Source organism: Molossus molossus, unplaced genomic scaffold, assembly GCF_014108415.1.
Source record: "Molossus molossus isolate mMolMol1 unplaced genomic scaffold, mMolMol1.p scaffold_m16_p_21, whole genome shotgun sequence".
Lineage (NCBI taxonomy): Eukaryota > Metazoa > Chordata > Mammalia > Chiroptera > Molossidae > Molossus > Molossus molossus.
Genome location: NW_023425357.1, coordinates 45,919,987 through 46,064,165, shown reverse-complemented (window position 1 = coordinate 46,064,165; position 144,179 = coordinate 45,919,987). Strand labels below are relative to the sequence as shown.

The window sequence follows — 144,179 nt, the reverse complement described above, 5'->3', positions numbered from 1 at the left end:
AAATTATTTCTCTTCTGAGCAATGAGCTGATCCAGCCTTGTGTTGGTACATCTGTTATAACACATCACAGCCTCTCATAATTACTCTTTTATTTAATTCTACACATTCTGATGGGCTGTGTGTGTTCCAAGCGAGCACTAGAAGTGTGGTAAGTGCCCTTCATTCAAAAAGAGTTCTTCAGAACAGTATGAAGTGAAATTAAAGTAATTATTAAGTCATAGAAACTAAATGCGATTTCACATTCGGCAGAAGGGCTGGCAAATCGCTAGCACACCACGGGAAGACGTGTTCGTGCCCTTTCTGAAATAATTCCTGGTCTCGGGTTCTTGGTAACGACGCGCAGTGAGGGATGAGACAAGGGGACCTTCGAGGACCATTGTAAGATGTCAAAGGAGCCTTCCCCCAAGCCGGATGGAGGCCCGAGAGGCAGGCGTGTCCGAGCAGCGGTGATGGGCGCTGTGGCTGGACAGGACAGCCTTCTGCAGCCGTCCCTCTAGCGCTAATGAATATTCTGCGGGCCAAGGAGCTTTTAGTAGAGAAGAGACGATTAAATTCAAGCTTTTCCCCATTGTCCCTCTTGCACCAGAGCGAGTAATAGGGCACAGGGCAATAGACTGAAATTAGATTGTAGCAGAACATGTGTACTGACCTTTTCTCAGAGCAGATCTATTTACTTTAAGCTGCCGTTCAACTTGTAGGAATGGATGTACTCCTAGCTGGAGTAAAGGTTAAGAAATGTGTGCATCTTAATTCATCGCATTTCAGCTCTGCTCCTGGCTCCTCTTCCCATAAAGACCAATTGGATTGGCATCGACAAAACTGAGAAGGCAGAATTGTTTTGAAGTCACTGATACGTGGGGTCTGCTACCACTGCGTGCGGTGATTCTCCAAGGGAGCATGTGTTCGTGTCCCCTGGGCTCTGGTTAGAAATTCACATTTTGAGGACCTACACCTAACCTGTGTCAGAATCTCTGTGGTATTTCAATAAGCACTGCGGGGGTTCCCATGCACATGAGTGAGAGTGTGCATGTGCGTGAGTGTGAGTGAGTGTGTGTATAAGAGTATGTGAGTGTGAGGGAGTATGCGTGTGTGTGTGTGAGAGAGTGTGTGAGTGTGTGAGAGAGAGTGTGTGAGTGTGTGTATAAGTGTGTGAGTGTATGTGAGTGTGTGGGTGTATATGACTGTGTGTGAGTGTGTGTGTATGTGTGAGTGTGTCTGGGTGTTTCTAATGCACAGCCCCTGACGGAGTTCCTTGTCTCCTGGAAGGTGGGATGCAGCGGACAGCACATACTGAGTGGCAGACGAGCGATTTTCGTGGCCTAGAGGATGAGACTCAGTGGCACTGGGAAGCAACTTTAATACTGAATTTCTTAGCACGAAAGTTAATCCTTTTCAACTCAAGAAGACTCGGTTTAGTACTAATAGGCCCTCCAAAACCACTTGATCATCTCCCTTTTAAATAAAGACAAATTAGGACCCTTGCTCAGAACCTTCAGTATCAAGATAGAATATGATTAATATCATTACGTTTTATTTGGGTTATCCTTATAGGTTGCTATTTATCTCAAATCATACCAGTTTTCATTATATGGTAGTGATACACTTTTTTTTTTTTCATTTAAATTTTTCTAAAAGGGGAACAGACCAATTTAAAAAGAAATACTAAGTGAATCATTCAAATAATAGAGTACAAATGAATCTCAGGAACTCCTCACAGGACAGGAAGAAAAGGCGATTTCCAGGATGGTAGTTAATCTGTGCAGATTAAGCCTAATCTCCAACACAAGCTCAGCCTGTATCTCCAGGCCTTGACCTTCAGAAATATGATCTTGAAGTCTGTGATATTTGCCATCAGTAAAGAAAAATTCCATTCTGGTTACTATACAAGTTTCCCAAGATAGAAAAGTGACTCATACATTTGGAACTATTTTCAATCACAACATTTGAAATCAAAGGGTTCTGAATTACCCAGAAAATTAAAATATCAACTATAGCTCATTACTCAAAATTCAGATTAATAGAATTTGGGTTGATCTTGGAAGAAAACCCCTATATTTCTAATTTTTATAAAAGCAACACATTTCCCAATATAACATTTGAAAACAAAAACAGGAAGAAGAAAAATATCATATCATCTGTGATTAAGTCCCTAAAAAGAGTTAGTAAGATTTTGGTCAGTTTCCTCCTAGACTTTTTTTTTAATGAGATGGTGGTACCAATTTATCTATCTGTCTGTCTGTCTGTCTGTCTATCTATCTATCTATCTATCTGCACACAATTCTATGCATGATAGTGTAATTTTTTCTTTTATATGTTAATGAGTACTTTATTGTGTAGGTAATAAATAAATGACTATAATAAGGATTTCTTTTTTTTTTTTTTATCCTCACCCGAGGACATTTTTCCATTTTTTGTTCAGGTAGAGTGGGAGGGAGAGAGAGGAACAGAGAGAGAGAGAGAGAAACATCGATGTGAAAGGAACACATCAAGTGGCTGCCACCCGCACGACCAACCAGGGCCGGGGACAAACTGCAACCGAGGCACGCGCCCTTAGCGGGAGCCGAACCCGGGTCTCTCTGGACCGCAGGCCGACGCTCTAACCGCTGAGCCAAACCGGCCAGGGCCATAATAAGGATTTCTATGTTCAGGCTTTCAATATCAAAAGTGTATCTCTTAGGTTGCTTTTGGCTGCAAATCACAGGAAACCTAACTCAAATTGATAAAACAATAAAGATATTTATCATGCCACAAAGAGAAAGCCCAAAGTAACGTAGACGGCAAGACTTTGACCAGCTTAATGACATCAAGAATCAAGATACTTACTTCTCCTGGTGTGGGCTCCATCCTCAGACAGGTAATAAAGAGTTCATCAGCTCTAGATATCAAGTCCAGCTTCTCGTGGAAAAAGAAAACAGTCTCTCTTTTGAGCCTTTTCTCAGGAAAAAGAAAACTTTCTACAGAAATTCCTCCAACAGATTTGCCGCCTGTCATGAGATGGAGTTGAATCTATGCCCATGTGACCTACTCAAGCAAAGGGCTTATCTGGCTGGTTTACACCAAGCTTTCTGGGAGGAATGCATGTTGGTGAGTCAACTGCTTTTCCATCCAAAAAAGGAAAACAGATAGGGAGGTCTTTTTTAGTATATTGACACAGCAAATGATGTGGTGCAACATTTAAAGAAGGTATTTACCATCTCTCAGTGGCTAATTGCTTTCACACAGTACAGGAAATCTAGCTTTTAGATAACTTCCAGTCCTTCTTTGTTTCGGCCCACACTATTTTTCTAGTTTTATTTACTCACTATGTCCAAGATAATTTTACATTGTAATCAACCTTTATTCTCTTTTCTTCCAGGAACACAACATACTCCCCACAATGATGTCCTTCTAACCAAGTTTTACTGCTACAGCCAGCTCCCTGTACTTTCTTCTATTTCTAGAACACCTCTTGGTTAAACCAAATTTCCCCCGTACATTTGTTGATTTGCCTCTTATAACCATGTTTTATATTTATCTATCTTAACATCTGCTCCCCTGTGTGTCTTGATGATGGCACCCCAATTTTCCATTGAAAACATCCTTCCCCTACTTTTAATCCGCATGACTCTAATCTCTACTCAACAGAGAATAAGGACCAGGGAGCCACAATGACTACTTTAAGGACAGATACATGACGTGGAGTCCATTGGACTGAATTCCAGACTTTGTGAACGGTTTGGAAGAGAGAATTTTCTTTTTGTTGGGGCTGCTGATGAGATTTTAATCTGGAAGTTCTGCAGACATCTTGCTACCAAAGAGACAGGCTGCCTAGGGATAAAGTCAAAATAAGGTAAAGCAGATGGAAAGAGATGGAAAAGATGAGACCAAACTTAGAGACCACCCCTGGGCACTTTGGATCCAGCTCTGCCTAAACACAGTGCCACCTCTGGGCTTTTCAGATGTGAACCAAGGCATCCCTTCCTCCCTTAAGCCAGCTGGAATTGGATTCCATGACCAGCAACCAAGAGAACCATGGCTAACGTGGCTCCTCCTGCGTCAGTCTAATCTGTTCATCCTTAAAGGCTCAGTTCAACTGCAACGCCATCTCCTCCACGAAGCATTCCCCATTCACCCCAGCCCTCACCCTTTTCCCTTTCTTCTGAACACATAGCACCCAATCCAAAAACAAGTCAGTATGTTTTATGATCTTTTGAGCCTTTTTAAAAAAGTGAGTTTTATCCTAAGTACAATATTACATTGTTTCATGGCTCTTTTGTATTGATATCGAGACCTGAAACAGAGCTTAGCACACAATAAGGGCTCCCTAATTTACTGTAGGACATGTTTCAAAAAAAGAGAAAGAGCTAGAGATACTTATAGGGTTCTTGGGAAGGGACCAAGATACTATCAGGCTTGCCAAATATAATGTTGTTTCTGTCACTTTCCTGCTGTGACCCAAAGGACACATGTATTTCAGAGTCTGGAGGAAGTCCTCACATGTAGAGCTTCCAACCGCAGCTGGAGTCTACATAAGTTGAAGAAACAAAGAAAAAAGTATTAAAGCCAAAAATATCACTCTTACTAAGTCAATAGAGACCAAGGGGGTGACCCACCAGGAACGACGTCACATGAGCTTACTGACACTGAAGCCCACACCAAGAGGAGTTAGCTGTCTAGTGTCGTCAGCGCTGGGCAAGAGAAGACTGGAAAGAGAAGCAGAGAAACTATGCTCCCTGTGGGCAGCCTACTCCCAAGAGGAATAAACTCAGACCAGAGCCTACTGTACCCAGTCACCCCTCTCATATTTACCGTCACCCTTCCTCCCCAAGGCACGGATGAAGAGGGGAGACCAGAGTGCCTCGTCTGAAGAGTTCCCTCCACCCTGGAGGAAACACCAGGGACAGGGAAGAAGCAGTCCCCCCCCAACACATTCTCCTGGCCACTTACCTCAGTCACACTTAGCACAGAGTGCTAAGTGCCGGGGGTTGCCAGTCTCCTCTTATAGTCCCAGTGAGAAAAGAGAATTCCCAAAGAGATTCCGTGGAAACAGTCTGAGACTGGGTGATACCATTAAGAGAGGTAGACACAGTGTCACTTTATTTTTTTCTTTATTTATATTTTTTTATCCTCACCCGAGGACACTTTTGCATTTATCTTCAGATAGAGCAGGAGGGAGACAGGGAGGAAGAGAGAGAGAGAAACATCGATGTGAGAGAGACACATCGAGTGGCTGCCACCCACACGACCCCAACCGGGGCCAGGGACAAACTGCAACCGAGGTCTGTGCCCTTAGCAGAAACCGAACCCCAGACTCTCCGGTCCACGGGCCGATGCTCTAACCGCTGAGCAAAACTGCCCAGGATGACACAGTGTCACTTTATATGAAAATGTTCTCTTTCATTATTTCAGCCCTGGCTTTTTCTCCTTCAAAGTTTGTTTCCTAAATGTTTCTTCTCTCTTTCTGGGGCGATGCTGCAGTGGCGTTTCATGCTTCAAGAAGGGAGTTGATGAGTCATGGAAAGTGTAATTGACAACGAATTGGCATGTTTTCCACTCTCTCTTTTTTCCACATCAACTGAGTAAGATTAGTGTCTTACATGGATTATTTCTTCAATAATAGGGAAGGCTATGTTGGCAACAAAAACTGCAAAACAGCAATGTCATAAGCTGGCCTAACCACCCCGTGGAAGAGATTTTCAACTTAAAAACATTCTTGGTCCAACACACCAAGAACCTGAGTAACAATTACAACTGAAATCATTAAACATTTTTTTTCCTACAGAGAAATTGGATCCCCTCGGAGTCTTAGCGGGAAAAGCAGAAACATTAGGGGAAGGACCTTACATAACAGCCTTTCTGCAAAGCTTGGATGGCACAAATGATTTTGTGCGACATTCAAGTCACATGTCATTAATCAGAAATGACAGTCTTTATTCACATAGATTTGACTGAAGCTGCCTAATTTTAGACTCCAATAGGTCTAGATAAATGACCCTAAGTATTGTACTTTTTCAAATTGACAGTGATTGATGAAGGCGGAAAAACCCGAATGCTGAGAAGGGACCCTGAAGTAAACACTGAAAATCAGCCATGTTACTTTGGGGGGAAAAGTTTGGGGATTTTTTTCTTCAAGACGTTTTTTCTTTCTTGGCATCTCTATTTATTTATTTATTTTTTTTTTAAATTGAATTTATTGGGGTGACATTAGCTAATAAAATATATCGTTTCAGGGGTACAATTCTGTAATACATCATCTGTATGGTGTTTGCTCACCACCACAAGCCAAGTCTCCTTCCATCACCGTTCATCCGCCCGTGTGCCCCCCACCCGCCCTTCACCCTCTTCTCCCTCCTCTGGTAATCACCATACTGCTGTCTGTCTATGAGGGTTTTTCCCTTAACCTCTTGACCTTTGTTCACCAAGCCTCCCTCCCCTCCCCCTCTGACAGCTATCAGTCTGTTCTCTGTGTCTGTGAGTCTTTCTATTCTGTTAGTTTATTTTGTTCATTTGATTCCACATTTAAGTGAAATCGCATGGTATTTATCTTTCTGTGACTGGCCATTTCAGTTAGCATAACACTCTCCAGGTCCATCCATGCTATTGCAAAACGTAAGACTTCCTGCTTTTTCACAGCCAAGTAGTATTCCATGGTAAATGTACCATAGAGTTTTCCGTTTAATCATTTGGGCATTGCCAAACTGTCCATATTACAACTCAAATTTCAGTGCAGAACTGAGACCAATTTAATTCTGTTTGTTCAGATAGTCATGAAGGCCTTGATCCAAACAGACGTGTATCAATACTGGACAGTGGGGTAATTCATAAAGTCTATATCAAAGGGTTTTGTGCCTTTTTTTTTGCTTGATAATTGCTTGAAGCTGCTTCATACTGATTCTCCCTGGGGACTACTTTCCTGGGTGATCTGAGTGGAAGCCCCTGATAGGCAGGTGCTATCAAACAGCTCTTTACTCTTTCACTTGCTCAACAATTTATTGAATGGTCACTATGAGTGTAAATAAAATAGCAAGAATCTCTCTCCTAATGAAGCTTACATTCCAATGGAGGCATTACCTCTGCGCCTTAATACAACCAGTCACTTCTCCACGAAAGCTCTCCACAGTGCCTGTGTCCCTTCCTCGTTACCACTCACTGGGGGGAGGGAGATGGATGTGCTAAATATGCCAGGCATCATCATCAACATTATCATCAGCATAAAAGGTTTTAAAAACACAAATAAATTAAGATAAAACACAACACCCCAAATCCTTACCTGGAAAAAGCAGAATATAATACATAGCAAGAATGATTCATCAATTTCCCAACATCAATTATAAATTAACATTTTTAAAGCACATACTATGGGCAAAAGCGCTAGAAGAAAAGCTGCAAAAAAGCAATAATACTATAAAGTACCTGCCTTCTAGGAGCTTACAAACCAACCAAGGACCAGGAAGAAAAACCAAAGCTGAGAAGTAAAAGATTAAAGTCTCACCCGGCCAGTGTCGCTCGGTGGTTGAGCATCGACCCAGGCACCAAGAGGTCGCCTTCAGGGCACATGCCCAGGTTGTGGACCCGATCCCCAGTGGGGGTCAGGCAGGAGGTGGCCAATCGATGTTCTCTTTCATCGATGTTATCATCTCTCTCTCTCTTTCTTCCTCTCTCTCTCAAGTCAATAAAAGAAAAAAAAATTTAAGTCTCTAGTAGTTTTTCTGTACCCGGTCTCATAAGTTTTATCCCATGTATGTGCAGCTTAGAATTTAGCCAAAGACTCAGGGAACACCTAGGCAAAACGTAGCAGCTCTATCTAAGCATGCTCCGGCATCTTCTGGACTCGCCCCAGCAGGTCCCAGCTGCCTAGAGCCCCCAGGCTCCACTCTCCCTCCTCGGCTGGGGAGAGCGCTCCGCTTTCATTGGTCGCCTCACACTGTCCTACAAACCATAGAAGGCCTCGGGCAGAAAGTTTGGTGATTGTCTCACCTCGTGTCTCCCCCCTTCCAGGGATTTGTGCTGTCTGCCGGCCAGTGTCGGAAACCAGGGCGCGGGGGGAGTCAGGCAGCAGTCACCGTCGCGGCCAGAGGGAAGTCAGCACCGCTGACACCAGAGGACGGCCGGCACACAAGGCAAATAAGTTTTGACAGAGGAAAAGGTGCGTAAGCGGATCTCTCGTGGGAGGCAGCGGAGGCTTCTGGTTAGGAAAATGATCTTTGACATCTGACAGATCTTGGTTCAAATGCTAGATCTGCATTGTAATAGCCTTGGGGAAAATTATTTATTATTAATCTTAACTCCTTAATGAGGTTAAAGTAAAGATTAAGCGTGATCATGCATGCTGAGCCCATAGTCTAATACTAGCACAGGAAAAGAACTCACTGAACATTTGTGGAAAATAATGATGCAAATAATAACGGGTAGTAACTGAGTCTCGTGAGATGTTTCCAATAGTGAGAAAAGAAAGAAGACCCCTCGCAGGCGAAAGAAGAGATGGACAGAGCACGTAGGCGAGGGAGGACGTTAGGACGTCAAACTCCGCCAGCTCTCTCATGGTCGCCTCTGACCCTGTTACTCACGCCAGTTAAAGATTACCTGCATGGTGTTTCAAAGACAGGAAATGAAGGAAGTAATGTGCTAAAGAACAAGTAACTGGAGAGCAGGGGCCACGTCTTGCTCACTGGGCACAACAGCTCACTTAGGGTGGGGACCCTGTAAATCACACGGAATGCAAGAAGCCCATACCAAAAACTGTCATTTGCTCATTCACTCAGTGAGTGTTTAATGAGCACCTACTCTAGCTCACACTGCAGGCTGCCTTTCATCAGGCATTGTCAGAGCCCTTATCCATTCCCACGATAGTGCTACAAATGCCGGATCTCCCTTCTCCCAGGGTCGCTGGAGTTGGACATGATCTGATGATCTGGATCTGATGTGAGAGACGCTAATTCCTCCCTCCTTCTGTGGATATTCTCATGTGAGGATTTGACACTTAGGGCACAATATTCATCTTGTGAATTTGAGGTGACAAGTTTGAAAACCAAGAAATTGTAGGTGGTAGGATGGGTGAGGGGAAAGAGCTACCCGTCTATGTGGGTTGTTAAACAAATAAGCTCATCATGAAACCACTGGCCTCCAGGCCTCTTGTTATGTGAGAGAAGTCAACATCTTCATTTCTTAACCCAGTAGGAATAGAATTTTCTCTGTGTTTCAGCTGCAATCACTTAGACACCATCAAGACTGCTAAGACGTCACATCAGTCAGACACTTCCCCGGGGACCTTATAACAGGAAGCTAAGGAATATATACAAAAAGCAATAAAATTTAAATAAAGTTTTAAGTAAAATGAACCATCAGTAAGAAATAAAATGTCCAGCTGGGTAAGTCTTGGAAGTGTTTGCAGAATAAATAGGCTTTCAACTAGAATTCTTATTGAACGTCTAACATACATTACGATGGGTAGAACATTGCAAGTGTCTTAAACTCAGTTTAAAGTTGGAAAAGGGAAAAAGATACACTTGGCACTCTTTGAGAACTGTGGGACACAGAGGGAAAAATAAGGTAGGTTAACTGCCCTCAGGAAACATCAAATCTTTCCTGGCGGTTGTCAATACCAGTGCATCTGAAACAAGAAGGATTAAAGCAGGGTGGATTTCAAAGGAAGACTATAAATTGTCCTTTCCCTTGGACTTGTGATCTGAGGAGCAACTTCAAGAACATTATCTGGGCAGTTTCCAGGAAAGATTTGTGAGGATCTCAGCCGGTGGCCTCCTGCTTGCGGCTGCGGCCAGCGGCACCTCAGTGACCTTCTGTGCCGTGCAGGGGGATGGGCCACACCCGCTGCCACGAGGTGGAAATCTCAGGTTTGGGAGAGCCCTCGCCCAAATGTATTCTTTCAGTATTTTTTACTATATAATTACATGCTCAAAACCAATGTGGTTATGAACAACGAGGATCATAAGGGCAGATCGGGGACATCAGTAGATTCCTGGGCTTATTGGAAGATTCCATTGTCTTCATCAGGATTTTACTTACACAGGTGTGGTCACTTTTCCAAAAAGTCATTGAGCTGAATAAATATGGTTTGTGCAACTTTTCGATATGTATATTGTACTTCAACTAAACCGTTTTCTTCTTTTTTTTTTTTATCCTCACCCGAGGACATTTTCCCATTTTTTGTTCAGGTAGAGTGGGAGGGAGAGAGAGGAACAGAGCGAGAGAGAGAAACATCGATGTGAAAGGAACACATCAAGTGGTTGCCACCCGCACAACCGACCAGGGCCGGGGACAAACTGCAACCGAGGTACGTGCCCTTAGCGGGAATCGAACCTGGGTCTCTCCGGACCACAGGCCGACGCTGTAACCACTGAGCCAAACCGGCCAGGGCTAAACCGTTTTCTTAAAAAACAATGGTGCAGACTAGGCAGGTAGACACAGAACCTCTGGAAGGACATTTGTCTCCCCTTTCACGGGAGACAATGGTTCGAATGTCCTTCAGTACTTTACGTTTCACTTTATCCCTTCGTAGCCAGTCCCCTGGAACTAGTTAATAATTAGTTCACATTAAACCTTCCCAGGTTTAATTGCTCTATGGCTTCTCTCTCCTGGCCGGACGTGACTGACACCCACAGTTTTCTGCCCGCGGCCCCACGTCCTGCCCGGACTGCCACATCCTTCGCCAGGGTAGGAGAGGCCCTGAGAAGCATTAATTTAATTGTGTTTAAGAGTTTTCTAGGTTTCTTTTCTTTGTTTGTTTTTACCACAAGACCTTTTTATAGCTGACAACTCAAGTGACTTCAAGTCCATCCGGATCCCACAGCTCAGCTTGGGAAGTGCTCCTGTGGGGACTTGTCACGAACCTAATTAGTGTCCCTTAAGGAGAAGGGCTCGCCGCCCCCAAAGGCACTCATTTCAATGCACTACTTTACTGACTATCTAAAGTGTTCCGGGTACGGTTCCACTAGGAAGCTTACAACAATGGAGATAGAAACGGGGAAAATGCCTAAAAAATCTAGGACGCGATTCGGTTTGACTAGGGGGACGTCGAGGACACAACTTTGGAAGCAGGACCTATGAATTCACTCCTAGAGGATGAGCGGGTTTTGACAGAGATGCATACAATGACGGATAAAAAGAAACAAACGCAGACATGGGGCGGGAAGAGGTGTGAGCACCAGTCTGGACTCACGCACCTACCTCCACCTCTGAAGAAGAGGGAATTTATTGGCAGGATAACCGAGAAATCCAATGTATGCCACACTCCCAAGGGGCTCCGGCGGCCCACTCACTGAACTCACGTTGACCCCCGAGTCTGTTGGCTCCCCTTCGTTTGGTTGGACACCAGTTTGACCCGTGGAGTGTCTGTCTCTCCTCAAGTTAACTGCTATCACTGAGCAACCCTGGTAACCAGGAGAGAGTCTCCTTCCCCCAGAGGCCTAGACTGTGACTGCCACACGCGCCTCTCAACCTTTCCTGTGGGCAGCAAGAGGCGATGTTCTGATTGACCAAGGCTGGTGAACAGGTCCGTCCTTGGGTCAGGAATGGCCTCCGCAACACCCATACCACACAGACCAGGGAGGCCCAGGGGGCGGTTACCAAACGAAGGGAGATGCTGCGAGGCAGGCAAACCCCCCAGATCCCATGTCACGACGAAATGGGAAAGAGTGGAAGATGGAAGGATGCTACACTTGCTCCTGAGGCTCATGACCCCAGCTCGTCTTCTTCGTTCGTAAGTAGGTACATGACCAGTAGAAAGGTTGTAATTACCTGTAAGGTACACATCAATCATCTCAGAGTAGCAACGCACCTGGGGGGAGCCCAGGAGCGTAGATCTACGGGCCATGTTGCAATGGTCACCGAGGCTCCGCGGTTTGAAGGTTTTCAGAATTCGTGAGGTTAATTCCACTCTGCTATTTGTGAGCGACTCTCATGGCTGGCACTTCGATGGGGAGAAAAGGCAGGATCAGGTGCCGTGATTGCTGACAGTGAATTCAGAGGGCCGACCTGGGGCCCCGAGGCGCGGGAAGACACAGGGACACCGACCACTGCGCCACCGGGAAGGTCCTCAGTCGCTCACTGCCCAGGGCACGTACTAGTACGTCAGCAACCTAAAGCCGCCACAGTGCGGATGGGCGCTGGTGAGGAACTGCTGAGATGTGAACATGCTTAATGAAGTGGCCAAGTCTCGCTGATAAACAGCCCACTAATCACCTGCCAACTCCCCCGTGGAGTCCCGGCTGGAGTCACAGCTGCCGGGGTGAGAGGGCCAGAGACACCCGGGGGTGGAGGAGTAAGAAGAACGTTCGGATGCATGAACCGTGGACACTGTGATTCTGCATCACATTGTCTGGGCTGCCTAGGGTCTCACTGTCAGGCAAGTCCAAGCTGGTATTGTCAGGGAAATCTAAAGTGACTTAAAATCCCATCCACACACCAAATACAGACGAGGGCGTGGCTCTGGGGAACAGAGGAGAGAGAAAGTATACCGGGGGGCGGGACTCAATTTAGAACACAAATGTCTTATTGCAGGTATCTCTTACCCTGGGACCCTAACACAGGCAAGCATACATCCCTTATATAAAGAGATTCCTTCTTACAAAGAGGGCCCATTTTGGAAACCTCTGCTTGGTGCATTGCTATTAATTTGGAGAGTGCTGAGTTACAAATCTGCTCATGCTGAGTACTTCTGGTTAAGTAAAGCCACTAGCCAAATAACATGACCTCTAAGAGTTTGACCCTTTGGCAAGAACATCCATGGGCACTTAGCAAACTCACCTCACTCAAGTGGGCAGAAGCTACTTACCAATGCCCGGGAATTAAGAGACTGAATAAAAACTGAACAACCTACCAACTTATGTGTTCAAGGAAAAAGCATTTGACTTGCCAGCCTTTGCTGACCCACCTATCAAACAGGGGGTCGTGTTGCTTTTCCAATTTAACCATATGTTTATCTCATCTATCAAGGTTACGTGCAAAGATGGAAAAATTCTCACACAAAAGGGATATTGACCAAGACAGCCTGGGACATCAGCTACTTTCTGAAAATAAAATTATAGAAAGCAAAATAAAGCATCAGACATAAAATAATAGGTCACGTAGATCTGCCAAAGCAAAAACTACAGTTTGTATATTTGCCTAAGGGGTCAGAGTTCCTCATTTATTATATTTTTCTTCTTCCCCGTGCAAATGCATATTATAATACAGACTCTTCTCCAACCAGCTAACGGGCTCATTCCATTGCGCATCTATTTCCGTGTTCACCCGTAGCTTCTTCCCTCCGCTGATTTCAACATGGAATATCGTTTGGCTGGTTCCTTAAGATTAGTAGTCTTTTATTATAAGCTATAAAAACGAATTCTGGTCAATTAACAGAGAATGCATTAGGCTTACTTGTGGAATGAAACGTTGCATACTTACAAGAACTTGGTAAGGAAGAACCAAGCCTATTATGGAGACCCCATAGTGGAGATACCTAGACCTTCTCTAACAAGCGTTTTCCAAATCAACAGGGTGATAAGAATGACCTAAGAGTGCTTGGTAAAACTCCGATTTCTGGGTGCAATCTAGACCTACGAATCACAACTTTTCAGAGTTTCCTAGACGCTGCATCCTTAACAGAAAAGACGGAGAAATACTACTGCAAGGCGCTAACATTAATTTTATTCCATTGGCCCTCAGACTCAGCTCCAATTGGCAAATTCCAGGGAGGGATAATCTGATTGGCTCACGCAGGGACAAGTGTCCCTGCCCCATCAGCTATGGCCCAAAGGAATGTATCAGAGAACCCTGTCCAATGTCTGGGAGGCGGTGCCAGAGGAGGAGAGACCATGAAGAGCAGTAACCACTGCTAAGCCTGCCTATGACCAAGAAAATGAGCTGCATGCAATTCCCTGTCAGGGCTTTCCAATGCATTTAGAATTCTGACATGCTATATCAACTATTTAAAAAATAAACGATGACACATAACAATACTGGAAAATAAGAGAAAATGTCCAGATGGCACATCCAACCTGGGTTAGGAGCCTGCACAGAACAGGTAAGAAGAAGTCAAGACATGGAGCCTTACAGTCACAAATGCAACATCTGGGACATCACTGATGTTTGGAGCCCTCTTCTCAACGCTGAGGCGTGTACCCTGAAAGTGTCCGAACTGGAGTCCACCCCTGTGTGCTGTGTGAAGCCCGAAGTCAGTGCACACGCTTGGGAAGGCCCTGGCGCCCGCTCTGGACATGATTTGGAGGGTTACCGTCCATGTCTTCTGCTCCCTCAGGAGGCCCCACAGTGACTGTCTTGCCAAAGGACGGCAGTTTCACGGACAGTCCTCTCCGTCCACAGTGACATGCACTAGGTGCTTTCGCTGCAGGCAGACGCAAACGCCCGAAAGCCGCGGACCGGCTGGGTGCGGAGGCCGCTGCTCAGAAGACTGAGCGCCGTCCCGCTCAATCATTTATCCGACAGCCGCACAGAGAACCTAGCAAGAGGAGGCAAGTGCGGTCTGGCTGTTCGGGTGGGTTCTGTAGAGAATTTCTCTCCTTATTTTATTCGTAAGACCAAGGGCAAGCAATCCAAACAACGGACAGGTCAGATGGCCTCGCTTGGAGGGGTAGACCTTGGTGTGACTCTAGGCAGTGTCCCCACTTAAAAGGCAAGCTCAGAGCAAGAGAGACACTTCCCCAAAGCCACAGAACTAATTGTGTTGGCACACACCAAAGGCAACTGTCATCTTTTCCAGACTCCTGCTAGATGCTTGATAGCAGCCAACTCCTTGCAAATTTCCTTTGCAGAAAGTATTTTGCATGCACTGTTAATGCCCCAGCATCCACCCACTCCTTTTGGCCATGGTCTCGGGTTTTCCACAGGGAACCACCTCTCCTGTTCTCAGTCCATGTACTTCTGGTGGAGATGCCCCCATCCCTCCAGGGATGAACAGGTGACGGAAGCCCAGCCCATCCAAGCAGGACACTGTGCTAGTCCGCCGTGAGCGGCTCATGCTTGAGCACAAGATTTCATCAGGAAAAACTTAGCACAGTGGGATTTCTGGGGTGGGGAGAGAGGCGGGTGTTCTTTTTTCTGCTGGGAGGGCCAGCAGTCAACATTGTGTGAAATGGTACCTCCAGGAGTCAATGAGTGGAGCCCAAGGGTGCACATAACACAGGACACAGCAGAGCGAAGACAGAGAAAACAAGCCCCGATGGCTTGCTCGTGCTCTTGGCACCAACTGGGCAGGCAGTCCTGTCCCGGGACTTTTCAGGTACATGAGCAAGTAAATCCCTATCTCCCCTCAGCCCATTTGATTTGCGTTTTTATCTCCTGCCACGGAGGGTCCTAATTAAAACATAGATGAACAGAACAGTGCATTCTGTTGATTCTATTTCTTTATAAACTGGTCTTTGAGGACCTGCTGTGGGTTTCTGAAGAAGCAGGAAGCACGGTCCTTCCACCAAGAGTCACTTAGTTGCTAAAGAAAGAGACAGTGTCCACACACGCACACACGGTACAGAATCACTTCTACTTAAAGCAAAAAATAGGTTACATTTTGTCTATTAAATGACATACAAAAGGGTTGGGGTGATGCAAAGAGAAAACTCAAAGTGGAAGGCAGAGGTAGGGTTTTCTTGGAGGTGAGCTGAACTGGGCCAGTGTCAACTTGGCATTTCTTCTCCCGCAGCATGATGGGCCTGGGCCAAAGGGCTGAGGCTTAAGCCAGCACTAAGAATCCTGGTCACCTCTGAGATCTTCGTCAGTGCCACTGGGAAATCGAACCAATTCAGCTACCCCTTCCCATGTGCTCTTCGATGAGTTGGATTTGGGTAACTCCCGGCTCTGGAGGTCAGATCCGCTGGGGTCATGACCATCCTCCTGTGATAACTGTTAGGAAATGTACTATTCTTAAATTAAATGTCTTATCCATTTTACATGAAATTATCTAGAAATCAGTCAACCAACATCTTTAAGCATTGGAGAATCTGAACGTTCATGTGCAAGGCATGGCCCTATTCCATGAGCGTTAGCATCAGCAGCGACCTGCAGGACAAATGAGATAATCATTAACGGTGACGGTCAGGGGAAGAGGGGTCCGAACGGAAAGCAGTCTAAAGACAAGGTTTGCTTCTTGGGCAGTTTGTTCCCAGTACGTCCAGTCCAGGGCCTTACACACAATGTGTAGTTGGGGATTAAACATGGTTTACTGAAGAAAGTGTCTGGGAGTGATATCTGGAAGATACAGGCTAGGGCAGGGGGAATGTTCTGCTTCTACATGTAAGATCCCACCATACAGGACAACATGCCAGAACTGTTATTGAAAGGGGAGGTTTGAGCCCGGCCGGTGTGGCTCAGTGGTTGAGCGTCGACCCTGCACCAAGAGGTCGCCAGTTCGGTTCCCAGTCAGGGCACATGCCCAGGTTGTGAGCCTGATCCCCAGTGGGGGGCATGCAGGAGGCAGCCAAGCAATACTCTCTCACCGATGTTTCTCTCTCTCTCTCTCCCTTCTTCTCTCTCTAAAATCAATAAAGAAGAAAAACATAAGAAAGTGGGTTGTAATAGGTCTGGGGACACTTCCAAACCCTTGCACACTCACAGGTGCGTGAAAAAAACTTTATGGAAAGTGAAGTTCCTGCACATTGAGCCCTGGACACGTTGCTTCTTCCTAACCTCCCGGCCTTGCCCTGCCCGCGAACAGTCAGAAATCGGGGCAAAGATTCAACGACTAACTGCAGTATAATTGTTTCCGCTACAGGACGTCAAATGTCTGAAAGGGCATGTGGCGTCCTCCTGCTGCGGGACATGCCCTGGGTCCCCCTGTTCTCTCGGGCCCTAGCTTCCATCCAAGACTTAAAGCACCATCGCCTTTCGCGGATGTCATCCCCACGGATTCGGAAGGTCCCTCTTTGCCCAGGAGTGGCTGGTGGGAGTGAGACTGTGTATGTTCTGTCCACCTTTCTATGTGCCCGACAGTCTGTCACCGGCCTCGCCACACCGTCTGTCGTTACTTCTGCCTGTCGGGCCTGGGCCTCCTTGCTCCTTGCTGCCCTGGGGTTCACTCTCAACCCAGCAGCCAGAAGGGTTTGTCTCAAAGAGAAGCCATTCTGCTGCCCAAGGTTCTGACTCCCGTGCCACCCAGAGCGAAACCTGATACCGATGGCCGGACGTAAACAGGAAATTAACAGAATCTGGGAGGCTTAAAACACAGAATTCAGTATCTGTGCTGCACCCTAAACCAATTACACCAATCACCGAGCGGTTCTTCATTTCTTAAAGGTTCCCCAGGTGATTCTTTTTTATATTATTATTATGACAAATTTTGAACTTACACAAAATGAGACAAAATACCACACTGACCTCCACGTACCCATAACCCAGCCCCCACGTCTCTCACCCCACCGCCTACGCTGCCCTGCCACGTGCCCGGCACCCCATCCCCATCACACACCATGATGGCGCAAACCCCAGACAGCACCTCATTCCACCCGTAAATATTGCAGTAGGTAGCTCAAAACATTAAGGATTCCTTTTTTTTTTTTTTTTTTTAACGTAACACAGTGTTATCAACCTAAGGAAAGAAACTAACAGCTATTGTAATCCACTGTGACCATTAAGAGCTGCCACCCCACACAGCCTGGCTCCTGGCTCTCCACCTGGACTTCATCTGCTTCCCCCGCTCACTTCTCCACAAGCCACACCGGCTGCCTGCAGTGTCCCCGACACACCGGCCACCTGGAGCCTTTGCACACACCATGCTCTGGCTGGACGCTCAGGTGCACAGGCAGCTCCTTCCCTGGCCCACTGTGCCCCTCAGCTGTCTTCCTTGACAGCTGTATTCAGATCTGTAGTTCACTCTCTACCCCACCCCCAGGCCCTCCCGATCCCCCTTTCCTGCTTCTTTTCATCCATTTCACTTTAGTAGGTACCCAGATAATTATTGAATTAATAAAACTATATCCCCATCAGAATATATAGCTCTGTGAAAGGGAAGGCACCACATAAGTATTTGTGCATGAGCAATGGACTCAAGGTTATTATTATTTATACTATCCCTACACGCGAGCCAATGAGATGATAAGATAAAACAGAGGAAGTCCAGTAAGCAGATACTCTATTTCATAAAGCTTAGAGCAAAACCATAAAATGTGTAAACATGAAAAGGTGGGAATGATTAATAAGTGATACATTCACAGTGAGCTATTAATAAATGCTAGGGTGTTACAAATAAAATCCTAAGCTCTCCACAGCAGAAAGGACAACTGTTCCCTTTCATTAACAGCCCCTTGGGCTGCTTGCACCATAGAACTAAGCCAGGTTGGTCAAAAGGGGTCTCCTACAGTCATAAAGAAACAGTTGCAATATATTAGTCAAGCTTAGCAGTACATAAATATATAAGCATATATTTATGTGTTCTACATAGAAAAAAATAGAGTGTGAGAGCCCAGGTCCAAGTAGGCAAACCCCGAGCATCTTTGCTCGCAGGCATTCGGCTTCCCTTGCGGGAGACCCTGCGCCCGGAGCTCGTCGCGCGCGCCGCTGCTCTTGTTGAGTCAGGACGGTCTTGGCCGGCTTCCAGGGGTAGGAAGGACCGTTGAGCAAGTCGGCAAGGCTGGAGCTGCACACTCAGGCGTAGCACAGCGGGCACTAAAGCCATCCTTCTCCAGGGGCCAAGGAGGACAATTGAAAACAGCCCCTTTGGAAACCATACCTGAAACAGGTGGTTTCAATCCGGGCTCGGAACATTAAGTACTGGCCTCCGACCTAACGAGGGCGCTGTCTCTCGTCCTGGCTGCTGAGGCACAGACGTCAGGTGTGTTGTTACCGGGCGGCTAAACAGTCCGGGGCACCATCATTCTGTAATGGGGTAGGTTTGCAGGAGGAATGGTCACCAGCCTGCCACCCTCTCCTCCACACTAGGAACCGTGGGAATCAGAGAGGTGTCCAGACAGTCAAGAGGCTTCTGGCTTCTCCAGGATGACACAGCACACATCGGAACCTCTGCCCCAAAACTACTGTAATAAAGACTCCAGCCATCAAAGTGCAGCGATTACCCTCGAAAGGCACAGGCAAAAGTTCAGCCATGGATGCCACCCATGAATGGGGGCAAGGGGCTCGGGCGGCTGCATTCAGTCCATGCCCCTTCACGTCTGTGTTAGAAAACAAGACTCTCATTCAAGTCATTTGCACGGAAATTTACTTCCTATGCTCTGGTCCCTGCAGGAAGAGCTCTCTTGCTCACGAACACAGACCTGCCTTGCAAATGCAATGAAAAGAAAATGAAGGTTTGCTGAAAACTCTAATGAACTTTCCTGTGTGTTGTTTCAGAGCTTGGAGGGCGTGGGTGATAGAACAGGGCTCATCTTTTCTTCCCATCAGAAGACAGGGGAGCTTACGTATAGAGTGAGCAGATGTCGGTAGTCACTAGTTCCATCCAGAAACACGAAAATAAGCACGTTTCCATGTGCCAATTGCCACAGTTTAACCCAACAGAACTTTCCTTTGCTGGCTTGGAGAAAGTCGAAAAAATGGGTACTTTCCACAGAATAGATCCATTTTTTCCTCTCGTTTGTTAACCGATAACATATTGTTATCCACACCCGCCCATTCATTGGGGTGGCCTCACGCGGTTGGCACCTGGAGCCTGAGGGGGGGCTAGACAGTGCTTGCTGCCAGAGCCCAGCAAAGGCAACTGGCGAACCTGGGCACGCAAGAGCAGAACCTGGCCTTTTACACTTGCGACTCCGCCAAACCTTGTGTAAGTTTGTAAACATCATAAAGTACGTTACGATGTTTACAGCATATGTCTCTTATTGTTAAGAACTATTGTGAAAGTATGAGCAGAGTCTACTTCTTAAAATATTTTTTATATAATAGTTATGGCATCCAATTATACAATAGTAATTGTGAATAATTATACCAAACCCCAGTCTGTTTTATGACTACTTCGCACGCTGAGCTCGTATACTCTACATAAACACCATCTGTATCAGACATAAAACTCTTCGTTGTTCTCCGAACACAGGCTTACAAAACGCAGCTTATTAGTTCTGGGGCCGAGCGGTTTCATGGCGGGTGCTGGGCCCCAAACCGCATGAATCCAGCGATCGCCCCTTGGCCAGCTGCGCTCTGCGTCTTTGACTGAAGGCCTAGTACCTGTACGCTCAGCCCGTGGCGGGAATCGCTGTCCACGTGCCCAGACTGTGGAAACCCTTCTGCAGAGTTTCCGCTCAGCGCTGAGCATGTCTAATTGCTCTGTGCAGTTCTGTTCACTTCCTCTACGCACAGTGCTAACGTCAGCACTTAGCGTCGGCCGAGAGCGGTGCTTCGCGAGCTCCTTTGGCGATAGGCTCCGGGGTGTTCGGGTGCCAGGCTTTTCCTCCAGAAATCCCCAAATGGAGCCTTCCCACCGACGAGGCCTCGCACTATCATGTAAAAGATGTTAGCAATGAAAGAGATGAACACCTTGGAAAAAAAGATCACTGATCTGTGAAGCTTTGCATTCAAGATCTAAGCCTCTTTACACAATGACCTAACCTATTGGAGAGTCTGACCTTCTTCGAGGTGGGAACACAGTACGTATTTTGTCCCCGACAGACAGACTGTTCCTTGGCAGTCAGCTTCAGGCATAACCTACGAGTACCTAGAAATTTCCTCCCAGGAATGAAGCCCACCCCGAGAAAGATCAGTCGGGCCCGTGCGAATCAGGCATTCCGCTTTGACTGGTTGCTTGTGTCTAGCAGTTGCTTGAGCCCAAGAAGCACATTTTTGGGCTTTTGAAGATCCAGAAGCAGACGTCATTGCCACCTGTTCACTAATTTAAATCTTAATGATTTTCCCTGATAACAGTCCCAAGCTCCTTGCTAACCAAGATTGTAGGAGACAAGCTGAGAAGACACATCTTTTTTTTTTTTTTTTTTTTTGGTAAGAAATTGTTACTTCCAAATAGCCTAAGCAACAGTGATTTCTTTTCTACATACGGAAGGATTGGGCATCTCTCACACGGAATGAGGTTCGACTTCCCAAAGAACTACAGCTGTACTTGCATCCACTGGTCAAAATATTCTGATCATTCGAAAGGCGAGCCTGAGGCACGCAGCATGTGGACACGATTTATGAAAATGCTGTTATGGGGAAATGGTGCCATTCCTTCCAGATAACTGCCCAAACAGCCGAAGACGGATGTCTTAACTTGGCATCCAAAAAAAGCACGCAAGAAGTCAGACGATATGTAAGTAATTTCCTCGCATGTTATTTTTTGTCCCCTGGGAGTCCACACGCCCAACACCAGCTTTGGAAGAGAAGATTACGAATGGGCAGAGAGGGCAAGGGTGGACCGGCAGGCCTGAGTGGTTTGGACCAAGATCTTGTATCAAATTACCTGTTAAGGCAAGTTTAAGACATGGCATCATTTTTGCTCATTGTGCCAGACTGAAAGTTAAGGCTCTCTCTGCATGTCACAGGGTGACATGTAACAAGGAAAGTAACCAAAGACTCCCGTTTGGCAACATACTGTTGGATGCAAGGCAAACTGGCCAGAAATAAGAAGTAGGGCAAAAATCTGACAGTAAACCTAACACTTGGATCTCAAAATAACCACGCCTCTGTTTTAATCCTCACCCGAGGATATTTTTCCATTGATTTCTAGATAGAGTGGGAGAGAGGGAGGGAAGGAGGGGGGGAGAGAGAGAGGAAGAGAGAAACGTCACTGTGAGAGAGACACATTGACCAGGGCCGGGGATCAAACCTGCAACCCAGGTATGTGCCCTTGGTCAGGAATTGAACCCGCGATCCTTCCTCAGGTCAATGCTCTAACCGCTGGACCAAACCAGCCAGGACCTCTGATGACTCTTGATAAGTCACTCACTGGAAATGAAAGACCCCCCCCCCCCCCCCAAGAATTTGCTCACCAGCATGCTCATGCCTGGTGCTCGGGACGAACATGTTCGAATTGTTATTTAACTCTGTTCAATCTTAACAAGTGACTGTTTGCAAGGGAGCTGCAGTGATTGTAAAGGCTCGTGGACCTGGAATGAAGGAGTGGAGGGCCTCACCTGTGTGCTCCCTGTGACCAGCGGCTGCCCACTCAGCAAGGGGGTGTGGCCTTGGAGACGAGTGGAACTCAGGAAGCCAGAGAGGGTCCACCGCGCAGTCCTGGGGAGAAGCACCCCGTGCTGTCAGTGACTCCCGTACTCAGTGCTGATACACCAGACTGCAGATGAGCCACCTACCTGACGTTCACCATCTCAGCCTTTCTTAAAACCTGCCTTCTTTCTATACATGAGCAAGACTGTGCTTTGGCATCTTGGCAGCACCACCTCCAAGCCTATGAGTCGAACCCAAGTCAAAGCTGTTTGCCTGAATACAGGATAGTTACACAGAGGCCTTGCTAGAGAAACAATCAGATGGCAAGTATTCCCACCAAAGAAAGGGCCACGTGGCATTTAGCCCCATTGAAACCACGGGCTGGGTGGCATTCACTTGGTTTACTGCCTGAGGAGCCATGAGGAAAACCCAGATTAATTCTTCTCTTTGGTGCTGTAAGGGACTCCGGTCATTTATTTACACCTATCATCTACCTATCTCACACGTTTATTTGCACATCCTATAAACAAATACGACAGATATAAATATTTCAAATATGGATGCCATACATGTAGAAGTTTCCGGCCAATGACATCACAGGGACCTAGACTGGGAACATTTCCAGCCCAGTTCTGTCTGCGCCTCTTCTGAGCACAGAGATGCCGGAACGAGTCACAACTCTCTCTGGGCCTCAGTTTCCTGGTTTGTGACATGAGGTTAACCCCCGCGCTCTCTGGAGAGGGAACTGAAGGAGGTAATGGGCAGAAACCCGCTTTGAAAAGGACAGACGACCACACAGACGCTCGGGATAATGAGGCGCTTGACAAAAGAGCATTATTCCTCTACTAAGAAGTGTACATCCCCACACACGTTTTCTGTCTGTGAAGCTTCTCCTTTGAAATTAAATTGAGACCATAACCAACACCCCTCCCAGTGCTGCCTGAGGTTTTACTCAGCAACAAAACCAAAGCTCCTTTTCATCATCCGTCACATCCACGCTCAAGCACCAAGAGGTACTTTTCACCAGTGGTGAAAATAGCTTTCTTTTCACAGCAGAAACACAGAAAATGATCTCCCTCTCGATGCTAATGTAAGGATAAGGCTTATTCTACTGTTGGCACCGAAACCGCCTTGATTTGGCTTTGTCGGTGGCGTGTTCTTGCACCAGGGAGACGGGAGCGGTGAGAGAGAGCATGAAGCAAAAGCTTTATTTATGCACGTGAATAATTAAAATAGATATTTTCAAATGGGAAGCTTGCTCCGTTTTTCTTGCAGCTTAGTGCCAGCGGAAGCCTCCCTTCTCAGAAGCAAGTTAAAATCCTTTGTGTGTTTACTCAGCCCTGGTCACCCCTTCCTGACCTGGATCCTTCAGTGTCTCTGGGGAAGCACAAGTGCCCAAGCTGCCTTTCTAGCACTTTCTTCTGCTCACCTCGCCCAAAGCACGGTGCCCAGTTTGCTGTGTTCTCCGCCGGTGTTTGGATGGTGCCTTTATTTTCAACGTGAATGTTTGCTCCCGCTCTGCCCCGTCCGGAGACGGTTCCTACTTCTATGGAGAGCTGACTTCATTTCCTACTGAAATCCTACCCGACCTTCAGGCACATCTTGAAGGCCAGGAATTTTGTGCAGCTCCCCCTAACGCCCCTACCCAAATGCACTCTCTTCCTTTCCAAATGCATTTTAATCTTCTCAGATTCTATTTTTAAAAAGCACAACCATCCGCATGTGTCCTTGTTGGCACACTGCTCATTCTGTCTGGTGGGTACATGTCCCCATCGCAACAAAAACATCAAGGCTCCTTACGTTAAGGGGGGGCTCATTATGCTATTTTTTGAGCTGCTGTGATGGAAACTCTGAAACGTATACAAAGTAAACAGAAGGCCTTGTTTATTTTTCGCATCTCCTGTGGGACCCATCACAGTGTTTTGCACGTAGCAGAAGTAAATTTAAGTAATTAGGGCCTGAGGCGAACGGAGCTGTCTGCTGTCTAACCGTGTTTCCCGGGGATCGCGAACACCCTGGGCACCGCGGCCCACACACCTGTAGGATCACGACACGCGTTAAACCCCTTCACCAGCCGGAAAATTCGGGGAAAGTGTTGTCCTCAGGTTTACTTCAGATGGTTGGCAACTGCTGACTACATTTGAGAGAACGAGGAGAAAAATCAACAGCTAAGTATATTTTCAAAGCACATTCTCATCTGGTTGTGTGCCTGTGTAGTGTTCCCAATGAGGCTCATTTCCTATCAATGTGCGATATTGGACGGATGAAACCCACAAACACGAGGGCCCTCTGCCTCTCACGATTGGTTTCCCTTTGCCTTCTGTTGTGAGCGGGTACAAATATCACTGTCTTCACCTTCCAACACCTCGGCCTCAGCCTCGTCCGGCCTGCTGTTACACACTTTTTAAACGTGTGCCCCCTTAGCCTAGTGATTTTTGCTATCACTGTGTGGGTGGGTGGGCGTGTGGGGTGTGTGCAAGTGTGTGTCTACTTGGGAGAAAAGTGAAATCCTTAAAGCAAACCAGAATTCTAGAGCGCGAAGCTGCACACCCGAGCTGTGTCATATCCAATTAACTCAAATTGACTGCACACCGCATCGTTCGCTCGGTGCCTGGAAGATCAATAAATACGGGGCAGAGCCACCCAGCTCCCCACTTTCCCATCCGAGGCGAGTGGGTCTGAGGCGGATCATGCTACTGTGATGTGTGCCACAGCCCAGGCAGGCAGGTGGTGCGTAGACACCATTCAAACTTGGCCTATTCAATCCCAGCTCCTCACCCCCATTCATGCATAGCAAAACACCATCTGGTCCTATTTTGCCTCCAGCAATCACAGCTGACCAAAAAACGATAATAACAGCTGTTGCAAAACAAAAGCCAAACAAAGGGGGTGGGGGGTGGGGGGGAGGAAAGGTTAGATTGAAGTCCAGTGCTGAAAAAATGCTCCGTGAAGTGAGAAGGGGGAACGAAACCGGCCAGACATCTGAACCCCCCCCTCCCCCCCCAGCGCACACGGTGGAGAACTCCTACTTAAACCTGAGATATGAATCCATTTGTCTGGAGAGCCTTCAAACCTCCGTCAGGTGGTAATACATCGCAGAAATTATGCCACACAAAGGCATTTAAGCTTTTGTTCTTGGAGTCGGGAACTAATGGCCCTGTGTCAGCTAAAAATGAAAACTCTCTCTGTTCTTTCATCATCCAGCATACAGGTTAATGCGAAAGAGAATATATTTAGCCAGAGTAATAAAATAATGCGCACACGGCAGGGGACAGAAAAGAAAAGGTGTGTGATTGAGGTGGAGGGTGCGGAGCGCCTTGTTAATGACTGCAGACCCTCAGAGGGAGGGCTCGCGGGCACCCCACTAATCAGGCAGCGCATTTCTCATGCTACTTTTCATTACCCTGATTTATTTCTGAACTGTAACAAAAGGAGTACACCGAGTACTCCCTGGAAAAGGCACTAGAAACACACGTGTACCCCGAAATACCAGTTGATTCATAATACTCTTAGCGAATCCTGAGAAAAATAATTTGGTTCGGGGGAATTCTTTCCATGATCCAAGTTTTTAGATGTTTTACAATATACAGTTTTGTCTGATGATTAATTTTTGAAACCGTAGAAATTGAACTGTGTTTTTTTTCCCCTTGGAATTGACCATCAGTGGCTTAGCAGCATTTAATCAAATGTGATAAAACCCAAGATTTATAAAATCATTTAATAGATGTTACAACACCTGCTTCTAACGGCAAACAGTTGAAAACAGACTTCACTTGCAATTAAGTCTTATCACCAGTGACATTTTTTTTCCCAAGCAATACTTCATGGGTTTTCAAGATGACAATTACAGAACTAATACACAATTACTGTCACATGTAGTCTAGCAATTAATTTTGAAGACATTTGTCTAAAGGTTTCACAACAGAATATATAATGGCTCTTATTGTTATGTAATGTTAGTTTCAATTCACCGAGAATCTTTTACCATCAGCTCTGCTTCTGATGGGTCGGAGGCAAGCAGATCACTTCTTTGGGGGACACAACTGCCCCCCTGTAGATGAGATTAGGCATTGCTGGAAGACATTGAACACTGATGCCTGTCAACTAATGCATCTTATGAAAAGCTTCAATTTAGACATAAATTTTTCTACAGCAAGAAATCTATAAATTTATAATTAGAACCTCTTGCTGTTCAATATTTGTACATACTACAGAGTACGAGAGGATTATGAAATATTGAAAGCCAAATTCATTATTCATAGCCCACAACATACAGTAAATATTCTTTGAAATACAACAACTTTGAGGCATCCACAGTCCATTATTTTTGAGTGCCTTGCACATGGTAAGTAACTATGGTCACCCTCTTTTTTTTTCTTTCAGATTAAGGTCTTGGTCAGGGTTGACACTTGCTGTTTTTAATTTTCATTTTATCATAAGCAGTTTAAGACTGTTGCCAGTGGTAATTTGCAATTTTTATCAAGACCTCTTCATTATAGCTTCTGACACGACAGATGCTGTAATTAATCATGCAAGACAACTGGGGATAGTGGTCACACTGTTCTCAAAGGGGAACCCGGGAAGAGCAAGGAAAGGGGGGAAGAAATGGGCACTGAAATAATTATTTTGGCTTAAGAATTAGCATTCACCACCAGTTTTAAGAGCAACAACAACACAAGGCCAGCGAGCTCTCGCCCCTCGTAGAAGACGACGGCTTTTTCCTCTGTGCTTACCTTCTGCTCACACCTTACCAAACAGACCATCACAAAAATGTTTCCAATGTTTTGTTTTGATTTTTCGCAAGGCCCCTGGTTCGGGGACATGCCATCCACATTCTTAGCTAGGAGTTCCATGTAAGCTGGTATGTGGCCTATCTCCCCATCTGATACGTATCCAAGGAATCGAAAGTGAAATGTGACACAGCATTTTATTTGAAAAGTGAACAGTGTCCTGGTTGTTGCATCAAAATACAGTCCACAGTTTTTACTGAAATGTGTTTATTCTATAGCAAGATAAAAGCATTTTTGTTTTAGTTAAGCAAAATACAAACAACTTAATTGCTGCTATCATAACTCATAAAAAAGTATAAAACAGCATAAAAACACAATAAGCAACGTAGCAATGAATGGCTCGTGTCACCAGTGTTTACGTTAAAGCCTCATTTATGAAAACTTTACAACACATGATATGAAAACTTACAACTTTGAAAGAAAATATTTACATTGATTATTCAGAAGTGGTGCGCCTTTTAAATATTCTACCAGTATTACGTCATAATAAAAACTCTTGCTTTTTTTTTTTTAAATCTTAACTTTTGTAATAACTGTCTTCATTTAAGTTCATTTCCCTTTTAAAAATACAGTGTTTTTATTTTTCGAAACTTGTCACTCAAAACACAGAATATAATATTCACATTCTTTCCCCCTAATTGGAATGGATATAATGGGCTAACAGTGGTCATCGATACTGTCACGACATATATGGTGGTTGGCTTTGGAGAAGTCATGGGTAAAAAGTGGAAATGAGTCAATAATTGAATGTAATCACTTGCATTTTTTTTTTCTGGAGATATTTAGGGAAAAAAAAAAAATAAGACCTTTGGCAAAAGTCTGTGATTTACATTATTTTTTCATGACAAAAAAATGCCATCGACTATTCATGTCATACAAATGTTTGTATGAAACTGGGGTCTTCCGATTTCAGGCAGTTACAACTGTGCTTTTAATTGTCGGGGTCCGCGTGTTCCCATAGCCTGGGGGTGCGTTTATTCACTTCTGGAGAAATAAGGCCGTGTCCTGTGACTCAGACAGGCCAGTGTGCAGTCCAGGGTTCATGAGACGGACTGATTCACATATTGTAGGTATAGCCTGAATAAATAAAAAAGGCATCACATAAAAGAGCACAGCTTTTCTTGTTTAAAAACAAAGTGGTTTAGAGTCAGCTAGCGGCGGGTGCTCAGCTACACTGGGGTTCTTATTGCCTATCTAATAGACATTCCAGAGGACCATGTGATCTGTTCCACGTTTCTGCGGAACCAACACAACTTACGAGTCTCGGCCGCAGACGGTTCACCCTCCACTCGCCTCCTCGCGCCCATCCGCCTGCCGCGGGCGTCTTCAGAAAATACTGACCTGCGGTAACACTTGAGTCTGTGTCTGCGACTGTATTTGCGACTGGTGCTGCTGGGAGGCCGGCTGGGGGCTCCCGATGGCGGGGACGGGGGACGTCATCTGAGAGGCGACGGGCGAGTGCTGCCGAGGCGAAGGCTGAGACGGGTGCTGCATGTGCTGCAGCTGCTGCAGCTGGAGCTGCTGCTGGAGCTGCTGCTGCAGCTGCTGTTGGCTGATCTGCTGCTGCAGCTGCTGCTGCTGCTGCAGGTGCTGCTGCATGTGGTGCTGAAAATGCTGCTGCTGCATCTGCTGCTGGATCTGCTGATGCATCTGGTGCTGCTGGAGCTGCTGCTGCTGCATCTGCTGCATCTGCTGCTGCTGCGTCTGCTGCTGCTGCAGCTGGAGCTGCTGCTGCTGGGTCTGCACAGAAGGGCTCACCTGGGTGGAGGACGCCGAGCCCACCAGGGCTGTGCCCAGGGAGCTGATCAGCGGGGCCCCAATGTTCGATGGCATGTTGGCCGCAATGGTGACTGACGTGACAATCTGGTTCATGGGCAGTCTCATGGTTAAGGGCTTGGGAGCGATGGACCGAGGGAGTGACTGCTGCAGAGTCTGAGGTGCTGCTGACACTGCTCCGTGCTGAGACAGCGGAGGGCTGAGGAGGAGGGAGGATGTCAGATTGGTGGACGCCAGGGTCTGCTGGACAGAGCGAATGGTCTGGGCTTCCGCTGACTCGGCGGCCGCCTGCATATGGGGAACAAAAGTTCAAAATATTACAATGCACATGTAGTTAAAATATTTAAGTCTTTTTCAGTATGGCCAGTTATTCATGCTTCCCTGTACCCAAGCGCTTTGTCATGTGACTCTTTAGCTTATCTCAGAGATAGACTCAGAGTCCCCACCTCTTGACAGGGGCTGGCCTTGTGCCTTTGCTCTGCTCCACAGAACATGGCGGAAGTGAGGTCTCAGGAGGCCTTGCCCCCTTCACATACACTGCCCCTCAGAACGTCCCACTGCCATGCGGGTGATGACAGACCCAAGGCTCAGTGATCCCACTCAAGAGCCAGCCAACTGCCACGTCCGGGGATGAGTCCAGTCCCTGTCACCCCCACCCGCACCTCCATGCCGACCCAGACAGAGGAGCAGAGCCAGCTGATCCTGCCCCCACGCCCTCCGTCTAAAGAACAATCAGCGGGCTGGCATGCTCTGAGATGGATCCTTGTCTTGTGAGGTCCTTGGCTTTGCAGCTGCTTGTTACACAGCAGTACTGTAGCAACACATGACTGATACACATGTTTAAGAGCAGTAATTCTTCAGCATTTAAGTCTGCACTAGCCTCTCCACCAAACGTCGCCACAAGAGGCCAGACTGCCTGAACACAGTACTGCCTCTAAGACGCAACAACTCTGTGTTTGGGCAAGTTCATTCATCCTGCCCCTCAGTTTCCTCATCTATAATAGGGGGTTGTATGGTCTTTACTTGGCGGACAGGTGGCGAGAATTAAACCAACTCCTCTGCGTGAGGCACTCAGAACAGTGCCTGGCCCACAGGAAGCATTTAGTAAATTTAGCAATTTTTACTAACAACTACTGCTACCAGAAAACGACAAAGCCCTGAATTTGTGTGATTCTTTTATAACAGTGCTCACGTGAATATAAGAACAACATGACTGAATTCCTCAGAGGTACTAAATTGAAGTACTTTGCGATGTTAGAAACAGTTTAGTGTACCAACTGATTGCAGAGTTCCAGAATTTACCAAAGCAGTCACAGGCGAGGGAAGAGTGTTCACAACTCGTGCATCGAGCTCCCTGTTATAAACAGCGGCTCTGGGGCCCATCACGAGAAACAAGCCATTGCATTTTGTACTAAACACAGAGAATTACCTCCTCAAAAAAATATTTCTTACTAATGCAACAGTGATGGGAATGACTCCTCTTAAAGACTGTTTTTTCTTCTTAGTCTTCACAAAACCCGGGGTTTGGGAGGAGGGCTAATGGGAGCACCACGGAGCCATCAAGCTGATGGCCGCTCTCTCTAAATTATTTTGAATGTTTACTTCCAGATTTTTATTACTCGGATTGATAAAATGTATCAGAAGGAAGCTGAGAAGTGACCTTGCTGGAATAGACCAGTGATTTTCCATCTTCTCATCTCATGGCACATAAGCTAACTACTGAAATTCTGCGGCACGCCAAAAAATATATTTTTGCTGATATGATCAGAATAGGTATAATGTTGATCCATTCACACCAGACGGCTACTGTTGTGTTGGCTGCTGTCGGTTTTAACTGGCAACCTAGGGGGAGAGAGGTCGGTGCCCTGCCGGAGTCAGGTCTGCCCGGGCTGCACGGGCTGCTGGGGTGTCATCGGTGCAGGACCAGCCACGCCCACACTTCTGCCTGGACACACGGCGTCAGGGAAGATGAGGCTTCCGTGAAGTTTTGGTGGCTGTGAAGACTGCAGTGGCAGCGGTCCCCCATCAGAGGGGGTGTCCCCGGCTCCGACCGCAGAGGCCCCGTGACAGGCGCGCAGGGTGCGACCCCAGGTGCTTTGCTCACGTGAGGCGGAACCTCGCCCCGCAACCGCGCTCCGCGGACCAGCTCCTGCAGCCCAGGCTCCGAGCGGCCCTGGCCCGCCACACGTGACTGTGAAGGCGGCGTCACACGCTCCCAATCCTCGCTTCTGCTTGCGTCCCTGGCTTGAGCATGGCTTGATTTTCAGTCCTCGTGGTGCAGGCCGCCGTCCGGACGGCCTTCCACGGATGGCCACCCCTCTCTAAGTCGGGGGCCCAGCTGGGCCCAGGGTCCGAGCGGGCGGACCCCACGCTGGCCTGCGAGGCCTGGGAGCAGCTGTGTCCCGGCTCGACCCCTGCACCCGGGGCTGTGCCCGCTGCCGCCGGGTCTCTGAGTGTGAATTCAGCCCGCCCTTAAGCTGCACTTACCTGAGGAGACGACAGACACACGGAGCTTTAGATTTAGTCTTTTAACAGCCCATCTACTGACATTTTAGTCAGAGTTCCATTCAAAAATATTTCTGAATCCCCTTTCTGGTACCCAGTGGACAACGTCTAACTTGTGCCTTCTCGGTCGGTGGCTTTCCGCAGTGGCTTTGGTTCCTGGGCCTTGGCCGAGGCCCACGCACGGGCAGCCAGGCGGCTCCACGCCAGGGGTCAGCTCTGCCCGCTCCTGGGCGAACGAGCGAGTGACGGTCTGCGAAGGGCACTCCCGGGTCGCCCGCCCCGTCACTCCGCCTCATCAGCCATCAGCTAACCTCAGCTCCGAGCATCGACGGCCCCGTTCAGGGTTTTCTGCCGGGATCTGGCACCTTCCCGTGTGTCCCAGAGGCTCAGAAGGCGGTCTGCCATCGACCCGAAGACTGCTTTCTTTCCAGCGAAGTGCAAGCGCGTCTCCCACCCGCCCACCTCCGCTGTCAAAGGCAGGAGGACTCTCTCGCCCTGCTTCTGAGCAGCTGCCCCCGGGAGATCTTACCTTAAAGAAACAACTCGGGAGGAGAAAAGTGGGACAACCCCTTTCGAGTGGCCTTGCTCCCCACACCCGCCATGCCCGGAGGCCCTGCGCGAGGCTGCAGGTCCAGACGGGACAACATGGACCCTGGCCCAGGACACATGTCAAGGTGAGAACCCTAAGCTCAATGCAATCTCGCCAGAGCCTCTCTCAGTTCTGGGAAGGCTGCAGACAAAGTTAATGAAATGTTAAATAGTATAATGTAACAGCTCAGGCTCCTTTTGGTTCAAGGCACTAATACCTTGTGGCACCAGCTTTGGGATCTCGGTGAATTTTATAATCCATCAGGGTCTACTGTGTACTCTACATATAATATATAGACATGGCTTTTTTTTCAGTACTGGGAGCATAATTTAATTTTAAATAATCATAAGGTTTATTTATTTATATGATGTGGAACAGTTGGGTCAAAAAATGCAATCTCCCTATTGCAACAATGTAGCCAAGGGTGAATTTATGATATGATGTGCAAAGATGCCTGACAAACACGTTTCCCAGTTTAAACAGAGGACATTCACACACAGCTCAGTCTGAAGTACAAAAAGAATAAGAGGCTATTTAAAATGTGTCTAAGTAGCTTCAACACACATCTAGAGATCAGTGACTCCTTTGGAAACAATTTTGATTTAGCAGCTGAAATTAGTTCAATTTATCATATTTTTCATGCCATCATGCCAGGAATCCATAAAGCAAACAAATGTACATGTTGTTCAAGCGGCTTCTGCGGTCAAGCCTTACGGAGTTGCCCTTTAGATTTCCGGAGCTGGGGGCTGTTTTCAGCACTGACCGGGAGGCTGGCCGCCCACGGGCTTACCTTCGACACCAGGCTGGCCCTGTACGCGGCCAGGGCCTTCAGGTATTCCTTTTTGGCAGCTTCCGTTTTCCTCTTATACACCTGTTGAGACACCACAATTAGCACCACAAGGTCTGAACCGTAAAATAACTGCTGCCTGACGTAGGTCACAGCGTAGCTCACAGAACACACAAAAAGCTGGTTTTCCGGACTTCGATAAACGTAAACACACACACGCCCCAAAACAAAACCCAGCCACCCTCACTACGGCCACAATTTTGAGTTATTGTGGCCAATAAGAAAAGGTTTCAGGTTGCAGCACAGGTTCTTGGGGTGACCGCCGAGGGCCTCGTGCAAAGGCAGCAAAGGGACCAGGAAGCCGGCTGCAAATGGCTGACGTTACTGAAAGTCACAAGTTTCTCCATCAACGTCTCCTTTCCCTCACGTTTCCAAACTGTCCCAAATCAGAGAGTCAAAATGCCAACACAGGCAGAGTGTGTGAAGACAGGAAAGATGGAGGCCTTTGGACCTTCCTTTTCTTTTGCAGGGAAGAAAAGTGGTACATAATAAAAGATGGGGGGTTTCCATTAGAGAGACCCATGAGTTCCACAAATACTGCCCAGTATGTTACACATGATGTGGGCTTCGCTCCTAACAGCGACCCGATGGCTGGGTGTTAGACCAAAGCACAACTATCTTTCTCTCCGGATTTAAAATCAGATGCAGCCGCCAGCCAGACGGGGTCCCTGCCTGGGTTCCCGGCACCTCAGCTCACGGCCATCCGGCAAATTCTACAGTTGCACCATCCCCACAAAACCAGCTGGTGAAAACGGTTTCAGGATTTGTAAAGAAAAAAATCAAGGGTTTTCACTCTCCAGTCCTGAGACAATTATTCTATGTTCTTACTAACAGGGGGTCTATTCTTCTGAGGCGCTGTAAAGTTAACTCCTATTAATGGTCACTGGAGTTTCACACAAGAGCCAGGGAGGACTGCCCCCCGGAAAGACATTCTCTTCTGCACTGTGCGGCGGCGCCCCTGGGGAGGAGAAGGGCCTGGGCCCTAAGCAAGGCTCTCCCACCGGCATGGCTAATCTCTCAACACCTCTCATACTGCCGAGCTTTCAAATGAACCTGGAATAAAATTTCAAATGCCTGGGGAAAATAATGAGACACGCAGAGACGGCTTCAAAGTTTGGGAACCCACCGGGAGAGCACAGAGTTCAGAAAGATGATCACAGAAAAGGCACGCAGGATGGACCCGTGGCTTTGCAGTGCCCTTTCTGAACAAAGGAGGAAAATAGTCCATGTTATTTAAAATGAAGAGATTATCATCAAAAGTTTATGCTAGCAGGGCACCGCCTGGATTTCCTCCAACTTTCCTCTAAATGGGCTTGGAACACACACCCTTATGGGGACGGAGAAACCCACATAACTGGAGAGTGGTTTGGGCTCATGTATTTGTGTGTTTTGTTCATTCCGTAGCTTAGAAAGGCTTTTGTGGGGAGAGATCATACTAAGTAAATGTACTCATTCCCCTGGAAGAGACGTAAGCGGCACGCGGGCCACTTTCTAGCACGGTGGCCACCCGGGGGCTTTGCCTTACCTGCTTCTGTTCCTCTCCGAGGCTGTCCCACATGGACGCGACGATTTTTGAGACCTCTCCAAAGGTTGCGTTGGGGTTTTGACCTTTAATTGCAGCCTGTGTGTCTCTGAAAAACAGGGCATATGCTGACACCGGCTTCTGGGGCTCGTTGGGATCTTTCTTTTTCTTTTTCTTTGGAGTCTTGGGCTTCTTGCCAGAATCCGGAGCCGCCCGTTTCTCTCCGATGGCCTGCAAAGCACGAAGAAAATTCACTGCCTGGAATGTATCTGCAGCAAGACCTACTCGGGGCCGCAATTGTTCTTTTAAGGTTTCCTGAGGCATCGGCCACAGACGAACTGCCACGCGGAGCGGGGGAGGGGCGAACTCGCTTCGAGTTCCGTGGACAGCAGAGATTAGCATTTAGAACATTGATTAATGAGATCCAGAAGTATCTTCAATATATTTACAACATATGCTCTAAATAGCAGTTATGAGTAATGAAAAACAGAACACTCTGTACCAGGCAATGCTATATATATATATATGTATGCCAGTCTACACACATACACATAAACAAAATATTTTACACTTACATTTTCAGGGGGTTTAGAAGTAAATCTAAATAATATTCAGGATGTTGACCACACTCAGATATTTTAAATGAGGTCCCTTGCCCTAGTCACATGCCGTATGTAGGATGTGTCTGAATTGATTTTTTTGAGGCTGATTTTTTCTTTTACGAGAATGTTACTTTGCTAATGGGCCCCTGGAAACTCAAATGGAAATTAGCTATAATCCCTAAGCTTGCACAGTATGGGTAAAGGCATCTTTATTTTATAAAATATTAACTTTCTAAAGAAGAGAACAACAAGACATGTAAAAATGTCAAACCTCCTTTAACTGGAGACAGAAAGGAAATGGATCATCTTCACAAAATTAAAAACCTGTGACAGACCAATAGTTGATCTTCAACTCACTAAGGCTAAAAAGAAGACCAAGAAGAAGACTTTTATTGTCTGTGGTAAATAGGCCTACCCGGAATAACACCGGCATACAGACACGCACACACATTCACAGTGTGAGCTCTGGAGATAAAACCACAGACATGATGTGGGAACAGCCCTCCGACAGTATAAACCACTGACCTCCCGGGTCACCTGCCACCACCATCTAATTTCCAAGATTATACACTCATCAGACAAGCAGACGGGAGGCTCTGTCAACCTTGTTCCATCCCCCTAGATTAGAACATGACTATATTGAAGATAATGTTGCAGCTAACTTCATCAAGAACGCTGAAATGTTTGACAAAATCTGTCTTAAAAGCCAGCCCTGGGCAAGACGAACAGAGATAAATCCAAGCGACTAACTGATTGGCTTTTAATGACCTTGAGTCTTAAATCCTAATTTAAATTTTCCAAGAGTGTCATTACTTTCTGAATGAGGGACACTCGGAACTTAATCCGAACACTAATATTCTTGGGGAGGAAACGGTAAGTGGTGTGTCGGACGGCAGGAGCCTCGAGCTGCTGGGCAATCACCGCTGGCTTGCAAGGGGCGTGCGTCTGCCCTGGCCGAGTGCCCCAGCATCCGTGTGTCACCCAAGCACGCCACATGCTTCAGGTGCATGAGGCCACATTTCTCCTCTCCTCCAGGACGTCATCTTTGGTAGCTCACACAATGAACTCAGTGCCGTTTTATAGACCTCACAGTATTTTTTCGAAATTCTCAGAGGAAGGGAGACTTGTCTAACTCTAGTTAACTAGTCTGAACGTGTGACGGAGTCAGATGCCTTTAGACAGAACTTCAACTGACGCCGTTTTCCTCAATGAAAAAAATATGACTTTAGCCACAAGAAAAAAAAAATACACACACACACAGATTTTTCTGAGTCACCATCTATACTATTTTCCTGGAAAACAATGTGGCGCTGTCTGTGCCGACAATGACACTGTGACAAGTGACAAGATGAAAGGACTTCCAGGGTGGCTTTTCCAAACCAGAGGCCTTCCGTTTCATCCCCTGCGAAACAACATTCACAGGTTGACAACTTTGGGCATCTTTCTTGGATACATTTGACTTTCCCTAATTGTCGTTAACTGTTAAGAACAAACCAGAAATGGAGAATCTCATAGGTTAAATAAGAACTCAGAACTAATTCTCCTAAGGAAACTCCTCTGGTAGATGACTCAACAGGGTCGGAAAGGGAGAAGAAAGAGCTTAACCCCAAAGACACATAATCAACGACCGAGTTGATCTTCCTTTGCCAGCTATGTTGCTTAAAAGAGAAACTGGATTCCTTGTCTTTGCATAAAACCTAGCCCGTGGCTTCAGCTTAGGAGTCGCAGAAAGCCTTCTCTGGAGCTGAGACCATTTCAGGCTGGCACCGAGGCCGGTGTTAAAATCCGTGGCATGTGGGTGAAGTGAAAGGTGTCCATCTGACTGTGTAATGACCGTCTCTCACTTAGCTGTGCCTCGACACCCCTTGAGTTTCTTCCATCATTATTTTTAAAAACTTAATTTAATTTAGTTTTTACCAGTAGGTTGTTAAAAGCATTTATCATCTTCTTTGTTTTGTCAGATTTGACTCTTACTGGAACGTGAGCACCTTGAAGACAAGCCAGGGCCCCTCAAGTGTAGAGAATAAACCTTCACAATGTGTGAATAACCTGAAAGCTACTTTAACTGCAGGGGATCCCTTCCTGGCCTATAATATCTGAGCTGGCTTCCTAAAATTAGCCAATATTTCTGGCTTCAGCTCACTGTGCAGACTGTTGGTGCCCTGGCCCGCTCTGTGCCCGGGGGTGCTAACAGGGTGCGACTGACCAAACCCTCCTTGAAATTCCCACAACATGACTCTGTCCACGCCTACTTCTCATCCTCTCAGCTTCTCTAGCATCTCGTCTTCCATTGGCCACTTAAAAACAAACGCTCAGGGCTCTGGCTTTGACTTGCTCCTTGGACACTGAGAAATTCTGATTACTCCCGTGTCTTTACGGGCTGATGGTCCCGGTCCACAGCTGCACTTCAATGACCTGAGCTCTAGACTCAACGACAGCGTCTCAGATTCAACCCAGCACATGCCAAGCTCTCATCTTCCCCGTGGGGAGAAAAATAACACTCTCTTTCTGGGGCGACCCCCTCATTCACTTGTACGCATGTTGGCTCTCAAACTAAAACCCAATTTATCTTCTGCTTCCTTCAAATTCCAGGGGCTCACCAAACCTCGATGATTCTCCCCCTTAAATGTCTCACTGATCCGACACCTTCTTTCCACTCTTTCCTTTGCTAAAATGAAACACTTCATAAAAAGGCTCTTCTAATTGGTTCCCTTTCCTCAGGCCCCTCCCTCTACAGTGCAGTCTCCGTGGAGCCGAAGTTACCTTTCGAAGGCATGGCTCTGCTTCTGCCGTTCCACTATGCAAACTATCAGCTCTCCGCGAGCAACAGGAGAAAGGTACCACGTTTCGGCCATTTCTTTCTCCAGCTCCTATCTCCTCCTCCATATCAAGCTGTTCGTGACAGCCATAAACTCTATTGTATTTCCATTACTCCGTCTACCGGAATGCTGGCCTCTCTCTTCTGCCTCACAAAGTTTTATGTATCCTCTTAGACCCAATGCAAATATCACCTCCCCAATAAAGTGTCCCTCAGATTGCTCTCCCAAGCAGAATGAATTACAACGTCAGGACACCAGATACATCAATTACCCCACTAAGCACATCTGCAGCTCCTTTTCAACATGGCTCTTAATCCCCAGGGGGGAGTCCCAAGGGTAGTAACTCATAAATCTTTATATATATCACCAGAACCAAGTAAAATGCCAAGCACACAGTAGGGGTACAGCACATGATTAATGGATAAGGAATGGGTCATTGTGGACCTAGAATAACTTGAATGAAACAGAACACTTTTCTAGGCATTCAGAAAAGCCATGCCTGCAACTGAGTTTTTATTTCAAACTATGTCTATTTAAATAATATACACGTTCCATGACAAAAGCAAAGATGTACGACCATTAGAACGTCATAAATGATAAACACCATGGAAGGCGCAAGGCCGTCACATGGGGCGGCAGTTCAGCCAACTACCTGGATGAAACTCACCCGCGTGGACACTAACCTCAAACCAGAGCACGTGTAGAATACAAGCCTATTGCAAGCCCCCCCTTTAGCCGGTTCAGAAAATTAGGCCTACCAGAGTTCAAGGGCTTGTTCAATGTCTTCTAACCCATAGAAGCCAGATCTCCCAATTTCTGGTTGAATACACGTTACGTAGAAAGTGAGTGAGCCCTGGCCAGTTTGGCTCAGCGGTTAGAGCGTCGGCCCAAGGACCAACGAGTCCCAGTTTGATACCGGTCAAGGGCATGTACCCCGGTTGTGGTTCGCCCCAGCCCTGGTCGGGTAGTGTGGGAGGCAACCAGCTGATGTGTCTCTCTCACATCGATGTTTCTCTCTCTCCCTCTCTCTCCCTTCCTCCCACTCCATCTGATGATAAACAGAAAAATATCCTTGGGTAAGGATAAAAAAAAGGAGTGAAAAAAATTGAATCATCCTAAGTTTAAACGCTACTCCAAATCCCTGAAGAGAAAGAAGATGAAACCATAAATGAAGCTCAAAGACGTGAGCATGGGGTGATCCCCAGTTCCCTGGATGCTTCTGTGCTTAGCAGGGAACTTACTCTGCTGGATTCCTCGCCATCCTCTTCGTTGATGGAGCTGGAAGGGGAGGGGGTTGCCGATTTGCTCGCTGGCGGTGACGGGGACGTGTGGGGCAAACTGCTTCCTCCCAGATTCAGTCCCAGCTGGGCGCTGAGCTGAGACTGGTTGATGGTGGTGAGCTGGGCAGGAGCCATGATCCCGGAGCGCGCTGCATCGGTCATGTGGACGATGGACCGCATGATCAAGGAGGGGTCCTGACGGTACTGTGATACTTGTGTGTGGCTCTGATCCTGAAAAGGCAACACAACAGAGGACGCGCTGAGTTTTCCTAAGTATCCGTGGACGTGCAGGGATGAGGGAGTGGGTGAAATGGGTGGAGGAGGCAAAGGGTACCAATGTCCGATCACAAACAAGTCATCAGGATGTACTAAACAGCGGAGACTCTAGTTAATAACATCGCATATTTGAAAGTTGCTAAGACAGTAGATCTTAAAAGCCTCATCACAGAAAAAGATTTTTTGTAACCATGTATGGTGACAGATGTTAACTAGACCCGTGGTGATCGTTTCATAATATACACAAATACCGTATATATTTGTACAATATGTTGTGTACCTGAAACTATTAATAATGATATATGTCAATTACCTCAAAAAAAAAGAAAATCAATGACCTTATAATGTTTGCAGTTCTTCAGACAGATGTAACCTGTTGCAGTTTTGATAGGTGTGACCTATCCCAGAAGATGGTCTCTGTTAATTTATTAACTATAAGGATTCGTGCCAAAAAAGTTGAAAGGACAAAAGCACAAAGCCCAAATTACCCAGCCTAGCCTATTACACAATAGAAGGGTCACTGGAGGGTCTTTAAAAATAATTTTAAAAAGACTATTAGCAAAGGAAAGATAAACTTCCGGCTAGTGCTTCTGAGCGAGAGAACGGATGAGGCGGGAGGGGTGAAGCGGGTCCCTCCCCTCCGGGCTCACCAGCCGGCCTGCCGGCCTTCTCACACACACGGTTCCGGCGTCCCTGCACTGGACCCGGCTCCGCGAGGGGGGCTGGTTCTGTGACCCTTCCCGGGACGCATCTGCCACGTGCAGGGCAGGGCCGGACAGGCCGCCGCAAACATCTGCTCCAGGGCACCTTCTGCACAGCGCTCTGCGGTTAACCAGAGGCTCGCTCCCACCCGAGTCGCAATGTCCACAGCATCTGGAAGTCATTCAGCGTCTTTCGGACTGGCTATCCCTTTTTTCATCTTAAACTTGCTTGTTTGCTTTTGTTCAACCCACCGTGATTTCATGTACTAATGGGTTCTTAGAAGGATGTATAAAAAGGAGGCGCAGAGATCAGTTAGCTTTGCGGGAAGTCACTTCCGTCCCTTCAGAATCAGCCTCCTGTTTTTGGCAGTCGTACGAAAGGCCTTTAGAGGTGTAGCTTTTCTTTTTCCAAAGAACCAAAAATTGAAAATATGCTTTTCAAATGACTTACTTTGAGACCTGTCATTTAAAGTGAGTCTGTGATTTTACTGAAACCAAATTCTCTTGACTCACGGTGACCCAGAATCTAATTCTGTACACGAGCCCATGAATTCTTAACTGTTCCTCTTTGGAGTCTTTTTGGTAAGGCTAGATTTTTTGCCCTTTACAGACACAGACAAATTGTAAATAACTAAACTAGAACATTTGGTTCCATAATACTAAGTGTATAAAATGCCACTCAATAAGGAGCCCTGCCCTGGCCAGTTTGGCTCAGCGGTTAGAGCGTCGGCCTGTGGTCCAGAGAGACCCGGTTTGGTTCCCGCTAAGGGCACGTACCTCGGTTGCAGTTTGTCCCCGGCCCTGGTTGGGTCGTGTGGGTGGCAGCCACTCAATGTGTTCCTTTCACGTCGATGTTTCTCTCTCTCTCTCTCTCTCTCTCTTTCTTCCTCTCTTTCCCTCCCCCTCTATCTGAATAAAAAATGGAAAAAAAAATGTCCTCAGGTGAGGATAAAAAAAAAATAAAAATAAGGAGTCCTAGCTATCAATAAGAGACTGGTTAAATAAATTATGATCTACCACACTACAAGCTATTCTAAAGCTTTTTTAAACTAATGAATGAGATCTGCATGTGTTGGCCTAGAGTAGAGTCCTAAATCCTGACTCTCAGCATCCTGGACCAGATACGTCTTCGTGGTGGGGCCCCTGTGCATGGCAGCATGTTGGCAGCAACCCTGGCCTCCGCCTCCCTGATGCCAGCAGCAGCCCCTCCCTCCCCACCAGTCATGACAGTCACAAAGGTCTCCAGACAGTACCCCCAGCCAGGGTGCAGCAAAATGGCTTAGAACCACGGCCCAGAGTGATATCCCAGAGACAGGAAGTGAAAGAGCAAGTTGCAAAGTAATTCTAGCGTCCGCCCCTTTGTTGGTCGAAGAAGGACGAGTGTATACCCTAACTCACAGCAGTGGTACATTCTGAGGACCGGAACGGGAGGGGCAAGGAGGGGGCGCCTTAACTGTTTCCATGTACAAAACCACTCAACAAACTAAATAAACGAAAGTAGCTTAACCTGGAAAATCTAAAAAGAAGAGCTACACCGTTTAAACAGTCTGTAGCTAATTGCTAGGGTTGAAGAGTAAAAACGCGTTGTCCTTTTAAAAATAAGTTCTGAGTTATCTGCTGCCTGTGGAATCCCGGAGACATGGATCAACGTGGCTCTTCCACGCCGGCGGACAGGCTTCCCCGCCACCGGTCCAGAAATACTGCGTTCTTCTGGCGAGCAGAAGAGACTTCTGTAGGTCTCTGCGGACTTACATCGAAAAGTGGGTTTTACGTGAGCAGTCTGTCCTAAGCTTTCGTTCGGGTTCTACCGCACATTTAGCTAGTTCTCTTCAAAAAACGTGAGCTGTCTGTCCACTTTTCCTCGTTCTTTAAAGTTCTACCTTTGTGCCCGGCCCGTGTGGCTCAGTGGACTGAGCGTTGTCCCAAGGACTGAGCGTTGTCCCAAGGGCTGAGCGTTGTCCCAAGGACTGAGCGTTGTCCCAAGGGCTGAGCGTTGTCCCAAGGGCTGAGCGTTGTCCCAAGGGCTGAGCGTTGTCCCAAGGGCTGAGCGTTGTCCCAAGGACTGAGCGCTGTCCCAAGGGCTGAGCGCTGTCCCAAGGACTGAGCGCTGTCCCATGGGCTGAGCGTTGTCCCAAGGGCTGAGCGTTGTCCCATGGGCTGAGCGTTGTCCCAAGGACTGAGCGTTGTCCCAAGGGCTGAGCGTTGTCCCAAGGGCTGAGCGTTGTCCCATGGGCTGAGCGTTGTCCCAAGGACTGAGCGCTGTCCCAAGGGCTGAGCGCTGTCCCAAGGGCTGAGCGTTGTCCCAAGGGCTGAGCGTTGTCCCAAGGGCTGAGCGTTGTCCCAAGGGCTGAGCGTTGTCCCATGGGCTGAGCGTTGTCCCATGGGCTGAGCGTTGTCCCAAGGGCTGAGCGTTGTCCCAAGGGCTGAGCGTTGTCCCAAGGACTGAGCGTTGTCCCAAGGACTGAGCGCTGTCCCATGGGCTGAGCGTTGTCCCAAGGACTGAGCGCTGTCCCATGGGCTGAGCGTTGTCCCAAGGGCTGAGCGTTGTCCCAAGGGCTGAGCGCTGTCCCAAGGGCTGAGCGCTGTCCCAAGGACTGAGCGCTGTCCCATGGGCTGAGCGTTGTCCCAAGGACTGAGCGTTGTCCCATGGGCTGAGCGTTGTCCCAAGGGCTGAGCGTTGTCCCAAGGGCTGAGCGCTGTCCCAAGGGCTGAGCGCTGTCCCAAGGACTGAGCGCTGTCCCATGGGCTGAGCGTTGTCCCAAGGACTGAGCGTTGTCCCAAGGGCTGAGCGTTGTCCCAAGGGCTGAGCGTTGTCCCATGGGCTGAGCGTTGTCCCAAGGACTGAGCGTTGTCCCAAGGGCTGAGCGTTGTCCCAAGGGCTGAGCGCTGTCCCAAGGGCTGAGCGCTGTCCCATGGGCTGAGCGCTGTCCCAAGGACTGAGCGTTGTCCCAAGGACTGAGCGTTGTCCCAAGGGCTGAGCGTTGTCCCATGGGCTGAGCGTTGTCCCAAGGGCTGAGCGTTGTCCCAAGGGCTGAGCGTTGTCCCAAGGACTGAGCGTTGTCCCAAGGGCTGAGCGTTGTCCCAAGGACTGAGCGTTGTCCCATGGGCTGAGCGTTGTCCCATGGGCTGAGCGTTGTCCCAAGGACTGAGCGTTGTCCCAAGGGCTGAGCGTTGTCCCAAGGACTGAGCGTTGTCCCAAGGGCTGAGCGCTGTCCCATGGGCTGAGCGTTGTCCCAAGGACTGAGCGTTGTCCCATGGGCTGAGCGTTGTCCCAAGGGCTGAGCGTTGTCCCATGGGCTGAGTGTTGTCCCAAGGGCTAAGCGTTGTTCCAAGGACTGAGAGGCCCGGTTCCAGTCCCGGTCCGGGCACATGCCTGGGTTGTGGGCTTGGCCCCCAATAGGGGGCGTGCAGGAGGCAGCCGCTTGATGTTTCTCTCTCACATAATTGTTTCTCCCTCCCCTCAAAAACCAATAAAAACATATTAAAAAAAAGTCCTACCTTTGCTTGTTCACGTCACTTCCATGCCCCAACTATTGGGAAGTGAGCTATGTCACTCTTACTTTCGCTCTCCATATACACCTTTAAGGATGCTTTTTAAAAGTCCTTTCAGACTTATGTCAATCTAAATGTTTTAAGATATCTACAAAGAATGTCCAAAGTACATATGAATCAAGTGTTTTAATTCTGACCGCATACTAACAAATGAGTTGGCTGGCCGGGCCACACACGAGGACAGTATGACGACACAGCTTCTCACTGAGAGAGCAATCGCCTTGTTCTCCTGACCCCCGTGCCCGTGACAAGCAGCATGTACACACCGGGCTGACTCAGGCCACACCGGGAGCACTGCAGAGGCGTCTCAGCATCAAACGGGAGTTAGCTCCGGGCTCCCTGGCGTCGGGAAGTCCACCTGCGGACAAGCAGCCGGGCCGCGCCGTAAGGGCCGTTCCCCGGGTGACACCAGGTGCCGGCGCTGTGCTAAGCCTCCAGGCGTTTCCAAGTGGACCCTCTGGGAAGTGTCCAGAAGGACATGCTCTTCTTCACCTGAGCAGAGCGAGGCCCCGCGGCACAGTCGGCCGGTGATGCTCGACGGGAAGCTGCTTCCGAGAGCCATGGGCTTCCACGTGCCCGTTCTATAAACAGATTCCTCATAACATTTCACTGATAAAAACAGAAACGAAAAGAAACAGGGCTCTTCCACAGTGGAGACGGAGTGAGAATCACCCCTGAAAAACCCTGGTGGTGGGGCCAAGGCCTTGCCAAACCTACAGCCATCCACGTAGCTTCAAATCGCTCTTATTGCCCGTAGGTCAATATGCCAAGGGCCTCTTAAATATTTTCAAGTAACCTCTGAACTACATAATCTACACATCAAAATGCGCTCGTGTTCGCCACGGTCCGCAGTTATCTGATAATAACTTCCTGTGTGTGAAGATGACGGCTAAGAAGATTAATGGTGAAAATGTCTCTCCAGAATCTCACGTTCACTTAGGGCCACCGATTATTAACCACAGCCTGGGGGACCAGGTAATCCTGAACAGCGCCGATCTTTTTCCACAAAAAAGTAACCTTTCAGAGATATTGCCTTTGATCTTAGGATTCCCCATTAGAAAGAGAAAGATGTCAGCTTGGTTTAAAGATATTCACTGAACACCTACTATGTGCAAAACCACAGAACCCACCAGATCAACGCTCGTGTCTTTGAAAATTCCTTGTCATTCTTTCAAACATTACTCGGATTAAACATAATTAAGAATGGACTAATAACTTTACTATGACAACATGTAGGCAAGAAAAATTCACACATACTCCTTCAAAATAGTTCACAATTTTTCCTACCAGTAATGACATGCTAAGGAAATGTATAACCAGAGATACAGCGTCTTCATTCCCAGAATATAACCTAAAAAATGTCATGCCTTTATGTAAATCATTACCTCCCAGTTATTAAAATGAAATCTTGAAAAGATGACCAATGACCACGGAAAGACAAAGCATCTAGTGAATGACAGCAGAGCGCCACTCTGCTATCCAGCCATGGGGGCCAAACGCTGGGCTTCTTTCGCAGTTACATTTGTACGAGATGCACTTGCATCATTTTCTAAGTTGTTCATCATTTGGGAAAACCTCATTCTCTCTTCTTGGTCTTACTCTGTCCTCTAACTGAAGATATTAGGTAAGAGTTTCTCAACCTCCACAGTACTGACATTTTGGTCTGGATAATTCTTCGTTGGGGGAGGGGCACAATGTGCACTGTAAATGCTTCCTTAGCACCTCCGGCCTCTACCTGCTAGGTGCCTGGGGCTTCCCCTCCCCCATCAGGCGGTGACAACCAGTGTGCCCGGCATTGGCAAATGTCTCCTGGGGGGCAAACTCCCCCTCATCTGCAAACTACTTTACTAGACAAATATAATGGAAATTATCAAACTACTTTACTAGACAAATATAACGAAAATTATCTGGGTGGGGGAAGTGTCCAAAGTCTATGTCCTGTCTGCATCAATGGGAAAATTATGCACGAACATGATTCAAACTGTGATAAATATTGTGAGAAAAATAAATAGGTAATTCAAAAACATACGTATTTATGGGAGGGTGACTACCTTTACTGGGTCGGTACCAAAGGCTTCGCAAAGATATCATTTGAGCTGCTATTCTGAGATGTCATCTTGAGATGTCCAAAGTGCATCTCATAGAAATGTAACTGCGACGAGAAGGAGCCAAGCATGAAAGCAGGAGCATGTTCCAGGTGGAGGGAACAGCACGTGCAACATCTGAGGGGGAGACAGCTTGGCATGCTTGAGAACCGGAAGGAGCCAGTACAGGTGGGAGCCGGGTAGGCAAGATGAAGAGCGAAATACAATGGGACTGGAGAGGTGGGAATGGGCCAGATCTGCATGGTGGGGAAATCAGGGTGAGCTTCCCTGAGGAAGTGAGCTGAGGCTAAAGGGACAGCAGAAGCTGACAACGCCAGAAAAGAGGAAAGAGCACCCCAGGCAGAGAAGAAGAACGTGTGCAAAGGCCTGGAGCACCAGGGAGCACATCACAGATAAGCAAAGGAGAGGGAGGCCGGCGTCACTGGGCCCCGAAAAGCAAGACCGGCTGTGAAGCTAGAGAGGCAAGGAATGGCCACAGGGTCACAGGTCCCGTGGCCCACCCTACAAGATCTGGATTCTACTCCGTGTAGAAGGATGAGTTGAAAGGCTTGGTATCTATCTAGTGGGGTTATTCATTCCGATAAACATTGACTGATCACGACTCATGGGCAACTCATCTGAATCAATGGTAGATAGTTTGATTTACATAAAAATAATATAAATGCAAATTTAAACATAAACACATAGCCTAACATCTCAACCTATGTTTTGAAGAGTACCTAAGGATTCATTTTTGCAAATGCAGAAGACCATCTAATAAGAAGTGCACTGCTGCCCTGGCTGGTTTGACCCAGCAGTTATATTAAAAGGAAATTTTAGATCACTAGCATAATTAAAAAAGAACTGGGGCCCCAGATGATCAATGAAAGGTTAAAGTGTCAGCCTGTGGACCGAAGAGTCAAAGCTTCGATTCCTGGTCAAGGGCACAAACCTGGGTTGCAGATTCGATCTCCAGGCCTGGTCGGGGTCGTGCAGGAGGCAACCAATTGATGTGTCCTCTCACATCGATGTTTCTCTCTCTCTCCCTTCCTCCCTTCCTTCCACTCTATTTAAATATCAATGGAAAATATCCCTGGGTGAGGATTAACAACAACAAAAAAAGTGCACTGACTTCTATTTGCCTATAGTGAACAGGGCCGCAATAGCCTGGGATGGTTTGGTGGGGGTGCTCAGCTAAGGCGTGCTTCTCTCTCTACCTGATGGAAGAGCCTCTTTGTCTTTAAAAACAAAACAGGAAACCAAAGAACGGATCCTTCTGGAGTGGGCCCTTATTTTCTTACATTGCCCAAAACCCAGTCTAATATTGAACATCAATCATGTGAGTGAACTGTTAACATCGGAATCATTTTATATTAAAAGGAATTTTTAGATCACTAGCATAATTAAAAAAGAAATGGGGCCCCAGATGATCAATGAAAAATCAAATAAATATTAAGGGGAAAAAAATACCCTTAGAGTCCCTGTAAGTAGAGGGCCATGCCCTAGCTCTAGATTAGAGTTTTACTTTGTCTTATTTAAGGACAAAAGAGAGGTGTGAAGGCCTTATCAGCCCCAAACTGAGACTTCCTGTTTGACCATGGAGGTTGGGTGGGAAGGGAAATGGATACAGTTTGTTCTTATTTCCTAAACCAAGAAAATCCAGCTCCCTGTATATACTCAAATCCTTCTCACTGATCCTTTCAGGCCAGCGCCTCCAGGCAGTCCTCCGGGGAGGGAGTAAGCCTCCTCCTCCCACCCCGCACCTATAGTTTAGTTCACAGCTCCACACCCTCCGCTCTCTGGTGGTGTTTCTTTTGCAAATGCAAGATCCATGCTTTCCATTTGATTTTTAAAATGATAAATACCACCCATTATTATTCTATTTTATCTATTTTTACTCATTACAATGGTGTTTACTTCCATCTGGGTTGATTTTATCATAAAAAATTGTTTAAAATCTAATATACAAGTATGTTTAATGTATATTCCATCTACTTTTACAAATAACGATCCAATAATAGGTTTTCATTATAGAAGATAATATCTAATTAAGAAGCAAACAACCCAAACATATTAGAGAATGTGACTAAATATATTTTCACTGTGCTAGTTTTTTAATCAATACTTCTTGAGAAATGAAGTAATCAGACAATTATCAGTTTTAAGAAAACTGCTTTATAGTAATAAATACCAGAGAACTACAAATATGAAATTCAGGCCAGTAATTTTATGCTCAATTATTTAGTTCTGTCCAATAGCAATGTTAAAATTTTGTTTCCAAATTAACAGCAATCAATAGTTACGCAAAAGTACTGTATTCCTAACCCAATAGACCTTGAAACAAATACTGTTCTGCCAAACACATACCGATGGTAATTATAGACCTACATACCACAAAGCGTAACTTTATCAAAATAGCCGCATTGAAATAGATCGTTTTTACTTAATAACTACTCTCAGGGTTATAATCAAACATACCTCCACACGAACGTTTTGTGCAAAACAGTCTTCCCCAAAGTTAATTAATAGTTTCTTAGCAAAATAAAATTTTCAAGAGTTTATCATAAAACACTTCGTGGTATTTTATTCATACGCCCTGTAACTCCTGAGTTTTCCCAAGAAGCCAACTCCATGATTACTTTATTCTGTCCTAAATTAACACTATAAAGAGGAATTCCATTTTTACAGCAGTTCGTATTTGAAACCCCTGCCCTCCAGTTGTATTTAACAGTCAAGGTATGCTCCTAATAACTTAGATATTCTCTCATTGCCCTTTCATTCATTCATAGAGTCAACAATAAAATATTTACTGTGAGCCAGTGTATTCCAGGGCCGAGGCTGGACGGCAGCAAACAAGAGAGGGGTGGGACGGGGCAGGCAAAGGTATGGAGAGCAACTCTCATGCCTCTAAAGAAGTATCTGAGCCCAGCCTGTATGGTTCAGCAGATTGAGCGTCGTCCCACGGACTGAGAGGTCGCCGGTTTGATTCCTGGCCAGGGCACATGTCCAGTAGGGGGCGTGTAGGAGGCAGCTGATGGATGTTTCTCACTCAAATAGACGTTTCTATCTCTCTCTAAAAATCAATAAAATCATATTTTTTTTAAAAAAAGAAGTGTATGAGCTACCATGCCAGTTTTATTTGGGGACCTGAGTGATATAAAATGGTGTCTCTACTGTCCCTGAACCACTAGGAAGTACCAACGATACAATAGTAGAGTAGATAACTATAGATTATGTATGTTAAAAAGATACAGGGAAGTAAATCACAGCATAACTTTCAAGTAACACTTTTCCTGGCCTATTATTGATCCAGCAAGTAATCACGGGTCACACTTCACAATAGCTAACTGGGCTTAGTAGGAGTTGGCGCACACTTTCATAGATGGCCCTAAAGTTAACCCAAGCTTACGGACAAGGCGTATGTTCAGGTATTTACAGGCCAAGAACAAAGAGTACTTATTTTAAGCTATGGATGGTAGAAGGTTATCTGTTCTACAAAGAAAGCAGAAAGGTAGCTTGCAAAAATGTCTGTGGCTGGGGCACCTCAGGCACGCCACTGTCAAGGTTCAGGTTGACTTCGGATGACAAGCACCTTTCAAGGAGTAATCAGACGCCGTGAATTTTTGTAGTGCATGACAGAGGCACTGGTGATCAAGAAAATAATTTTATAAATAGCATACTCCATCTCCAAGTCTTAGAAACAACATGAAGCACTTAGTAGGCGCTCTGTAAATATTTGAACGGATGGATCCCAGTCCGTTCAAATGGAGTCGCTGCTCACGTGAGTCATGCCTCTTCTATCGTGAACTTACAATAAAAGATTTTGACCGCAACTTGACCAAAAATACATATTTCTGAAGTAATCATTCAGTTCGTATGAGAAACTGCTGGTCCCCCATGGCCAGGGAATCATTCTCTGGGATTCTGTTCTGCAGACTCTGTTGATGGCGAGGAGGTGCTCCTAACAATACGGGCTTGTTTTAATAGAATGTTCCATGCATTAAACACATTAATGACCCATGAAATAACTGTTTTATCTGTAACACATTAAGCAACATTGCTAAAACAAGGTATTAATTGAAAGTCTGCTATTTCTCTTAAAGCAAGACTTTTAAAAGTATGAAAATGGCATGCCGATCATTTGGTAAAAACAAAAATAATTTGACTTCAAAACTAGAGCCCTAGCAAACGATTGTACCAAAAATAAAAACTTCTAACCTATGGCTGATCATTCGAGATGTCTCATTTTGATATATTCCCATTTTCTTCGGGTCATCACAAAGGACATCTGTTTAGATCATGACTTAAGTGTCTTATGAATATTTTAAAAGTTTATCGTTTTCTTCCCTGCTTGCTCATCTTCTATGGGACTTTTTGCTCTCTCTCCCTTCCCTGAACAGGTACAAAGACGACCATACTCAAACATACCCCTAACCCCCTTACTTCCGTCTTTTTCAATTTTCTAATACTATGTTTGATATTCCGAGAGCACCAGTGTGGCATTTTCTATAAATACATGCTATCACAGTGAAATCCAGAGACATATCAAACAGAAAATGTCAGCCCTCTAAACACAAACCATAATGTATGAAGAAAACGTACGTGAATTATCAGTGTGTTTTATAAATTCTCTTTTGGGGGGGCATACAAAATATCAAACGAGAGACAATTATTTTACTGTCTGTTTCTTGGATATCAAAGAGAATTTTGAAATTCATCAAAGCTAACCTTCTGTTATGTACAACAGACTAAGCTGAAAAGAATGTTAACAAGTTCAATTTTCATTCAATCAGCACCACTGCTCTCTGAAATGTTTCATTGCAGGAAAGAAATAAAAATAATCTATATGGTAATTATGAGGATGAATCCCCCAGTAACTTTCAGCTACATGAAAGGTCAGTTCTATTCAAGATATTTTATCAGTCCCCTGCACATACTCCTGTCCTGTCATTTTAAATCTGAACAGCATTTTATTTTCCCATTTACAGCTACCTGCAGAATTAAGTACTTAAGCCAAATAAGGAAAAAAAAAAGAATGTTGAATGCTGGCAAAGGCTATAATAGCATAGAGATAAATCGTTCAGCTGCTCTCTCTCAAGCCTCTAGGGCTGTAGATTTTTCTTCTCCTGGTGCACTGTGGGTATTCAAAACTTGTTCAACATGATTTCATTTCATTTCAGGCACTGCCTGAGAAAACTAAATTACAGAATCAATCATACAGAAGGTCAGAGTGAGACTTCATTACAAGTATTGCATGCTTGCATGAATATCTTTCATTTATGACTGACCCAATATGTCACAATAGCTGTCTAGTAAAAATAATCCACTTTCTGAAATTGATGTACTACTGATGTCAATGCTACTCAGCAGGCTGGGCAGATTATAGAGAGGTGTTAAAAAAAACACACACACACAAACCCTTTGGCATGCTGGTTGTAGATTTTTTGGATTGCAATCTTTTGTAGATTAAAACAATTTCCAGATGACCATCTGAACTGACAATAGTGCACAGAGGTAAGGAATTTTTTTAGCCAAAATATACTATTGATTTCTACTAGCCAACTGCATTCTGCTTTGAAATACACATATCCACAACAAACAAATCAAAGTTTTTCTCTGAAGTCACAAAAACATCAACTTGCCATTTTTCAGCAATTCGCTTTTGAATACCAAAGCATTATTTGCATATTTTGAAATGTGAATGATAATTAATGGACTCATTTTTTTTTAAAGTTGTGCCTTTTTACTTTTATTTTTAATTTGAATTTATTGGGGTGACATTGGTTAATAAAATTATATAGGTTTCAGGGGTTCAATTCTATAAATATCACCTGTAAATTGTACTGTGTGTTCACCACACCAAGTCAAAGTCTCCTTCCATCACCATTCACCCCCTTTACCCTCTTCTACCCCCACCCGGCTTTCCCTCTGGTGATCACCACACTGTTGTCTGGTCTATGAGTTTCCGTGTTTTATTTTATTTTATTTTTCTGCTTAATCCCTTCACCTTTTTCACCCAGGCTCCAGCCTTCCTCCCCTCTGATAGCTGTCAGTCTGTTCTCCGTATCTACGAGTCTGTTTCATTGGCCTCATTTTAATCCCTCCCCTTTGCTCCTGCTGTTTTTTAAATATAATGGCATAAATTTAAGGAAGATAAACATGTTGTGTTTGTTGCCAACAAAAATGCAGCTAATCAGTAATGTGACAAACTGTCACTCTTTCCAAAGGAAAACCAACGAGGCTCTGAAGAAAAGCTGCTTTAATGCAACATAAACAAGCTGGCTTCTTGTAGGATGGTCTTAATTCACCAGAGCAATCCCTAACAGACAGCCATATTCATCTGGAGAGTAAAACTTCTTACTTGCATAAGGTATGAAATATCCGTGCACACAGGGAAGCCAAATGCATGATGTATAAAGTCTTATTTATTATTTTTCTGGTGACCTTCCTGAGGGAAATCTCGGAGGAGCTGCCGCAGAGTATTACAATGTAGCAGCCAACTGGGTGGGGGGGGGGGAGACAGAGAAGAACCTTGACACAAGCTATTTTTAACCACGCCTCTGGCCACTCTGAATTCAAGTTTATAGGTGAACATGTCAAGTAGTACATAGAACAAAGCCAACGACACATTGTATGCATCATAATTCTGTCCTAGTACATTTTATTTTTTCCCCACATTTGTGATTTAAAACCCCGTGACATTTCTTCAAGGTGAAATTCTACTAGTTTTCAACAAGATTAGTTCGTTTCAAGCCAAAATAAATACCATTCAGGTTCAGCAAAACTTTAGAGAAACACTAACAAATGGGATGAGGTCCGTGTAAATACCAGGACTACAGCCTGCTCTTAGCTAATGTACTTATACTTTTAAAAATCAATGAAATAATTCAACTGCTTTAGTGATTAGCATTACATTACAAAAGCAGCATTAAAAATTGAGTCCTCTCTCCCAACGCCAGCCCGTGAAAGCATTGTTCTTGAAGAGTATGTGGAGATCATAATTATTTTATGATTCCATCTTTAGTTCTTTCCAATATAGTAAATTCAATTGACCATGAAATGAAATTTCATAGTCAAAATGCCTCCTTTACACTTTTTATAGCAGCAATAACAGTTTTATGGCTTTAAGGGAAGGTAATTCATCAGATGTTTAATTTAAAGGCAGATTCTTATGTTATTAATAAATATTTACCAATTTAATAAAGTACACATTTTTAGCACACATTATATGGTCTTTTAACTATTTCCCCGACATTAATGAGCCTCGCTGAGCATCTATGAGTAATGGTGAACCCTGGCTAACTCCCTTGGTGACTAAACACCCTTTTTATTTTTATTATTTTCCAGGCACAACATCGCAAGCCTGACCGTAGAGGAACGGCGACAGAACCCTCCCTTCCAGTGGCAAAGGGACAAAAACGTAAGAAAGTCCACGGGAAACCGTGATCTGCGATGGCGAGGACGTTTATGAATACTTAATGAGCCTTTCCCGACTGTTGGCTGCATTTTTTTCCAACAAAAAAGTAAAAATAAAAACGCCGACGTTCAGCTCAAACACAAAAGATCACAGGCAAAGCAGATGATGTTGCCCGATCCTATTTGGGGACGTGATCTTGTATTTCAGAGCCACGCCGCACCTCGCGCGCTAATCCACCGGGTCCGTCTGGTGTCATCCGGGTCTGACAAGGAGACCAGTAAACATCTGGCGTGGTCCGAATGTGCAGAGAAATAGGTAAACAAGCAATAGGAATATTTGGTTTCTGTTATACCAACACATCTATTTCATTTTGTCAGGGTTAAAAAAAAAAGCCTTATGAAGTATTAATCTTGTTTAAAATGTCTGCTTAGTACCTCACCTAGATAGACACAAATGCTTTACATACTATGGTGGGAGAAAAAAAAAAAATCCCAGCAGAAGAGTATAAAATACTTAAGGAGATTTACTCTGGTGATTGCTGACTATAATTGCTCACTAAGAAAAATAGAACCACAATGATTGCATTAGCAATCCTGGCTCTCTGGAGTGCCTTATTCGATGTTTATGACAATAAATAACACAATTAGGTGTATTTCACACAATAACCAAATCTATATTTTCCTCTGCTGGCTATAAGCAATTATTCTCTTCCCCTTTCTCTGTATCACAGCTTGATATTTCATTTGAGGTAGGAGCAGATCGTGTACCATAAACATGATGTTCTAATCCAACAGATGCACAAGACGGAGGCACCGATAAGGGCTACCATTTCTAAAGGCTTTCTGGGCAAACTTGCAACTCAGGTACACCTCTCTGTTACACGGAAGGCAAGGGAAGATCGGCTGCTTCCAAACCAATGAATCTGACTTTTTAAAAAAAGCATTTCAAATCAGAAAGCTCTGGTTGGGTCACCCTCTTCCATGTACCCGTCAACCACCCCAACGCCCTCTTGCCGAATACCGGGGACTGATCTAGCCGCTGTGCCTACACGGCACGAGGGAGGGCAACCCCATGTCCCCCGCCACAGGCGTGAGCGCGTCTCAGAACACAGGCTCTCGGGTCTTGACCGTGAGAAGCGCAAAGGAGAGAAAACTGTTAAGCAATCAGCTTGCTGCCTACCATGTGCAACCCACTGCTGTGGAGCACCCCGTCTTGGTCCACGAGATTTCTGGCCATTGTGATGGAGGGTAGATCCAGGCTCTGAGGAGGAAACTGGGGCGTGAACTCACTCCCCTGGGAAGGCAAGGGGTCGCTGAGGCCTTGGAAGGGTAGCAGTGCATCCGGAATGCCCAGGGCGGGGTCCGACTCTGGAGGAGGCGTGATGGGGGGGATTTCAAACTCCTCATCCCCGAGGCTTGGTGTGTGGAATGTCTGCTAAAAGGAAACAAAATATAGATATCTTCACACTCTGTTCCTATATCTTATTGCTCCCTGGAGAGAAAAAGAAAGATTTTGCTTGAAAACACGCCATAGCTAGGCCAAATATTTATTTCTCAAATGAAAACATCTTAAACACAGATTTCCATATATAAAGTTTTGCTGATCATTCTGATTAAAGATTTAAGTCTCATTATCATATGGTTTTAATGGAGTATCAGTATTAACAGTTTTTTAATGCGTACTTAATTAGCAACATCTGTCTTTGTTGTTAGTGGGAGCAGCCGCGACATTAGATTTGGCTATATAACAAATTGCTACTTTATTGATATGTTAGTGAAACAGCTCAAACCGTTCACATTATCCACATGCTTCATAAAATGCTGACGACTTTGTGGTGCACACACAACATTAATCCAGAAGTGAACATTGCACATATTTACTTTCTGTCACAACATATAAAACAAGTCATATTCAATTTGTGGTTTGCTTCCTAAACTTCCTTATTGATATGCTCCCAAGTGCAAAAAAATGCTTCTATGGCAATTGTTACTGTTTGTGATACACCATTTTATATACGGACTATCTTAAGAACATCTATTATAATGTTCTAGTGCTCTTCCTTAAACTACGAGGAGAGTTATTTCCTTTTACATGAAGATTTTGATATGTATTTATCAGAACATTTTCCGGCAGTCTTCTATTTTTAAAGATGATCTGTAGGATGAGCACAGAGATGTATCAATAGAGATACACTAATTCCATTGAGGTTGCTCACTTAGACAAGTGCAATTTCTCAAGACCTACGAGTAAATAATACACAGCTTTCTTCATTGCTACTTAGGTTCTTAAAGATAGTTTTATAAAATATGGCCTTTTGATGTAAATCAGAGCTGTCCGCTCAACCCCACTAACCACCTTCCTTAAACTTGAACTTGGACTGGGGGGTGGTCAAGGTCTAGAATATTATGCATGGTAGAGTGAAGAGGTGGGGGGCACTCAGATCGTTTTCTCCTGAGCTCAAAGGGGCCAGTTCACCATCCATTTATTACTAATAACATTTTCGGAGAATGAATTGGTGCAAGATCATTTGAGTCTGCTGTGCTTGGTGAAGAGAATCATTTAGAGCTGAAAATCATCATTACCCAAACGATGAACTGATGATATAATTTAACAACCACTTGAGATAAAACAGAAACAAACTGAAGGAAAAACAAAGCAGAACACATTTCTTACATACAAAACCTGTCGACTGTTATTTTTATCTCACCAGAAATAAAGAGGTCACAAGACAGGGGAGTCCATGGCGCACAAGGTCTTAGTTAGATTCAGTAGATGCAAAACTTTATTGCATAGTAATGCATTTGAAAGCTAGAATGAAATACTTGCTTTTCTGACATATTTATTCTAATAATGACCCCCAAAAGGTGTTGATTTCTTACGATGGTACCCCGAGTTCTCAAACACAAAGGGATGAATTGGCCGCAAACGTGGTTGGCTAATGAACGTCACCCTATGGCTGCATTTGCTGTTATTTTGGCACTAATGCGGTCTAGTAACAGATGCAACTGTAATTTGTGACTCATTTGCTACCCCATTACTGCTTAATGAAATCTAACATATCACATTAACAATACGGATAAACACTCATTCTTGATATGTGGCATTTGGCTGTTTTCATTACCACTGTAATTAACACTTGAAATATTATTTCAATAAATATTTAAAGTACTTTAAAAATGGTCAGGGTAATCATGACACAGACAGAAAACACGAAGCAAATGTGTGAATTTCAAACTCAGAGTATCCTGGTCCCCATGGTATTATCTGCAGGGCAGTAGCAGGGAAGAGGGTTGGTTTCAGGCACAATTTCGACTTTACTGCATCAAACCTAAAGTCTTCCCGAATTACTTTGCGCTCATTAAAATGTTAAAAAACCAAATAAATTTACTTTTAATGCAGTGATTGGGAAATTAGGCACACACTATAATGTAGTGCATTAACATTTACTTGGGCTTTATTTTTTGTTCAAAAAAAGATGTACAGGGAAATCATTACATAAGACTACCTCTTAGCCTCTAACATAAACACATCTTATGCTAGGCAGTCAAAATTAAGCAGGTTTTCATTTTTATTTTTGTTAAGGAATGGAAAGATATTTTATATATACACACATATATATATATAAAATAGGTCCTTAGAGTATAATTTTATAAAAGACAAGATCATTTTAAGTTAGAATTTAGTATACTACTATATCATAACCTAATAAAACAATACAATAAAATTATATTCCAGTGCATAACCAAGAAAATGCTAAAATCTTTAACCACTTTTAAAGAGAGGTAATATATTAAATACAATGTTAAGCATTCCTTAGAGAAAAACGTAATAAACACACTGGTTATCTGAGATTATGAAAGTAACCATGTATGGCATCAACAACAACAAAAGTTATTGACTTTTGGACACTATGCCTCATGACCAAGATCATATTAATCATTTAGAGTTTCTATGATTACTTCTTACAGATATTGACTTTTCAGTGTTTACCTTGAACATGTTAAAGTAGTGTGTACATGGTTAAATACCATCTGTACTGAAATGTTCAAAACATTTGTTCCTTTTGATAAAAATGCAAATTTGGAGAACTGTTGTATCAACACATAACAGCCAATGTCTGACACGGTGAATTATCACAGCTGGAATTAAATTGTCTCTGAGCAGCTGCTGGCTGTGCAGCTTCCATCAATGTTTGATTCAAATGTAGGGAAAAATCCTACAGAATGAAACATCGTGTTGTCCTTACAGATGGGGTTTGTGTTCATTATCACAAACAACACAGCAGCCAGTGCCAAACAATATTCTCTTATCTGGGCGTCTTCTTGGTTATGATGGTCACCGTAAAAATGATTCATCTACGAATACCTTTAATTCTGGATCACCGTTTTTGCCTAATAATTTCTCGACATTAATTTCTTTCAGACCACTTGCCTCCTTGGATCAAGCCCATTGACAAAGCCATTATAATTTTCATTCTTGGGTGGGGGAGGGGGTCAAGGTAGCTCAGTTTCCTATCTTTGAATGTATTTGGAAAATGAAGACTTTTTAATGCGGGAACTGCCAAGAGGTTCCATTTGGACCAATTTCACTGTTTGTTCTTGTTTTAAAATCTTAAATCTCACAGTCTCCCATTTTTAGAAAACCATTTCCTTGATCTAATCAGGATCGAGACTTTTCTGGAGGGCAGGCCAATGAGACCAGACAACAGCCCTAAATGAGTCAGGAATTCAATAAAAACAGCAACAAGATATGTGTTCCATTTGCACCAGTAAACTGTAGACAAACCCAGAGTCCAGGTGGTGCTGCCTTTATATCCCATCATTCAGCTTTCCTGACTTGGTCCTGCCCATTCACTCATTCAATAAGTATTTATTGAGCACCTACTATGTGTCAGGCTCTATACTAGGCTGTGGGGATCTAACCTAAACCAAAACACTCTTTTCATATTACTCCCACCAAAGACCCAAGAAACAATAATACTGTTCTGCCATATAATTTCCCAAATCATGGCCACTTAATGAAATTATCTCCAGAGCTATGTGAAGCTAACATATTTTCTATTAAAAGTCACTTCCATCCTAGTTTCTAAAATAAACACTCATCTGCTTAGGTTCCAATCAAGCTTGTATTTATAGATATTTTATGTACTTTCTCATATACCTCTATTTTTTTTTTTTTTTTTTGCATATGCATTTCTTTTCATCAAGAGATGTGTGTGAATTGCTAACGTTCTCAACAGCGATGTGTCAGGTTGTTTTCTCTCCCAATAGGTTTTTCTCATTTGTCCTCCTAAGTTGTTACCTGGTGCCACCTGCGAGAGAGAAGCAGTCGACGCCTTGTTTTCCCCTTCAAGGCTCTTCAGTGATCTGAATAACACACAGAACACAAGCAGACATACTGAGACAGACACCTACCTCGCTGGCGGCAAAGAAGGCGTTGCTTGCCTCAGCCATATTCATGTAGTTATTGTTATTTCCGAACTGAAAGAAAACAGATCGTTTGAGGTTAATACACAGCCCGATAAAGGATCCTGGGGAACACTTGGTGGGATTCGGAAGGAACGCTGGTGATCGGAGGTGAACAGAGGTTCTGCTCCGAGCGAATGTGAACTGGGCCGGTTTCAGGTACCAGGCTGCACTGCCGGGTCCCTCCGCACAGAGGTGAGCGGGCCTGGCAACTCCAGGGCACAGCGCTGTTTCTCAAGACGAACCGCAAAGGAAGGCATCACACACTGGCCCGACTGGTCACGGCCGGTGATGTTTACTGAACTGGCATTTGTCAGAGGTTAGAAGGAAAAGAGTTTCCCCCAAAACCACCTTGACACATTTTTCAAACATGTTGGGATTTCCTAGCTCACTTTTCCAGAACAGATGACACAAGAGTGGGTAGGTTAAGATGTGAATTAAAAGAAACAGAATTCAATTCCCAGGACTCAAATTCTATTTTCTAGTGAACGGGGTGTGGTAGGAATATAAATAAATAATAAGACTAAAGAATATTTTTTAAATCTCCAGAGTTTAAAACGATATCTATATCCATCAGAGCTGTTGAAAATAGTGATATTTAATCTCTCAATGTAACATTAAGTGCAAAGAGGTTTAAAAAATAAGCGGGATCCTATGAACACAGCAATTTTTATTTAATTCCCTAACACAATAGCCCATTCATACCATCACAAATAAGACTGTATCAGCATTTCAGACATAAGCTCTTTACTTCTACAGGCCTGTTATCAAAATGTAAAACTTGGATTTGGGCAGAAATGGGTTTTCAGGTTGGGATGGTATAAGCAGGCATGTTTGGTTGCTTTAAACATTGTTATCAGTCTGGCAAGGTGGAGAGGCTCTGTGAGCATAATTAGCTGGAATTATATTATTTTCATGATTTTGAAATGGTAAAAGGATGCCCTCCTTTTTACTAAGTGTATGATTTCCTTCCTTTCATGCATTAAATAACACATAGGTTTCGTCTCCAAAGGGTGAAATGTATATATCCACTCTCCAATATAAATAGAGCTAGTAATTATTTAAAGTAGAAGGCACAATTTTCCCAAGAAGGAAAGGGGGGAGGAGGAGAAAGAGACAGAAGGAGGGAGAGAGAGCGAGAGAGAATAAATAAAACACAGATACAGAAGACCCGCACAAATCCTCTCCATAAACCCACCAACACTTATGTCCAGGGGGGCTCTCAGCCCGACTCTGAACCCCTGACTCGTGCAGAGAAGCAGGACTGATGCTGCACTTTCTCATGTCAGGGGTCCAAGACCCAGGCAGGATTTGTAGGAAGGGCCCTCATGGTTCCCCAGCTGTGATCTCCGGGAGGCAAATGCCCCCGCAGAGCGACACCTCCCCCGCCCTCACCCGCCCTCACACAAGGAGCCCTGGGATTCGCTTGGACAGATCTCTTCATCAGGATTTCCAAAAGATGCATTTGTTTGTGCTTAAGAAAGGCCTTTATCTGGCTTCTTGGAGGGCATGTGATATAAAAAAATAAATGTATACTAATCTCCAAACTATCAAGTTGTATACATTCAATATGCAAAGGTATTTGTATGCCCATCATACCTCAATAAAGTGTTTTCTTTTTTTTTAAATTTTTTTCTTTATTGACTTTGAGAGAGAGACAGGGAGAGAGAGAAACATCGATGAGAGAGAACATTATTGGCCGCCTCCTGCACGCCCTGCACGGGGGATTTGTCCCACAACCTGGGCATGTGTCCTGACCGGGAATCAAACCAGTCACCTCTTGGTGCATGGGTTGATGCTCAACCACTGAGCCACACCGGCCGGACTAAACTGGTTTCAAAATAATTTAAGTTTTAAAAAAAGCACACATGAGCAGGTGCATGCATGCACACACATGTGCACACACACACACACACACACACACACACAAACATTTCCCCCATGTTTCTACAATGTTAAAAATATGCAAGAAAACATATAGTTTCTGTCTTGGAATTCTTGATGAATTAATGATATCAGAATTGAAATCTCGGGCCCCCATTCTGCACATTCTTGGTAAGTATTTGTGGGAGCTGGGGTCAGGAGGTGTACTCAGGCACAAGTCCTGGCTCCCCAACCAACCTGTATCACAGCTTGAATGTTATTTAAGTGTAGGTTTTGTTGGGGAATAAGAAATCCATTGAAGGCAACAGCTCATTATCACGGAGCATTTTTTTTTTTAAGATTAAACTCACTTATTATCTAATAGCACCTAAAACAACAAAGAAAAATAAAATGGCTATTAAACTAAGGGCCTAAACAATTCCAAAAACAAATTAAGCTTAGAGTGAAATAAGAACTGGGTTAGAAATCCTCTTCTGAACAGTTAGTATGCGAATGTAATTACTGAAGAAACTACAGCTAATCAGCTGTGAATTGTATCCATTAATTAGTATCTGCCCTGGAGAAATGAGAAAAACCAGTGGCAGCGCGGAGGGCGGGTGCGCGCGCGGATGAGCCGCGCGGCGAAGTTCGTGCGAGCAGGTGGCTCTGGCGGCCCGGGCCACGTGGGCAGCTCTCCCCTGAAGCACGTGCGGAATCGCAGGGCAGCCTGCATCTGCTCGAACTATAGGCCTTGACTCCTGGCTTGTAACTCGGAAACACTTGGCGATCAGGCAGGCACGTTTGTAAATCGTTTCAAACGGAAGCAAAGGTTTCTACTCTGCATGGGGTAAACTAGCTCCTGGACAAAGGGCTCAAACGCTGACATGTCACAGGCAGCTGTCTCCTCCTGCCCAGGTGGCGGCTGGGGCAGTGTGGGAGGGCAGTCAGACAAAACACAGGCAGCCCAGTGAAATTTGACTTTCAAATGAACAACTTTTTTTTTTTTTTTAAGTGTAAGTATGTCCCATGCACTATTTGGGATATACTTATACTAAGAAAAGTATTCTTTCTTTATCTGCGATTCCAATCCAGCGGCTGCTGTGTATTTTTATTGGCTAAATCCGACCAGCCTCCTGTGGGGGTTACCCTGATGAGGAGGAAATGACGTCATTCTCCGTGTGACTCACTTTATCCAGTCATGCTAGTATAAGTATGTTTATTTTACTTTAAAGTGAGACCTGTGAATCCTGCTGTACTTACCTGTGTAAGAACAAATCTGATTCTTAGAGAAAAAGTGACCCTTTGAGGACAGATCTCTAATATAATGACCTCAGAACAATTAACTGCAACTAACTTGTTTGTGTACAATTTAGTTTATGTTCCAAGGGACGGTGACATTGGTAAGCACCTTATATTACAAAAACTCCTGGTCCATGCAGGCAGAAGGGCCTCACCTGGGTTCACCACTGGCTCCCCCAGAACTAACAACGCCTGGCACAGTAAAAGCACCCCAAGATTTGTTGAAGGGAGGGAGGAAGGGAGAAATCCCATTTCAACTTCAGTGTCTCATCAGCACCCACCCCAACTAGAGTAACCCTGTCACTTCAATTTTTATGATGAGAGTGATGATCATGATCACAATGATGATAATAATCATAATAGTAATGATAATGCGTTTGCACAGTCAAGCCTTCCACATACATTATTTAACTTTCATAAGTGCAACTACATATAATTTATTTCCCCAACAACCAGTTACAGAAACATAATTACTATCCCCATTTTATACTGAACAAACTGAGGCTTGTGAGGGTCAAGCTACTTACCCCAAATCACATGCAAAGAGGGGAGCTGGACACCTATCCTGCCTCACAATCTGTATCACTTTGCTATCCAGTGTTCACAAAAACATGAGTATTTTACTCACTGGTCAATTCCATTCTGAAACTTATCGATCTTACCTTACTCAGAGCTAGAATTTCCCAGCAGGTATTTCATGCTACCGAAGTCCAGTAAAATGCTCCTTAAGAAAAGGGTTCTGCAGTACTGCAAGGCTGCAGATCACTGTGCAAAGCTGTAGACTACTGCCCTTTCTGATGAGTCTCAATGCCAGCTACAAAGTTAAAGGTCCTGAGAAGTCCTGCAGTTAATTCTTTGAGGTACCACAAGGTACTGTGCTAGGCACTGGACATAAAATGGGGAAGAAGATTATAAAGTTTCTGTTTAGATGGAGCTTATGTTTTTCTTTCTTTCTTTTTTTTTTTTTTAATCCTCACCCAAAAACATTTTTTCCATATTTTGTTCAGATAGAGTGGGAGGGAGAGAGAGAGAGAAACATTGACGTGAAAGGTACACATCAAGTGGCTGCCACCCGCACGACCCAACCGGGGCCAGGGACAAACTGCAACCGAGGTACGTGCCCTTAGCGGGAACCAAACCCGGGTCTCTCTGGACCGCAGGCCGATGCTCCAACCGCTGAGCCAAACCGGCCAGGGCAGAGCTTATGTTTTTCTTAAGTGTGAGACAGTAACCCCCTCCCCACCCAAAATATTTTTTATCTGGGGAAAACTTCCTTTTGTTTCCTCCACAACACCCTGTGGTAACACACTTTGGGCAACCTAGTTCCAAACTCCTTACTGACAACGTTCTTTTGTTTTCCCCGAATCCTTATAAAAGCTAATCTAATATTTTTACCCTGGTAAAGCTGATGCATTTTGCAAATGAACTAAGTAAGAATTTCTAAATTATGCATTGTAAGTCACTTTAACTTGGCCTATTTCCAGACTTTCTTGATGGCAACTCTCATTGCTGTTCCTTTGAAGATCAGCTCAAACACGTAAGGTTCTTCTAAGAGACTTGAAGAGTCAGAACTGAACATTTCAAATAAACTAAATGAACAGCAGGTGAAACAGAGAATTAAATACTCTGAAGAGTACATAATGACATGATAAAAGAAATAGGTGCATATATATGTAGGAATGGCATTTAGGAGGTCCTTTCCACTTCGATAGACGTGATCCCCAAAGATACAGTTGTAAGGCAGAACTGAATTACTCTGCGTACTTCTGTATCTTCATACTTTCACAGAAGAACATCTTCATTGTACTTGAAGGTAGATTTACTTTTTCTGCTTGATGAGTAATTATAGCTTTGGCAAAGACAATTCATGAAGGACATCAATTAAAAAGAAGTACTGTAGGATTTTTTAAAAATCACTGAACACCACCCTGCTCACGGGCTCCGGGACTACACGCAGCACCAGAGTGAATGAGTGGCGACTGCGTGCGTCCGGCACCAGCTCGGGAGAACGTGGGGCAGCAAGACAATAACCCGTCTGTAACCACGAGATGGAAACTTCGGCCTGATGAGTCCACACAACATCATTTTCACTGAAATCATTTTGACACCCATGTGAAGAATCGTACAGGCTTCTCATAAAGCAGCATTAACCACAGGGTATCAAACAGCTAAATGGCATAAATTTAATCCTTAAAAAAAAAAAAGATAATCCTTCGAACTCTCTTTTCTTTTTTCCCATTAGATTTGTTAGCAGACACCATCCAATTTGATGCCTCAGTAAGGACATCTGTCAGGTTGCTTACACAAATGAACTGTGCCATCGTGGGGCGAGTGTGCCAAGCACGGTCACATGACAGGGAAGGCAGACATTCACACACTCTCCCAGGCTCTGCCAACTACCCCACGGGAAAGAACTTACCACCGGGGATCACATTTAGCCACTTTCAGCAGTGGTCATTTGTTCCAAGATACAGATCCCAAAAGAGTGACCACAAGCCCAAGTGGCAAATGATAATAATACCGACGATCATCAGGGGAGACCTGGAGTCCCCCATCAGGACACACAGAATGGCTCAGTGAATCAAGACCATCCATTCCAAAGGTCGGGGGTTCACAGTAGTATCTGGAAACAAAAACCTGCAAACAGTGAACCCTGAGGTATAATTAGCAGGACAACACACACACACACACACATACACACTTCTGCTAGTTAATACATCTATACAATTATAGAGAGAGAATTATACACACATATATAATTATATACACCCACATATACTCATATGCACACATACACTAATTAAAAGGTTCACATACAAAGCAATATTTTTTCAAAGAAAAGAAATTTTCAAAACTATCATTTGCCTTTCCACACGCTGAGAACTCCTAGGTGCTCAGGTCCTGAGCACCCGTCACAGACATGACGGCCCCGCCCTTCCTCCCGGGTGCCGACAGGCATCTCCATCACAGGGGCAACGCCGGAGCCTCCCCCCGCCCAGACCTGCGGCGCCCACAGCCTGACCCCTGTCTTTGGATGGGAACTGGCTCCACTCCAGTGACTTGGGCCGAAACTCATTCTTGAACCCACACTTCCTTCCATCAGAAGTTTCTGTGCTTCCTCTTTCTAATTCTATCCAAAGCTGAGTCCGTCTCACCACGCTCCCAGGCCTCACCCAGGCCCAAGCCGCCCCGCTCCTCCTGGGTCACACGGGAGCCTCCCGCAGGTCCCAGCTCAGCCCCGCGCCCCACGCAGTGTACTCTCTGCACACGGCCAAGGGCGGACTTTGAAAACCTAAGTCAGACCCCATGTCCCTGCTCCAAGCTTCCTCGTGCCTTCCTCCTCTCTCAGAGCAGCAGCCCGATCCTTCCCTCGGCCCTGGCTTCCTCCCCCCCGCCAGCGCTCTCCCTCCACGCACGCGACTCGAGCCCGCTGGCCTCCTTGCCGTCCCGTCAAGACCTAGACACACCCCGCCGCAGGGCCTTCCCACGGGTGTTTCCTCTGCCCCGAGTGCCGTGCCTCAGATGCCCCATGGTTTGCTCACCCCCTCCTCTGGCATCGTTCCCCCAATGCCCCCTCCCTCTGAGGACCCTATGAAAGTCCTCTGCAGCCCACCCCCTCTAGCACCTTCCACCCCTCTTCCCCAGCCAGTTTTTTCCATAAGGCTTTTCAGCGTAGTATTGTCTTTCTCCTCGCCCCCCTAGAATGGAATGTGATGATAAGAATGTCGTGCCCATTGTTTACACTGATGTCCCAGCGCTAAGAAAAAATGTCTGATAGACAGCAGGTATTCAATAACTCTCCACTGAATTAATTTCTAGATGTGACCTAGTGATACATAAAATTGTTCTCCCAGCCAAGCACAGTAGAAGCACTTGAGATCCGAGTGCAGAGGAGAAGCCAAGCATCCATCACGTGGGTCCCTCCACAAACCACACCTATGGGAAGGTGGTAACAGGAAGGAGTTCCATATCCTGAAAAAATTAATATGCGAAATCTTAGAGAGACTCAGCTTGAAAAAATGCTTTATTCTAGAACACACACTGAGTCTTTTATAGAAGAGACATGGCAGCCAGGCGGGTGCGGCAGAGTGTCCAGGCCGGGCCTTGGGTTGAACACAAGCTTCAGGGAACCACACAGGCTCTGGCCCGCGGACCAAGAGCTGAGAGAAGAGAAAGCCAACAACTAATGTCAATGGGGCAAGAATCTGAGTATTAAATATGACGACTAGTTTTCTTTTAAAATCTGTTTGTTTTTACTGCTTTATAGTCCTGGCCAGTTTCCCCGTGCTAAGGACCACGGGATACCCAGAGCCTGCAGACTCCCTGACCCCCACCCCGGATATACTGTATCAGGATCTCTGAGCAGTGTAGCTCTAAAATCTGTATTCTTAACCAGCTTCTTGGGACTCTTAAAACACTCTAATATTTGAAAAGTACTAGCCTAGTTCATATCAGACTAATGTGGGAATGTGCTTTTGCAGATAAACCTCTCCATCTGTCTTAGGGGGATCTTACTGAAATGCTGAAACGCAGCTGCTACCGGAAAATGTAACCCCTCGGGAGGTGACCACCAGCCCCCTCTCCCACCTCACGGCCAAGAGGAGGGATGAGGACATCCTAGCTGGCCCATGCAGGGAAGGCAAGTTCCACTGTCAGATTTTCCCACAAGTTCTGTGGCCCCACAGAAGGAACAGCAATGCCTAAACATACGGATGCCACCCAAACACGGAGGCCTTTGGGTTTTCATGATCTGGACACATTTGAATCTGTGAATTGCAGAACCATCTGGACTAGCTAGAAGTGGCAAGGAATTTAAAAAAACCAACTGTACTTGTTTAATATCAGAAACAAATGTAAGTAGAGGAGAGGATACTGAGCTTCCCAAATCACGTTTTCTTTTTAGCAAAAAGGGAGCAATCTTTGGGATGGGCGCAGCAACCAAACACAGCCCATGTTCCGAGAATGAGAAGAGGTCCTGGCTTCGCCTGAACACACGGAAGAGGCCAGAGGGAACTCACACACGTACTGTCACGTGGCCACAGCTTTGTGGAATCGCACTCTCTCCCCCTTCCTCCCAAAGCCTTGACAACACTTGACTGAGTGCTTATTAGATGCCAACGGACAGGGCATGTTGGGGCAACATGTCTACTTTTCTGAAGACATCACAAAGGAGCAGCAGAAGATATGCCTGTTGCTTGGAAGAGACAACTCAGTCAGGGTGTTGGGGCACAGACATGTTTCAACCTCAGGGCCAAGCGACTGACACTGACCCACGGCCCACACGTGTGAGAGAAGGAACGGCACTCTGAGGAACACGTCATGAACAAGGAGGAAGCTGGAGGAGGGGCGTCCCAGCAGGCCGGGGGCGTGGGCTTCGTTCCACGGGCCAAGCAGAGGCGTAGCTGGGGGCCGCAGGTACCGCGAGGAGGTGAGCTGGCAGAGACGGCAGGCGGCCACACTGTGGAGGGCCCTGAAGGCCCACCTGAATCTTTTGAAATGTACTCAATAGGAAGGTCCATGGAAGATTTCGGTGGAGGGAGGAGGACGAGAAAGAAATGTCTTAGGAAGGCTGGGAGCAAAGAGACCAGTTAAGAACACGTCAAGGCTGGCACGAGGCTGCCGGTGTCTAGACTGCGCAGAGGTAACAGGAGGAAGAATTAAATACAGAACAATTCATCTCAGGTCCAACTAACTGCTTTGAACCCCAGTCTCACCAAACTAGTCGTACGGTGGGCTAGTTACCGACTTTGTCTTAAGGACAAGTTCCACCCCCGCTGAGCTGCGTATCAGCACCAGCTCCCAAGCCTCTGTGTTTCAGAGCCTCATCTAGAACTCGGGAGTAAGGACAGCACTTGCTGCCCGGCTGGTGTGGCTCAGTGGCTGAGCGTCGACCCTGCACCAAGAGGTCTCTGGTTCGATTCCCAGTCAGGGCACATGCCCAGGTTGTGGGCCAGATCCCCAGTGGGAGGCATGCAGGAGGCGGCCGTCGACATTCTCTCTCATCGATGTTTCTCTCTCTCTCCCTCTCCCTTCTTCTCTCTCTCTAACATCAATAAAGGAAAAAAAGAAGAGAACAGCATTCACCTCATCCAGGCATTCTAAGGACTGACGGCTGGTGCACGGAGAGCCACCTTTCCCATCTGCACCAACGGTCCAGGTCACCTTGCACTGAGCCTCGCTGACCCAGGCCAGACGAGCACGTACACGTACACACTGCTGTCTTACGTGCCGGCACAGGCTGGCTCACTACCTGAAGAGCTCCGATGGCTTCCCACTGGTATTTATTGTTTGTTTGTTTGTTTGAAAAATACGTTTTTACTGACTTTTAGAGAGAGATGAAGGAAGAGGGAGAGAGAAACATCCATGTGAGAGAGAAACATTCATCAGCCCCCTCCCGCATGCACCCCAGTGGGCATGGAGCCAGCAACCCAGGCATGTGCCCGAACCGGGAATCGAACCGGTGACCCCCACGGTGCACAGGACGATGCTCAACTGACTTAAGTCCCACTGGCCAGGTCAGTGTGAGCATCTTTTGTATAATGATAGCAACTGGCGAAATAGATGTGCTTGGTCCGTTCTGGTTTCTTGACGTTCACTGAAGTGAGAGCTAAGAGTGGCCAGTTCGTCTGGATGAGGAGGGTGACTCCTTTCTTCGATGTCACTAAGAGCCAGAAGGACCTCTTCCCCGTTCCCCAGAGATGTGACGCTGACGTGCGATCTCCATGTCTAGCAGTACATCACTTGGGTTTAGAAAGGGCTGTGTCTTGTGATACCTTCAAATATCCCTGGGAGGAGTAACAACTTAGCTCTCACGGGTCACGGGCACTTTGGTGCAAATTTGTTTATAATACGTAGGTCCACTGAGGCACACGGTAGGTGTCATTTTCAAGGACGCTCAGAAACAACTCCTTGGAAAAGCCTGCCTGGGCAGCACCTTGTCCACCCCTGGCTGGACTGGATCCTCCTCCTCCAAGCTCCAAGGCAACCTGCACATCACTCTCCACTGTGCTGAAATGATCATTCCGCGTCCGCCTCCCTGAGGGCAGAGGCGGTATGTGTCTCCCTGGCTGTTGCAGCTCCATGGCCTGGCACCGAGTAGGTGCTCAAGAGATAAGACACCAGCCTCAGGGGCACCTGCAGTTGGCAGCTTCGCTGTGGTTAAAGACGTGTACCCACGTCGTTCATTTGTCTGTGCACGTGGCCCTGTCCACATCACGTTCAGGCGGACCACGTGAAGGTTTGCCAAAGTATGCCACGCCTTAAAACAAAGCAGAAGTGGACAGTCATAGAAGATAAAATCTGAGTTAGTTTCCTGGTCCTGCCAGACTTTTTAGTTCATGTTCCAACCAAACAACTGTGGACCTTAGAGACGTTTGGCTGAAACAGACTCCCAGGTCCCTAACCAGGTGACACATTTATACCAAATACCCTAGGAAGTCTCCTGGGCCCTGCTTCCTTACACCTACACGAAATTTCAACTTGGGGAAAAGGGAATAGTAAATTAAGAAACATGTTCCTCGGTATTTTTAAGTAAAAACATCTGAACTAATTATAACATTTCTTTAGTTCAGTAACCAAACTCTACTAACCAATTGCAAAACACATTCTGCAAGTTCAATCTCTCTAATTATGACTTAGTATGAATTCCATCACAACATCAATAAGTTCCTAGATTGTCCTCCATTCTTTGATCGCTGAAGTATAAAATTTAATGCTGTTATAATGCATCATGTCCAGGTGCCTAAAGCCAATATGCTAATATATAGCTGCAGGGAAAGTTATAGACACACTCACACATGTATATAGATCAATGATTCTCATCTAGGGGCAATTTTGCTCCCCCAGGGGACATTTGAAAATGTCTACAGAGACTTCATTGTCATGACTAGTGGGTGCTTCTGGTATCCAACAAGTAGAGGCCAGGGACAGTGCTAACCACCCTAGAGTGCACAGAGCAGCCTCAACAAAGAATTATCCTGTCCAAAATGTCCCCGGCGCTGACACTGAGAAACTCTAATATAGATCAATCCATATATTAAACATAAACAAAAGATAAAGTATTTTAAAATAAATATTACAGGCTTATTGCTTCTACACAATCCAAACACAATTGGTGTTCTTTCTTTAAGTGGGCATTCTGCTGACTTTGGATAGATCTATTTATAAGATTATTGAGTGCAATCAAGGATTATCTTAAATGGCTTTCAAATGTGTATCAACTAGTTGGTTGTCAGCTATAAAGCTTTCCATTTATATAAATACTCAGCTGCTCTCTTTTTTTCCTGCTCCAAATAAGTCAAGAAATAGAAATAGATTAACATGTTTTTCTAAGGCTAGCATTTAAAAAAAATCAATAAACTATAAATTCTCTCTGAAGAATTAAATGACTTCATGTGTTTATTTTCAAGCCTCAATCATTTTTCTTTAGTTACTTTTTTAGTTTTCAATTACAGTTGACATTCAATATTATTTTATATTAGTTTCAGGTGTACAACACGGTGGCTAGACATTTATAAAACTGACAAAGTGATCCCCCGATAAGTCTAGTACCTACTTGGCACCATACGTAGTTTTTACAGTATTATTAACCACATTCCCTATGGGTCTCACTCATTTTTGGTAAACCCAATACTGGAAGCCTTGAAAATCATCAATGATAATAAGTTCCTAAGCATATGGAATATATACTCATTTACATCCAGCAGGATTACATATGAGGTCTATTCATACCTAGTAAGTCATGTCTGTCATTTCCAAAAGTTTACGAACAAGTTTCTGTTACTCGGTAAGAAATGATAAGACTTAGATAAGAAACCACTGAGACTGGTCTGCCCATTGAAACCTTCCAGGGCGAGAGGGCTTTTGCTACGCTGCAAGAGGATCTTGAGTGCATACATTTTCTGTGATTTTATGATTGCCTGAATGCTGCAGGGACAATTTTTTACCATTGGGTGACTGTATAACTTTCCTTACTTCTCTGTATCTTACCAGTTACGTTCATTTGTTTGTCGACAGTCTTTTACCAGGAAAGGCTTGGAGGAGCCTAACTCCCACTTTGGATAAGGTCTCGGGGCAAGAGGGAGAGAAATCCCATCCGTCCCGACCAACTATTCTGAAATTTGTAACTTAAGATTTTATATCTTATATTTATTTAAAAAGAGGGTTTCCCCCGCAGACCTGTATTTTCATTAGTTTGAGTATGAGGCTAATGTTTTCTTAAACATAAGCATAAAATAAAATCCCTTCAAAGCAAGGGCCCGTTGGCTTTCGTCTAGAAAGCAAGAAGAGAATTCAGTCAAGATGCCAATGTTAATCGGGTGCATAATTCAAACTTATTATAGCATTTTATATAAAATAACCGTGAATTTAAGTATTCCTAAATAAGAGGCATTTTATTCTTAGAATCCCAAACAGCCCTTGTATACTAATACATTCAAGATTACCTTAACATTTCCTTGCATGAATTTAAAAAGATGTGATTATACTGCAATTTGTAAGCAGCTCTTCTTAAATCATATATCAAATTTCACGCACTTCAGCAAAAACCAAATTCTCTTCCAGAAGAGTGACTCTACTATATGAAGGCAAATTATATCAAGGTGCAAATGCAAAAGTGACCGGAAAGGAGATAAAACAGATGTAAAAATCTTAAAAGAATCACAAAGGGATATTAGTGAGGCTGCATTTTAAGCTAAAGACAGTATGTGAATACAATCTAAAAACTTACTAACCTTCTTGGCATGCCAGTTAAAATGCAACCTATTGGGGGGTTGGGCGGGGAGGACGGGATTTTTGCTTAGAAGCTTATAAAAAAGGGCAAACTACCCGGCTTTAAAGTACAATGTTAGCATCTTATTTACAGGGACCCATAGAAAATGCCACATCACCGGCCTATACGGACTCCGTCTAGTCCTAGAAAGAGAACGTTTCCCCTCGGCTCCAGAGGACGAATGTATACGGCAGAGGAAAAATGACTGCACGTTCCACCGTGCTGTTTAATAACGGAGGGGAGAGTAAGATCCATCATGAAGCCTACCTATAAATTACTTTGGCCATAATAAAAATAAGTTAGAGGTATGAATTTTTTTAAGAACTGCAGCTGCCTTCATATCAAGATTAATATTGAAAACCAACCCGGTGTAATAGGGCTCCTGGGAGTAGGAACAGATCCCACGAGGGATGTCCATCTGGCCTGGCGCCGCTCCCTTCCTTGCTGAACAGTCACACCGAAAAGAAGTGCCCGCAGAGAACCGCACCCTCCCAAACCACGCACGTCACCCACACTCGCTCGTGTTTAGTGACGTTAATATCATCGCAGAGGCAAAGCTGAAAATCGTAATGCTCAGCTGGGAAAAAGGTTCATGTAGAGGAACTGCTCTCAACCTAAAAGACCAGATATCTCCAGGAGAAAATAAACCCTTCAGAGACATCAAGAAATAGATGGTCAGTTCTTGGCCCTGGCACTGACCAGAAGAGAAGAGCTGAGGAAATCCCAAGTGCTCAGCTCATCCTGGCACGGAACAGGGTGGTCTCCCCTTCGGGAATGAGGCTGGCGGAACCCCCCCACACCTACCCTTCCATTGCTGGGCAAAATGTTGTGAAACTGCCTCTTTGACCAGTCAGGGCACTTTTTTCATACAAGGAAAGTCATCTTCTACCCAAGAGGCCAGATTTCATTTCTGATGCCTACGTGGTCAGGTGGAATATTAAGCGTCTCTTTGTGACAAATCGACAAATACTGACCAAGGACCCCTCACCCTGGCCTTGGGAGCTCGGAATGACGGAGGGCCAGGGGGACGCCTGCAGTTTTACAGACAGCAGTGCCGCAGCAGAAAACCTCTCTCTGACGCCAAACACAGAGTAACAGATTTTCGACAGACCTGAAAGTTCATCAAATCTTATGGACTCCAACAGTGTAGAAAGGTCTCTGCAAGAGTTTTATTGCATCAAATATACACATTCTGGAAAGGTTGTGTGTCTCAAATGTGTCGATTTTACTTGAAACAATTCTAAAGTCGTGTTGATGACATAGGAGAATGGTCATGGTATAACAGAAAACCATGATTCAAAACCACACATGGTAGGATACATTTTTAAAAATTTCTCTATGCTTTCTATTTCTCTATGCTTTTCTCTATTAGCACTTACTAGTTCTGTAATCAGGCAAAACAATATTTACAATGGAACGTGTCTCAAGAAGTATTTCCTTAATCTCTATCCGCATGTAAGTAAATAAAAGTCCTGAAAATACAAAAACAGCAGTAATCAATGTTTACTCTTCGTTCATTTACTTATTCTTGCAACGACTACATCCTGGTAGCGTGTAGGTGCCAGGCAGGATGCTAACATGCTGAGAGCACACCGTGAGCCAAAAGAGCTGGTTCCCTACCTCCATGGAGCACCTAGCCCAGAGCAGGGAAATCAGAGAGCAGTCAAATGATTAAAAAACCGTATGGGGCACGGCACCTGCAAAGCATGCCATGAAGGACAGAGGGTACAGGATGAATCAGAAGAGGTGCTGGTGGACAAGAAGGAAGACATTGTTGCAGACCAGGTGAGAGATGACCGTAGCATCTCTAAGGCGGTGATGGTGGGGAGCGGAGACGGGGACAGTTGAGCAGCAGATGGACTTGGGGTGATGCTGAGCTCAGAGAGGTGAGTGAGCAGGGGTGCCAAGGAGAACAGCTAGGGCTGGGGCCGGTGTAACTGAATGGGGGGCAATGCCGTTCATTAATATAGGGGAAGCGGAACAGAATCAGTCTTGGGGATGGGTGGGGGACTGAATCATGGGTGCATTTTAAACGTGCTGAGACGGAGGCACCAAGAGAAGTATACAGTTTACAGAAAAGGTCTGGAACAGGGAGACTGTTTGGTGAGACTCGTGGGTGCAGACTTTCAGTACAGCAGTCAACATGAAGGAGGCTCGGGTCGGGAGAACCGACAGCAGGACCTGGAGAAACTCCACTACTGACTGACAGCGACAGATCCCGCCAAGGAGCCTGGGGAAGGCTGGCACGAGTTTGCGAAGGCAGCCCAGAAAGAGTGACATTCCTGCCGTCAAGAGAAGACGTCGGTAAGAGAGGGACCCGGCGTGTTACAGACTGCAAAATCTTGGAAGCTGAAATACTGTCTTTATTGGAGTTCCTGACGCCAAGACCCTGAGCCATTCACAAAGGCACAGACTCCACGCGTGAGGCAGGGAGGCACCAGCTGCCCTCAAGGAGCCGTGAAGACAAGACGGACAGACACGCGATGACCCAGAACCACATCCGGAGGGACCCGAGTACTCAGCGCCAGCTTTGCAGAAGCGTGGAGGAGAGAGAGGAGACCGCTCAGGGAGAATGACATACAGAAGGAACACGTCGTAAACAGCCACCACGCAGTCCCGATTTATGTGGGAGAAAGATAACACGCGTGTAAGATTATCCTTCAACAGATAAACAGAGTCCGAAAATGTGTATAAAGAAAAATTCCTTAGGACAAATAGATACAAACAATTTTCTTATAGTAAAGCAGAAGGTGTATTATTTGGGATGAGCGAAGGCCCGCTGGCCGATGAAGAGGGTGTGCACACGCGGGGCTGGCGGACATAGCACGGGGCCGATGAACAGGGTGTGCACACGCGGGGCTGGCGGACATAGCACGGGGCCGATGAAGAGGGTGTGCACACGCGGGGCTGGCGGACATAGCACGGGGCCGATGAACAGGGTGTGCACATGCGGGGCTGGCGGACATAGCACGGGGCCACTCCATGCCCATCACCATGAGCTCGAGAGCCACCAAAGCAGCTGAGTCAGAGATGACAAAAAAGGACAAAGAAAAAAGACATCTCCTTCATCATCCGTGTGACAAAGGGGGGAGATGAGGTTGAGCAAGAAGTACCTCCTTGTCTCCAAGTTCACTCACTCACCCACACCCTGTAAGTATGAGGACTTATCCAGATGTGGTCAGGGACAAATGACAAGAAACAGGATTAAAAGGCTGCTTCTGCTCTGGGACTCACTCGTACGCCTGGAACAACACGGCCATGTGTCTTCTCAAGACCGTTTTAAAAACAAGAGAAGCAGACTGGATTTTATATTCAATTTAACGCACTATATATTAGCTGGAAAATTCTAATAAAACTGGAAACCATTTCTCACAGAGCAATTTCGTTTTGATAAACGTGGATGTTGGGGCCCTTTTAAACAGGCAGATTTGTCTACTGAGCAGTGGGAATTCCTACAAGTCTGCAACTTGGGGTATCAAAAATGTAATGACTGATCGGGAAAAGTGGGTTTTCCCCTGGATTCTGACACGTACAAAGAATGACACTTGCCAGGCCGGTGTGGCTCAGTGGTTGAGCATTGACCTATGAACCAAGAGGTCGCCAGTTCGATTCCTGGTCCGGGCACATGCCCAGGTTGTGGCCCCAATTGCCAGTGGGGGGCATGCAGGAGGTGGCCAATCGATGTTCTCTCTCATCGATGTTTCCATCTCTCTCTCCCTCTCCTTTCCTCTCTCTCTAAAGTCAATGAAGAAAAAACATTTTTTAAAGAATGAAACTCATATTGACGTTGAATCATTGCCCTTTCATCTGAGGTGCTGTCAGCTCTATAGAGTAAGCGAAAGATGTAACTCCTAGGTCTCCAAATTTGAAAGTAAGTAGCGAACAGACTACTTTCTCTCTCTCTAGCCTGCTGGTATGCATTTTCTTTCCTGAACACACCCCACGTTTGCCCGACATCAGGCCACCTCCTCCATCTGAAACGCTGCTTCTCCCCACCTGCAGCAACAAGCCCTGGGCCCAGCCTGGCAGGGTGAACACAAGCTCTCCTGCAGGGACCTTCTCAGCTCAGGACTCCAGGCGCTGTCTCCTCTAGGACTCGAAGCCTGCCCTTCCTTCCCGTCGCTTTCACAGCAGGTCAGCAGGTCAGCAGGTGCTGGGAGGAATGAGTCTTCCTAAGCTTGACCCCACCCGCCACACGCCCCACGTCATCGGGGGCCTCGGGGCATGGACCGTCCTGCCCTCTAAGACTCTTGCAGGATCAGCTGTATGCAAAGGTCTACCCATAGAAGGAACACAGTCATTTCCTGGGTTTCATTTTTCATTCTCACATGAATTTCGTGTGTAAGAGGAAACACCCACTGAAGAGAAAAGAAAAGGTCACAAAAGTAAGACATAAGGAAAAGGGATTCAAATTTTGACCTTATATTGCTTGAGTCCCACAAAACAGATACCCCAAAATTGCCTACAAAAATCTGCAAATGATTCATTTATTCAACAGATGTGCATAAGCCTTCATTATGCATAGACACACATAGATACACAGACAGACACACACACACACAAACACAGATACAGACACACAGATACACACAGACACACATAGACACAGACACACACAAACACAAACAGATACACACAGACACACACACACACAGACATACATAGACACACACACACACACACACACACACAAAGGACTAATAAGCCTTGGATACATGAACACCAAAAATCTGTATCCCCCATATGCATGGTCCTTTTTCAAAAACTTGCACACAATATCCTATTAATTCCAGGTGTGCATCATAGTGATTGGATATTTACATTACAAAACAACCACCACAATAAGTCTAGTTGCCATCTGTCACCAACAAAGTTATTATTACTGACTATATTCCCCATGCTGCACATTACACCCCCGACTTATTTATAATATAACTGGAGGTTTGTGCCTCTTAATCCCCTTCACCCACCTCCCCACCCTCCCCCGAAAGGCGTCATCTCTATATTCCGGACCTCAGCAACCCCTCATCTCCAGACCCGTTTCCCACGCAGTCTGCTGATGCCCTCATCCGGCTCTCTGCTCCAATCTGCACTCACCCCTCCACTAGAGAAATGGTCCCTTACCAAGAAAACTGGCCATCAGGCAAGGACTCCAACTGTCACCCCAAAACCAGCATCTGAAGTCACCCCTTCCCTCCTCTACCAAGAAGAACATGTCCCCTCCTCTCTACTCAAAGTCCTAGTGCCATCTGGACTTGGCTCTATCAATTTACCTCCTCCCTCAACTTATCAACATGTTCCAGTCCCATTCATCCTTGGGGAGAGGGGAGGGCCAAGATCACGGAGCCCCCTCAAATTAATCTCACCATTCACCCCACTAACCCACTTTCCATCTCCACACCTTGATCTCTCATTCACTCCTAACCCTCCTGCTATCTGTCTGTCTTTAATAATCTGCTGTCGTGAAGTCTACTGTAGACTTAATTTCAAGACCCACAGCAGGTCCCCACAGTATCCCTGTCCCAAATGATCACTTTCCCTCTTCCGACACTTTCAACCACGCCCTTTTCTGAAAGAGTCTGTTCATCTGGAAACAGTCCCTCTCAGCCAGTTTCATTACCCCCAGATTTCTCAGTTTCTTCTCACCAGACTGCTCAGCACCACCTCTCCCCAGTGGAAATATCTCACGTGGAGAGCAGCAAACAACCCAAATCCACTGAACCCCGCTGCAGGGCTCGTCACCCACGTGTTCCTCTCGAGCAACTACTCTCTGCTAAGTTTCCCGCCCAAGCATCCCGTGATACTTCCACCCTCCGCACAAGGTCCTTCACTCTGCCAGGTGCATGTCTTTCTTATCACTTCTTCCAAAGGAACCGTGATCCTAACCAAGCCTCAACCCACCCTCCGATTCCAGTTTCTCCCCCTAATCCATCCTCCACGATGTGTCTGCAGTTATCATTCTTTCAACTTATCTGTTAAATGACATTTTCATTACATTGTATAAAAAAAAAAAGACAATACTGGAATGTATGACTAACAGAAAAACATCTCATGCGCCCCCCACCGAATCATTCGATATTTTGGCATAATCTTTCACATGCTTTTTGTTTTTCTTCTCTGTAGTATATATCATCTTAAAAACAAGATTGGAATCAAAGTATATACATTTAATATGCTCTTTCAACATCGCGATACTCTGCAACCACTTCCTCGTCATCACCTTCTAAGATGTGATGTCTAACAGCCACGCAGCATGGCATGGCTAGCGCATCAATGACTTCATCAGCTCTCGGTAGGGTTAGCCTTCCAAAATGGAAATCTGATTTCATATGTCCCTGTGAGGCTCAAAATCCTTCAACAACACCCACAGCCTGGTTACAAAACCCTCCCCTTGGCAGGGAAGAAGGCCGTTCACGGTCCACAGCCCGGATGTATCCAGCCTCATCCCTTTCCCCCCCTCTTCAGCTGCCGACCTCAGCCCTCTGCTCTCAGGACCCTCACTTCGTGGCTCCTCCCGTCCAGGGGGGCGGGCCCTGCTGCCAACGTGCCGGCTGTCTTTCAGACTCAACGCGATCTGTTTTCTCCTCCCTAATTAGACCAGGAGGTCCTCCAGGAGACATGTCGTGTTAATGCACATCTAAAGGCTCCGAGCATCACTCGGCCATAAAACAGAAGGAAATCTCACCATTTGCGACAACACGGGTGGACCCAGAGGGTCTTATGCTAAGTGAAATGAGTCACAGAAAGACAAATCGCATAGGATTTCACTTAGAGGTGGAATCCAGACAACAAGACAAACAGCCCAACCAAACTGAAACAGACTCACAGAGGCAGGGAGCAGACCGATGAAAGAGGCGAAGGGGTTGAGAAGTACCGGCTGGTAGTTATGGAACAGTCGGGAGGATGTAAAGTCCAGCACAGGAAACACAGTCGATGAGACTGTAACAACTATGCACGGTGCCAGGTGGGAACTGGAGCCATCGAGGGGGTCACTTAGTAAAGTATGCGATTGTCTAACCACAAGGTTGTACATTTGAAACGAATACAAATGATATTAAAAGCAAACTGTCACTGAAAACATTTTTTAAGAAGACTCAGAGCAGCCCCTCAAATTTGCGTTAAATAAGTAAAAGCAATGATTTTTCCATTTTTTCAAAGTCACCAGATTAGGACTTACTGCACGACACTCATCAACAAGAGCTCACATTTATTTATTTATTTTTTTTATCCTCACCCAAGGACATTTTTTTCTCCATTTTTTTTATTCAGATAGAGTGGGAGAGAGAGATTGAAACATCAAGGTGAAAGGGACACATCGAGTGGCTGCCACCAGCACAACCCAACCAGGGCCGGGGACAAACTGCAACCAAGGTACGTGCCCTTAGCAGGAACCAAGCCCAGGTCTCTCTGGACCACAGGCCAACGCTCTAACTGATGAGCCAAACAGGCCAGGGCAAGCTCACATTTATTAAAGGCCATGTATGTGCCACGTATGACGTTTGAGCTTCGCTTACACTGTTCATGTATTTGGGGGGTCATCTGCTTGGCGTATTTGCCCGCCCCACTGCCTGTAAACGTCACGATGGAGCTGCATCTCTTCGCTCACCATCTTGTTCCGAGCACTGAACACGCGTGTCGGACGCCGCAGAAGCGGAATAAATACTTCGCGTGTAATGAACGAATAGCCCTGGGAGGTCAGACAGAGTTCCTCGCCTCTGCGAGTGGAACGTGGGGTCAAGCAATTTGGTTGGGGTTTCACATCAAAAATCAGATGATGCCCTGGCTGGTGTGGCTCAGTTGGTTGGGCGTCATCCTGTACACCATGAGGTTTGGGGTTTGATTCTCGGTCAGGGCACATTCCTAGGTTGCAGGTTCGATCCCCAGTCAGAATGAATACCGGAGGCAACCGATCGATGTTTCTCTCTCTCCCTCTTCCTCTCCCTTCCTTCCTTCTCTAAAAAAAATCGATGAAAACATATCCTCAGGTGGGGATTTTTAAGAAAATCAGAAGATGACACTGTCAGTATTTTTCAATGCCCTGTAATAATCTTTCTGAAGGTTTCTTGTGTCTCATGAAAGAAGGTGCCCACCCATGTTCAGGGCCAAGGGCCAGGCTGCCAGGGACAGGAGGGGCTTGGGCTTTTGAAGGGTTTCAATCTGAACGGCTGCTGGGCCCTGGCATGACAAAGGCTGACTGTGACATATTACCCCCTCAGTTCTTCCTAGCTTTGTAAATTACATTTATTTCTCAAAATGGACCTGTATGATGAATTTAGGTATCGGATTACTTGGGCAATATCTCGAAAAGTTTTGAATGGAACAATTGTTGTCCGCCACTTTTAAAACTACAAAAAAACAAAACAAAACACCTTTCACATTAGACTGTAGAATGTTCATGAGAAACTGAATTTTCATGTACTGTCTCCAGGACCTAAGACAGATGGCCAATCAAAATCAAGTCCCCCTTCCCTTCCCAACTGAGTCGGGGCTCCACATGTTACCAGGTGTTGTCAGATACGACAAGAAAAATAAAAGGCCTTATCTTGGCTTCTGATTTGCAGGATGATGAAAAGCATCTTCGCTTTTTCCCTCAAGAGTAGACTCTTTCAACTCCCAATTTTGTTTTCATGAGAGGCACAAGGCAGATCAGACAACCCACCCGGAAAAAAAAAAAGTCCACCCGGCTTTCATTCCGAGAACAGTCAGATCAAAAGGATTTTTCTGAAGGCAAAACAGGTGGGCTTTTCCCCTTTCTACTTACAAGTGGAACAAACATGTACTTTGTGCTTCCACTAAATACAGAACAAGTGGACAGAACAGCGCCCCCTCTGCTCTCTCGATCCCCACACTGCGAGGACTCCCGTCCCACGAAAGGAACCAGCTCTGAACCCAGGGACGGGTCACTGGGCAAGGGGCACAGGATCTCGGGAGCAGTATTCCAAAGGACTTGTGCAGAATGACATGAAGGGCAAATCAATGGAAGGTAGTGTTAAGAAATATTTAACCTTGGACACAGGCACACCCAGCCACCCACACGCATACGCCCGCTCGTCCACCCACCTCTTCTTCCCAGAAACCAGCCCTTTGGAAAAGTGAGAGTAATACTTTTTATTGAAGTGCAGCATATCCATAAATTGGACCATAAAATAAAAGCAGTAATGGTGAGTTCCCAGGAGAGGTTAAAAAATATATGTATAAATAAACTACAGGGTGATGAAAAGCAATAAAGAACATTTTGTACCAAATATCATCGGAAGAGAATTACTTACCAGCAGGAATAAAGGCTATCGGTTATAAATATTTGACAACCCTCAACACTCTCTTTTGTCCTTCCCAACCCCTCCTTAGGAGAAAATGTCCTCCATGTCTCCTTTATTTTCACCCAGTCCCCCGGAACCTCGGACACTGCCTGTTTCAGTCATGTGACATGACTTCTTCTAAACCCACAGCCTTCTTTCCACCTCCTGAAACCCCATCTCCCCTACAGAATCTCCCCTTTATTTGGGAGGAAGGTGGCAATCGTGTCCCAAACGCCTATCTGTTTAAGCGCATAATTACACAGACAGCTCCTCAGTCGCCGCCACACTCCTCACCCTCAAGGTCAATACCTCGGATGCCTTTCCAGTGCTCGTACCTCTCCCCGCGGACACGTGCTCTTTAAACATTTATCTTCACCAATATTGAAAGACTCGAATTTTCTATCTTAGGAGAGCAGATATGTTCTGACTGATGATCCAAGACTCCCTCTGACCCTTCCATCCACACTTTTTTGTAAAGAATAATTTTATAATCTCTCCTTCCAACTCCCCGAAGAATCCTCAACTATTGGCAGACAAATCTGCTTGTCTTCTGAGGCGGCGACAGCTAATTATTTTCTAAAAGTCACACTGCTCTCTCCATGGCAGAGGGTGACTGGCTATTTCTAACCCCCGTGCACCGTGGGGGGGCCTGAGACCAGCTCTCACCCCTGCAACGCGAGCCGAAGAGACGTGTGTCTGTGGGGCCAAAGCAGAGACCAAGTGTGGCTGCTCCACCTGCTACCCCCCCCCCCCCACCTTCCACCCTGGCTGGTGTTGGCACCTAAAAGACGACGACAGAGCCCTACCAGGCTAGACTCACCACCACCAAGCCCGACCTTGAGCTGTACGGGTAAACAAGCACTACACCTGTTCTGTTCACCTTATTCTACGTTTTGGGGTCTATTTGTTACAGCTTGTTAGGCTCTTCTATCCAGGCCATCCTCTTCCATTTATTCATTTCTATTTTTCATGGCTTTTCATTTTTTAAGGAGATCATTTTCTTTTTAATCCTCACCCGAGGACATTTTTCCATGTTTTGTTCAGATAGGGTGGGAGGGGAGAGAGAGAGAGAGAAACATCGACGTGAAAGGGACACATCGAGTGGCTGCCACCCGCACAACCCAACCAGGGCCGGGGACAAACTACAACCGAGGTACATGCCCTTAGCGGGAACCGAACCCGGGTCTCTCTGGACCACAGGCTGATGCTCTAACCGTTGAGCCAAACTGGCCAGGGCTTTTTTTTTTTTTTTTTTAATTTAAATTAAATTTTAAAGAGAGAAAGGGAGAGGGGAAGAGAGAAGCATCGATGTGATAGGGAAACATCAATCAGCTGCCGGGGATCAAGCCCACAACCCAGACATGTGCCCTGACCGGGAATCAAGCTGGTGACCTTTTGGTGCACAGGCCAACTGAGCCACACCGGCCAAGGCCACTTCTCATAGCTTTCGAGGCCCCTCAATGGTTCTACTTTGCTTAGATCATTCCATGTCTTTCTCACCCTCGAATCTCTGATCAAACCCATCCAGTAAAAACTTCTATCACTTACATATTGTTTATATTACACTCAGGTGCATCTGGTTACACACTCTTTTAATCCCTCCATCAATACACATGTATTCACTTGTCTGACATCAAGCAAGGCTATTTTGCCCACCTGATTATATGGTACAAGGGGAGAGGAGGTTTTTTAGTTGACTTGCTTTCCTGTGACAAACCATCCACATGTCATCCGTACACCAGTGGACACAAGAGTGTATGTCAAAGAGCCAGCAGGATGTGATTAGCGCACTGTGACAACACCCTCCCAGCACCTTATCGGAGGCGGCGAGGGGGAGGGGACAGATCTTCCAGGAAGAAGTTCTTCTCCTAGAAACAGGAACACTGCCTGCTACGGTGGAAGAGGGCATGGGTCTGCTGTCTGGCGGACATGGGTTCAAATCCCACCCCAGCTGGGATTGTGTAAACTCTCTATAAATTCCTTAAATCCACTACATGCCTGTTTCCTCATTGAGAGAATGGAGAGAATACTGGTGCTGACCTTGAAGGACTATTATTGTCTGTCAGCTCATAAGAAATGCGAAGAAAATTATTTTACCATTTTAAGACATCATAAGCCTTCAAAGTCAGAAGTTCAGAAAATATTTGGAAACAGAAGATCTTCCTTTCTCCTCAAAATGCAATTCCCTGATGCCTTATTTTCTCTTCAAAAGTCATGTCTTCAGACGACCTGGAGAACAGCCAGGTGGCCTTCCACGAATAATGATCAGACACTTTGCTAGTGAGAGGGAAGGGCACAGGAAAGCTACCTCTCTGGACCAGCTTCTTCACTCGCCCCAGATCTAAAGCAGCTAACAGATAGACCGTATTAATACTAACATTTCTGGATGTCCCAGTACTTTCCCCTCGATCAGAAGCTCTAAGAGAGGTAGTACTTCTCCCCAGGTTGCAGATGCAGAAGCTGACTCTCAGAGAAGTTTAGCATCTTGTTCAAAGGTCACACAGTACATGCCCACGTGGTGGACAGAGGACGGGGGCCAGTCCGCCTGACAGCGGCACGGCGCTCACAGAGCCCGCCCTTCCGAGGCACAGCAGTCTCCACGTTCTTGCAGCAAGGCACGTGATCCTCAAATGTCCCCCCCCATCATCAAGGAGTTCTCCAAATTACGGGGAGGGGGGGGTGCAAAAGATTATCTACAAATCTCTATTTCAGGATAGTGAAACTTGAGTACTACATTTTCTTCCATTGACTCTCACTAGAATTTTGGTATGAGACACTCTGAACAGAACCTCCTCCTCCTCCTCAACAATAATCAGATATCACCGTCATGACCCTGGCTGGTGTGACTCAGTGGATACAGCGTTGGCCCATAGACCGAAGGATCTTGGGTATGATTCCCAGTCAAGGGCACATACCTGGGTTGCAGGCTCAATACCCAGCCCTGGTCAGAGTACATGTGGGAGGCAACCAATTGATGTGTCTCTCTCACATCAGTGTCTCCCCACCCCCCCTTCTACTCTCTCTAAAAATCAATAGAAAAATATCCTTGGGTGAGGATTAACAAGAATATATATATATATATATATATATATATATAACCATCATGAACCCTTGGCCAGTGGACAGAGGCTCTCCACCCCATTTTACTAAATGCTGTTCACAAAGGAGTATCCGATTCTACCTACAACTTTCTCTCATTCTTTTCTACTAAAGACTTAAAAGCCTACATAAAATAGAAACTGGGATCTTAAAAATCATGCAAAATACCATATAATCAAGATTGTTTAAATGTATAAAACTGTCGGGTAGATTATCCTCTATGCCATTCAAATGAGCCTTTGGGAGACAGTTAACTGAGGGCAAACACGAGCTCAGCTTGAGAAGACAAAGAGTTGGCTTCTGTCACGTTGACACTTCCAGATAAGACACTGCATCAGACCAGGTTGTACTCACAGTAATAATTTCTGATTGGCATATCATTTGCCTCTAACTACTGTTTGGCGTCCCCTGAGCACACGCAACACACGAACTGTTATGAAAGATGTCTTTGTACTGTTCAATATTTACAGGGTGCATTATTGTATAAATGCTCCAGTTGGCATGATTTTTTTTTTTTTAAAGGGCATTAAAACATTTCAGATTAAAACAATCCCCTTTGCCTCACAAAACAACGGTGCTCTAAAGACAGGTGACAATTCTGTTCAGAAATGTTCACACCAAGGCTGAGTAAATGTTCAGCGGTAAAAACAGAATTGCCTTGTTCAGCTGCACAAACAGATTTCCCCATCGCCTCTATTTGCGTACTCTGAATATCCTCTTTGAGAGCCTACTTTTATGGGAAGCAAAATCAATTTTCTTTTGGACCCCCCAAAAAAAAAAGCCAGAGCTGGTCTAATGATTTTAATCTTTTAAATAAACATGAACTGAACTTGGAGCACAAGCTTTTCCCCTTAAGAAAAGATCTTTGTTATTCAGAGAGATCTCTTTCAACCTGGGAACAGTCCATGCCAGTGACAATCTAACCTGGAAAAAGAAATGAAAAGCACGTATTGATACCAATGCTCTTTTAAGAGAAATAGCAGAGGTTTAAATAAACACACACACACACACACACACACACACACACACACCCAAACCTCACAACCAAATGATCCTGCCCCAAATGCAGACTGATGTTAGGTTTAATTTTTGAAGCAAATTAGGTCCCCCAATTCCATTTTAAACAAATAGAAAATGAGAAACAGAAAACTATAACATAAAACTTTTATTGCTACTTTGCTAAAAAAGAAAAAGCACACTCAGGTTTATGAAATAGAGTCTCCCTCAGCTTCAAAAGGGGAATTACTCTGAAATTCGGCAATGCTGCAGGATCCCCACAAATACAGCCCAGTGCCGCTTTTCCAGGCCTGCTTCAGCCCTGCTAATAGTTATTGTTTGTACAACTGTAACTAAGTACATTACCAAGCAGTTGTTCCATCTATATAAATTTAAGAAACACACATTGCCAAGGAGTGACTCATATATCAGTCTATTATATGCTACAGGGCTGACTGTATTAAACAAATCACTCTGCCTACAGCTGAAGAATAGAAGCTATATACAGAGCAGAGGTTATTGTCTAATTTAAATCTTGGCTTGCTTCCCAGTGCTGTACAAGATTCCAATTTGTGGAAATGTTGCTCTTTGCTACTGCCAGCAAGGCTGCAGAAAATGGTATTGGGAGCCTTCCAGAAATATGTCTGCAAAATGCCAATCAACAAGTCACTAAAGATTAACAGTATGACTGTACCAAATTAATTTAAATTATAGAAACATATGGCTAGGATGTTTGTTTTGCACTTAAGACAACACCTACCTCACAAAGAGCTAGGTTTGTTCCGCAGCAGAAAATAACGTCCCGTGTTCAAATTCCTGCAAAATGCCCTTGCAGAGCCAACCTTTTTGCATGTTTGGGGTCTTAACTTGAATGCATTCAAATCACGTGGGAAAATATTCTTTTTAACAAGGTATTTTTCTCCCACAAAGATATAAAGACAAAAATCAACATTATTCGGCGACTGAAAACAATTGGCTCTATCATGTGAAAAAAAAGTCTGGCTTTATTGAGATTCACTGTAGAACCCAGAGGATGATGCAATCTCCTGCACATTATTCCCAATTCTAAAATATGATATCGGGCTAAGAATTTAATATATAGCCAAGAGAAATTCGCCAATTATATGACCAAATCATGAAAATCAAAAGACAACACAATTTATACCCCACCAGCTGCTCTCAATATATATTCTATTCATGCTGCCTCCCCATTATTTTCATGAGAATCTTTAATATATACAATCATGTCATCAACCAAAAGGGGGGAAATCAATGGCACTTCAAGCCGTAGTTATACATTAGTGTTCGTTGTATTTCAACTGAATAGGAAGGGAACTGTTTTATGTTTCTCTCCACTGCTTTTCTATTATTGCCTAGCTAATGGAAATACATCAAACAAATGTTCTACAAGAGCAATAAATATTAAAGTTGACCTATCCATCTGGGAGAAATGAGAACAATACTGCTCACTTTTAGCCCAAATATGACACTGATAAATGAAGCGATGAGATTCCATCACACTTTCAACAACCTGGGCTGGAAGCCCCCTCGTGATCCTGGTACCAACCATTTTCTTCATTCATCTTCATTAGGCAGTCACTTGACCTGCCTCCCGACATCCCTGTCAAATCAGAACCTTTGGGGGGCTCTTACTTCTCACAGTGTAGCCTAAATGTGCTCTTCATGTTTTTATTTTTTATTTTAATTTTTTAGAAAAGCCAGAAGAAGGCCTTGATGAGCATGCAAGGGTGCAAACAACGGCTCTGGAAGCAAAGATACCAGATGTTGTCCACGATGCGAAGGGGAGGCCACGGCCAGCAGGCCCAGCGGCCCCTGCACCAGCTCCCAGCCAAGGGCCGGAAGGCCTGAGTGTGCGCACAAGCCCCCCGGAGCCATGAAAGGACAATTACGTATTCAAATGAAGGGTAGAGGCTGGCCTGATCGCAGATGTAGAAATGCTCTCCATTTCCTCCCTCAATCACAGCTTCAAGTGAGCTGGAACAAGAAAGAAGGACATTCTTACCCGCGCACAATGAGTGAGTTTCATCACATTAGTAGTTTTACATTACGGCCCCATTATGTTCTATTTCGACGGCATAATAAGAGAGGTGCTGATTTGATTATTCCGTAATAGTGAAAATGAATACCAATGCAATATAAAATTGCTATTATAACACAAAGCTACTAATATGACTCGCAAGACCCCCTGGAAATTAGGTTTTATAACTATGATCACAGGGGGAAAATTGCACAGCCAGGAGGCAAGAAGCAAGCGAGGTGCTGCCACACCGGTCTCGGCGACAGGCAGCTGCTCCCAGGAAGCTGGGCGGCTCCACTTGGGAGCAACCTGCAGACCAGCCCCCCGAACGGCTCCGGGGCTGTCCCTTCCGCTCCTTCATGGCACGGGTTCCAAAGGCTGGAATGTTAACTGACGCTGTGTGCAAGGACAGCATAACGTGAGGTTTCCCGATTAAAAAACAAATACATAAATGAGAAGGATGTTTCAAAAAGATTTTTGGAGAGTCCTGGCCGGTTTGTCTCAGCGGTTAGAACGTAGGCCTGCGGACCAGAGTCTGGGATGGATTCCGGTCAAGGGCATGTACCTGGGTTGCGGTTCATCCCCGACCCTGGTTGGGGTCCCGGGGGAGGTAACAATCGATGTGTCTCTATCACGCGGATGTTTCTCTCCCTCCATCCCTCCTACTCTATCTGAAGATAAATGGGAAAATATCCTCGAGTGAGGATTTAAGAAAAACAAAGCGAGTTTTGAAGAGCACTAAAATGCTGCCACGCTTCAGGAGCTGGGTCCCATAGGAGGGTTTCCAAGAGTTGTGGTGGCTGAAATCTACACCCCTACCTGACATCTAGGGCTGCTCTCCAAAACCCTCCAACTACTGGTCCTGCATTTTGCTTTCTCACTTCCTTTTTAGAATAACCCCAATGTCAGTATGTCCTAATAGCAGGTAATATTTATTGAGCACCTTCTCTATGCGAGGTGCTATGCAAATCACTTCCTATTCACTATGTAATGTATTCTTCACAACAACCATATAAGGTAGAATCTATCACATTACATAAAATCTAAGACATCACTGATTGTAAGATACAATCCAACTGCACGTTAAAATATGAAAAAATGTGTGCCTTAGTCAATGAAATATGATGTGATTATTACTGCAATCACCACTTACTGCTAAGGAAACAGTTCAGAGAGGTTAAGTAACTTGTCCACAATCACACAGCGAGAATAGCTAGACTCAAACCAAGAATGGTCTGATTCTGAAATCTTACATTCTAAATAAGTAGTCTCCAATTATTTTTTATTACATGCCTCTAGTAAATATGTTCATATAAATAACAGTTTACACTTTTGTGTTACTTACTGTGGTGCCAAGCAGTTCACAACTCTTTCATATGCTAACTCATTAATCCTCACAACAACCTACGAGGAAGTTACCATCACTTTGCAAATTCTACAGAGGACCTTGGCCAAGGTCGTGGGGTGACACAGATTAGCCAGATCCTGAGTCCACACTCCTGAGCTACTGTACTTCTCTAAACACACCCCCAGTCTGTGCAGGTTTATTTATTTATAAATTATATATACAATCACCCTCATTCTGATATTTCAAAAACACATCAAAAGTTGTAACAAAAAAAGTATGATAGAAAATACAGAAGTTCTAGTATGTTTCTTCTCCAATCCTAAAACCATGTGGACCACACTTGGGAAAAGCACTGCCCTAACCACTGATCTAACAGGTCCCTTTGACAACCCTCCCTATCTAAAAACAACATACAAAAGACAGCCGTGCCACCAACTAAGAACCCCTGTGCCTTCCCTCCTGGGGTGGCAGGGACTCTTCCCGCCGCCCTGCAACTGCTTGAGAGAAGGAAGCAACAGAAAAGAGACGGATATTAGAGTTTTCTGTCATCTGAGTAAAACGTGGGCGCGTCACTAAGGGAGAGAGTGGCCACACCTCCCCAAGCAGCTCATCCACACATGGTTTTCTGGGCCACTGAACCTCCACTTTTTCCTGAAAGTTCCTTCCAACCCTACGATCAGACCAAGAGCTAAGCATTTTCAGAGTGCTTAGGTTAGCCAGCCCGTGTGCAGTACCAGGAGCACAGAAATAAAAGCTACAGTCGTTCAGGAACAAGATTCCAAGGTAAAAAAATAAGAGGAAACTCTAACATGGGTAGGAAAAAAACACCCTCTTCCATACTTTCAGTTTAATTCTCATTTCTAAAATGTCTTCCCTTCTACAATATCCTGAAGACAGTTTCTAGCAAGATACGCAGTAACGAATATTATGCAAGTCAAGCAAGCCTACAGTGTCTTCAAGAAAAAGAAACAATCTTCAGTCCAAATGTAAAAATCTGCTCTCAACAAAAAGCCCAGACTGAGAAAGTATTTCAATAGCAAAGAAGTAAAATAACCATTGATCCCAGCTGCCATGTCTAATGAAAAGCAGTATGATTTTTAAGAAAATCTTTGGTATTGAAGTCCAAGTAAATGAATTAATTACATTATATTCAGAATGAAGAAGTCAAGAAAGATCTCTCAAATATAACTTTTAACAAAACCAAGAGCAGAGGAAATATTTTACAATTACTACGAAAATTTGAGAGGCTAACATAAGAATTCCATGATATGCTAACGAAAACTGAACTTCGTTAACTCAGTTTTCTGAAAATTTCCAATTGTCCAATAATTGCATGAAGTATAACATTGGCTTGCTGGTGGCATAATACTTTAAATCAGGGGTCAGCACTCTTTCTTAAAGGACCAGATAATAAATATTTTAGATTAGGTGGTCTCTGTTGCCAACTCATCAGCTCTGTCTCCTGTAGCAGAAAGCAACCATAGAAGGTAGTCAATACATGACTGAGTGTAGCTGTGTGCCAATAAAACTTTATTTACAAAAACAGGCAACTGACTCATGGCCCATAGTTTATGACCCTGATTTAATTAGTATTTGTATCTACTTGACTTTTTTTATGGTTGATGTTAATTGCAGTCTTTCCACCATAAAAATTAAGTCTGTTCATTAAAGAAACTTCATAAACTCAGAAATGCAGAATGAAGACAGAGCCTTGAGCTATGAAATCAAACAGGGCTGGATTCCAGGACAACTGTGGGACTCTGGGCGAGTGACCCACCATTTCTATAGGTGTCAGTTTTGTCATCTGGAAAATGGAGATGAAGACAGTCTTGACCTCATAGGGTCATTCACTGCGAGGCCCAGACAAGTGAAAGGGCAGAAAGTATAACCTATCACCCACAGACGACAACCTCCTTCCGCCTGATCACTCATGACATTACCATGACACCCAGCACCATGGCCACGTGGGTAGGTTCTCATGTTAAACAAATGAGCAAATGAGAGAAATGAAAGGAGAGACGGAGATGGCAAACTTTTATATTTGTTTCCAAATTAAAGCATAACCTGAATCTTCTAAGGTTTTATATATAAAAAAAAAAAAGGTAACAGAAAATAACAGTGAATATTTAAACTGTATTAATAGGTTTTATCAACAAAATTCTATAGAATTTGTTTTTCTCCAACTCCCAAAGAACAAGAAATAAAAAAGTACATGAAAAGAGCTTCATTGGTACCTTACTTGAACCAAAGGAAGTGTTTCTGGAAGCAACACACATATTTGACATTAACCAGTTTCAATGTGATAAAACAATACTCCGAACAAACGTGTCAGCTAATTACACTCGGCTCCAAAGCCTGCTTTATTGTTGTTTTTAAAATCAAGCCGTTGTACGCTGGTATTTGTTCTCCAACAGAATCACCACTTTCATATTCACTCCGGCATGAGATGAGATATTTAATAAATAATAGGTCAGGAAAATCCAGGGATTAAGTAGTGTCTTTCAGCGGCGCTGAAAATGAGGCCAACATATGCCAACTATTTCTAGTTGTGTAACAATGTTTGCTGCGGGAGTGGATGAAAAGGCCCAGTATAAAGAAGCTCAGACTCTCAAATGAAGAGAAACGAGGAACGTCTATGCACCAGGGCCCCCCACAGGAGAATGAAGAGCACAGTCAGTCTACATTCTCTCCTGCTCACACAACATTTTAAAGCACAAGTGAGTTCAAAGGGGGCAGAGGTGTGTCTGGCTCACTGGTGGGACAAAGAAGACTTGCAAAGACCTGCTGGGCTGAACAAGGAAAGGCTCGAGCATGAGAGGCAGGAAGGTGAGGTGTGGTCCTTGATCTAGGGACATGGAGAGTGCAGATGCGAGAAGTCCCCAAGAACAGTAGTCCCTGCGGATGTACTAAAAGGAGAGAAACTTTTCGAGAAGCAACAGAGTGAAGATCAGGTAAGGAGAACAATGCATGGGAAAAGAAAAAGCCTGGCTAGGAGTCCCTGAATCTTCTTACTCTCCTTTTGGTCATCAATGTAGTTGAGATCTAATGATGAATTTATGCTATTAACCTCTCATTTGAATAACAATAACCATCTGGCTAATCCATTTCTTAAGAGGCATTCCTTGTTTGCATGTTTCTTTAGTTATAAGAAACGTGAAATGCCAGGGTCTCTGTACAAAGCATGAAATTAATGACGCGCTATTTGGAAGCACGGGAGTGACAGCAGATTATGCCGGAACTATGACCAGGTTGGGTATTTGGAAGCACGGGAGTGACGGCAGATTATGCCGGAACTATGACCAGGTTGGGTATTTGGAAACACGGCAGTGACCACAGATTACGCCAGAACTATGACTAGGTTGGGTTTTCATGAAGCTGATGCCTGGGTTTTGCCACAAAAACAACTAACTCCTTTGGCTCCAGGGAACGGTCTTGTGGATAAGCCCAAGGTCCTTCCAGCGCACACCAAACAGTCAAAATCACACTCAACGAGCTAATCATCTATATCTCAAGAATTAAGAATCTCCAGTAAAGTCTCAAGTTTTATCTAAACCTATCTGAAATCTCAATGATGAGTTCTATGAACTTAGCCTTGAACGGATATTCCTACTGAACATTATTGCAGGAGAAGCGTCTCAGTGTTAACCTCTAAGCCTATCTCATCCACATCCAGGCCTTTGGGAGCAGTGCAGGGACAGTGCTGCTCTGGCCGCAGTTCTCACCAGGGACGTGCCTGACCACGGACTGACTGCTCAAGGCTCCCCGGGCCTCAAAGGTCTAGCTACCGAGACAAGAACACGCAGGGCAGATAAAAGGAGCATTTTCTCCAGATGGGAGAGGCCCCATCCAAGGTGAAGAAAGAGAGAACAAGGTAAGAATTCAAAACACGTTACCATCACTGCCTTCATCTCAACCCAACCCACCAAGTAACGCATCAGGTTGCCCTGCAGACAGAGTGGGGATGCGACAAGGGTGCATTGCATCGCTCGATGGCTTCACCGACTCCTGGCCCTTCCTTTATAACAGCGGGTTTCTGGACACTGGGGTCACCCACAGGTCACGGTGACCAGCCCCTTCCATCAGGTGCTCATCGCCACCAGCATATTGATCAGGTTCATAAAGTAATCAGGACCCTTCGCAGGCCGCAGGGGACATGCGGGGGAGGGGACCTGGCTGGGGCGGGGGCAGCCGTCGGGAGACCTCCAACAGTAAGATTCCACTCGTAATCGTTCTAAAGATTCCAAAACAAGATTAAATCACACATTAACATTCTCCTCCTTAGAATTCTGACTCTCCTTAGAATGTCCTTCTGAACTTACTTCATCTACTAGAACTACCATTTATAACGTAGTATTGTTTGTGACAAATTCTCCAAGAAGGTTATTGTGGAGGCTACTGGATTTCAGTAGCTGGAGACCTTGATGAGAGTCCCCCACAGAGATCTGAACTCTGCTCTCTACCTGTTCAAAGCTGCCACAAGGCAGTTGTAGACTTCCAAAGTGACGAGATCCGTACACTTAGTGTGTGGCACCCCACTCTTGTCATCGAGGTACAAAGACACCTAAGAAATACAGTAAAAATTTGCAATTACAGAACCAACATGCTAGTTTCCCAGAAGGTCAATTTAACTCATGATTTTTGTATTATTGAAAATATGGAGATACTATGTAAAATCTGCATTTAAAACTAACGCAAGAGGTTTTAAGGATGGAAGCAAGCTATGTGACTGGGAAGAAGCGTCCTCGCCTTCTCTGCCGTAGGGGTGTTTCTGGGATGGTTCAGGAAGGCGACCCTACCAGGAGCTGCTGAAGTCCACTCCAACATGTGGCTGGTCTGCCACATGTTAGCAAGCAGAGCGAGCCGCACACAAGGGAAGAAATATTTAGAAAATATTATGTCAAAAACTATCTTAAGGAAAATAACATAAACTCAATTGCTTCCAAATGACTAGAGCAAAGGAATTGCCATGGGTAACCCAAAATATCCGTTAGTCCAGAACTAAAGTCCAAAAGTCAAAAACTAAGAAATGCAACACATTAGATCACGTCTGCAGTCTACCTACGCTCTTAATTACATGTTGCTGGGCTAACACTATTCATTTTCTTCTCGGTGTCTGGATCACATCGTGTGAAAACAGTGGCCTCCAAGCGGGTTAGGTGGCACCCCAGAAGCAGTGCCCATGATTGGGTGACTCCGCGATGTCACAGGCAGCTCTAAAGTTTGTGTAACTAGAACAATAGGACAGATGAGTCTCAGGATTGTTACTGAGACTGTTTAATATCTGATCAAACACACTGAGCACTTCTGACTAAGCTCTGTAAGCCAGGACTATGCTACCATAGCAGAACTCCTGTAAGTCTGAGAAAAGTGTCCCTTTGATTTAACTAAAGAATTAATTAACCATACAAATAGCTGGAGACACGATGATGAAGGCTGATTTGGGGTGATGTTCAGCACCGACACATTGTGGGTGGGAGTATAAACCAGCAGAACCATTCTGGGAAACAGTTCGTTGTTACCTGGTCCAGCACATCTCCAACCCCAAACTCCTCTGGCATGCGGCCCTGGGGTGCAGACACAGGATGCGTGCAGGGACTCTGCTCACAGCACACGCTGGGGTGACCAATGTCGACGTGCACAATGGGAATGGTAGGTGCACACAGCATTGAAGACCAAAGCCGCAAGCATCATCTTAGATGACTACCACCAAATAACACCGGGGGGGGGGGGGGTGTCAGAAAGGAAAATGTCCAGTATTATTCCATTTATTACAGAGGTCGGAAAGATGCAAATGGTGCTGAGGGGTAACTAGATGTATGGTAGAACTATTAAACAAGGGAACAGTAAGTACAAAATCCAGACATGATTCCTCTGGGGGTGGGGATGGAAGAAGCTGTAACTGAGTAGGACGTACCTTTCAGTTAAGTTGGGTGTTGGGCAAACAGGTGACTGTTTTATCATTAGTCTTTCAATGCACTCATCAATTATACTCTTGTATATAAAATGTATTTCATAATTTCAATTCACATGTACAGTTATATATACATGTCTATTTACATATGTAACCATTAAGAGGTTTAAAATGCAATAAAGGAGTGAATAAGCCCAAATCTCTGGCATATTAACAATCCAAAAATGATTGTTATTTATTAAGTAATTCAAAAAGCAGCATTAGAGTATTTCCAGAATTCCTGGTTGTTGCGATATTCTTTAATCCAGGATAATAAAGTTTAGGAAAGTTCCACTTTGTGTATCTTTCTTCTAAGTGGCAAATATGAATAAATGTTTACTGTGAATTACCTCTGCAACTATGCTTAAAGCCAATGTTGCAAGTACAGCTATTTATATAGCCTCGTCATGGGGTTTGAATGCTTATCATTGCAGTTTTATTACAAAGAACACCTAAAAGATTTCTTTCCAAGCTAAGTGGGGAGGAAAAAAAAACAATGCTATAATATGGTATCTTAGATTAGTGGGTAAAAATACTCCTTTTAGAGAACATAATATAATTAGTTTCTATTCCAAGTCTAAACTAGACATGAACCTTTTAATTAGTATGTTATCTTTGGTGCAATTAATAATGTGTACCTCATGTTATAAGCAAATTAAAGCTTTCCCACTAAAACAAAATTCTTCAGTCTAGTTCTAAAAGTGTTTTGTCATTTACTTGAAATTTTAACATTCAGACCTCTTGCTCTCAAAACACACAAGCCATTTTTTTCCCAAGCTAGACAGCTTTGCACTATAAACATTCTTCCAAATATTTAACCTAAGACAGAGAATCTCATATTAAATTCAATTTCACACTTGCCAATCACACACACCTACTCACAGTTACCGCAGATAATGCAATGTGGCCTAGTGTGTGTGTGTGTGTGTGTGTGTGTGTGTGTGCGCGCGCGCGTGTGGGTACATGTGCCCATGCAATCATGCCTAAGTACGTACACACACATTAACTGCTAGGTACTGGTTAAAACAGACTTCTAGCATACCATCTTATTATATATTGAACATAATGATTGACCTTAGCAGTTCTACTCATATAATTAACCTTTACATTTGAATTGGCAAGTCCTAAGTCTAAGATCCAAAGGACTGGTTCTCAAGCTGACACTACAATGGTGAGTCATGGAATTTGCAGGATGAAATCTCCAAGGACTCCCAGCCCCATTCCTCCCAGTAAACAGACATTTGCTGCTGGAAATGATGAGGGTGGAGCGTCCAAGTACGAAATCAGCCATCTCCCTCCAATGCCTGCAAACCCAGCCCCTCCCCCTGTACCTCACAATATGTGCGTTGCATTTCCAGGAGACATAAGCCTCGCTAAAAATGATGCTGCTTACAAGTTAAAATGCAAGGAAGGTTCTTTTTTTTACCTCTTTCCCTCTTCTCTTCTGACAAGCATGGATAATCTCAAAATATTTGTGTCCATGAAGTGATTACAATAAAGTGATAGATGAGCAAATTCAATAAAAATTAAAATTAAATCGTAAAAGAGAGGAAGGAATAAAAGTAATTCTTAGGACAAGGGCCTTAAAAATTTACAGTAGATATGTTGAGCAGAAATATATATAAAATTTTTATATTAGAAAATAAAAGGGGATTTAGTAATGCTGGATTTAAATTGGAAATCACTATCTGAACCTGGACGTTCGGGGAAAATGATCTTCCCAGCACCTTTCCTGAAATGACTTAACAGGGAGTCATTTTCTTCCTTCCAAAGGTACTTGAACGAACAGCATCCAAAGTTTAGTCTTTATGCTTCTCTCTCCAGAAGGAATCAGCAACCGGAGAGGGACTGACTGCATGTGTTGGGCCAGGAGAACATCACAATGAACTGGAATCTCTGTGGCTCTCAGAAAACAGAAATGCCTTCAGGAAATCAGGGGTGCAGCCAAGAGGACCACAGGGTATGTTGTGACCATCTGAGTATCAACAGGAGAATATGAATTGTAATTCATTAGGACAAAGTGCATCCTGTAACAGGCTCTGACTTCAGGACACTAAAATAGCAATGTTGATGTAACGTATACTCCCCCAAAAGGGTATCTGCAGTACAGAACCATGAGTATGAGAAGGTATTTTCAAGTCAACATGAACAGGTGAAATGTCCACACATCTGGATGCCTTGTTTCTCTGATCATGCAGTAAGACCTGCATTGTTCATTACGTGTGTGTCAGGGAAGAATGAACACAGGCACTCTGAGGAACCCAAAGAGTTCCAGAACAGTAAGAACTATTCTATGAAAACAGGAAAGACCCCAGCAACAGTCGGAAGGGTGAGTCTTAGGATCTTAAGAAATTTGAAAACTATCAGTCTGTCCTCTAATGACTTTTTAAAAAATGTAGTATCCTTAACATTTTTTTCAGTGTAAAATTGTGTTTGATTTTATACTTTCAGAAGACACTTAAAACCAAAGAATATATCTAATGACAAATATTTTAAAATGTGGATGCCTTCAGACTTCCCTCCCAGAGTCAGTGTCAACTGTGAGAAACTGGCAATCCCTGTGGCTTGTATTTTTTTTACTATATTTGGTGATTCATCTTTAAGATAGTTTTACCATAAAAATAATATTTTCATTACCATACCTCAGAAATCAGGACTTATTCTGGAAAAAAAAACAATAACAGAAATATTGACTCAAAATGATTTCCTTTCAACTGAATCAAAGGGAGAAAAATGTGCCTGAGAAATAGTTGTCCACGCCCCAGGAAGGTTTTCTAAGGGAAAACTACAAGGCCAACGGATTATGCTCAACCCCCTCAAAATGATTCCAGCCCCTAAACGTCCTGTAATCCAGATGTTTACTCCAGGGACAGTCAGACCGTCAGGGGCCTCTGCTCTTCTGCTTCCCCAGAGCACAACTCACAAAGCCCATATTTACTTTTATTACACACCAGGTACTATTCTATGTGCTTGAGAGGCGGCCACAACTATAAAGACCAAGATCCCTGCCCCTGACAAGTGAGGACAGGCAAAGATAGATGACAATAAATAAAAATTTCAGAAAAATAAATTAAGATTATGTTACTTAAAACAAGTGGATGGGAGGTGTACTTTAGAGAGGGAGAACAGGAAGGCTTCTCGGAGGAGGTGACATTTTGAGCTGAGACATCACTGATGCCCAGTGGAGCTGGGGAAAGCATTCCTTACAGAAGAAGGAACAAGGGTAAGAGCCCTGAGTCAGGAATGTGCCTGGCATTTAAGGGGAAAAAGCAAAACAGATAGCTAAGATACTTAAGCAAAGTGAATGCCAGGCAGTAGGACAGGAAGGGATTAGAGAATAATGTAAGCAAGGTAAGCAAAGACAATAATTAATACCACCTAACATCTAAAAGTTTATCAATTTTCTTTTTGCAATTCCAAACAGTATGAATGTTCATAATATCACACTGTGTACCAGATGACTAATACGCACACAGATAGCAAATGATTCTTTGAGGGGCTTAAGTAAAAAGAGATGAAGACCCCAACAGTCTGCATCAATCACACCTTGCCCAAAGAACACTCCTAAACACATGTACTGCAGAAAAGACAACTGGTTCTCCACTTTCACTCATACTCATAAGGGTCATCGGTAGCATCATCTTCCAAACAACAGGAAAATACAACGTTGGCCCTGGCTAAGTAGCTCCTTTGGTTAGAGCACCATCTTGATGCATCAAGGTTGCAGGTTCAATCCCTAGTCAGGACATATACAGGAAGCAACCAATGAATGCACAACTAAGTGGAACAAAAAAATCAATGTCTGTCGTCTCTCTCCCCTCCCCCTCTAAAATCAATAAATAACGAAAAAATTAATAAAAAGAAAATACAATGTTACCTCTGTGTTCTAGAAACATTTTGTGTTGTATCTGGAGACGTATGGTATATTCATCACAAAGATGACCAATAAGCATTTCTTCTCTGTATATTCAATGCACAGAAATCTAGGACCAGTCCCATACTCCCCAAACATCCATAAACTAAAATATTTGCAGGGGTAAAGGCATGAGTTAAAATTACAGAAGCCTAGATGAGACAGAATTGAAAATACACTGAAAATTATTTCTCTTGTAGTTAAAATGGATAATATATGCAAAGCTCCCAGCAGAGTACCTAGGATCCTATAAGGGCTCAAGAAATGTGACTTCTTTTCCAAAATGAAAGTGACATGATTTTTCTGTGTTGCTTCTATTCTAGTTCTATAACTAACTTCACTGAGCAAAAGCAGAATAACCTAGAAATGAGATGGAAAAGCCTACCCAAAATCGAAAAACCTAGAATATGAGGAATTTCACTAATTTTTTTACCCTTAAATATTTATTTCTTCAATCATTTCTTAACTTTTATTAAATTTATTGGGGTAACATTGGTTAATAAAATTATATAGGTTTCAGGTGTGTAATTCTATATCATCAGTATATTGTATCGTGTGTTCACCACCCCAAGTCATGTTTCCTTCCATCACCATGTATCCCCCCTTTACCCTGATTCATTAAAAATACTTCGAAGAAGGGCAGGGAATTTACACATTCTTCTAGATGCTTTACATTTATTAAACATTATATAGACCTGAGGTAAGTATTACTATCTCCTTTATTTCTGAAGATATCATAGTTCATAGATACTAAATAATGTCAACAAAGGCACAAAACTAAGAAATGGAGACTATAGGAGTCAAACTGATGGTTATTAGTCTTTATATCCATGTTTTTCCATGATCTCAAACTGCCTCTCTAATAACAAGTTCAACAAATTTCATATTATTGGGGCCTAAATAGATAACTTATTTATTAAACATTGTTATGTTTTCCCTTGTGTTTCTGGGTGTTGTCTCAACCATAAATCAAGAACCAACACTTACAAATTTAACTGCACATGACTGCTTTTGAGAAAGAACCCAACTGGTACTTAACCAGTAAACTACTCATGGCACACTTCATTCATCTTTCAAGCAGCCACTTAAAAACAAGAAAAATAGGTAATGTTTTCTCAATATGGTTGTAAAGTAGGAGATAACAGCAGAGCCAGGAAACAAGGCTTGTGAAGACTGTGGTCAGAGGGGTGTACTGGAAGAAGTCTAGTAGGTTGAGAATCTAAGAGGTATTTATAAGAGTTACAATTACCTTGGAGGAGGTGGCAAGCCCTAGAAAAAGAAAGAACATACAACTTTATAAAAGAGCTAACTTTATAAAAGGACCCAAGAGAATACAAGTCCCATGAGAGCAGAGCTCTGGTCTGTCTCGTTCTGCCCCATGGTAGACACTCAACAGGTAATTGTTGAATGAATAAATGAAGCAAATGGATAACTTAAAAACATAGCTATGAAGAGTTTACCCAGGGGAAAAAAAAAACAGCTTTAAGTGGGGAGAGGCACGCATGTGCCTCTGTCCTTGGTCCTGAATAACTGTGTTTGTCTAGTATGCCCATTTCTGAATCCCAGTTCACTGGTGTCCAAATGCTACTCGTTTTTCTTTGAATTTTCATCTTTATGAAATAAAGAGAGTCTGATATTTTTTGAGCTGCAGAACAAATCATTCCGTGACTTCTGTTCTGAGTTTGCATAGCTGACTGCATGTACTTTCGACAGTTCTATCATGCTTGACACTTTATTTTTCCCTACTCCCTTGGGGGCATTGGGCGTTTTGTGTTTCTCATCCTCCCCTGATGTTATACTTTAGTTTAAAAATAACAGTCATTATCACTCCATTATTCAGTGATAAAGGGTAACACCAGGTGCAAACAAAAGTTCCGACAACATTAAAAAATGCCCTTGTTACTGCAAAGGATTTAAGAGCTTGGCATTTATGAAGCCAGTGGCTCATGTTACTCTATAAATTTGAAGGAGGTAAAACAAAAGAGCAGAGTAAGATGACTTTTTCCCTGTTGTCTTTTTCTCCTGTTTCTGGTATTTAGGATACCTGCAGCAAAAATGTTACTTAGCTGTCCATCTTCTTCACTGTTCCAACTGGTATAATCAAGCTCTAGAATGTTTTTAATTATCTTTATGATAATATGCTCAAAACAGTAACATATTGACAATATAATCACTTTGGATGTTTCACTTTTCTTTTCCATTTATAATTTATGTGTGTGTGAATCTTTATATGCACACCTACACACATGCACACACACACATAAATCAAGTACACATATATATTTGTTTTAAAAAGTCAAAGATTTATATATTTTTAAACTGAAGGAACATTTGAGCTCATCTGGTCCAAAGTCTCAGTATTGCAAATCACCTTAAATGTAAAATAACTTTCGAATAGCACACAGATATTCAACATGATCGTGGATATAATACTTAAGAACATCAACTGAACGTTAATTAACACATTGAGATTTTAAAATCATTTAATATATTTATCTATTTTCAAATTTCAGGAACTAGGTCTATATAACTCTGTAGGTCTAACCAACATTATAAAAGACAAATTATATTTTTCCCATATAAAAATAGACATATAAATACAAATTTTATTTGCAGGAGAAAGAGATCTAAATGCTTCCAGACCACAAGCTTTCAGAATAATCTTTCTCATTCACAAGCAACAATGAAAGAGAAAAGTTGGGAATAGATCCAATTATACTTATTTTCTACGTAACAAATAATTTTAGGCACAATCTTTTTCACTAAAATTGATATAAAGATTTTATGCAAATATCTGACATCTCCTCTTTCTGATAATTGACTCAACATTACCAAAACTGAGCAAAAAAAAATGAAAAAAAAAATAAAACATATATGTTAACCACAAAGGTTTACTTAAGGATATGTATCAACATTTACATACTTATTGGTATAATTTAGTTGCCTTTAATATAAATGCATAAACACATGTAGACAGAGAGTGGATCGGTGGTTGGGGATCATCTGGGTACAAGGAAACTTCCTGAGGTGACGGAAATGTTCTATATCATGTGGTTGTCAGAACTTAAAATCGGCATATTTTACTATATGTAAATAATATCTCAGTAAATCTGACAAAACACACACACAAACCCTGACTACCATCACTCCTAAGAAGAATTTCTACAGAATGCCTACCTAGAGCATCGTGTACACACAAATATTAATTATGACCAAACACAATACTATAAAGGATTAATAAATTGTGATTCTCTTACAAAAAAAAAACACACGCCACATGAGAGCACACACATGCACATGCACACTGTGTTAAGAACTAGTAAGTACAGCCCTGGCCAGTGTGGCTCAGTTGGTTGGAGCTTGGAGCCTGGTCCCCTACACCAAAAGGTGGCGAGTTCAATCCCCAGTCAGCACATAGACAGGTTCTGGGTCTGATCCCCAGTTGGGAGGCAGCCAATCGATGTTTCTCTCCAACATTAATGTTTCTCTCTCTCTTTCTTCTTTCCTCTCTCTAAATATATCAATAAAAATGTTTTACAAGAGAGAAATAAAAAGTACAAAAATTAAGTCAGTCATCCTAACACAAAGCAAAAAAGCAGATTCCCTTCCCCCTGCCCTAACTACCCCTCACTAATGTCAGTTTAATTGGGGTAGAACTGGGAAACCTCTGGGAGGGTCCTAACTCACCTCCTCCAGGTGCCTCCACTCAAAACCACCCTTGGTTCCAGCCCTGCAGCCTGGTCTCCCTTGCCACCCAAAGATCCTGAGCAGGAGAGAAGAACAGCCCACTTCCGCCTATACCTCTGCTTCCACACAAGAATTAGGCAGAGAAAGGCATTCAGAGTCTGCAGGGAGAAAAAGGGTGGCAAAGCCAGGATGGTTTCTTGGGCAAAATTGTCTCTTGCCACACGGAGAGCTCCCTTGTCCTTGGTGGTGCCCTGGCCAGCCCCCAGGAGTGTCTCTAAATGAGAGAAGACAAAAGCACTAATAATGATGAATGTAACACATTAAATAGTTTATGAAGGATAAAACATTAGAACCATAGGGCTCTGAAAGAACAGAAAGTCTATATATATCTTATCTACATGCTCAGTATTTAAAATCCTACCTCTCCCCCACGATGTCATCACACCAAGAAAGCTGATACAGAGGGAATACTGCAATCTTTTTAAACGCACTGAGACCACTTTGAAAACATACAGGAAAACACAACATTAAGAACAAAACAATATTTGAAAAGCAAACTATTATGAGTATGAAAAATCTTTCTATTTAGTCCATCTACAATCCCTCTCTCAAACCCCCAAGCAAAGGAAACACATCTGCTCCCCGCCCCTCAAAAAAATGTGCTTTCCATTTTATTTAATAAAAAGTAGGGCGAGTGAAAAAATCAGTGCCCTACAGATGGAGTACTCCTGAACACGTGGGACACTTCCGATAACGCTGGATCCCGCCCCTTTGGGAATTTAAAACATCCCTACAAACCTGCATTTCAAATATTGCTAAATATTTAGAGTCTAAAAGGATGGGGTTGTTATTTTGCACGGTAACATATCTTCAAATAATATCTCAGGCTAGTCTTGAAGACTGCAATTGATAGCTTTTCCATATATACTTAACCTCCTACAGATTTATTTGAGTCTCAATAATTACTCTTCTCTGGTAAAAGGCATATGTTACTACAGTACACTGCACTCCCACAAGCTGGCCGTTCAGTGTCTTTTAATAAATCTCTGCCGGCGCTGTATAAATTTGATCCTGTTTAAATTTAATAAGGATCAGAATATATCAAAGCTCAAATACCCATGGGAGAAATAGATATTTTGCATAGTTATTGAATGGCCTATTCAGGGATACAATATGTAAGACCCAGACCATCAACCTTGAATTAAAAAGAGAGATTAATGTGTTCAAAGCTGGCTACTTGTTAAATAACATATGAAATTAGTATTTAATAAAACATCTTCTCTATATAGCTGCTAATGGTATCAGTCCTACCACCACTTTAATATCAATATTCCTGTACAGAACTCTAATATTTACAAGAATCGGCAGTCTTTCTTAAATATCTACATTTATTTTGATAAAATGCAATACTAGCAAGATGGCGCAGAGAAGGGTAGCTTTAGAAATTTAGAATTGGGGGCTACATGTCCATCTGAATAATATAAACAAACAACTACTTTAATTCCTATATTTCTCACAGATTTCAAGCATGAGGAACAAGGAACCGCTTTTACAAACATTCTCATGTCCATGATGGGATGTTTCTGATTTGAATCCTATTCCAATGATCATTAATATTCTGTGACAGAGTAAATTCTTTCAATGTTTTTCTACCAAAATTTATACTTGAGTGTACGTACGAGGGACAATGACTAGCGAGCCTGGATTTAGACCCTGGAAGACAACACAGAAGGGCCAATTGTCAGCTCTCAGGAAACCCTCCCTCTCTGGACTTTTGTGACAAGTACTGTCAAGAAGATCAAAGAGAAACAGTATCACTTAGGCCAGGAAAAACCACCTTTTCTAGCACTAAATGTTCTGGGCCCGTGAAAGGGCCAAACTCTCTTGAGCTATCTACAAATATTTTGGAGGTCACAAACTGTTTGAAGCCCCTGAAACCTTCATTAGCTCGTGCGTGCGATACTGAGATCTACACCTCCTTATTTCCCAACTGCTTCCATCTTACTTCAACTAGAAAGGTAGAACTAGCTCATTCATCCCACAAACTGACAAAATCCAGTGTCTGCTGGCGCACCAGGGTCCACTAGCCACCTGACCAGAACAGCAGGTCTTACTCCAGGTGGGTGGTCACCATCCATGCGGCCGCTCCCCAGGCTAGGCTGGCCTCTCGCTCCACCTTCCGTGGGCACCCGAGTGTTTCTTCTCGACCTCTCCTGTCCATTCTGTCCCTCTGCGGGACGGGACTGGGTGGAAGAAGTGACCCCTAGCTCCGCCAAAAGAGACAGGCATATGATGGCTGGGCCACCCACCATTTTTCACACTGGAAGACGGGCTTCACGGGGACACCAGCCATCCCTAGGGAAATGACCTACACATACGATGCCCCCACAGATGACAGAAACTGAAATATAAATGCAGGTAACACGTGTCAGACATACCCCATTTTATGAGGTACTGGTACATAAAACCCAAACATAAAAAGATCCATAAGAGTAATTAGTGTATTTTTTTAAATCCGGGGAGAATATCTCTAAATCCATTTAAAAATGGGCTCTTGGGCATGGAGACATGGAACACACTGTCAGAGGGGAGGGGCTGGGGGCCGGGTGAAAGACGGTGAAGGGAACAGCCAAAAACCATGCACAGAACACACAGACAGCAGTGTGGCGGTGGCCAGAGGGGGGGCTGGGGGCTGGGTGGCGGTGGGCAAAGTGGGGAAAAGGGAACAGAACGAGACTTTGCTCGAGGACATGAGCCCGCAACATGTGTGGAGATGGTGTTTTGTTGAGCTGTACACTTGGTTTTGCAAACCAATGTCACCCCAGTAAATTCACTGAAAATGAAATTTAAAAAATAAAATAAAGAAAAACGGGCTCTTGGTTGACTATCTTAAGTTTTCCAATAAAAGTAGCATCATTTCTTATACTATAACTTTCCCGAAAAGCTTTTCTTTGAAAAGATCAGGCTCAGCAGCAAGACCAGCGCCTTTCCTTACACAGAAATAAGTTCTCAGAGATGCGTCCCCTGCAGCTGTGCACAGACAGCCACGCTGGGGAATCCCAGTGGGTGTCACGTAGGTCCCGTTCACGTACTCACCTGAAATCACAGCTCTCCACCCTACACCACGCCTGCCGATGTCCCATGATTTGTGCACCCCCTTGACCAAACTTGTCCATTCTTCCTTAGCCAAAACCTTGGGGCCAGATGTGTGTTTCAGTTGAGAGTTTTTCAGACAGAGAGAAGGTATACCGTGCACATGCCATGCCCTACCTAACACCTCTGGTGGCCGAGGATGGCACCCCAGAGCAAACACATGGAAACTTCTGCATGTCACACAAAGGGACAGACGTACAAGACAGAAACAGCCTCGCATGAGTCCAGTTTGGGTTTTGCTGCAAATGTGTTGCCATAAATTAATTTTTTTAACTTTGTTTTTCAGAACTTTTAGAATTTGGGCATTATGGATAAGGTACTGTAAACTTCTCTCTTTCAATTCAGTCATCTGAATAAAAAAAGTTGTGCTTTATATTAACAAAATGAAACTTTGTATCATAAGTGGAAAACCAGTATTCCTTGACATAAATAGAATATAACCAAAGAAACACAATAATAGCAAAATATTCTAACAAACTGTAGCAAACTACCAGCTATGAAGGGTCTGTAACTGAGTCCTGCCTCCTCTCCCTCCCTCCCGCCCCCTCCCTCCCTCCCCCTCCCTCCCTCCCTCCTCCTGTGCCTCGTCCTCTCTCAATCTCCATAGAGAAAAAGGGATAAGCAAGCATTAGGTGTTAAAGACATACTGGCACCAAGCTGAGATTTTTCTCATTGATGTAATAAGAAGGACTGAAAGGAAAAGAGAAATGAAACGCTTTCTATGTAATTTAAAGTGATTTAATGACATATCATTGTCGCTAGAAATCAAATCACATCCCACCAATGGAAGAAGCTCTCCACCATCTACTTCTAATCCCACCCCATCTCACGCTACTCTGTCTGCTCCTGTCCCTGGCCAGACCCAGTTTCTCTGTCCGACATCTGAAAATACTGAGCTCTTCAGTGTTCGGCTGAAAAGAACTTGCATTGTGAAGGACTACAGGGGGCCAGGGAGGGCTTCTTTTTCCACAAAACCCATTTTATGACACTAAGTTAGTTTTGCATTTGTCTGTGCTGGTGCAGGAGACACCAGAGTCACCGAGTACAGAAGCCTGACACCGCAGGTCAATGGTGTGGACACGGCTCCACGGGGGCAGGGATATCCCTCCAGTGGCCTTGAAGTGGTGGTGCTCAAACTGAGGTTCCCTAGGGCAGCAGCAGCAGCACCTGGGGGTTGGTTTGAAATGTCAGTTCCTGGGCCCGTCCCAGATCCACAGAATCAGAACCTCTGGGTGTGGGCCCAGCAATCTAGAGTTTAACAAGTCCTCCAGGTCATTCTGAGGCTCATTCCAACCTGAGCAGCAGGACATTGAGAAGCACAGGCCCCGGAATCAGCCTGTTGGATTTCAGTCCCAGATCAATCACCTCCTAGCCTGTCACCCCAGTGAGCTACTTAATCCAGCCATGCCTCTACCACGTCACCTGTACCCTGGGACACTGACAGTACTCACCTTTCAGTGTTATTTAGGATTCAATTTAGTAATACGTGCAAAGTGCTTAGAATGATTCTTGGCAACACTCCACAAATATTAATACTGTCCCATGTAAGTTACACAAATCCTTTACCTACAGCTAACAATGATATTTCTTTCCTCCAAACAATAAAGACACTTACTAACTATGTTCTTCATTTAGGACTTAAAAGCAAGGCTGCTAGGCCTTGGGTCCCGATGAGCTGGCAGCCCAGGTCCTGCTTCAGCAGATGTAGGCAGCCAACGGGCCATACGCAATCCTCGGACGGTTGTGAATTAGTTGCCAACACTTAAAAATTGAAAACATTAATCAAAAAGGTCTGGTTCCCCTCGAAAATCCTGGAGCTCAGACAACAGTGGTCTATAATTCCCTACGGCTACAGTTGGCCAGGCGGAGTTGCGACCACCCTCCAGAGGGGCCCCCAGCAGGTCATCTGTCACCTTCCTAGTGTCTGTGAACCTGGTGTGTGAGCTCTGTCCTCCTGCAAACTCCAAGAACTTCAGTATGTTGTCTGTGCAGAGGGTGACCAGCGTCCGTTTGCCGAGACAGGGGGGCTCCCAGGACACACGCCTTTAGTGTTAAAACTAGGAGAGTCCCCGGAGACACCGGATGAGTCGGCCACCCTATCTGTGCAGATGGCTCCCAAATCTACATTCCAGGGATCTCTCCTGATATTCTATTCCCCATTTCCAACTGCTATGGGAGTATTTCCCTTGAACCCCACTTCTGTCTCAAAAGCACTTCCCTCATTCATCTGTGCACCCCACAAATCTTCCTGCACCAGCCGGCGCAGCTCAGGGCGACGGGGCAAAACAGAGGAGAGACAAAAACCTCCACCTCGCGAGAAATGTTCCCACGTGGCGGAGACCAGCCATCGGTGCATGACTGCAGGGCGCATCTGAAGACCAAGCGCTGGAGAAAATGAAGCAGGGAAAGGGAGGGAATGAAGGCTCTCGGGGTAGGGAGAGCGTGGTTTCAGACGGGGTGGCTATAAAGGCCTTCCTGGGAAAAGGACCTCGTGGGGGAAAGACCTTAAGAAAATGAGGAGGTGACACGCGAAAATATCTGGAGAAATCATGGGGCAGAGAAATAACGAAGGCCCGAGGGTGCAGTGTGCCTGGGGTTCCCAGCGGTAACAAGGACACGCGTGCGGCGGGAGCACACGGAGCCAGGCTGAGCAGAGGAGGTCGAGAGGGGCCTGGAGGCCACAGAGAAGACTGTGCGGGACTCCATGTGGACCTGGACTATGTGCGGGACTCCATGTGTACCTGAACTATGTGCGGGACTCCATGTGGACCTGGACTATGTGCGGGACTCCATGTGGACCTGGACTATGTGCGGGACTCCATGTGGACCTGGACTATGTGCGGGACTCCATGTGGACCTGGACTATGTGCGGGACTCCATGTGGACCTGGACTATGTGCGGGACTCCATGCGGACCTGGACCCTGACTGTGCGGGACTCCATGCGGACCTGGACTATGTGCGGGACTCCATGCGGACCTGGACCCTGACTGTGTGGGACTCCATGCGGACCTGGACCCTGACTGTGCGGGACTCCATGCGGACCTGGACCGTGACTGTGCGGGACTCCATGCGGACCTGGACCCTGACTGTGCGGGACTCCATGCGGACCTGGACCCTGACTGTGCGGGACTCCATGCGGACCTGGACCGTGACTGTGCGGGACTCCATGCGGACCTGGACCCTGACTGTGCGGGACTCCATGCGGACCTGGACCCTGACGGTGCGGGACTCCATGCGGACCTGGACCCTGACGGTGCGGGACTCCATGTGGACCTGGACCCTGACTGTGCGGGACTCCATGCGGACCTGGACTATGTGCGGGACTCCATGCGGACCTGGACTATGTGTGGGACTCCATGCGGACCTGGACTATGTGCGGGACTCCATGTGGACCTGAACCTAGGGCCTGGGACTCCATGCGGACCTGACTATGTGCGGGACTCCTGTGGACCTGGACTATGTGCGGGACTCCGATGCGGACCTGGACCCTGACTGTGCGGGACTCCATGTGGACACATGAACTATGTGCGGGACTCCATGCGGACCTGGACCCTGACTGTGCGGGACTCCATGTGGACCTGGACACTGACTGTGCGGACTCCATGCCGGACCTGGACTATGTGCGGGACTCCATGCGGACCTGGACTATGTGTGGGACTCCATGCGGACCTGGACTATGTGCGGGACTCCATGTGGACCTGAACTATGTGCGGGACTCCATGCGGACCTGGACTATGTGCGGGACTCCATGTGGACCTGGACTATGTGCGGGACTCCATGCGGACCTGGACCCTGACTGTGCGGGACTCCATGTGGACCTGAACTATGTGCGGGACTCCATGCGGACCTGGACTATGTGCGGGACTCCATGTGGACCTGGACTATGTGCGGGACTCCATGTGGACCTGGACTATGTGCGGGACTCCATGCGGACCTGGACCCTGACTGTGCGGGACTCCATGCGGACCTGGACCCTGACTGTGCGGGACTCCATGTGGACCTGAACTATGTGCGGGACTCCATGTGGACCTGGACTATGTGCGGGACTCCATGCGGACCTGGACTATGTGCGGGACTCCATGCGGACCTGGACTATGTGCGGGACTCCATGTGGACCTGGACTATGTGCGGGACTCCATGTGGACCTGGACTATGTGCGGGACTCCATGCGGACCTGGACCCTGACGGTGCGGGACTCCATGCGGACCTGGACCCTGACTGTGCGGGACTCCATGCGGACCTGGACTATGTGCGGGACTCCATGTGGACCTGGACCCTGACGGTGCGGGACTCCATGCGGACCTGGACCCTGACTGTGCGGGACTCCATGCGGACCTGGACCCTGACTGTGCGGGACTCCATGTGGACCTGGACCCTGACTGTGCGGGACTCCATGCGGACCTGGACCCTGACTGTGCGGGACTCCATGCGGACCTGGACTCTGACTGTGCGGGACTCCATGCGGACCTGGACCCTGACTGTGCGGGACTCCATGTGGACCTGGACCCTGACTGTGCGGGACTCCATGCGGACCTGGACCCTGACTGTGCGGGACTCCACGTGGACCTGGACCCTGACGGTGCAGGACTCCATGCGGGCCTGGACCCTGACTGTGAGCCAGCCGGAGCTGCCGGAGAGCAGAGAGGTGACACACTAACAGGACCCAGCCCAATTATTCTTCTAGAACATTCAGTCATCTACACACAGCTGTTTTTGTCTTCATATCCAAGGAAGTCCGTTCAAGATCACTAGATCCCACTCCTGTCGTTTTAGCCCCCTGTCCACGAAGGACGGGAACACACTGAACATCACTGCGTCCCTTGGCAACAAAGACTGACACAGACTCAAACGGCGAGAAAACAAGACTCACCTCGGCCCATCTACTGGGATTTATGTCTTGTAGGCCAACATGCTATTTCACTGGAATTATTTGTGTTTACGAAGACATTCTGATGAACAACACATTTTTTTTTTCAGTTCATGAAATTTTCAACATAAAAGAACTCTGAATTCCTATTTTGAAATCCATTGTGTCATTTTTATTCTGCCTGTATTTTAATATAGCATCAATATTTAACTACTCATTAAATGAAGTGTGACTTTTACAGTGAAAATGTCAGTCTTTGCAGTTCATTAAATTCATTTAAAGTATAGCTGCTTGATTTTTTTTCCTGGAAGAATAAAAGAACTAGGGACTGAAGGCATAAACTTTAAATTTAAGCATGTGTTTGCTTCAAAATCAACATTCAGGATCTGTAACATGACGCGTAAGAATGAGGGACTATTTGCATCTGCTCGGATCCCACTTAGTAGCTGTCGGCTTCACAGAGCCGAGAGCTGTTTATCACGGTTGGTTATGACCGGTGCAATGTCACTGTGGACATTAAGATGTCACAAGCTATTGTGAATCTCTGGAATTCTGCATGTAGTATTAAAAAAACATTATCTTGAACTACAGCATCAGAAAAAAATAAACCCTGGAAGATGTGAAATTTAATAACTCGCTGAATCCAACAGGGCCTCAAAGTGGTCTATGGCAGTTTTTAAAAATAATTCTGATAAGACGTCAGACTGCCTGAAAGAAAAGGATATATTAAAGACGGAACCTAAGAAATGAATTCAAATGAATTTTTTAGATGTTTGCAATTCTTTCTTCCTAAAATTACCATGATTTACATGTAGGGAGCACTAAATGCAAATGATTTCCAATCACCCCGGGGACGTGTACATGATTACAAAGTCTCTTAATGAGATTTCAGAAGACGTCTCTGAACAAGACATAAAGAAAACGAGCACTTCCATCCCTTCCAGGGACTCCACTCTCGCGACAGAAACAGGGCCACGCCTCCTTCCCCTGCCCCCCACGCGGGCCTCACACCAGCCCAGCCTCCCTCCAGAACAGGGGTCCAACCATGGCCCTCGGTGCAAGCCGAGCTTTATTTTATTTTATTTTTGCATTTTTATTCAGATAAAGCGGGAGAGAGAGAGAAACATCGATGAGAGAGACACATCGAGTGGCGGCCACCCACACAACCCCAACCGGGCCTGGGACAAACTGCAACCGAGGTACGAGCGCTTAGCGGGAACCGAACCTGGGCCTCTCTGGACCACGGGCTGATGCTCCAACCGCTGAGCCAAACCGGCCAGGCCAAGCTTTAAAGCACCTAGAAGATAAGGCCCAAACCCTGCAACTGACAGGCAGACCTTCGCCATCTGGCCTCAACTGTCCTCTCCGGGCCTCCTCTGAGAACGGCACCTTGTGCCCTCCTGTGGCGCCCCACCCCGAAGTCCTTCCGTTAAGGGGAGAGTCCCCAAACCAGCTCCTTTTGCCGGAGAGATCATTATTTTTTTTAAATCTACTTTGTTTTATTCTGGTTTCAAAAATCTAAAAGGCAAGACATTCGAGGGGGGTAAGGTTTGGGTTTTTTCTTTTTCACAGAGTTGCAGAGCCTGACAACCCCTAATGAGATACAGTAAATAAAATAACGCAAGAATCTTTGTGATGAAGGCAAAGGTGGATGACGGGGCAGGGGCCGTGCCCACGTGTATTTACAACAATGAAGTGATCCACTTGAATGAGTTTGCGTGGTTGTTTATCATTTTCTTTTCCCTGACGCCCTCCTACTGGGAAAAAAATGGAAAGAAAACTTACCTGGAGTCCAGGGCACCTACCTAAACTACTAAGACACTAGAGTACATACAAAATAAAACAGTAAATCAAATTCTCCTGCAGGCATCTGGTCACATGTAAGGAGCACGCATCCTGCCATCAGTAACTGTACCAGCACCTCGCGGGGCAAACACTAATTTCCAATCAGTGCTACGGTCAGGTCGCTATGGATGTATCTCCCGGCTTCCGGGCCAGCAGACAGTGGGGGTGTGGCGTGCAAACGTAGTAACCGAAGGAGGACTTTCCCACACCTCTGCTGCTTCCCCACACAGGACGCCCATCTGAGTCCCACAGGACAGGTGCATGCGTGCACGCGTGTGGGCACACACACTTCCAAAACCCAAGAGAAGCTGCAAAAATATGCAATACATCCCACTGGAAGATTCCCACAGTCGAATTGCTCGTGCCTGTCTCTACATGGTGAAAATGTCAGTCTGCTCATTGGCTCTCCTTTAGATCTTCCAGAATGGGCTCTACAGGAACTGCCCCCGTTGTCCAGAGTGGCTACTTTGTACAAGAGTTTCCCACTGCCTCTGAGACATTCTCCAGCATTCCCATTGGCTTAAGTCGTCTCGGGCTTTTCTGCCTCAATTTGTCGTTCCTCAAGTTTAATTACCCCAGAACAACCCAGTCATCAACAACCAACTAAAAGAGTATGGAATTTTTCCCCCTATAATTCTATTCATTGAGATTCCACCAAGCCTGAAACGTCCGGGGAAAGATTCAATAATCAGGGGAGAAATGAGTTGCAGAAACTCAAAGAGAACAGAAGGGCCCGGGCAGGAGATTCCGAAGGCAGGAGATGAGGGCTCCCTGAATCCGACATTCTTGAGCAGACTTACATACATAATGAATTGGTCAATTCTGCCCAATGTTTCTGAAAGAGATTACCCTTCCAACAAGCCAAATGAGTGTTCAAGGATGCGAGCTCGGATGGATTCCTGAACAAAATAAGTGTTAATCACTTTATCTCCCCCAACCTTTTTTGTGAAGAAGAGCAACTTTTCATTTCCAAAAAGCCTTGAAATCCCGGGCGGGTAGGGGCTGGGGGCGGGGAGGGCTGGTGGGAGGATGCAGACAATGAAGTCCCTGAAAAGGGGGATTTCCTGACAATAAAACCCTGATCAGAGCCAGAGAGGGGACATTGTTGTCTGCAGCCGCCCCCTTCCCTCTGGGAATTCCAGGCGTGGCACAGGCGGGGTGACCTGGTGACAAGTGGTCTGGGAAAGATCCACCAGGTAGGTAGGCCTTGAGACTTACTGCTTAGCAAATGCGGGACCATCACAATCCATTTTCTTGGAATGTGTTCTTTTAAACACAACGCCACAAGTTTCCTTATGATACTCTGTCAACGGTTCAAAAAAACTGTCAAGTCACCAGCCTGTAAAATCTTTAAGCAAAGGACACTGAATATCAGCATCAAATCTTGCAACTAGTTATTGGGGAGATTTTCTGAAACCCTAGGCTCTGGGCGGGTACCGAGCAGCGGCCACTTGCTCTCTGGAACTCACAGTCTGGAAGGCCAACTTCTTACACGTCTACGCACCCCGGGCCACACAGACACGGTAGCATCCCATAAATGTCTGAGGAATGCGCGAATGAAGAAAAGACTTCTGAGCTTGGGGTTCATGTGACTCCAAGACTTAAAAAAAAAAACAGTAGCAGCTATACTGTGAACAACCAAACACATGGAATAATCAACTCCAGTGTGCCCCACGAATTCGTAAGAAATGGAACCAGATATATAAATCTGAACATCCAGGTCCCATCTAGTCTAACACAGTCATTGCTGGGCACCAGTCACTGGGGGTGTCTTAACATTCACCCCAAATAGCTTCGTGGCTGACTGAGTTCAGGCACCTAGAGACACGGGTGGGCCCTCGCTGAGCCAACTCCCAGGTGCATGGACATTTATTCTCTCTAATGAACACACACCTTTTCTTTCAACCCACAAGAATCACACGGCTTTGTAAATCCTAAAAGTATTTTTACTAACCCAGAGAGACTACCAACAGAAAGAGAGAGAAGAAACAGGAAAACAGTTGGCAGGTGACGGAACTTGGTCCAGAAGCCTCCTTCCCTGGCGACCATCCATCTACTCGACACAGACGCTCGCCGTCTTAGCTGCTCTGAGGAGCACCCGTGAGGAGGCTCCCTCTAGCTCTGTAGGGCCCTGGAGAGAGACATGCCTTGTTTGGAGAGATGCCCTTGGTAACAAAGGGGTAACTCATCCCAGTTAGCACTTTTTAAATGACAAAACCAGAAAGTTTTCCAAAATATTCCTCCAGTTCACTGGCTCTGAACCAGGGGCGATTTGTGTGCCCCCCCTCCCAAAAGTAATACTTGGAGATGTCTAGAGACATTTTTGTTGTCATCACTGGGGGAGCTACTGGCCTCTAGTGGGTAGAAGCCAGGGGTGCTGCTAAACATCCTATCATGCACAGGACAGCCCCACAACAAAGAATTACCCAGCCCAAAACATCAGTAGTGCCAAGGTTAGGAAACCTTGCTGAAGTTACACATTAAGAACAGAGGGCCCATCTGTCAGCGCTCAAGGTGTGAGGTCCTCCCAACAGTTCTGTTAAAATATCAGGATATTCAGAGGTAAGATTCTTCACCCATAGTCTATGTTCAGCAATCTATCCATGTGTTAAGAAATTTATCTGAGCTCAGGATAAAATATCTTAGAATCATAATGATGACAATAGCCAACATTAATGAAGTGTTTGCACAGACAGAGTTGCAGTCAATAGTGACAACAACCCTATGTTGTAAATGTTATGATTGCTCTCTACACGGTGAACCCACTTGTGATGCACGATAACCCTTGCATTGGGTTTCTAAGCCCCCGGAACAAGAGCGGTGGGGCAAGGCAGAGTTCACAATGTCTCCCCAGCACCCAGCAGAACGGAACCCCCCTTTTAGAGATGAGGCACAGGAGTATACCAGTAAGTGGTGTGAAGTGGTTCACACCAGGCCTCTGCCCTCACACCCTGCCAGCCTGCCCACGGCTGGATATCTGGAGTCATTGAAACCCATCAGACAGACCTCTTGGGTCTAACGTTCGACAAACAGAGCCAGCCACCCCCTGGGTTGGAATGAGTAAGGCTGCTCTCCAACGTTCCCAGAATAATGTTTTCCCTTTTCAGGAAGCTGGTTAAACAGAACAGCGATCCCAAAGGCAATGGACAAGAAGCACAAGGCACTGTCATGAGTCACTGTAAAGCAATCTCGGAGGCTGCTGGGTTTCACAGGCAGCTAACGCCTCTCACCTTGGGCAGGGCTCACACCGGCCCCGGCAGGCTTCCCCGGCCACGACGGCAGTGCTTCCTGAGCGGGGCGAGTGGGACACCCTGCCCAGCCGCGAGGAGCCCGCTCACGGCTCACGGGACGCACAGGTGGACCGCTCGATACCAGACAGTGGGCCAGTGGACCCCCGATGCCGGGTTAAACTTAGCACAGTCTTCAGGTGGAATTAAAACCACACCTTAATTAAGACAGATGCTGATTATGGCATGATGACCTTCATGAATTCATACTTTCTTAATAATAGAGGAGTTCAAGCATTTTTTAATGGCTTGGGGAGTGTAGAATTTCCCTATTTGCATTATTTTATAGATTCCATAATTCTGGGGGAAATATCCTGTTAAGTAACAAAATTTAGCTAGTGCTGTGATGAGAGTTATATTCATCCCTATGAAGAAAGGACCAAAAGGGGGAGGAATAAGAGTTTGTTTATTAGCTTTACAATATTGACACACCACACACACTTTCAATGTGGAAATTTCTCTCGTAGAAAGATATGCAAAAGTCTCCTTGACACTATACAAACATATTCATTGCACTTGTAAGTATTTCAAGTATTTATTCATAAGCTGTTTTTCTCCACAGAAACTGGGGGTGACTCACTCTTGAAAGTAAATTTGATTCTAAAAGAGGACTAATACTTGCAAGAATAGAACAAAGAAAAAAGAGAAATGAGAATATACTAGAGCCACCCGGCTGGTGTGGCTCAATGGTTGAGTGTTGTCCCTGCACCAAGAGGCTGCCAGTTCGATTCTGGGTCAGGGCACATGCCCAGGTTGTGGGCCCGATCCCCAGTGTGGGGCATGCAGGAGGCACTCAATTGATGTTCTCTCTCATCGATGTTTCTATCTCTCTCTCTCTCCCTTCCTCTCTCTCTAAAAATCAATTAAAAAAAAAAAAAAGAATATACTAGAGCCGATATGACCAGCACATAGGAATGTATATCCTATCATCTTGGACAGTTACCAAATGGTTTTTTTAATTCAATTACAGTTGAAATTCAATATTACTTTGTATTAGTTTCAGATGTACAGCATAGTGGTTAGACAATTATATACTTTACAAAGTGTTCCCCCTGATATTTCTAGGACCTACTTGGCACCGTGTATAAGTATTACAATACTACTGACTATATTCCCTCTGCTGTATTTCCTTGACCGAAGGCAATAAAATAAGTCAAGTAATCAAAATTATTATTTTTTGCATCTGGAAAAGATGGAGGCCCCGAGATAAACGTGAGAATCTGATGAGGAACTTTGGGGGTAGAAGAAATGTGTGGCCAGGAGGCGTGCGACGGGCTTGAACTGGTGGCAGCGGGCAGGTGGGGACATCCTGTAGAGAGCGCCACACAGGAGATGTGAACTGCGGACCCAGCTGGAGATGAACATGTGAGGCCCTGGGGTTGACCGCAAAGATGGCCACAATCCCCTACCTGCCTGTGTCCGGCCCCTTGTGGTGGTTCCGCAGCCCTCCCCGCTTCAAGGGCTGGCCCTGTGACTTGCTCTGGGCAGTGAAATGTGGCAGAAGAACGGTGTGACCCTCCTTAGACTGTGCTCGAGGGCTCGGGTACTCAGAATGCGGCCACCACGAGGGCTCTGGTGCACGCGTCGGCGTGTAGAGGTGAGAGACGACACACAGGAGAAAGAGGGGACCCAGTCCCAGCAAGCCAAGCTCCACAAGCAAAGCCTCCTAGACAGCCGCAGTGGACAGGGAACACAAGGGGACTTCCCCACCCGGCCTACACTGCTGGTTTGCAGAATCATGTCTTAAGCCATGGGGTAATTTGTTACACAGCAATACATAACTGATACAAACCCGGAATGGGAAGAGCTGAAGGCAGAAAACAAGGTCCACAGATTAAGTGAAAAAAATACAGAGGCAAGAGCCAAACTTTGGGAAGACACTCCCATGGCAGGAAGAGGAAACAAAGAGTTGACATGAAGACAGAGCAAACACCATCAAAGCATCCAAATACACAGTGTTAGGGAACCTGGGACACGGGAGATGGGGAAGACAGAGGTGTAAGGGTAGAGAGATCTCAAGGCGTCATCAGCAAAGCTTAACCCAGAGCTCAGAGCAGCATCTGGCCTGACGCCATCCCCATGAATGGGGTGTCACCTGCAAAGCAGAGCTCACTGGAGAAGGCTGAAGTTATTTTCAGTACTCTAACGAGGGACAGCAGCAGACTGCAGGGCTAAGGAAGGCAGAGCGGGAAAGGGGTGGGACCCTAGGTCACGATTTCTTGTTTGAGGAGGTGTTCAGAGACGCGATAGACACGGCCCACAGATAAAAGTGCCCGGGTGCAAGTGGCCCTTTCTCAACACTTGCAAGTGTGGCCGGGACCCAGCAGCAGCATCGCCAGGGACCCTGTTATCAAGGCCACGCCCCAGGCCCACCCTGCCTGCTGCGCCCTGTGTGCAAGACCTGCACGCACAGCCACGTGACAAGCACACTCCAGGGCACAGAGACTGGCAGAAGTCGTTCTGCTGTGAATCCCTTTCAAGCCCCCAGATAAAGTCAGACTGAGCTGCAGTTGGGTACTGACCTGTCCTCAACATGTCCCTTATACTTGCAAAGCACCCGCACCCCAGGCACCAAGCAGAGAGCAGAGCCTGGGGAAGCAAGGTCTCCATGGCGCTGTTCACCCCCCTGGTGTTCACCATCAGGACTTTCTTCCAAGTATGAAAAGTGACAGAATTTCCCATCTGTGGTCTTGATTTCACATTAATTCACTTCAGGGGGGGAAGTGAGTCAAACACCAACCCAAAACATATTCGAACGTGGATGGAATGAGGAGATGACACTAGTTGTGACAGGGAGGTGGCCCTCATCAATCTGCAGACTGGAAATCTGGGCACATTCCAAGGAGGAAGGAACCAAGCGGGAAAGATGGGTATTTGTAGAACTCAGAATAGTCAATAATCAGAGAGGAATAAATTGTCGGAAGGATTTATCCCAAAGAATAGGAAGGCTCTCTGTCCTGGGTCTAGAAGAGAGAGAACTAGATCCTGGGCAAGGGAGGACGATAGGTGAGCGATTCACATCAGAGAGCATCACCGGTGGCTCCTCATCACAGGAGAGATCGAAGCTCCCTTCTAAGAATGAGGGTTGGGCTGGTTTCACCGCGACCTGAAGGGCTGGAGAAGACATGGACCACGCATCGTGGCGGATGTCCACGAGAATAAACGATGGACCCGTGGATTCTGCAGCGAGGGCCCAGGTGTATACAGGCAGCATTAACTTTTAGTAAGGAAAGTGGACAGAGTTTTCAGTTACCCGAAAGTGAAGAAATGAGGCTGACTTGAAGGGTAGCACAAAACAGGCTGCCACGGAGGCTGGGGGCGGGGGGGCAGCTGTGGCCTTGCAGTGGCACCTGGGTGGAGTCCAGGGGGAACAAAGGAGCAAGAACCTAAAGGACCGCCGACTTCTGGGGATGTCGGGGTGAGCGGTAAGCTGGGCTTGATCAGAAAGGAAAAGCATCACTGTTTTAAAAATCTACTTCGGAAAATGTTGACAGGTGCTCAAAGCTTCATCACCAAAACCTAGGACCTGAGAAATGGGACCATAAAAATTCAAGAGGTATTCTGCAAAGAAGAGAAATTTGGGCCTAAAATATAGGTATAATCAATTAAAATCAGAACAGGTTCTGCAGTTCTTACAAAGAACATAAATCATTGGGTATTTTGAGCATGCCCCGAATAAAATCCCCAAACTAAAGAAAGAACTGAAGCAATATCACAGTGTGTCACCAAAGGAGGACCCTCCAAGGAACAAATGAAAACTGAAATACTGAATGAAATTTACCCAAATATAATACTATAGTTTATACACAAAATCTCAAACCCACAGCCCTCGCCCATCACTCACTCCCACACACCTCCTATGAACTACTCATTGTCCCCAGGTACCCACTCACTGCTTCTTACACTGTAATTGAGTGTTTCGCTGGGCACATGGCCAGCCACACAGACTGCATTTCCTGGAGCTTGCTGTCATAGATGTGGCCATGTGTCACAGTTCTGGCCAGTGAAAAATACGCCAATGTCATGTGACAGTCTCTGGAACCCTCGACATTTCCTCTTTCCTTCCTGGTTGAACCATGGACAATGGCTGGTGCTCTACCTTGACCCAGGAGGACAAGGGTCACACGAAAGCTGGAGGTAGCTTGGCTCCCCGATGTCTACAAAGCCACCATACCAGTCCCAGAGCACTTACCTCTTCACTTCATTAGGGAAGAGAGAGATGAACATCTACCTCAGTTAAGCCACTGCTACTTGAGTTACTTTTTATTACTAGTGGGTGAACCCTAACTACACACTCCTCAAAGCCTCCCCTTCCTTGAGCAGTTCCTCACCAACCTGCACACTTGGATTAAGAACAGTCGCTTCAATGATATCCATCACTTGTTTTCCTCCACCTCCATTTCATTCCTGCAAACTAGTTCTTGCCTTCTCTGCTCCATTTCCATGATCCACCAACACATGAAATACTGATAGAGGAAACTGAAAACAAAATTTACGCTTAAACCCTTCTAGCAGGGATCATTACAACTCGAGGCCAGCTCCTTCAGAACAGGACACGTGACTCTCCAACTCTGCATTCCCATGGCCTGGTGCATAGTAGGTCCAACATATGTTTATCCAAAGATTAAATAACAACTAGATCTTCTCAACGACAATTGTATTCATCTCTAGATCATTCCTCATCACATTTTCTTTTTCGTGCCAAGCACCGTTCCAGATGCCAGGCATACAGTAGCCATCAAAAGTCCCTACCCCCAAGGAGTTTGAATGGAAGGGGGTACCCAAGAAACAGAGGGCTGAATGAGTAAACACAAATTCAGATAGATAGTGCTTTAAATAAAATAATGGCAGTAGGGAGACAGTGACTGAAGGGATGGTGGAAATGATATTTTAAATATTTAGAGATTATTTCATGACCAGGCCATACTTGAAGGCTTCGACATGAATACTGAGAAAAAGGTCTCTGGAGAAAGGGTTCCATGCGGAGAGAACAGTGCAAAAGGAAGGGGTGGAGGCTGGGGCAGGAAGACACCAAGGCAGGGTGGAGGAGTGGTGGTGAGGAATGGGGCAGAAGTAGCAACGATCGATCCTGGGCTTGTCAGTCAACCCCCACAGCCATTCTCTTCCCTCTCTTATCTGTCTCCTCTTCCCCCTCCTCCCATCTGCTCCTCCTTCCCAGTCATCTCAAGGAAGGGTTAGCACGCTTTTGTTTCAAGGCTAAGTCCTCTTTGTCTACAGCCTTCATTCCAAGACCAACTAGTCACCCCATCCGTCATTCCGTCACTGTCTCTTTGTGCCTCTTTAATCCCCCCCTCAAACATTCTCAGGTCCTGTCAGGAAAACATCTTCTCATCAGCCAACCACCCCGTTCAAACTGTCAACATCTACGTCCATACGAACCCACACCTGCACGTGCAAATGTACCTACACACATGTAATCGACTCTACTAGTTCCCACTAAATAAGACCTCGGGCCTTTCCTGCACAGTCTAGTTCCTCCACAGTTTGGCCTCAACCAACCACATCTCCCGTCACACGCTCTTACTTGTCCTCTTTCCTGTCCCCAGCCTGACCATCTCTGTGAGCTCTTTCATCTGGTCACAGCATCCCTTGGGGACCTTCTCCCTGTCCAGTCTGTTTCCGGAGCACATTTACCTACACCGATCACTGACTTCAGCCTAGAGCATCTCCCTTAAGTACACACAGTGACACACACATCATACACATTTCATGAACACACATGTACACATCTGCTCTCCTAACAAACTAGAGGTTTCTTGTAGGCAGAGACATTTCATCTCTGCCCCTAACAAGTGCTTTCCTAATAAGTCCTTCATAAATAACAATTGTGATCACTGTCCTAAGTGGTGACAGGCCATTTCTGTTTCCGCAGAGCAGCAGCAGCAAGGACGCTCGGACCCTCGGAAACCTCGGAACTCGTCACGCTCTGCTCCGGGGTTCAGCGGACGGTGCCCCAGGCCCGCGCCGCCTTCCCTCACTGTGACGCGCGCGTGTGCTCTTCGCTTGGGAACCACTGCTCGGACCCTTAGCCCAGGCGGTTTCCAGAGGGATGGCAGGACCTGGCCCACTCCTGAGATGGGGGACTTTGGCCCAGGGCATGTGACCCCAATCGACCCAATGAGACGGGTCCGGAGGAGGTACTGGAACAAGTGGGAAAGAGAACTGCCCCCTCTTGGGGAGGCTGAGCGGTGGGGCTGTGACTTGGGAGCTGAGTCTGGACCTCTGCCTGCCACCTGACACAGCCTGGCTGACAGGAGATGCCAAACAGACACAGCAGGGCGGCCACACGATGTCTAGGTGACACCCCCGGACACTCTGGGGCCAGCGACGTCGGAAAACGACAATCCCTTTTCCGTCTAACTCAGTTGGAGGACTTTCTCCCACGTGCCATCCAAAGGATGTTCACTAGTAACAACACTTTGAGCCACTTCTCCATTAAGGACTTTTGTTAGAATTTTTTAAATAAGCCACACAGTAGTAGCTGAGTTTCTCATTCAAGACGTAGGCACAAGGGCAGCACCACAGAGCTCCTGGGTCTGCGTCATGTGCTCAGTGTTTGCACGTGCAACGCACACTTTCTTCCAGAAGATCAGCCTCCAGCCCGTCCCACGCACTCACCCAGGTTTTCTGGTCATCTGGGTCTCCTGCTTCCTGCATGCAGAAGATTTTAAAAGAAAGTGTAAACCGCTGACTAGTTTTCCTAGCTCATTACCTAGCTATAGACGTCACTGAGAAAATCTTTAATACGGTACAGTGGCCTCCACCGACATCCATCTCAAATACGAAAAAACTCACTCCCGTCACCATGGCCAACACCGTTCTTCTACGTAAACAATGTAGTCGACGTAGAAAAGGCCAGAATAAACTGGCAACATCTGGAATAGAAAGGCCCAACTTGAAACCTCTCTCCTCCAAATGACTGAATTTATATCATTTAAATGTGCATTTAGAAAGAAATCCAAATGCTTATTAATACTGGCCAATTTGTTTAATGTATGGATTATCAAGGCATTCAAATTATCCTTTTATGAACAAAGTCAAATTGAGATTAAAGAGAACCTGGGGCACAGGGAAGGGCCCTTTTCCGTGGCTGGTCGTTCACACAAGCAGGGCACATACCGAAGAGAACGCAGCCTCCCTGAGGAAGGGGTAAGGGCACAACCCTAGAGAACAAAGAAAATAAAATGATCCACTGCAAAGGGAGAAGATAAACCTGTCAGAGGCTCATGCAGACCTTAAATAAAAGCTTCTAAATCATATTTTAAACAGGGTTGTGTGTGTATGTGTGTGTGTGTGTTCTAGTTTTTGGAAAGAGATGACTCCACCTTCAAAATTTTTTAAATTTATAAGCAAACTTAGCAAAAATTGTCCTTCCTTATCTACCACACTCAAAACAGATTCTCCAAGATACTTGACATCATTAACATGTCACAAAATCCAGTTAGAAGTTGCACCTCTTACATAAGCAAACAAACAAACAAAAAGCATAAAGTTCGAATTCATAAACGGCTAGTAGGGTTTCAAATTATGTTATTGTAAATGATGTGTCATTCTCACTTATGTCAACTGTTTAAGAATGTTTCTTTGCAAATAACTACTAAGATAGAAAGGATATATCATCATGCTCACACACACACACACACTCCTTTGTATCATTCTTACAATGGCAGAGCGGGACTTCAAAGCTTCCTGAGTACCACATATTACTTCCTCTCTAACTGGGAACTTGAACTAGCAAACATCAACCAACCCTAAAAACCAAGGATATGCCCTTCACAACCTGTCTCCTTTTTTGTGGAAGAGTCGTGTCCATTTCCATCACTTTACCACACACAGGAAGGCTCTGGACTGTGGTTTTTCAGCCCTGAGCTCTCGCTTGAGTTCCAGTGCACTGGCCCAAAAGCCTTCTTGATGTCTCTGTGGGGACAGTCCACCAAAATACCCCAAATCAGCTCTATCTTTCCTTCAAAACCATCTTCTCCTTTGACCTCCCTGCTTCTGTTCAAGATCCTACCATTCGTCCAGGGCCCAAGTTCAAACATTCAGAGTCGTCTCTGCCTCCTCCTTCTCCCGTCCTATGTTACAGAGATGCTCTGTTCAGTGTCTCCCTCTCCTTCACATCGATACTCACATCTCCTTGGTTCAAACCCTTCGCACACCTTTAGCTCAAGGACGGCACCCTCCCTGGTCTTCCCACCTCTTGTCTGACCACAGTAATCCAGTCAACAGGTCAGACCTGTACTCACAAAGAACAACTCCAACCAAACCATGGCCCACTCAAAGTCTGCAAAATATGCTCAGTAGCAGACACTGCTGTTTTCTTCCCAACAGTCTTCTTCCTTGCTAACAGGGCATAACATCAGTTATGCTCATGTGACACTGTGCCCAGCCCTAGGTGACACTGGTTTAGTCTAAGCCAGTCACAGCAATCTCCTTCTTCGTCGGTGATTGGCCTGGGGTGAACATGTGATTGGTTTCTGATCAATAAGATTTAAAGGGGGAGGGGGCATCTAGTGGAACTGTTTCCAAGAAGGCTTGTCCTCTTGGTAAGAGATGCACAGAAGGAGAAAGTGGTCCTTGCTGTCACCCCACTCCCTCCACTCCCTGGCTCCCCGTTTTGCATGCTCTCACGTGAGGGTGCAATGCCTCAGCTACGGCAGCCAGCCTGTGACCACGAGGAGACTGCTGAAACACCAATGGCAGAAGAGAAAGAAAAGCAGAAAGGGTCGTTGAAGACATGACTGAACCATCCAAAAGAGCCTGACATGCCTACCTCAACACCTCTCTGTCAGTAAACAAATGTCCCTAGATTCATGCCAGTTTGTGGGACGTTGTTACTTGCAGCCCAAAGCATTCTCACTGACAAACTTACAAAGAGCAAACTCCTTACCCCTGAAGGCCCTCTGTGCCGCGCCCTCACCAGCACCACCTGGGACCCCACCCTGGGCCGTCTCCCGGCTGCGGCCACCACTCTGGCCACAGGAAGCTCTCCAGGTGATTCTCGCACACGTTCAAGTTTGAGAAACATGCTCGATAACGTGACCACAAATCACTTTTTCCATTTCCTCTGCCAACCTACATACCATGAGGGACCTTTGGTCTGTATTTGTGCCATGACAGCGACCTCATGTCACTAGGTGTAAGCATCATTTGGCATTCATTCATTTTCGTCTCTCCTTAATCAAAGTTTCAAACTGGAGGCCGCCAGGCACGCGAGAGGAATGCCGTCTGAGGCACAGGGAGGACCCGGTAAACGGAGCGCGGCCGGCCGAGCAGGCCTTGCCATGAGGGGCCCAGGGCGAGTCCTGCCAAAGCTCTGAGTTTTTCTAAAGAAAGCTGGAAATCAAGATCTACATGCAAAGATTTTTAGATACAGGCGACTAATTGAATATTTTAAAATATGATGTAGATTAAACAAGTTCTCCGAGGATGCAGCATCCCCCTGACAGTTTGCAACCTGACGTACTTAGTTCTTGAAATACCTACACATACTTTGAATGTCGTAGCCACATGCATGCATAACTTCATCTAAAACAACTAAAATTAACTTTCTGTGGCTAACCATAGGCGAGCCTCTACTGAGCACAGAATTTTCATAAACATTCCACTGTCCTGAGTGGCAAAATGGGGAGTCTGTGGGCCTCCAGATAGTAGCAGCAGGAATATTTTATCCACTAGTCACTATAAACCAGACCCTTAGAACTATGAGCTTCTCAAGGGCCTGAAAAAGCATTCAAAATGTAAGGGAAAAAAAACCCACTAATTGGCCACACAACACACACACTACAAAATTAAAATTAATAGCTGCTTAACTAAATGCCTACAAAATGCAACTAATCAACCCAGGTATGGTATCCTATCATACTACATGCAGGATGCGGTTGCATTGTCATGTCTGATACGCGTAGAGGGGAGCCCAGATCAACAGTGCTTGGAGCCTGCCAAGGTCTGAAGAAGGCCATGCCTGCCAACCTTCCTGCCATCGTCTGGTCCTCATTACAGCAACCACAAACTTCTTTACCCACTTCTCCCGCTCCCTGAGGCTGATGGCCAAGGCAGGACCCTCGGCCTCATGCAAGGTTCCCAAGCGTGGCTGTCCACTGGAATCACCTGGGCAGCTTTTACAAACGCTGCTGCCTGGGTCCCACCCCTAGAGTCTTACTGAAGTGGTTTGGGGACAGGCCGAGCATGACTATTTTTAAAAAGCTTTTGCCCACTCAGCCAGGGCTGGGAACCCCACTGTTCTAGAAGCATCTTTGAGAAACACTCCCTGACAGTCATCTTTCCAGTTATTCCATCTTGTTAACTGTATTTTCTTTCTGCTGCCGAGGCCTGGAACAAAGCAGGCCCAGCGAGCGCTCGGACCATCTAAGACAGGCATCAGCACACTTTTCCTAGAAAGGGCGAACAACAGATGTTTTAGGTTTTGCAAGACTCTGTCACAACTACTCAACTCTGTCCCTGCATCATGAACTCAACCACAGAAACACACGAACAGGGCCGTGTTCCAATAAAACTTTATTGACGGACACAAATGTGTGTTTCGTGTAATCTTCGCAGTCATAAAATGCTATTCTTCTTTGAACTTACTTTAACCATTTAAAAATGTAAAAACCATCCTTGACTCACAGACCACACAAGAAGAACAGCAGGCCAGTTGTGACCCATGGGCTGCTGTAGGCCAAATCCTGCTCTAGAACAAGTCCATTGACTTGAGACCGTGCAATTAACCAGCGATAGAATCCAAATGATCAGATCAGAACTCCATCGGAAGTGGTTAGGTTTGACTTCCTCCACACACTAACTAAACCGTCCACATAGCTGGACATGGGAGAGGAACTGTCCTAGAGTTGGGCATAAACCATAAATGACTTACTAAAAAAATGATCTGAATCCTTCTCTGCATCAGTTTGCCCAAGACAAAGTGGCAAAGCAGCGTACACAAGCACATTTTGAGGGGCCCACATGATGGTTTTAATTATTTGTTCATTTCCTGCCAACACTTAAAATTCAGAATATTTTGCATAAAAATCCAGGTTATCATTCTCTTGAAAAAATCATTACAAAATATGGAAAGACTGGGCCCAAATGTTGGCATGGCAACAACCTGCTAATCTGGACAAGGCCACCCCTGTGAACGGCCATGTTATCCCTAGACCACAAGCCTTTCTTCTTGGGGTAACTGGCTCTCCCTATAGACATTTGAGTTATGACCTCTGGTCTAAGGCCCTCAGAAAAATCTTATTTCTCTCTCACAATGTGGCTCCAATATCTTCTCTGAAGACCTGACATGGGAAAATATTGAAATCTCTCATCTGCTCTCAAAATTCAGCACCCCATACTTCATACCCTAGAAATGAAATCATTAGTTCTCATGTGTCAAGTTCACAAAGTATCAACCTAAGAAGAGTTTCGATCAAAGCCCCTTCTAATATGGTCTCAATTTGAACCAGTCTCCAAGAAGATAGACAAATGACAAATTACCCTTCAGGTCCTCTTACGCCTCAAGCTGACCAAGACAGAGAGGCTCGGTGGGAGAGAGTGGAAGCACGCACATCAGAATGTCTTAATTAAGCAGAGTGATCAATACCACACACAATAATTAGCATGGGTTGGGACTGATGGGTAAAAACAACACAGGCCTATTCTACACAGGGTAAGAAGTCAACAGCCACATTTTGAAAGGGGAGGGGAGGAGAGAGGGAAATCCCAAGAATATGTAGAAAAAGCCAGTAACTAGCGTTCAGTCCATGTCCATTATTAACCCACTGTGTAATTTCACCTTACACCCACTTAAACAATAGTTTCTTTTGGGGTGGCAGACTTCTGACAATTGAATGCCAATTGATATGCTGCACATGACCTTCTTACTGGTAAAAAGACAAACTGAACCCAGGGAAAGAAAAATTCTAGATTTATGGATAATGGGTCACCAATTCACTTGAGTAACATAAGGCCTTCTTGTTTAAAAAAAAAAAAAAAAGTGTGTGTGTGTATGTGCGTGTGTGTGTGCTAGTTTAATTTGTTGGCCACATCAGAAAAAGAACTGTTCAAACAGATTTTTCCACTTGAAAATAAAATGGAAATTAGTCCTTAGAAAACAGAGATGACTTTAAGTTTATACATCAGTGGCTGGTTCATGAATTATTAACTAATTTTAATGATCCTGGCTATATTTTATTTGAAGTTATTCTGCTACTTGCAAGGACTTTTGAACCCTCAAAACTCTTTCATCCATTCTCCATAGACAGAGTACACTTTCATGAGTGCTGACATTTACAAAGGATCCATATACTCACAGAATGTAAAGATAATATACACGCAAATAATTTATACAAAGGAGTCTGGTCATTTGTTAAAGAGAGAGATGAATGAAACCCTATTATTCACGGTTTGTAAATAAATTTAAAGATAAGCGCTAACTTTTCACTTGTTAAGCCTGGAGCGGAGGGGTCTGTATTACTTCTAAAGTTTCCCAGATGGTCATTAAAACAAGAAAGGGTGGAAACCTACTGTCTCTCAAATCCATCATTTCCCATCCAGAAAGATAATACATGTCATCAAGTGAAGTCTCAAAGAGATGAACAATTACAGGTATTTTCAAATAAAATTAATGCATGTCTTTGTTGGCTAGTTTTTGCACTTTCTATATAAACTATAGGCACTGACTAGCACCACTTCAGACACACAAGTTAGCTGTGAAGCAAATGCTATAAACCTTTAATTAGCACTTGCTGTTTTATACCCATAAAGTTAATACTTCCTCTTCTACTCCATTCTCCCTATAAAGAAAAATTACGGGGAATAAAATTGGGGTTTTCACTCCTGAATTGAGAAGTAGGAAAATACAGTTTTGTGGCTCAGTTTAAAGGTTGTTGTTGTTTTTTTTTTTGTTGTTGTTGTTTTAATTTGCAAGGCGTAAGTGCAAACGTCCCTTAAAATAAGTACAATTAGATTACTACCAATATTGAACACTGTGTCTAACTTTCATAAGTTGGGTACACACAGCACTTAGGTCGACCAGACTGCTGAATTACTAACAAACCAAGTTATTTCAGGCAAAGAGCTGCATTCAGAAAATATGATCGCAAACCAACTTGCATTCTCACTCCTGAAGTGCAACATGCATGTCAATAAATAACGTCTGTTTTCAAGCTTCCTATTTACCCTCCCTAAAATAAATGTTCTGAGTTTAAATGGACTCAAAACAGCCTTCCTCAAAAAATAAAAAGGGGCACACACAAAACACCACAATTTCCTCTGGTCCCTTGAAGTACCCTTGGGATCCTAGGGAACAGAGAGATTTGCCACGCACTGCAGTGACTGGATTAATACAAAAGGTTTCTATTTTGGTGTCATTCGAGTGTTGCTGATCTTAAATCAGAGAAAGTAGTTACATTAGGCAAGGTAATGGCTTCCAAAAATAAGAGCCTGCCCAGTCACACAAGGCTTGCATACACAGGCTGGGTTGGAAAGAGATAAGTAATACCCCACTGGAACAATTCATTGGAGTCTCAGAAACACTACATACTTAATTAGGCTGCCTGAGTCCCTAACTGAGCATACATTGGGGACTTTTTAAAGCATTTAATAACCTGAGTAAATCCAAAATCAGAGGACAGACACGAAACCCTAAACTAACTCTGGCTACAGGGCCTTTTCTTGCTTCTCTTTCTATGCTTAACTATCACTCTTGGAATTTTAAGAGCACGCATGCCCACCCCCACGGAAGGGTTAAAACACACTTGAATAATGCTCCTTCCTTCTATACTTGTGGGGAGGCCCCTCTGTGCCAGGCACAAGGCGATGATGACACAGGGTGAGGAAGAAAGACCCTGAAGTCTTTCACAAACTTCAGCACTGGAGTTGGGCGCCGAGTATAAACAAATAGACAGGAACACGAGGCTCTACCAGCCACGGGGCACAGCAAGCTGCTCCTCGCTCTGCATACAATCCCTCCTCTTCCTGCTATTTATTCGTTCGTTTTGTATAGCACCTTTCTTTGGGCAGGCTCCTTATTTCCTCCTCTGTTATCCAAGCAATCATAAACAAACTACGATTTGAAAGAAAAAGGGGGGAAGGGGGAGGAGCAGGGGGAAGGAGAAAGAAAAACCACACTGAAAAGGCACAAGCCATCGGGGCACAGCTCTTTCTCTGAATATTGCCCTCAGGGTGATGTTTCCTCCAAAGCTGGGCCCTGCTGGCTTCCAGAAGGATAGAGACGGCGAGTCCGCTCCGCCCTGGCCGGAGGGCTGCGCTCCCGCACCGACTCGCCACTCGGAGCTGCTCGGGCCACCCTTCTGAGATGCACCTTCGGCCACCAGAAACCCTAGGTCCTGGAAGTTGCGCAGGGGGAGGAGGTGGGGTGACCCAGGGCGTGGTGTGCAGGTCCCCAACCCTGATCTCCCCAAATGGTAAAACTTACCCTTCCCCAAAAAACATTAAAGATGAGAAGCCACTACTAGTGCTAACAGAGAGGAGTGGTCGCTCCAAGCGCCCTACCAGAGGGTGGCAAAAGCCACCTGCGGGGGTCCCACCGCTTCCCCCTCCCCCATACAGGGCACGCTCAAAAGTTTGTTCCTTTCCTTCCCGAAGCGGCCGGGGGTCCAGCTCTCGGTGCACAGGGGTAGGTAAGATGGACTGAAAGTGGGAGCGCGAGGTCATCCGACCACGAGATCAGGGACCCCTACGTACCCCCCCCCCAGGGTCCTGTGGTGTTTACTAATAACAACAACAAAGAATCACACGCAAGTCCCCGCTTTCGGTCTCCGGCTGCTCTTCGCTTCTTTGGGGCGGCGAGGAGACTGGCGGGTTGGAGGTGGGGAGAGGCAGGGAAGGAGAGGCGGAGAGCAGACGGGCAGAGAGGGGAGTGCCGGCAGAGGGACAAAAAGGGGGAGAGGCGGGGGGAGGGGGCAGGAAGAGAAGAGGGAGAGTTGGACAGAGACGAGGGCGCAAGGGGAAGAGTGGAAGGGGAAAGAAAGGGGAAAGAAAGTAAAGCCGGCGGTAGACTGGAGCGCGGGGCGCGCCCGGGATGGGGAGGTGCCCCCGCCCCGCCGCCCCCGGCCCGGCCCAGTCACCTTGCTGTAGCCGTAGTACCCCAGGCACTGCGCGAAGTCCAGGCCGGCGGGGTCCCCGGCCGCCGCGGGGTAGAACCTCATATCCATGCCGGAGCCGGGCCCGGGCCGGGGGCCGAAGCTGGGGCTCGGGGGGCGGGTGCCCGCCTCCTCTAAGCCGCTAGATCCACCGTCGAGGGCGCCCGGTCGGGGTTGTCGGGGGCGGCGTGCGGGACTTCGGGCGGAGGGGCGCCGCAATCGGAGCCCGAGGAGCCCGGGAGCCGCGGCCGCCGCACACAAAGGCGCGGCCACGCGAGCCGCGGGAGAGCGGGAGGCGGCCCGGGGGACGCGCCCCGCCGGGACACCGAGGCAGCGCTGCGCGCGGGCCGGGCGCCGAGGGCGCGGGGCGCGGCGCGGGGACGCGGGGCGCGGCGCAGGGGCCCGGGGCGGCGCGGAGAGCTCAGGTGCGCCGGGCGAGGCTGGGACGGCGGCGGCGGCTGGCCCCGCTCCTCCTCCTCCTCCCCGGGCGGACTGAGGAGAGGAGCCGCGGAGACAAGGGGCCCGGCCCCTCCCCTCCTTCTCCCCCTCCTGCCTTCGCCGCCGGTCCCCTCCCCGCGCCGCCGCCGCTCCGCCCCTCCCACCGCGGGCAGCTGGCGCGCCGCCCGCCCCGCCGGTGCGCTCCTCGCCCGGACCGCCTCCGGGCGCGCCCGCCCCGCCCCGCGCGGCCCCTGCCCCGCGGCCCCTCTCCGCTCACCCCGCGCCGCGCGCAGCCCGCGCCTTCCCCATCGCCCGCGCCTCGGCCTCCCCCTCTCCGGGCCCCTGTTCTTCCCACCTCGCCCCCCTTCCCTCTCCGGTCCTCTTTGTCCCCGCTGCCTCGGAGCGCCCCTCGCTCCCTCCTTCCCGCGGCCGCTCCGGCCGCCGCCAGCCCCGTGCCCACTGTGGTCCTCCCCGCCTCCGCAACTGCCGCTCCTCTCGGCCCCAGACCTGCCACCCGCGTGCACCCCCGTCCGCTCCCGTCCCAGCCCTTTCCATTGCTCTCCTCTCGTCCCCATTCCCTGCTCGGGGGTGCCGGTGCCCCGCTCCCTACCTACCCCCTCCTAACCCCACTGATGCCCCTGCTGAGGCACCCAGCCCAGCAGCCAGCCTGCACGAGTGTCTCCTGGCAGCCAGGACCCACCCGCGTGCACCTGTGGGAGGGTGTCGGGCCTGACCTCTCACAGGTAGGCAGACTCGAGGCTTCCTGGGTTAAGCCTCGTGTCGGATCCCTTCGTGTTTTCTTTGCTCTTGTTTGTATTCGGAAGGCATTTGAGTAACTGGATCCAGGCGGGTCCTTCACTGCTCTGAGAGAAAATGTCCCCATTTTCCTAAAAGGTTCTGGATGGTTAACTTCCTCACACTGCACCCCCCCCCCCTTCATTTCTTTCGGTTTCTTTAAGCCACCTCCCCCCGCCCCCACCACTCGGACTGATTGCTTCGGGTTAATGAGAGTTTGGCCCCCAGCCTCGGCGAAGGAAGGGACCTCTGTAGGAGTTGAGAACGTTGGAGAGAGGTTTTGAGATTTGCCCTGTCCCGGGAATGCGCAGATTGTTTTGAGCTGAAAACAATTAAAACGCAACAAACTCTGGAAGAGTGTTTTTACCTCCCCTTACCTGCCTAAAGAGATTCAGATGGAAAATGCTTCAGGAAGGGAACCTTGGCATATTCACGTTCCCACAGATGAATTCAGTGTGGCAGCCTGACTGGCAGGATCCAAACGCGAAATCTGTCCCATTGTCTCTGGGTGGCCCTGCAAGTCTACCAGAGTTGGCCTACCTCCCCTCCTTTCTCCAAAATGACATATATACCTCATTTTGCCTCACTGTCTCTGGGTTTTTCGTGCTTATGTGAATTCCCCAAGCACACATATTACAGTTTGATTTTCTCCGGTTAATCTGCTGTCTGTCATTTGAATTACTGAACCAGCCAGAAGAACTAAAGGGAAAGTGTCCCCCACCAGACCACCCCCTCCCCAGTTTGGTGATTCAGGAGGTACCTGAACAGGAAGGGTGAAATTTACAAAAATTTTAGCTGACACTAACATTTTGTCCCATGATCACACTTTGCTGGCCCAGGGCCTAAACTTTGTCAGACAAGTATCACATGGGTTTTTCATGTCTTCTGTTCTCCGAAGTAGGCACTTGGGCTTGGTGACACCTGTGTATGTACCTTCTCCCAATATTATCTTTCTGGAACTGAGCAGGAAAAATAAACTTCAATTAGGTGAAAGTTTGTGTATTTACTCTTCTCTTAGCAGAAACATGTGCTTGGGGACTGCAGGAGGGAGCAGTGTGTATTCAGGAACGGAACAACTGCCCACATTGTCCCTGGGTTGACACCAACCCTCCCCACCCCCCAAAAAGCTTTGGTCCCCCTCCTGAGTCTCCATTTAACACTGACAACCCAGCGGCGCTCCCTAATGGCCCAGCGGGTTGCACAAATTGGCAGTGAGCTGAGATATTATCAGGACAACACCCCATTGAGCAGGTTCTTGAAACACAGAAGTGGAGGCCCTTTCTCTAGGCCACTGGGCCGCCTGTGGCCTTTCCACCAATCAGAGCTGGAGGTTGCAGTGGCCACCTGTTGTCTCGAAAGAGAACATCTTTTAAGTTTCACTATTAGTATTTAACAATGGTGTAGAGTGCAGCATCTGGCCACAGGAGAGGAGCAGCCTGCTGGTCTGAGGTACCAAAAGAGAAATTAGTTGTTTCCAGATAGTTGTTAAAAGGAGCCCAAAAGACCGGGAAGCAGAGTTTTCCCTGGCACACTCACATTCCTCACCTGCTTGGTCTGCCCTCGTCTGGAGCAATCTGAGCTTGATTACAGAGGATGAAGTAAAGAATAATCAGAGTTACAGAGACGCTAAACCTGTCGTCGTAATCAGACCTCCAGGATCAGGAATACAAACATTCGCAGTAGAAACCCCACTAGCTGTGAGATCGGGAGTTGCACGTGGGCTTATGTGTTGCATTGAACAGTGTGCTGTGGAGCCTAGAAACTGAAGGGAGACTTTCAGGAAGCTCCCAGGAGTTAAGGACACAGGGTCATATCCTATAGGACCTTATGATCATCGTTTGGGGAAAGCTTTATCCTTAAAATCCTCCTCCCTGTTCAGATGCAAATGCCTTTGGGAAGAAACAGTTTCCATCAGTGAATATTTTATGATGCTGCTGATTTAGGAGGTAAGGTAAGCAAAAATCAGAGTGTAGCTCTTGAATAAGGAGAGGGGGAAAAGAAACGGATTCATCTGCATGTATGTCTGTTGAGGCCCTTAGAATGCAAAAATCACTAGAACAGAAACAGGTCATTTGGGAGGGCTGCGGACTTCCTAGGCACTCAGCAACTATTTTGGGGTGACTGCTCTGTGCCAGACACTGTTTGAGGCACTTGTGAATGAGAAAGAGGATCCCCAAATGACACATGGAAGTCCTCAATGGAGCTATGAATTGGACACTCCACATACATGTACACACTCACATACACATACATGCACATGCACATATGTGCACATACCCTGTCCCATGCAGTCACGTGGAGATCCTATCTTGACTCAGCTACTACTATGAGAAACAATCCTGATGGACATATTCACATATATGTAGTGTGAGGGATGCCAAGCTCTGCCTCCCTGGTATTTGTGAAAAAGAGGTCAAGGGAGGAGAGAGAGCAGGACACACCGTTCAAGAGCCCCACCTGGACCACAACTGTATCCCAAGAACCTTGGACCACACTTGGTATTTAGGTGGTTTGCAATAAATAAATATGCACTTAAGAAAGGAAAAATGGGAAGGGGGAAAGGGCAAGGGAGGAAGGGAGAAACAATGTTTTAATAGTGAAACATCTTGCCCAGGGAACCTGCACAGGTGGTTTGAGAAGAGCGAGCTCAGGCCGTCTGACCCAGGTACGCACGGACACCTGGGGGTTGGAAGGGGTGCAGGGGCCTTTGGCACTCTGCTGCTTTAGATCCCTTGTGTGCATTCAAACTAGAACTGTGTTGTTTCCTTTAGAAGTGATCTAATTAAACTCTCCATTGCATTCAGAATGCCATCTAATTTTGAGGGTTCCAGTGGATTTGAAGACCATCGACTGAAAATTTTAGAGGGATGCTTTTAAAAATGTAATGTAATTGTAACCGTCATGTTATTTGTCATCTTAAGAGTATCACCTTTTTCAGTCTGTCAGCAGTTTTGTTTCTGAAATGCCATAGACAAAGGTTTCCTTTGTGTGAGGTTAGCCTTGAATTTGGAGAAACTTCTCCAAGAACGTATCTTGAGCATGCTTTGAATTTATGCTGAGCAGTGCTAAGAGTTATTGATTTAGAAGGGCAGCCCAAATCCAACTCTGGGCATCAGAAAACTCCTGTAGGGTATTTATATGATTTGGGTCAAAACTCTGTCTTATTAGCTTGATGTTTCTAATTGAATAGTCTGTGTCATCCAAGAATCTCTAAAAAATGAGGGAAAAGTACACCAACTGCAATAGGGAAACTATTTTACATCTTGACAGAACTCTGAAAACTTTATTTCTTTATTTATCTGGCTCCAATTTAAACAAGAAAGTCCCCATGAGAACTACAGTAAATCTGCTGAATTATATAACCAGAGATCTTACTAGAACCCCTGCTTTTAGGGATCTGCGCACAGTAACTGAACCCGTGTCCTGCTTTCCCAAATGAGGTGAGGATACTAGTAAGCATTAGATACGCTTTCATTTTCTTGAGTTTTGGTGATGAAAAGCCCTATCCAAATATTATGATCCTTGTGTGCAGTATGTAATGTAGCCAAATTAACAGTAACTCCAAAAGGAAATTAACAAGGGCAGAGCTACTCAAGTTTCTTCTCTTCCATTCCCATAGTAACAGCTAATGCATTATATCGGGAAAAGGTCTTATGTTTGGTTTTATATCTGAATTTGGCTTCATGTCATAAAACCTAGCATTTCCATCCAGTGTGGATTCTTAGTATCTGCACAACTCATTTCCGTGAAACTTAAGAGAGTTTCATGTCAGAGAATCACCACTTCACATTCATATTCATAATCTAAATCACATGCAGAGAAAATCAAGTCAAGACCGAGGCTGTCGCAATAGCGAGCGTCCACATGGTAAAGAGGAAGCATTCTGACTTTGGGGTCCTCATCACAAGTCCCCGCCATGAAACTGACCACCAGGAGAGAGTTCCACACAGGAATTGCAGTGAGAACAAAGTCCCCAGGCATTGTCACTGTTAGTTTTCATTTCCAATGGATGCAAACTTTTCTGCTCTGGAATTGTAGACTATTTTGATATTTTTATTTTGGTGAGAAAATGCAGAAACATGAGCAAAGGAGGAAAAAAATAAGCAAACTCTCCATATAAGATAATAAATATATATTCAGTTATGTACGAGATTGAATCTCACATTACTATCCTCATTTTGGCCATATTGATCTCTGTGCTACCAGGGACTAGAAATGTTCTAGACAATGAATCATTTTCCTAGTTGACTATTACTTTTACAAAGAATAGATACATCTGTTGGTTCTGACAGATATATAGTAATTATGGAATGGTAACCCCCGAATCCTAGTAGCAAGAAAGTACTGGGCTGAGAATTCATGCCCAGAAATATGAAGGGCAGCAAGTATTGGCTTGTGACCTAAGTAGCTATTCAATAAAGCTATTTTCAAAACCAATACACTCAACACAGTCAGGAGGTGTGCAATTTTCAGTGTGTTTACACCCGCCTTAAAATATATATATATATATATATATATATATATATATATATATATCCTGTATTCGCAGAAATCCTAAACTGTGGTCCTGCCTGTTTTCTGAAAGATATTCTATTTCTTCTAAAGTGAAAGAATGACCTCTTTTGCAGGAACAATTTTCAGAGACAGCATGTTTATCAAATGGTTTCTCTGCTTTCATAAAAACAATTTATTTTCACTGAACTCTTCAAGATAGGCATCAAAGCCAGGAAAAATGTACAATGAAGTTTATAATTACACTCCAGAAACAAATACTGTGTAGTTTTTATTTTGCTCAAGTGGAAAAGATTTTATTTTCCCCAAAGAGACAAAGGTAGAGATGGGGGAGGAGGTTTGTACCAGAGTGAAAATTAGGGAGCTCGGAGGGGGTCCAGCAGAGAGGCCCTGTGGTCCTGCCCACGAAGACCACTGGCTGGACAATGAAAGCCGAGGACCCAGTGTCCCCCTGGGGGGACAGTCAGTCCAACTGTCCTCTTCGCCAAGGGACAGCCATAGGGGAATTAAGGAGAAAATATCACTAGGCAGATATTAATTAAACCCTTGAATGACAGATCTATGTACCTTGCACATAAATACCTCTCCCAGGTAGAGCCTTTGATGACATCCTTTTCTTGATAAACACCCGTGCTTCTGGACTTCATTCATACGGCAAATAATTTGTAATAACTGTAGAACAATAAAGTTGTTAAAATAACGGAGAAAGGAACTGAGTCTAATAAAGATTGTGTCTCTTAAGAAATGGGAAGCGATTGCATTTAATCACAGAACAGCCAAGGACTAGCAGTAAAATAATCTCCCCTCATTTGCATAGATCTGTGCTTGCCAAACAGATGAGTGTTTGCTTTGCGAGTAATCGCCCAGGTGCGCACCCTGCAGTGACGAAATCTCTAACTCATCAAACTGCCTTGCCAGAGCGGGACATGCCCTGTTTGCTGGAGCCGTTCAAGCCTTCTCCCCAGCATCCCAGCCACCTGTTTATGGAGCTCATCCTCGGGGTAGACGCATGCAATTAGAAACACGAAAATGAAAATAAACGACCTTGCTTGTTATTTATAACAAAGGAACTCAGCAAAATTACTGCTGAGGGGCTTGACCTCTTGGCCTGGGAGCGAGCACCACCTCACGGCTTGGTGGCCACGAACACGGTCCGCGGTTCCCGTGGGCCGAGTGGCCTGACTTTGGGATGGTCATGAAAGCCGAGTATCCGAAACATTAAATGTTTTACCAGTGAGATGAGAGGATTTGTGCTTTTCTAAAAAGAAAGTGCGAGTAGTTAGCAAAAGAGCTTTTCTGTTTAAGGCCAGCAGGTAAAATCATTTCGTTTTATCTATGCAGTGTGCTTGTGTCAACGACATGATGAAGAAAAGAATATTTTTAAAAATTCACACTCGGGTTCTGGGAATTGAAGAGTGGCTCAGGATAGACCTTCACAAGAAGTTCAGGGGAAACATGTTTCCTCTTCGTCGTGGCCACCAGTAGGAAAGGAGAACACGACTTCCTTCTGTTACGGGAATTCAGTGTGGCTGATGCCCCCTGGAGGTGTGCGATGAACCACCCCAGCCATTCCCTTCCTCTGCTCACCGGAACTGTGCGCCCCAGGAACCCAGCGCAGGAGGGAATGAAGACCGTGGAGGAAGGCCCTTCAGAACTGGGGCTTGTTGAAACACCTTGAAGACTCTGGTAAAAGTGACACTCTCCTAACTTGTGTCCCTGGTCCTAAGGCCGGCCTCTGCTGGGCCCCGACTGCCTCCTGTCCCCGCTTCTGGCTCCTCCCCTGTGCGCCCACAGCACATTCCATGAGTACCCTCGTCTCCTAGCCCTTGGAGTCCGAATTTGATTCCCCCTCAAGTTGCTTAGTTTTGTCCTGTCTGGTGCTACTATGTCTTAACTGTTTAATCTTTCCCAGGAGTAAACGTTTGGTTTGGTTTTTTATCTTATTTTTTTTAAGAAGGACCCTCTACTATTCCTTAAAATATCTTTTCCACTATAAAATGAAGCCAGTTCTGCCCTGGCCAGCTTGGCTCAGAGGTTAGAGTGTTGGCCCATGGACCAGAGAGACCCGGGTTTGGTTCCCGCTAAGGGCACGTACCTCGGTTGTGATTTGTCTCCGGCCCCGGTTGGGGTCGTGTGGGTGGCAGCCACTCGATGTGTCTCTCTCACATCAATGTTTCTCTCTCTCTCTTCCTCCCACTCTATCTGAAGATGAATGCAAAAATGTCCTCAGGTGAGCATAAAAAAAAAAAATTAAAATGAAGCCAGTTCAGAAGGTATGCAGGTGAGATGCCCACACTCCCCGGCATGACAGAGCACCCTCCCTCAACCCTTCCTTCTGGCCCAGGCTCTTCATCGTGTGCCCCCCAACTTCCTTTCTTTTGATATTTGTTGTTTGTTATTTTATTGAGTTTAATGGGTGATGTTGGTAAAATTATATAGGTTGTTAATAAAATTATATAGGTTTCAGAGGTACAATTCTATATACATCATCTGTACATTGTATTGTGTTCACCACCCCAAGTCAAGTCTCCTTCCATCGCCATTTATCCCCCCTTCACCCTCTTCTACCTCCTCCACCCCCCTTTCCCACTGGTGATCACCATACTGCTGTCTGTGTCTGTGAGTTTTGTTTTGTGGGGTTTTTTGCTTAACCCCTCACCTTTTCCACCCAGCCCTCTCCCCTCTAACAGCTGTCAGTCTGTTCTCTATATCTGTGGGTCTGTTTCTATCCTTCCCCATGCTTCACTGGGGGCTGCAGCCATACATCCAGAGAGGTCCCTGCAAACCCTGTTGGTTACATAGAATGGTGACAACAGCGACACAAAAATTATAGTTAGTGAAGGTCCAACTTTCTGGTTAACATCTGTGGGGCTGGCCAATTCTCAGACCGAGGGAAAGGAGATTCAGCAGTTTTTGCATTTAACTAGTCTAAAGAACCCCATTCTGTGGTCCGAAAACACATGCCAGCTATTGTTTTGCTGAAAGACTGGTTCTCTCAATCTAGAACGTTCTCCAAGTGAGTTCTCACTGTGCGCTTGAAGTACCAAGTGTGTAGCCGTGTTCAGTAGGAGAGAGAGCAGAGGAGATGATTGTAGCATCTTATCCAGAACTAAAACATATCATTTATTGTCCAACAGATTTTTACTGTGTCTTTCCAAGAATGTGGTGCTAAGGTTCAAGAAATGGAAAAAAAATCCCTGTCCCCAGTAGATATTATAAGACATGGAGAAAGTCTTACAACAGTGAAGTATTGTACTCAGTTCCATAGGAGAAGCATACCCTCCCTAATGTAGTCAGCAGATATTATTGCAGATATGAATACAGATAACATGTTGAGTGCTGCAGAGAGACGGCAGAGGTTATTTATGGTCAGCATAATCAGGGGAAGCTTCATGAAGAAGGCATTTGAAAGTAGAAAGCATTGGGGGAGGTAAGAGGGATAATAAAATGTCCTAGGCTAGGGGTTGGAGATTGTGAACACAGTTGCTAAAAAGAAGAGGCCATATGTGTGGGGATTGGGGCTTGTTCCAGCCATCTCTTAGACAGATGATGCTGCAGTAACAAATAAGCCCTACTGTCTACAAAGGACTGTTTCTCAGCCACATTCTTTTCTACCTCCAGCCAGCTGCTGCTTCATCCCAGGACCAACTCTGAAGCAGAAGCTTCCATCTGGTGGTGTGGCAAAGGAGAAAGATAGCAGGAGCTGCATCTCAAAGCTTCTGCTAATATCCTTTCCACTCACTTCTCATTGGTCAAAGCAAGTCTGATGGCCAAGCCTGATGTCAATGGGGCAGAAAATCGGATATTCCTGTTGGGAATGGCCTGGTGGGGAGGGGCCCCCAATATTTTGAAATCATGCAATCAGTGATGTGGGAAGAGTTGGGGTTTTTTGTTGTTGTTGTTTTTAAAGACTTATCAAAATTCCCAGACAGCATGTACAATTGTTGAGCTGGAGAGTAAGTGAAAGTTGAAGGGATAGACTTGTTGAGATAAAATGCTGGGATTGTGGGAGGGAGGAGACAGGATTAAAATGAAGCACAATGGAGTTTTGAAGGCCAGGCAACCAAGTTAGGTTTACTGCAAGAGGCTACATGGAGGATGACACAAACACTGTGGCTGGGTGTTCTGATCTCAAACTTGCTTTGATTCATACACAGCACGTTCATGTAACATTTAACGAGTTTGTACTGTGTGCCAGTCGCAATGCAAAGTAGACATCTGCGCGCGCACGCATGCGTGTGTGTGTGTGTGTGTGTGTGTGTGTGTGTGTGTGTGTGTAATCCTCATGACATCTCTCTGAGGTGGCTAGTACTCCTTTTTGAAGTTGAAGCAAGGGCTCTCCGAGGGTAAAGGACTTGCTTAGACACAGAAGTAGCACAGAGCAGAGCTGTGATGTAAATTGAGATCTTTCTACTGCACCACTGCAGGGCAAAGAAATAAAAATGTCACCTTTCTTTAGTATTGACTTGTTATTCTTTATCGTCTCCTTATTCCCACAGCCTGAAAGTAAGGTTAATATGATTCTCTTTCTCCTCCAGTGGAAGTTGTCCTTAAAATTATGCTTATATAACCACTCCTTGCATAGAGCTTTATAAGCGAATAAAGAGGAAACTAATCTTCATCTGAGGTATATAACATCCTGTGACAGAGACATTGACTGTTTATTAAATGTTCATGTGCGGCCCCACCCCCACCTTGTATTTTCTAACCAGTCTTGTCAGTAGGTGAGGGGAATCATGTGACCAGTTCTGGCCAATGAACTGTGAGAAGACATGTGTCACTCCCAGTGAGACAATTGAGAGTTATTATGCATCCTCTATACATATATATCTTGCCCTATTGTGGTGTCCTGTGAAGCCCAGTGTTCTAGACGCCACAGGTAGAAGAGGGAGGAGTACCATTCATGCCTCGGAATTTACATGAGCAAAAACATAAGTTTATGATGTTGAACCATGAGATACCAGTGCTTGTTTGTTACTGCAGCATAGCCCAGCCTGATCAATACAAATCCTCTGACTTTAACTGACTCAAGGGTAGGCACATATCTGCCTTGCTCATTCCCTATCCCCACAGCTGAGTACAGGGCCTTCCATGGAATATACGCTCAATAAGCATTGGTTGAAAGAAAATAAATGAATCTCAACTTGAGTCTGGTTTCTATATGCTATTTAGTTAAACCACCTACTCATGGTTTTTGGAAACCTGTGGTTGACCAGCCTTCCTGAAATATTGCATCATTCACTCCTCAAATGAAGGTCTTACTATATATCTAGTCAGTTTCAAACTCCTCCCCCTGACATTCAGGATCCTCATAATCTGACCTAGATTTCTATGATTTCATTACCTTATATTTCTATTCTAATCAACTACTACTCATTGACATATGCCCCCTAGTCATGTCCCACTGTTCCAGGAATAAATATTGTGGGCTCTTGCAAATCATTTCAAGTCTTCTTTGAGCCCCAATTTCTCATGTTTGCAAAATTATCTGTAGCAAATGAGAGAAGGTATACAAAATTAGTAAATTATGTAGGTTATGAAAACATGAAAATCCAAGTTTATTTTGTATTTACTTTAGTTCATATATGTTAATTGATCATTAGCTCAGAGCAGTAATATTAAAGAAGGAATCACTATTTCAGGAACCCATTTGTCAAAAATTTCCATGATAAACTTGTACATACAATTGTTATCTAGGAAACACTGGTCAAAGGAACTCTTGGTTACCTACTCCAAGTTCATTCCTTCTTCTTTTAGCTTAACCCATCTCCATTTTAGGTAGAACCCAGCCTCTCCCATGTGGCCATAATTCTCCAGGACAGATCCTATCATAATGACCCCATTTCTACAGCCAGATATTCGTTTAGTATTTGGATATGATGTATTTCTAGTCAATGAGACATATGCCAAAGCATACAGGACAGCTTCTAAGAGTTTCCTTGTTCTTGAAAATAAACTCTCAAGAATAAATAATAGGAGATTCCAAAATGGTGGCAGAGTGAATGGAAGCTACACAGACCATCTCCCAGGACCAAACTGCAATTACAACTAAAATAAAGATAAACTGTCGGGGAAAAAACAACAACAGAAAAGCAGCTGGAGAGGACTCATATAATCATGGTCAGAAAGAGGACATAAAATTGAGCCTGGTAGGAACTACGGAGGCATGAGAGGGTGGGCTGTGAGCAGCTTCCTTGGGGTTAAAACCCCAAGCTGGCTCCACAGTGCAGAGGGCTGGGACAGGGTACTAAATTAGCTGCAGCCACTCACCTTGGGCTCCTGAAGAGGGAGGGCAAACTGGACTGGAACTATGTGGAAAGACTCGGGAGCTTGGAGAGCTGGGACAGCAGTGGGAGTTTTTTGCTGAATAATTCCCTCGCAGGACAGTGGCCATCTTGCTCAAAGAGCCCCTTCCCAGAGCCCCAGAGAGAAGCAACAGCCCCTCCCTCGGGAATTTAACACCACCCTGTCAGGTGAGAGAAATGCAAATTGAAGCTCATTAACAGCCAGCAAGCATCTGCCCCCCCCCCTCTGGAAATCCTCTTACTCTGAACACTTGTGGGACTTTTTTATTCAGTTGAGGGCTACATCCAAGGCTCATCAAGTAACTGAGACTAATAGCCTCCAGGAAAAAAGCTAGAGGATAACTGGACCTTCCCTGGGCTTACAAATCTACCCAGAAAAGTAAGACTTGACAGTGGTGTTTAACATGGGTCATCCCACACTCATTCAAACCCAGTAGAGGGAGCCACAAACAGAAGAACACCAACAACCACAGGGGAATTGGGCAGGCTCCAAAACCCACTGAGACAGCCAAAATGGTGAAAGAAACAAATCCCAAATGAAAGAACAAAATAATTTGACAGAAGATGAAATAAATGAAAGGGAACTGAACAAGATATCAGAGGGAGAGTTTAGAGTAATTATCATGAGGAAACTCAACAGCACGAGTAAAGATATAGAAGCACTGAAAACCAACCAATTGGAAATAAAGAATTACATAGCAGAAATAAAAAACACATTGGAAGGAATAACCAGCAGAGTAGAGGAGGCTGACAATCGGATCAGTGAATTAGAAGACAGAGTAGAAAAAAATCACCGAATCAGAGAACCAAAAAGAAAAACAATAAAAAAACAACAACAAGAGGACAGCCCTGGCTGGCTTGGCTCAGTGGTTGGAGTGTCAGCCTGTGGACCAGAGAGTCCCAGGTTCTGTTCCTGCTAGGGGTACATACCAAAAATAAAAATAAAAAAGAAAGAAAGAAAAGAACAAAACAGGAGGACAGCCTAAGAGAACTATGGGACAATATGAAACATAACAACATCCACATCATAGGAGTTCCACAAGAAGAAGTAAATGAGCAAGGATTAGAGAATATATTTGAAGAAATAGTGACAGAAAACTTCCCTAGCTTGGTAAAGAAAAAAGACATACAAGTACAAGAAGTACAGAGAGCCCCAAGTAAGAAGAACCCAAACAGGCCCACACCAAGACACATAGTAATTAAAATGCCAAAAATTAAAGACAAGGAGAGAATCCTAAAGGCAGCAAGAGATATGCAATAGGTTACCTACAAAGGAACCCCCATAAGGCTATCAGCTGACTTCTCAACAGAAACACTACAGGCCAGATGGGAATGGCATGAAGTAATCAAGGTCATAAAAAACAAGGATCTGAATCCAAAACTACTCTATCCAGCAAGGCTATCATTCAAAATAGAAGGTGAAATCAAGAGCTTCCCAGACAAAAAAAAAAGGCTAACAAACCAGCACTGCAAGCGATGTTAAAAGGACTGCTGTAATTAGTAGAAGAAATAGGAAGAAAAATAGAACCACAATAAACAAAAATGGCAATAAATAAGTACATATCAATAATAACCTTAAATGTAAATAGATTGAACGCTCTGATCCAAAGACAGAGAAGCTGACTGAATAAGAAAGTATGACTCATATATATGTTGTTTACAAGAGACTCACCTCACAAGAAAATACTCATATAGTTTGAAAGTGAAGGGATGGAAAAAAATCTTCCAAGCAAATGGAAAGTAAAAAAGAGCTGGGGTAGAAATAGTCATATCTGATAAAATAGTCTTTAAAATGAAGGCCATAAGTAGAGATAAAAAAGGTCACAACATAGTGTTGAAAGGATCTATCCAACAGGAAGATATAACCTTGGTAAACATATATGCACCCAAAATAGGAGCACCAAAATATATTTTAAAACTTCTGGAGGACTTCAAAAGAGAAAACAACAGCAATACAATCATAGCAGGGGATTCAACACCCCACTTACATCACTGGATAGATCCTCTAGACCAGCGGTTCTCAACCTGTGGGTCGTGACCCCATTGGGGGGTCAAACAACCCTTTCACAGAGGTCGCCTAAGACCATTGGAAAACATATATTTCTGATGGTCTTAGGAACTGAGACACTGTTCCTCTATTTGTCTCCAGGCAGTTCTGCCCACATGCAGATATGCCCACGTACAGATATGCCCACATACAAGTACCTGGAGTGATGACATCATTGCGCCAACTCCATCCCATACATCCCGTACAAATACAGGTGTATGTGACAGAGTTGAAGCCATACTATACTTATGCAGACTAGTCACAGATGTGTAGAGAGCAGCTACTGTGTAGAAAGCAGCTA

General features: G+C 45.4%; 1 protein-coding gene across 2 annotated transcripts; it reads right to left on the bottom strand.

The window, feature by feature from the left end:
• Nucleotides 1–26,944: 26,944 nt before the first annotated feature.
• Nucleotides 26,945–129,853, bottom strand: TOX3 (TOX high mobility group box family member 3). Of its 2 annotated transcripts, none has more exons than XM_036275423.1 (7): nucleotides 129,767–129,853; nucleotides 58,204–58,269; nucleotides 53,969–54,223; nucleotides 38,721–38,990; nucleotides 34,062–34,289; nucleotides 32,480–32,560; nucleotides 26,945–28,883 (listed from the first exon to the last, which is right to left on the bottom strand). In XM_036275423.1, exons 1-7 carry the CDS (start codon nucleotides 129,851–129,853, stop codon nucleotides 28,146–28,148), a joined length of 1,725 nt encoding a protein of 574 aa, XP_036131316.1. In that variant the 3' UTR covers nucleotides 26,945–28,145. The 2 variants fall into 2 exon arrangements, with proteins under 2 accessions (XP_036131316.1, XP_036131317.1); XM_036275424.1 differs by having other exon boundaries at nucleotides 27,010–28,883; nucleotides 53,969–54,220.
• Between the last annotated feature and the right edge of the window lie 14,326 nt (nucleotides 129,854–144,179).

Excerpts from the sequence above, each read along its gene's own strand:
- TOX3 (XM_036275423.1), bottom strand. The coding sequence starts at position 129,853 with ATGGATATGAGGTTCTACCCCGCGGCGGCCGGGGACCCCGCCGGCCTG. Across the intron at positions 58,270-129,766 it reads GGTACTACGGCTACAGCAAG|TTCGGAAATAACAATAACTA; the intron begins GTGACTGGGCCG and ends GTTTTCTTTCAG. Across the intron at positions 54,224-58,203 it reads CCTTCTTTGCCGCCAGCGAG|CAGACATTCCACACACCAAG; the intron begins GTAGGTGTCTGT and ends GTTTCCTTTTAG.